This window comes from Lepisma saccharinum, chromosome 24, assembly GCF_977018435.1.
Source record: "Lepisma saccharinum chromosome 24, izLepSacc3.1, whole genome shotgun sequence".
NCBI lineage: Eukaryota > Metazoa > Arthropoda > Insecta > Zygentoma > Lepismatidae > Lepisma > Lepisma saccharinum.
This window is the reverse complement of record NC_139252.1, coordinates 60,404,695-60,540,157: the sequence shown is the minus strand read 5'-3', so window position 1 is coordinate 60,540,157 and position 135,463 is coordinate 60,404,695. Positions and strand designations below refer to the sequence as shown.

The 135,463-nt window shown below is 39.4% G+C and overlaps 1 protein-coding gene across 1 annotated transcript; it reads left to right on the top strand.

Moving 5' to 3' along the window:
- Positions 1-22,811: 22,811 nt before the first annotated feature.
- Positions 22,812-118,118, top strand: LOC145978442 (uncharacterized). Its single transcript, XM_083111088.1, has 2 exons — positions 22,812-23,257; positions 116,193-118,118. Exons 1-2 carry the CDS (start codon positions 23,247-23,249, stop codon positions 116,791-116,793), a joined length of 612 nt encoding a protein of 203 aa, XP_082967214.1. The 5' UTR covers positions 22,812-23,246; the 3' UTR covers positions 116,794-118,118.
- Positions 118,119-135,463: the final 17,345 nt, after the last annotated feature.

The window sequence follows — 135,463 nt, the reverse complement described above, 5'->3', positions numbered from 1 at the left end:
TTCAAAGTGCAACCCACCGATTCAGATTTTCATGAAACTTTGTGTCTTTGTTAATACTAGGGGTGTGCGGGATCCCGAAAGTCAGGACCGGAAGGAAAAAAAAAAATTCCCATCCCGATCCCGACTTCGAGAAATGAGTTCCCAACTTTTCGAGATCCCAACCAATCTGGAAATACTGAATGGACATTTTAAAAAGTCGTTAATTCTCGACCTTTTCTGCATTGTAAATGTCTGGAACTTATCGGAAATTGTTTTTGTACCAGAAATGCAAAAACAATCACTTAAAGTAAAAATGACGTGTAGAATTCGAGATTTCCAGAGCTCCGGGAAATTTTGAACATTTCCCGTTCTGAAAATTTCCCGACTTTTAGAACATACTTGAAGCCTCAATTTGAAAAAAAAAATTGTCATGATAACTGCAGTGCCTTTTAGTGATAATGCAGTATTAGTAACAACAGACGTTTGTGCATAAAGTGGACTTCAAACACCAAATCAATCAATCAATCAACAGACGTTGACACAAAAAAATCAACATTTTTCACAATACAATATTTTTTCTGGCTCTCTGTGCAAAGGAATCTTGGTGACAAATTTTAAATGGAATATACATTTATGTATGTACTATAGAAAAACAATTCAAAGTGATATGTCGATTTAACTCTGAGATATAACTTTTTCTGTCAAGCACTGCAGGCTACCACCATGTCCTCGACAATGAAAGATCCGTGCAAAATTCTTGATATGAGGTGTAGAGAAGAAAAATTTTGAATGTGTTTATGTCTTGTTAAAAAAAAAAAAAAAAAAAAAGGTTAAGTGTTCCCCTGTGCTTAGCACCACACCATGAAGGCGTATAGGGGGTGTGGGGGTAACGCCCCACACTTTCTTGATCCGGTCGTGAGTGGGGGTGATGTGATCAGCATCATGTCCCTGACCGCCTTTACCCCCCAGTGTTTCCCCCAGGTACCCATGTTATTCGACGCTGGGTGGGCACCGGGGCCGCTTCCATCGTTAGAAAAGTTCCCGGATTTGAACCGGCCAGGGATCGAACCCGGGACCTTGTTAGTATTAACAAATACACAAAGTTTCATGAAAATCTGAATCTAGTTTCATGGCCAGGGTGATTTGACGTAGGCAGTTTTTTTAAAAAAAAAATTGATTTTGTAACTTGCAGTCCCAAGATTTTCAAGTTTTCTCAAAGATATAGCAGTAGTATAATGCCTTAAAATTAAGTTCAGTTGCTGAAAATTATTGATGAAGTTTTGGAATGACCACTTTGACATTTCAATACTTTGCTTAGTCACTTCACATTCAATATTTTCAACGTACTTACTTACTTGGATCCTCTTCTATCCAAAGGTGTCTAAGTTTTGCACAGAGCTCTCCATTGGTTACGGTCCTCTGACATCTTCCTTTCTTCATCCCATTTAATGCCTTCTGTTCAGGGTCTGCTCAATGTTCTTGTTTCATGTTTACCGTGGTCTTCCTTGGGGCCTCTTTTTTTCCTATTCCTCTTGATCTTGCCTCCCATATTTCCTTTTGTATTCTTCCATCCTTCATTCTGTTAACATGGCCAAACCATCTCAGTTGTGTCTCGATGACATTTTGTTCCACTGGTTTTGAATTTAGCGTAATCCTGATTGTTTGTTTCCTAATTCTATCTCGTCTTGTTTTTCCAACTACTCTTCTTAAATATTTCATTTCTGCTGTCTGTATCTACTTGTCAATACCCACGATTTGCTCCCATATAGCATAGTTGGTAAATACATTGATTTATATATTGCCATTTTTGGTTTCTGGCTGATTTATTTCTTTCCTAGAAACCCCTGATTGATAGCTTAATATAGTTTGTTTGTGTTTTGTATTCTTGTATTTAATTCTCCATCTATTCTTCCATTGCTGTTGATGTTGATTCCGAGGTATTTAAAACTCTTAACTTGTTCCAGTTCTTCGTTTTCAAACTCTATTATGCATGGTTTCTCTTCTCTGGCTATTCTCACAATTTTTGTCTCATCTTTATTTATTTTCATTGATTTATTTAATAGGCTATTATTTATAATATTCAAGTTTCTTTGTAAGTTTGCTTGTGAGTTAGCAAAGAGAACTATATCATCTGCATACAGCAGCTCTGAAATATTTACTGCTTTCATTCTCCAATATCCTACTTGGAACTTCATTTTAGTTTTTATTTCTTTTAGCACATCATCCATTAAAATTATAAACAAGTAAGGTGATTGTATATCGCCCTGTCTTACTCCGGCTGTAACTTCAAACTCCTCTGATTTATTATTGTTTGTCCTTACATAACTTCTGCATTCCTTGTAAAAACTTTGTATGGCTTTTATTAGTTCTTGGTTTATTCCTTTCTTTCTTAATACTTTCCATAACATCGAGGAAGGCTTTCTCCAAGTCGATGAAACATAAGTATAATTCTCTATCATATTCAATGATCTGTCTTAAAGCACACTTCTTCCTGGCCTATATCCACTTTGCATTTCTTCCAAGTTATCTTCTATTTCTTACCTCAGTCTTGTTTCTAGAATTCTAGAATATATCTTACTGGGAATACTCAATGCCTCTATGGCAGTGGCGTGCAGTGCTAAATCAGGCAGGGGAACAGGTGACCTGCACTTGCCCCCTTCCCTCCCATACTTGTCGTAATATAATACAGTAGACCAAGTAAAATTCAACCATTGTTGAAATGAACCAAATAAACATACGATACATATGTTACAAATTGTCAGAAGTGACATACATGAAGCACGTTCAAATTATGACAATACCAATGTTAAAGCAAATATGATATAATATAAAGAAAACATTAAAAACAAAATTGTTGATGCGCAACTAATAAAAGCAATTTATGAGTGATCAGAGAAAAAATGTTTTGTCGAAACCTGTTTCATCTCTCTATTTGTAGATTAAGTTTACTTTTTTGGTAGTAGAGTTGGCATTCTTGTAATTCAAACATCCTCAATGCAATAATGGCAATCAGATGGCCGAGTTTTTTCATGACGTCTGCTAGATTTCTAGAAATTGTGACAAAACCCGAACTGTTCCAAACTCCATTCTTGGGAACAAACAAGGGCAACAATAATTTGCCACTGGAAGAGTGTCCAGTTAATCATTTTACAGTGTTGTAGTAACTTGTTTGAAAATACCTTGTGTACGATTTCGTTTTTATTTCTGTTAGGATAGGTGTTGGTTTGCTGTCTTTTCTGTAAAGTTCAATTATCTAAAAGCTTTCGTGTTCAGCCGGTCGATCATACAACATTCACAACCCTACGCTCGCAACATTCGCTTTCTTGTCCTGCGCCTGTCACTAGGTGCATCTTGGGGCTGTTGGAACAGGTTGACGTGAGCTGTACCCTCGGAAGCTATTTCTCAGTGTTTAGAAAAGGCATTTAGCAGACGCTTAGACTGCAGAAGATTTTTCCAGTTCGTTATGACTGGCAGATGCAATTTAGAAATGAGATTAGAAAACTATAGACTTACTACACTCAAAACTATCACTACGACGCAATTAAAGTTTAGCACATAGGAAAACGAATTTGCTATGTCTCTCGTAGGGAACAGCTAGAGAGTTCAGCTTCCATGGCACCGTGGGGATAGTTTACCTTTGCACGTGGTCGGAAATACTCGTCGTCAGACCAGAGGGTGGGAGGGACGGCAAGGGTAGGTGAAGTAAACAAATGTCCAGTCACGGTAAAAGTTTTTCTTCGGAAGAAAGAAGTGTTGTTATTATAGATAATTTAATTAGCTAAAAAGGGCGACAAGTAGAAGGGAACAGCCTGTTCCCTCTGTTCCATGGAGGGACCACCACTGCTCTATGGTTTTTACATTCTCTGTTGTCTCCTTTTTTAAAAATAGGGATTATAATTGAGACCTCCCAGTCTTTCACTATTCTTTTCTCCTTCCAGCATATGTTTATTATCTTCAATAATAATTGCTTTCCTCTTTGTCCCATATATTTAATCATTTCAGGTGTTATACCATCGTGTCCTGGTGCTTTTCCTAGTTTCATTTTTCTTATGGCTCTTTGAAGTTCATCTCCAGTGATTTCCTGTTCGTCCCTTCTATTTTCTTCATTTACTATTTGTTCTCTATAATCCTCGCCATCATCTGTATTATTCAGTTCATCAATAGTTTCAAATAATTCTTGGAAATATCTTCAGAATTTGTTAATAGTTTTTTCCTCTCATCATATATACATTTTAATGGGCATTCTTTAGGATTTTATGGCTTTATGGAACAGCTTTTGGTTTTCTGAGTAATTTTCTCCATAGCTCTCCCACATTTGAATTCTGTATTCTTCAAATGTTTCCAATGTTCCTATCATTAAATATTTCTTCCATTTCTTTTTCTTATCTTGCACTTCCTTTTTAATGTCCTCTGTCCACTATCTTGTCATTTTCCTTTTCACATTTATTTTACTTGTTCCACAAACTTGTTGTGCTACTTTAATGAGTATGTGTTTCAGCTGACTCCTAAGTCCTCATGTCTCTACCAGGATTCACACTTTTTGAGTTCTTCTCTATACTTTTCTTGTATATCTGCCTTCTTTAGTTTAAAACCTTTAATTCTTCTTTCTGTGTTTACTCTTTCATTTCTAACACCATTAAGCCTTGTTTCCATGATATGAAAAACTCAATATTTATTTATTTATTTATTTATGCTTTGCACTTCTACAGAGAATTGAACCTCCAATTACAGAAGGTGTACACTGTGTTTGATTAATACAATAGAAATTACATGGAAATATACAAACACATATTCATTCATTAATGTACAGTCACGGACACTGCCGGCTTGTAATGATTCCATTGAAAGTCAATGTATTTATTACAAGCCGGCAGTGTCCGTGACTGTACAATACATATAACATACAACATACATAGCACAACATGATATATATATATATATATATATATATATATATATATATATATATATATATATATATATATATATATATATATATATATATATATATATATACTTATCTACATACATTTAGGCAAGAGGTTTATACGTAATTCACAAGTATTGCATACTGTAAATGTTAACATTTATATTAAACAATCTATATTTTATCAGAGTTTCGTTTTCTATAGCACTGAATCTATTATTCTTTTATATCTTTCAAATGGAAGTGAAAAGTCTACACATTGGTTGTTTGCAACAAGGATATTGTAACTGTGGCACATTCTATTTATTGGTGAGTTTCTATATTTCTGAGTTTTTGAAATTTTAGAAGTTAGAATATTTCTATTACGCAGATTATTTTTTCTTATATTGAATTGTATTTGACCGAGGCAGAAAATTTATTTTGTTTGAAAACATAAACTAAACGTAAAAAAATTTTGTACTTGGTGCAGAGTTTGAAGAAGACCTTGCAAGAAGGTTAAAACGTTACGTTTAGTTTATGTTTTCAAATAAAATAAATTTTCTGCCTTGGTCAGCATATTGAGTTTTTCTTTCATTTCATTTTCTTTTGTACTTTGTTCTGGTGGTTTCTTGTCTATACATTGTAAAAGCCTTCTCTAATATTAAGAACTTGTGGTCACTACTTACTTCTGCTCCTCTTTTAACTCTAGCATCTCTAACAAACTTTTTCCTATCTCTTTCTACCGTTATCTAATCTATAGTAGATTTCTCATTCCTTCGTGGCTCTTGCCTAGTATATCTATGTATATGCATAGTATTTACAATGACTAAGTCATTCATTAAACAAAATTCCAGCAACCTTCGTCCATTTTATTAATTATTTCTTCTCCAAATTTTCCTATTACTCCTTCCCAGTCCTCTGGTTTGTTTTCACCTCTGACATTCGTGTCTCCTAAAAGAATGACTTGTTTCTCAATTCCTTCTATTGTTCTTTGCAATGTTTCATAAAACTGTTCTTTGTTTTGTGTTATTTCATCCTCATTTGGAGCATATATATAGTAACTAATGTTATCTCTTCCTCTTTTTCTATATCTACAGTCATTATTCTTTCGTTGACATATTTCCATCCCTTTATGTTCTCTTTCTTGTCTCTGTGAATCATGCATGCCACCCCTGCTTTTGCTCGTTCTTTTCTATCTACTCCACTATATATCAGAAGGAAATCTTCATCTATTTCTTCTACTCCGTTACCCTTTTTCTTAGTTTGTCAGTGCTAGATATTTTATTTTCGCCTCTTTGATTTCCTTAACTAACTCACATTCTTTACCATTTGTGCCTCTAACATTCCAAAAGTCGTCGTACCATGTCCTCTCCAATTCGTCTTCCTTGTAATCCGTCCGGCTAGCTCTCTGTTTGTTCTTTTAATCATGTAAAATTCGAATGTGCAGGGGCCTACAGCATCCTATCCCAGTGGAGGAGCTGCCTCCTCTTTGCCTCTGGGCCTGCACGGAGCATTCGATGTTGGTGCTCCTGCTCTTCCAGCCTTTCAAACCAAGGCTGGATTTTTCTGTTGGGGTTTTCTCCCTTAGCCTTTGAAGATCCCTCTTCTCCACAAGGCAGTGGTTCCTTCTTCATTACTCCCAAGAGAGTGACTTGCCTAGGGTTACCAGACATCCGGGTTTTCCCGGACATGTCCTACATTTTAGTCTTATGTCTGGTACCGGGAGGAATTTGAAAAATATCATAAATGTCCTACATTTTGAGCATCACATAATATTAATTAGGAACATACGTGTTTCAGTTGAACAAAGAGAAATCCTGCAAGTTGCAAGTCTATGGACTGTGCTCCCAAACTCAATAGTGAAATTTATTTTGATTCAGCTATTGCCCAAAAAGTTAAAAGTTTCTGGTAGAACAAAAACGGAAACAATTAATTTCCAAAGTTTTGGGGCCATATTCTGATGATGGCACTGCTCAGTGTCTAAGTGGAATTTCTTTCCTTGGAGTTTATACTGATGGAACAAGACGTTTCCTATTCTTAAATCATGAGGTATAGAGAACAGAGCTATTGAATTAAAAACTACCCCAGATGAAACTTCTGGAATCATTTCAATTTATGGTAATTGCTGAATATTTGTTTACCATTCCGGGTCATAATGAAAGAGTACTTTTATTACCAGCAGCATAACGAAGTCATGAGAGAAATATTTTTGTTCTAAAAAGTCGTAGAATGTTTGGTACTGGGGTTCAGTATAATTTGACTGTTCAGTGTCCCATATATATATTTTGACTAAACCTGAAACTTTAATGAAAATTGGCTTCTCTGAGAAGTATCAGTTAAAATAAGTACCAAGAAGTGTAGAATTAAATACAATTTTGAAAATTTTACATTTAAGGATTAATTTTTTTTAAATCTGAAAATTGTAATTTTTAAATTACTTTCTAACATGTTCTAGAAATGTGTATTGTTTATTCCGAATGTTTTGTGTCCTGCATTTTGACTTAAAGTCCTACATTTTGGGACATTATGTCCTACATTTCCCTTATAGTGATCTGGTAACCCTAGGGTTGCCTCATCCGCCATCAGCACCGTACCAGAGGACTCCTTCTCCGCCGAATCTGCCGTTGAGGACTTCACCGTAACGCTGGTAAGGGGCCCTTACATGGTACTATCAACCGGAGCCAGCTGAACCACAGTTTATTAAAGAGGTGTTACTCCTCTGGTTCATCCGCCTCCTCTGCCGTTGAGATGACCATCCATCTTCTTCCGCCTTTGGAGCCGTTGACCGTTAGGGTGCTTCTTAGTCTGGCTCTTTACCCGCTATCCTGCCCGACATGGCAAACCCTGCCAGTAGCTATGCTACCACCGGTATAGCCTAGGGGATCATCAGAGCACACAAGCACAACCACTAGGTGTGGATTTTCATGTAGCAGCTACAAAACCACTTGGGCCTAGACCTACAGGGTGGTCACAAAGTGTGTGTACCCCTGGGTTTTCGTCGGAAAGTATGTTTAATTGTTGTGGATTTGCAATCGTTTGACCATGATGAAACACATGAAACTTGATGTTAAAGTGCAAGCCGTACCGTCCGTGTCACGTTAATGAACACACTGATGCTGATAGGACGTGACGTTGGAATATCTCCGCAAAACATCTGCCAGGAAATGGCGCATAATTCAGCTGTGCGACGAACATGATGGTCTCCGTACCGATGGCCTGGACAAGTGAACTATCAGGTACGTGATCACATCGCTATAACAACAAGAACCACTGTAGTATCAGAAAAAAAGGGGGTACGCCCACTTTGTGACCACCCTGTATAGCTGGAAAAAGGAAAATTAACATTAGCTAAGTTAGAAAGACTTATAAAGAAGTGTAATTTATATTCTGGGAGTAAAATATCCTAGCCTAGATAAATAAAATGGAAGTATTCCACTGTCCATGACCTAATTGTACATGAATAACACTTTGACACTTTGGTTTGTTGTGATGTAAGATGATCACTATAATCATATGCACGATTCTTACCCACCATGTTTTCAATGTGGAATCTGATGTTTGCCCAAAATGGCAGTGATTTTTTGTTGGGGGGGGTGTCGCTGAATATCATACACTGCAACAGTTTTCCGTTTGACATTATACACAGGGTGTCTACCTGTCAAGAAAAAGTCAAGAAATTATGCTTATGGTCAAGAATTTTTACAATTTTTTTACAGTACAGTGAATTTACATTGTTATATACCTGTATGGGAATTTGATAAAATTAAATATTTGGAAAGCTAAAATTATATAGAGTTGTGGTTAGGATTTGTTTATTTCGTTTCTTAATAATTACATTCTTGCATGCGTGAAGTTCTGTAAAAATATTACATAAAGCAATGTATCCATTTTCCATCTGGTGTGAAGTCTGAAGCATTAATTTCTACATACATTAATAACTCTAAATCTCTTGTTAAAGTACAGCTTCAATTTTCATTTTAACCAGCCTTGTGGTAGGGTTTTTTCATTGAATAATATTATACCTAAGTAGGGGACGATTAAGTAAATGTTAAGGAAAGTCAAGAATTTTGGATTTGTTATTTCGGTGACACACCCTGATGCAGTATAATAATAATAAAAAATTCTTTATAATAAAAAAAATACCAAGCAGGATAGATTAAAGTGAGAACAACCTTCACTGTATCAAATCTAATCATTTTTTCCCCATCGGCATCAGACCAACACATTGATGATGCAGTACTTGTACCTTACCTTAAAAGTGGAAATTGAAAATTTTGTTGACTTTTACCATAGACATATATTTCAATGTTCACATTACTTCATACTTGTGTATTTTATAGTCCACAACCTTGTGAAAATACATTGCTAACATTCTTCATTCGTTGTGCTAGATAAAATCAAATGACTCAGAATAAAATATTGATTTTGCTTCTGTGATAATAACCAGGATAATTAAGCACTGCTCGAAATGTGAATTTTCACGAAACAGAATGCTTTACTGTTATTAACATGGTGTTGCCTTATTTTGATTCTGATTACTACAGCGACGGGGTTAACGTCTAGTGAAATAATGTGCTGCATTACAATGAATAATAGTTAATATTAAAATATTTACATACATTAAATATGGACATGAGCCTTACGAGTAGATGCAATCATACCTTGCTAATCCCCTACCCCACCCCTCCTTGCAGCAACAACGCATCTTCACGTAGAAGGAAAGCTTTATGAATGCTAGTTTATGCTACAATATGTACTATTAGAGTTTACAATTTAGTTTAGTGTACAAAATAAAGATAGATGTAGTGGTCACGAACCAGAATGCTGCTCCGGTCCATTTCGTGTCCTGATTAAGCATTCTGAGGATATCTCTCGGGATACAGAAACCTCTGGATGAAACCTGAGAAATCATTATACCAAATGATTAGTATTATTGTTATATTCTTGGAAAGACTTCTATTCCATCAGATGAGTAAATAGCCATCTTTTTTCATTATTTTGTTTACATTTTATACAGTTAGTGTGCTGATATCAATAGTTATTATTAATAATTACAATGGAAAAGATTAGTTATCTATTCACTTATCTCATGAAACGAGTAGTAGTCTCTTCATTTATATTATTATAATCATAAGCAACAAAATCTAAAAGTTATAAAATTTGATACGGGAAAATTTACTGATGAAAGAATTAAAAAAGATTACCAAATTAAACTGTCAAATAGATTTGATGTTTTGCAGGATTTAAATGATGATGAAAATATAAATGAAACAGACATAAATAAGAATTGGGAGCACATACGTAATGCAATAGAATCAGCAGCTGAAGAAAGTATAGGATACCATAAACCGAGAAAAAGTAAGCCATGGTTTGATAATGAATGTCATAATCTAATAGAAATAAGAAATCAGGCTAGACTTAGGTGGTTAAATAACTCTGATGATACAAATCTAAACAATTATAATAGAATAAAGCGAGAAGTTAACCACACGTTTAGAAGTAAAAAAGAGATTACTTTGAAAAGCAAAATTAACGAAATTGAAACTAACAGCAAAACCAAAAATGTCAGTGTGTTATATAAAGGTGTAAATGAATTTAGAAGGGTGGCAACCTAAAGTAAACTTGATAGAAGATAAAGATGGTGATTTTCTAGCTGACCCAAGCGATATTCTAAATAGATGGAAGAACTATTTTAATGACCTTTTAAATGTCCATGTAGGAGATAAATCAGAAGTAAATGAAGTACACACAGCAGAACCTTTAGTTCCAGAACCTAACTTGACTGAAGTTAAAGATGCTATTAAAAGGCTAAAGAATAACAAAGCACCTGGCATTGATTTAATACCAGCTGAGTTAATTAAATATGGTGGAAATTCATTAATATGTCAAATTCATAAATTAATTTGTTTAATATGGAATAAAGAAGAAATCCCTCAACAGTGGAAAGAATCCATAATTGTTCCTGTGTTTAAAAAAGGTGATAAAATGAACTGCAATAATTACCGTGGAATTTCTCTACTCTCAACAACATATAAAATATTATCTAACATTCTTTTAACAAGACTAATCCCATATGCTAATGAAATTATAGGTGATTATCAATGTGGATTTAAACGTAACAGATCAAGTACAGATCAAATTTTTCACATCAGACAGACACTTGAAAAAAAGTGGGAATATAATCAAAATGTCCATCAGCTATTTATTGATTTCAAAAAAGCATATGATTCGGTCAAAAGAGATAAATTATATAATATATTAGTAGAGTTTGGAATACCTAAGAAGCTTGTTAGTATGATAAAAGTATGCACCAGTGAAACAGAAAGTAAAATTCGTGTGGGTATTAATATGTCTGACAAATTTACAATTCAATGGGTTAAAACAAGGAGATGCATTGTCTCCATTGCTCTTTAATTTTGCCTTAGAATATGCTGTTAGGAAGGTAAACGAAACAAAAGAAGGACTAAAATTAAATGGTGTGACTCAGTTGTTAGCATATGCAGATGATGTAGACTTACTGGGGGATGATGTGAATACAATTAAGAATAATGCTAAAATATTTTTCAAAACTGCTAAAGAGATAGGTTTGGAAGTTAACAAAGAGAAAACTAAATATATGCTTACAGGCCGAAACCAAGTGTTAGGTAATAATCAAAATCTAATTATTGATAACAACTCGTTTGAACCAGTTTCCAAATTCAAATACTTAGGAGTAATATTAACAAATGAAAATTATATTAAAGAGGAAATAAAAAGTAGGCTTAATTCAGGAAATGCATATTACTTCTCTGTTCATAAACGTTTGTCTTCTCGTTTAATATCTAAGAAACTAACAGTTAAAATATAAAAAACAGTAATTTTGCCTGTAGTATTATATGGATGTGAAACTTGGTCCCTTACATTGAAAGAGGAACACAAATTGAGAGTATTTGAAAATAAGATCCTTCGGAAAATCTTTGGACCTAAAAGGGACGAGGAGACAGGTGAGTGGAGAAGGTTACATAATTTAGAACTACATAATTTGTATTCATGTCCAGATATTATTAGAATAATTAAATCAAGAAGACTTAGGTGGGCACGCCATGTGGCACGAATGGGAGAGGAAAGAGGAGTTTACAGGATTCTTGTTGGGAAACCTGATGGTAAGAGACCTGTAGGAAGGCCAAGACGAAGATGGAGGGACAACGTCGAGATGGACCTAAGGGAAATCGGTAGGGATGGAAAAGAGTATATAGAACTTGCGCAAGATAGGGAAAGATGGAAGGCCTGTGTTGCTGCAGCCATGAACCTTCGGGTTTAAGAAGGCTAGAGAGTTAGTTGGTTAATAGTAGTAAATAATTTGGAATAAAATTTGTTTACAGTAGTTATTATTGTAAGCTAACAATATAATCGTGATAATAATATTATTTCTATTTCTATTAGTCAATTTTTTTATCAGCGGCCTGCCCCCCCCCCCCTACAAAAATTTCTGGCGTTGCCCATTCTCAGGCCGGAAATCAAACCCGGCTATCTTAGGAGGCAGTCAGACGCGGCTCTAATTCACGAGTGTCGACCCTTTAAAAACAATCTCCAGAAGCGGAAAGGGGGGAATTCCCCAGCTCCCCCTCCTTTAATTCGAAGACTGGGCATGTTGGGCACAGGATTAAATTGAACGGAAAACCCAGAAGGGTTCACTGAGCTTGTTTCGATACGGCTAGGAACCGAAGACAATTTTCGAAGAAGCAATTATATGATTATCTGGAGCATAGACGAGAAACTGTGAACATGGGAAAACATGTTCTGCTGTGTGCATTAGCACCATTAACCGTTTTCTTAATGACTGGTTTTTGCTTCATTGTTTTCATCCTGACACCTTGTTCCGTTCATGGCCGTAGCACGGGTAACAATGGGACCATTGTTGCTTTACTTTTTGGAGTTACCACCAATAATACTGTGTATTTTTTTTAAAATCTACCTTTCTTGGCTAATAATTTTAAATTTGTTTTTTTCTTTTATCACAGGTAAGATTTTGCAAATTTAACTATTTGTATATACACGATTGCTCAGACAACCAAGAAGGTCACAATATTTCTAGAAAATAGTCTGTTGGTAATTTTAACGCAACGAGCATATACACGATTTTAAAACTTTCGCGAGGCACCGACTATACTGGTCGCATTTCCTATTGGCGGCTGACCTTTCTGGCTCTTTCTGTCCCCCAATCGTCTTCGGGGGTGCGTGGCTCGAAGGGTGTTAACAATCGCAGTTGCGAAGTAAAAGCTGTAGGGTAACATCGCTCTCCCGAAACAACGTTGCCAAGTGTACTTCTTTTTTTGCCACTTGCATAGCGACCTGTGGGCAGTCACGGATTAAGGTGGGTGCTATTGATGCTGCAGCATTAGGGCCATTCCTGAAATAGGCCCAGATGAAAACTCGAGAATTTTCCGAAAGCTGAACAGTTTTCTTTTGCTACATTAACCTGAAAATAAATCTTAGAATAAAATTTGGTAGCCCCAGTTTCGGACGCGTAGGCACAGCGTTACTTATTATACAGTTACTATTATTCTTTGCGCTGTGACGTAACTATAACGTTGTTGTGTTTGTTCGCCGAAGATTTCAAGTTACTGCTATCAATTTTACGTTAAAATAAACAGTTTATTTAGTAATTTATCTGCGTTTTTTGCAATATCTTGGCGATTGTTGCCACTTTATTATTGTTCGGTAAGTGCGACGTAGTAAATTTTTCACCTTGAAAGTTAGTTGTACAGAAAAAATCTACTGTATTTCATTGTTTCAGCATCAGTCCCAATTTCGTCTTAATCCGACCCTGCCTGTGGATGGTCGTTCCGGAATATTTATTATGCATTGTCGTTTCGCAGCATGTCGTGTATCAGAGACTCATTTGTTTCGTACCTAAGAGCGTTCGGTACCTTGTGACCCGAAAATGCCCGATGTCAGTCGAAGGAAATTACAACCAATCGCTGATTCGCTGTTTCCCAGCCACCAGCTGGAAATGCGACCAGTATAGGAGAAAATAACATTCTAACACTAGGATGGGTCCACGGCTCACACGGCTAAGTACACAATGAACATAGTCGGGCAGCATTTTCCTAATTGCACCATGTTGAAAAATGGCGACGTGAGGTGGCAATCCGCGATCGCCGAAATTAACTTCTTCAGGCTTTTTCCTTGGAGAATATCTGAAGGACAAGGTTTATGTCAGCAACCCACAAACCATTGAGGAACTCAAGGCACGAGATAGCGGCAATAATCGCTGAAACTCTGAGAGAGGTCGTGGATAATACCGTGAGAAGAGCATATGTTTACGGATAAGAAGGGGGAGGTCATTTATTTGGTCGATATTATTTTTCATTCTTAATGTAAAAAATTCCAAGAAGAAAATCTTTCATTTGCCGTTTAAATGGTTCATTTATCTTATTGTTTCAACAATTAGAAATAAAACAAATTCATTAGCTTATTTTGCGACTCTCTGTAGTTATGTTTTTATTGTAATTTTGTGATTGCTGAATTTCCATTTTTAAAGTGAGAGAATAATAGGATACAATGTCACTTCACTTACAAAATTCCAAAACATTAAGAGGAAGATCCCCAATTTTTTTCAATTCCGTCACTATAGTATATGTAGTGCTGCTCACGAGACGAGACTTTCGCCTGTCTCGTCTCGTCTTGTGGAAATGTTGTCTCGTCCCGTGTCTCGTCTCAAACAGCTTTGTCCCGTCTCGTAAAATTAATGTAAGATATCATGCCAACAATAGTTAAGAGTGGGAAAAACATTATTCCCTAAAGTGGCTTAAAATAACATTTTGTTCACTGTACAGTCAGAAAAAATAAGGTTTGTTAAGTTAACTACAAGGACATTAATATTTAGTCTAAAATAAAGTTCGTTGATTATCAATACGTGCAGCTTGTCGTATTGCTTCGGTTCGGAAGGTTACATTTATGGAAGTTTTGTTTCCAAGAGCCTGTTGCTACAGCGCCTTGAATAACGTAGTGTGGAAAACGACCCAAGAAACTGGTTCCCCGAGACGATGACAAGTAGATGGCAGTGCGATCGACCCAGGTGCTAATTTTGTTATGAAAGTAATACGGCTTAGTTAGTTTTTGGAATATATTGTGTAGATTTGTTTCTCTCGAAAGGCGGTAAGTGAATTGATGGAAACAGTTATATTTGTGGAGTGATTTGCAGGCACGAAATGGCATTAATTTGGAAAGAAAAGTAAAATAAAATTAATAAGTAAATAGCATGCGTAACGCAAGAAGAAACATCGCAATGTGATTCCGGACGTCAGGTCTTGGACTGTGTATTAGAGTTTATTTTTCTATGTTATTAGAATATAAATAGTACCCTGAGAGATATTTCATACCGAGGCGACAAACCACAAGTGTCGCTTGAAAGCGAGCAGTCGGAAATCAATGCAGCCTTTCGAACCGTAGGGACAAAAGCTCTGACTGCACTGTTTCCTCAAGGAGATTTTACACCAAAGCGACACGCGACAAACGATACGAGGATTTCACACCAAAGCGACACGGGTCATTCGGTCCAAGGCAACTTTCACACCGAAGTGTGAAGTGAAGTGTGCTTGGAAACGAGCCAATCAAGAGCAACATTTCACATCGTAGCAGCATGACGGGAAGCACAGGCCAGCGTTCGGTTGGTGAAATCCTCAAGCGATAAGTGTCGCGTGCCGCTTGTCGCTTTGTCTCACTAAAGCAAGACACTCATTGCATCGCGTATGCGCGAACAACAAACCACGGCAACATGTTGCAAGCTATTGAGGAAATGGCCCAGTTTGAGCGACGCAGAAGCGACAAAGCGACACGTGTGGCTTATCGTGTCGCCTAGATCTGTTGTTGTAATGTGCGGTTTATAGTGTGGCCTATCTGTTGTTCGCAAGCAACGCTTGCTAATAGACTGAAGGCACCATGTCGCTTGTCACTTAGTTGGGAACTCCCTCTGTAGCGCGTCGCTTCGGTCTCAGCACCCTTCCTTTAAGGAGCTTTCCGACCGAAGTAACAAGTAGCACGCGAATACGCCACATGAACGTGTCGTTTGCTGTTTGGACCATCATGTGCAATGAATGCTATTTAACAGTCTGGAAGTGTGTGTCACAAGTGTGACAGTGTGAACATCCCGTGTCGCTTGTCCCATTGGTTTGAAAGTTGCCTTACACTCATGTCGATGGCACTAAGAAAATTTTGTGGGGTTCCCCTTGTCGTTTCACGAAATCATCATTATCATCATCGCCGCGATTAGTTTAAAGCGGAAGAAAAGAGACAGTAAATATCAAAAATACAAATGCTTCAGTGTGTATATCTTTCAAATAAATGATGATGATGATGATGATAATGGTAATAATAATGAAAATAATTCATACACAAAAATTTAGTTGCCAAGAACATTCCACGCGTATTTTTTCTCCCGTATTATTAACGAAAGTATGACGATAACAGGACGTGGTCGACTGTCTAGAATGTTCGTTAATATCTTCGCGACCACTGTACCAAATATCATAGCAATTATCACATTCATAGAAATGCTTCATGTAAAAGAATCAGACGTTGCAGCGAAAACTCCATTTACTTCCATTATAAGCAGTCGAACACCAAGCACCGGGGTCAACACCAGCGCCTCTAGCGGATCATTTTCGAGTGGAACCAGCGAAAGAGCGCAGAACCATGCCGTTTCCACACTACGTTATTCTAGGCGCTGTACTGTTGCTTTGGTCCGCAAGCTCCCTTAAAGTGAGCGTTCAGAGCGATGTGACAAACGACACGATAGTTTCACACTGAAGCGACAAGCGACACAGGCCTCTTTAGTTTATGAGCAAATTTCACCGCGCATGCACAGACAACAGTCCTAGGAAACACGACACACGGTAGGTAGGTATTCATAAAACGGCCTAATCCGTACAACACGCAAGCGAAAATCGTCAAGAGCAGTTTGTTGAGTCGCTTGGGTTCGAAAGATTTCATGTAAGGGAGATTTGACACGCGACACATGCCGCTTGGGAACGAGCCCATCAACAGCAACATTGCACACCGTAGCGGCACGAGCGGCTGCACAAGCCTGCGTTCGATTGGTGGAATCCCCAAAGCGACACGGGCCTCCCCGATGGCGCAGTGGTAGCGTCGTCGCCTTGTAATCAAGGGGTCCCGGGTTCGATACCCGGTGGAGGCACAAGTGGTTCGGATCCCACTTTAAACTTTAGGTCCAGTCCCAATTAGCCTTACTGTGCATAAAGTGGACTTAAAACAACAAATCAACCAATCAACCAACCCAAAGCGACACGGGACTATCGCACCGAAGCGACAAGCCATACAATCTCATTTAGTCTATAAGACAGAGGGGACACGATACACTATAGCTATTAGAAAACGGCCAAGTCTGAGCGACGCGCATGCGACCAGCGACAAGTGCCGCTCGTCGTGTCGCCTCGTTACGGAAGGTTGCATTTATTACTGAGTGTTCATTTTCAAGCCGCAGATGCCGCTTGTAGCCTGTCTCAGGATTCTTCTTACTCCTTTGACTTCAGGTAAGATATTGATATGTTATTCACGTCAACTCACAGTATCCAAAGCCCGAATCACACGGAACTGGATTATCAGTAGAATGCCCTAGTTGGCGCTGGACTAGGGCATTTGCTTGTTTTCGCCTCACACAATACTTGTTAGGTGTTTTGTTACCTTACTTGTCGATAGACTTTTGTTCCCAGATTCATTGCGCGAAGCAGACAATCTGTAAAGATGGACGAGCAATTTGAAGAATACTGCTTTGTCCTTTTATTAAAAATTAAAAAAGAAAAGTATGGAGAAATTGGTTCGAAAAAAAATATGGTAATAATTGCGTACCGAACAAGCTTTTTGATGAACATGAGATTCGCAGTTCCATTCTGAAGAAAAATGTCACGTACACATCTCATCGCTTTACTTAAACACCTAAATATTAATGAACTGAACAGGAATGCACTGCACATCATCTCTTTACTTTTTTTTTATCGAAATACGGAGAAACTAACAAAAACAGCCAGCACTCAAAAACCACAGACAAAAAACTCCCCTTTTCAAACTCACAGATTATCTTCAGATGGCCAAACTTTGCTCTGAATCCAGTCGAGGAAAGCCAGTGGCAATTATAACATATCCTATTCCTCCAAACCAGCCAGGCAGCCATCACATCCGGGCAGCCAGTTCAGCGCCAACTAACTGGATTTCCAGTTCCGTGTGATTCGGTCTTAACTATTTGTCTATTACTAGGTCCTCCCCGATGTTATGGTGGTAGCGTCGTCGCTTTTTAATCAAGTGGTCACGGGTTCAATACACGGTGGAGGCACCTAGTGGTTCGGATCACACTTTAAACTGTAGGTCCAGTCCCGATTAGTCTTACCGTGCATAAAGTGGACTTAAAACACCAATTCAAACAATCAATCAAAGAGTCAATTTCTAGCTTTTTAGTGGGAAATCTTTGGAGTTTACAATCAGTATACTTGAGGGGGGTGAGGGTTTGTTGATTTTGAGAAGAGGGGTCGCAGTGAAAGAACTGTTTATAGAGTCCAGCGCAGATATTTCTGCCGTGCGATGCGCGAAACAACTAAAGAAGCAGTGTTGCTAATGGAGCAGATAGAAAAATCGCTGCAGTGCGCCGATGCACAGCTGTTACGCACAACAATAAAATTAGAGAATTCAGGTCTATCTAACGTTGAGTTTATATCAGGACTAGGATTAATATGTACTAACAAGTGGCTTTGTATGTAGCTACATACATATGGACTAAAAATTCGCAAAATATGAACTAACACATAAGTAAAATTACCAAAAATGCTGCAAAGAAGACTACTTCATACGATTCCTTATTTGAGTGATTTCAAACAAAATAAAAAATATATATGTATTATTTTTCATTGCATTAATGCATTGGTGGCGTTCTAACTTTTCACTCCCAAAACCCGTATACACTGGTATGGAACTGCAACGGCAGATAATAACATGCCAACGTGTTAAACCGCTACAATTGCACCATAACACTCCTCCTCAAGCAGTATTATTATTTCCTCTCTGAGATCGGCGACAGTCGGTTGCCTTTGTTGTACATTTACAAAGGATGCCGGCTTCCACAACAATAACAAGTACATATACTGCCACTAGACGATAAGCTGCGCGGCTTTTTCTTTTGTTATGAAGCAGGGCCGGCGCTAGTCATTTTGCCTCCCTGGGAGGTGGCGGCAGATGCCGCTCTATTTCGACCCCCCCCCCCCCGGTCATTACGCAGCAACGGAAAATTGAAAATCAATATATTCCTAACTAAAACATCAAAATATAAAATAAATAATGAGACTTCTTATGCTATTTCAATACTATTCAGCGCAAAAGAATATATCGCTCGATCACAGTTTTCAATAGGCTAATTTTTTTCTTCTCTTCAAATTTTGCCGTTCTGGGCGATGGCACGGTTCGCCCTCCCCTTCCGCCGGCCTAAGCTATGAACTTGGTCACCCATCAAAGCATGGCAATTTTAACACAGAAAACAATATGTATCGCATTAAGCAGCAAAAATGACAGCCTCCTCTATGCAATTTCTACAAGAACACGTGCCGGAGCCAGAGTTGAAATGATGTTGGAGCCACATAATTTATTTATTTTGAATAATTCCAAAATTATGAAACATGAACAATTTGTGAATTAAACCTGTTGAAATATGTAAAATTATGTATATTTTCCTTAAATATGTAAAAGTAAGTATTTATTAAAGTTATTGGGATGCTAACACCATGACTGGCTTCCTCCTTCATGAACTCGTGCACGTTGCTTAGAATTTCCCGAGCTTGGCTATGCAAGGTTTTTGATTTCAACTTCGACAGAACTGGAGGCATTATGGAATTTAACGTTCATTAGCAAACACACACTTTTACATACACACACGCAATACACGCACACAACGTCAAACCGGTCAAATACTTAGTATAAAATAAAAATATGGTGTTCCAATCCAACAAAACTCACCGCCACTTTACCTGCCTTTCCCCTTCCGTGACAGAAATAGTGCTTCATTATTACAGTTGGCAACACTAGTTACTAGCTAGCCAATGAACATGCACTGCATAAAAGAAGCAACCACTACGCCCTGCTATATTGTCACATTACCGTCCCTGCCGAACGGTGGGAACCGCGAGCTGGAGTGCTATTCAATTGTTTTCAATGATGTTTGCGCGAGTGTGTCCAGGAATGGAATGACAATATGGCAACAATAGCGAGCAGGGTAGAACACGTGATGCTAAGAGAGAGGGAGACGAAACGAAAATTCGTTTCTACGCAACGGCAAATTTATGTGTGATGCACTCTACGAGCAAGAATTTTATGACGATTGTCCCCAGCATGGCTGGACGAAGACCTACAGTAAACAATGGCAGTGACCACCTCCACATCGTTTTGCGCAAGGATGAATGGAAGGAAGGGCGTGGGGTAGCAGATGGTTGGCAGATTTAAGGTATTCGGAGGAAATTTCAGTAGGAAGATAGTGATCTTTGGACGTAAAGATAGCTGGGACACGAGGTTAAGGTCGGGGCAGATTCGTTACGGACAACGTGTGACGAATTCGGATTTGCGAGGGGGAATCTAGCAGAAATATAACTACCAAGAGCTTGCTAAATAATCGAAGATATGTTGGAACATCGTGAAATATAGAGAAATGATAGAATGCTTAACCTATGAAAGAAATTACATGAAAGTGAGATATTGATATGGACAGTCATAGAAAAGAACTGTTTCCAGCAACACGCAAGCGACACGTGCAGCTTGTGTTTCTTCGGTTCGGAATGTGGCACCGAACGAATGTGTTCCTTTCTAAGAGACATAGGTTGTTACTTTGGTCTGGTAACTTCTTACTTCGGTCTCACCTGTATGCGACAAAGAACAGGCAAAGAGCGAAAAGCGTCGCTTGGAAACGAACCTACAGTAATGAATGCAATCTGTCGAACCAAAGCGGCGTGACAAGCTTGAGAGGATATCGATCACCCAGTGAAGTTATGCCACAAATCAGTCCCTTACTTTTAACTGATTATATCTCTTCACTGGATTCATGCGTTCTTTTGCTCCATCTTTAGTTCCTGACCGCGAGGTATGGGGAGGGATTACAAACAGCAAGGCAGATTACAGACCTTGCTTTTGGTCAATTTCTTAGATGACACGATTTTATGTGATTTTTCTGTAATTCATTATGTGGGAATATATCGTCTTGTAACGATAACAATTATTGTATGCCTGTCTTACTATAGCAGTAGTTTATTTTTACTTTGAAATCGTTAAAAACATTCCAGCTGTTTTAAGGATAAACGAATAATTTAATTAATATAGAAAAACAAACAAAGCCCGCAATTTTCTTCGTAAGGTTTACAATATTTTCATAAATTTCTCACTCAATGAAATTATCGAGAAGTTCTTCTATATTTTTACAAAGAGATATCTGAATCGGTATTTTAGTAATGTATTTGAATCTGGAGTACTATTAAAACAAAATTATTACGCTTGAATACATTGAAAAATGGAAGTATTGCTGGATTTCGAAAGAGTGTTAAAAATAAGTATGATAGCCATTTTTGGATGTAATACACGCTGATTTGGGTTTCAAACAAAAGTACTTTATTCCGAGTAAACAATTATTTGGAACTGATTAATTATTTTGTTTGTATTTTTTCGAGACTTACGAGAAGAGACTTTTCATGAGCCGTCTCGTGTCATGTCTCGTGTCATGTCTTGTCCCGTGTGCAACACTAAGTATATGTGACATTGCCCATATTTTGTACTTAGCATCAAGGCCGCCTGCAGGATTTTTTTCTCTAGAGGCAGCAATGATTGAGGGGGGGGGGAAAGGTGGCGTGATGCTTTTCCCAGTAAAGAGAATTCTAATAAAACAACCCCACCGCTAGGATAATTGGCATCGCAACTTAATCTCCTGTCTTTCACGGGACCCCTCGTCAACGATTTGACGCTACAATTTCAAAATTTGAATTATGTGAAGTCTTTCCAGATATCTCGGAGGGGACAAGCTCCCTCTGCGGGTGCCCTTGCTTAGCATACGCCACTGACATACGTACATACATATGTGCGTACATTTGTGTGTGTTAGGAACTGTCAGTGCTGAAATAATAACAATACAGAAAGTGTTTACACACCAGAAGACTAGACACTATTAACTATATTTCATCACTATAAACCTCACATTACAAGTTTGTATTGATTAAGTGCATATATAAGTTCGGGTGTGTACTTTTCAAATCCAATACTTATTCGACCTACTATTTTGTTTGTAATAAAATGTCCTATATGTTCCCTGTTTTTCACTGTGATAAGTCTAAGTATACAGGGGGGAATGTTCTTCATGAAATATATAAACAGCGGGATCAAGGTGAGCAGCTAGGTAGAATCAAGCAGTGCAATAGCGAAGCATATCTTCGAAGTAAGTCAATACAAGAAGCTGCTCTGGTTCATTTGATTTCGAAGTTAATGATAGTGTATTCTAAATTACTTATGATGAGGTTTCCAATATGCTATCTTTCCTCTGTGTATGAGCGTTCTTACCCCTCGTTTCTTTTTCCTTCACTCTCATAGCCCATTTTTCTCTCCCCTTCTGCCTGACCCTCCTCACCTAATCGAGCGAAGGGAAATTGCTCTGATACTGATCCAATTCATACTCCCCCCCTGTATCTGCAAACATTCCATTCCATCGATTTCTGTTTCGGAAGTTAGATCAAGGTGCAGGGGGGAGACCTCAGATGATGACGTCATTGAGCACGACTTAAGACCGTCGTTCCCAATCCAACCTCACGCGAGACGTGCCTTTTTAGGGGGGGAGCGGGAGGGGGGAGGAGGAGTGTAGTGTTAAAGTACTGATTCGCACCGCCGTTACGTTCGTGAGTATTTACCGTGACAAGGCACGTTGCTCGCTTCCATACGCAAAACAACCTTTGCCGAGGTCCGATGCATTCTCCTTGCAACTCCTCGTAGCAGTTCCGTCCGTGACCGATAGTCGGCGCTCGGGTCGCGGCAGACGAAACGCGGCAATATTCCAGTACGAGATAGCAAGGACTGCCAGTGTAAACAAGACACCTCCGATACTAGCAAAGCTGAGTGGGAATTTTGACGAACTGTCGTGAGTCGTGAAGAAAGTGCTTTTCTGTTCCTTCAGTCTCTATTACGAAAAACTGTACAAGTTCAACTCTTGCAAGTTTACGTGCTGTTCACAAAACCATTGACTTCTATAACGTCCTTGTCCTGTTTTTGCACCTGTTGCACTGAAAAGTACAAGAGAATATTTTCAGGAAGTGCAGAATTGAAGGTTTCAGCACAGTTCCTCGTTCAGTCGTCCAGCATGGAAAACAGGTAAGAACCATGTACTTTTAAATTTTTATGTGCAAGGGCAATATTTAAATCTTTATTTCAATGTGTCGTATTTAAGTTTTAGTGACAATTGCTAGATATATTTCTTAGGAGTTATTCCTAGTGTCAACAGGGAAGGGTCTTTTACTAGTGTTTCGAAGTAATCAAATGATGCCACGAAAAACTTTCAAAAAACGACAGCTTCTGCAGCCACGAAATTTGTAAAAACTATAGCCTAAATAATGCTGTAATTTAGATTGGAAGACGACGAACCTGTGGTTTTAATGTTGAAAACAGGAATAGATTAGTCCTAACGACGTAATGTAGGTTAATTTAACTATCTGGTATATGGGTGGTTTACGAAAGTATAAAAACTTTCATGTGCACATTCTGTGATGAGTTAGAAAATGTTCACGTGCAGGGGCGGCGGGAGGGGGTGCTTGCGCGCCCTTTAATTTTCTTCCGCACCCCCTACGCTCAACTGAAAACTCTAATATGTAATATTATGTCATGTCATATTGAGCGCCGAATGATAGGTACTGAAGTAAGGCCGTTATTGTTGTATGCAACAGGCAAGCACTGAAAGAGGTGCCGATACTTTTCTGTACTGACGGCAGCATCTGTAAAGATCAGCGGCCGTTTTTTTTTCTTTCGTCAGCATTGTTGTTATGCATTTTTTCTTCTATTGTTTCTTCAAGTGGTCTGTTCGTGGTTTTTGATAATTGCCTGTAGCTTAATGTGAGTTATGTTTTATTCTTTGTTTGCATTGTTGATAAACTGTTTGTTTTCCGCCTGCTTGTTCTTCCTTACACTAGTGCAAAAATTTCAGCTGCTTTTAAAGTATCACCAGGTCGTGCTCGGGAAATTTTTTAATGCAAGTTGTAACATGAAGGGTAGTTTTCTTCTTAATACGATCTATGTATTTGTCCCACGTATCATGTCTAGTAAATGTACCATTTCAAGCTTTTTCAAAAAACTGTTAGGAAGAGGCCCAATGTTCACGAAAAAATTTTACAGTTCGTTGTTGAGGATAGAGTGAGGCAGAAAGGATTTTAAAGGTGACAAAGTTGCTGTGCTCTTCGCGTTTCGTCTTGTGGCAGACGGAAGGTATACTATGTATTTTGTACCTCCATTGGTTACATTGAAAAGGTTCAAAAAATTTTTTTTTAAGGGCAGGATGATTTTATTTTGTATTGCACTACATAGTTCAATAAGACTGCAACGTGCATCTGAATGTTTACACTGTATGGGCAATTTCTTGGAGTAAAAGACTTAATACATATCATCATGGACGTCCGGGGGGGGGGGGGAGCAGCATCCCTAGAAAATGAATGTCAATCTAAAGTTATATATTTCACACATATATTTTAATTTCAGTCAGTAATTTATGTTAATCAGAATGCAGTTGCCCCCCTCGTTGTGCTATTTTTGCCCCCCCCCCCTCTGCTACACCTTATCTACGAAGGGAAAATAAACTGTCCTTGTCTTCTCCCCCCCCTGCAGCTTTGGCACCTGGCTCCCCCAGTTTTGAAAGGTTGCATGCGTGTTTCATGTTTTCCTTATTTTCAGAATCGCACCCCCTAAATTTCTTCCCGCACCCCTAGATGAATAATCCTGGCGCCGCCGCTGTTTACGTGGTCTAAGTAGAAACCGTTGATATACGTATAGTCAGTTCATACGAAAGAGATTGAATCGTAGTAAGTTTTTGCTGAGTTTGTTATTACTTTTTGATTTACATTGGTAAGTTCGTTTTGATGTACGTAAAGTATGTGCAGCTTTTTATACGCGTTTTCATGCGAATCTTGCACGATACTTAAGTTGAAAAGATATTAAAGGGCTTGTTAAAATCAATAACATGGTGATTCAGGTTAAGTTGCTTGAATTGTTTTTGTCAGATTAGGTTCATAGCTTTAAATACATTCGAAATGTATCCCTTTCGAGTCCGGTTAAGAAATTTATGGTCTAATAATATTAGCTACCAGTTATCGTTTTATAGTTATTGGTCTTTCTATTTTCAAATCGAGATTAGATTGTTTTTTCGTTTTGTATAATATTTACTCTATACCTTGTTCATACGTAGCGTGAAATTCTCGGAATCTAATAAGGTGGTGTTAGATGGGTGTTGTCTTTCTTCCTTGCACACGTGTAAATAGCGTGCATTCTCAGATCCTATTACAAGATCATTTCCTTAATCTTGCAACGCCACACGCACCTATCAGCCTTCATCCATAACATAACTTCCGCCAAGTCGCTTATGAGTTTATGTAATCCCATATCTTTTTGCACGAATCGAACACTTTACATGAAGTTTACTGAATTGAGTTACTAAGTTTTGTCCGAATATTGTGCGCATACAGTCATGTATATTAGGTGGTGGTATTACATAAACTGATACGTAACCTTATATTTATTTATCTTTACTATCATTATTTTTTCCCCTCTGCTGCAATTGTTCGTCCGTAGTAGAACAAAAGTCGTGAGAGAAACAGATTACAAGGTCTGACTTCCGTATGCTGGACTTTTTCAAGGAAGGGAAGTGTTTGCGAAATGGAAAATGTTAAATCATATTTGAGGCTTTGAGAACGTAATTCAGAGCTTGTCGGGGAAATCGTTAATGTAAGTTCTGAATGTTATCGTGCTGTTAAATTCCGTTCTTGGATACCTTTATTTTGTATTTAAAAAAGAAAATGAAATTCCAAGGAAACCAAATCTTATGAACCCAACCTATTCTAAACTTTAAAATGCTATGACAAACGTAACTGGCCCAACCTTATCAACGAAAGCTGTCAATCCGATGCTGGGTTGACTACGTAAACAATAAATAAAAAAATGTTAACGAGAAATAATGTCAAAGCCAGAAACTAGTAACAATAAGTGTCATAGAAGTAAATACTATGAAATGACAATGGGGTCTCCAATAAAGGATAAAATTTAGTTCGTATGTCGGTGTACATGTGTTATTTCTGATATTCAGTGCTTTTTTCTGAAAAAAAAAAGTTCCGGTATCAAGTTGGTTTGTTCTTGTGTTCATCGTAAGACTACTCAAAATAATGTGTAAATGTGCCGGTGCAGCATATCGCCAGAAAAAAATGCACTGTTGATGGAGTTGATGGATATTTCGACAAGTTCTTATCGCTTTCAACACTAGCCTATTCTTGGCTATTTTAAAACATTATGCGCTCTCAAGTTTGATTCCGGTGGAAAGTCAACTATCCGTTGTTGATTGCGCGTAGGATGACATTGGTCGGGCGCTAGAAAAATGCCCCGAGTCGATGCGCCGGCCACATTGAATTGTTTCAGATTTAGAAGAAAACACGGGGTAGGAAGCCTGCAGGATTCGAGCATAGAACTGCTTAGGAGTGGTACGAGACTTGACGGAGTCTCGGTCTCGTCTCGTGTTGTAAATGCCTGTCTCGTGCCGAGCGTGAGGCTCGGAAGTTGATGACCTAAAAATATTTTAAAAAATGACCTAAAAATTTCAAAAAAATGACTAAAAATAGTTTCCGCCCTTAAAGTGAAAGCTTGATTTTTGTTAATAAGTTACAAGGGACTAGTTGAATAATTTGATAAAATCTGTTGTTTGGTGGTTTAAACTATCTAAGTAAATGGAAACAAAAAATTAATTGCTTATGTAGTTCTCTATACTTTTTATTTCAAGTTTACTTAAAATACTCCGCAAGATTTTTCTGTGCAAGTCATTCACCTCCTATCAGAGTGGCCCTCCCACGATACAGTAAAATAATCGGTCAGCTTCTGAAAATACACTTTTGTTTCGTGTACATAAGATTATATTTTTAAGTTGTGACTAATTTTACTTTAAAATTATAGATTAAAGCGATAATATTGGCCAACAAGGGAAACTCAAGGTAGACTTCACCCAAAGTGTTTTTTTTGTTTGCTGGAAGAAAAGTAAAAATTACCATAATTAATTACATCGCCAAAGATTTCAGTTAAAAATAATATTGTGCTTATAGGCCATATTTACGATTAATGGCGTACTTGCTAAAAAAAAAAGACCACGTTAGGGAATTTAAATATGTAAGATATGCTAGCAAACATAGGCGTAACTTGGCGGGGGCAAGAGGGGACACTTGCTCCCCAAAAAATATTCAGGTTTGTTAAAATTTACAAGTTAAGGATAGTGATTTAGCAAATGTAACAGTTATTTAGCAAATCCTGGACACTATTTTCATGGGATGATAATTTTTTAACTCTGCCCCCCCCCCAAGTTAGCCTCAAGTTCATACCTGCCGCCCCCAAAAGTGAAGTCCCCATGCGGTAGAAAATGCATTTAAAATTCACGAAACAACAGGGAAGGAGAATAAAGAAACTTCGAAAATTATAAAAATGCAATAAAAAACAACAAAAAGTACTGAACAATGACCTAAAAACTTAAAAGGCCGGAAAATGCAAAACAGAAACAATGTTTTTTTGCTTCAAATTACAGTGAAACGAACTACTATCAGGTTTAGCATTGTCTTCAAAGCTCATAAAAAAAGATGATTTGTCGTCAAGTTCCTAGCGCTAGTGATAAGTGGTAGACTTTCGATCTCGGCATGGGCGTTGATTGTGAATGTTCCTTCATCAGTTTCATGTAATCATCACTCATCCTCAACGCCATGATTAGCCAAAATTGTCAGAAGAGCAACGATAAATAACAAAAATACATAACGTAACAAGAAATTTATAGTTTTCGACAGGAAAAATATGTCTGGCAACCCTGAGTCCGTGTCGCATTGTTCCATACGTACAGGATAGACAATACACTTTTTTCTAGGGTTTGTGGCATTGAAAAGAGGCCTTAGCTAGTAAAGTGAGGTTGTTCATCTGCCTAGGTATTGCCCTATATACGCTGAGAACGTTTGTCTGTGTCGTGTGGCAACATAAGTCTATTTTTGTTACATTGATGTATTGGTAGGCCCGGAATATTTTCTACAACTTCCTTTCTTTGATCAGATCCCAAGAGCTTTGCAAATAGTAATATGGCTACCAAAGCCGTCCGTAAGATTTTTCTCGGGGGGGGGGGGGGGGTCAGCAGTGCTAAATATGGGGGTTAAGAAAATTCTCATATAGCATTTCCAGCACTAGGATAATTTTTGCATAGATACTTAATCTGCTGTCATTCACGGCACTACTCGCCCATGTTTTCATGCTACAATTTCAAAATTTGAATTATGTGAGGTCTTTCAAGAAATCTCAGGGGAGGGTGCAAGTGCCCCACCTGGCCCCCTTCTGCGGGTGCCCTTGATGGCTACGTTTAAAATTTACCCCATCTTTTCGCGTATCTGACGTTCTTTTTATAATATATAGAGTAAACGATATATGGGCTCTGTAATTAGGTATGTACCTGTTGAGTTCAGTACATAAATAAATAGGTTCGAATGCACCTTCAATCTCCGTGGATACGACACTATACTCTGACAGTCAAAAGTAAATAAATGAAATATATTCGTATGCTATTTACCAATCCTCTAAGGTTTGCTTCACAAAACGAACTGTTTTTGACATTGTCACAATTTAATAAATAATTTTCTTCTAATTATAGTATTGTGCATATATTCCTCAAACGTACTTACTGTATAGGCTATGAACAGGGAAAGTATAAACTGTTTCAAGATATAAAACTACCAATTTTTCAAGCAACCAACGTTGAAATAAATGGGTACTACTTTCCTACAGAATAACAGTACGGTAGTGACGACAGCGGAAGGATACAGACAATGCTCGTGCAAGAACTCTATGATTAAACGATGATTGTTGCTTTTTGACTGTTCGATTTAATCAAACGGATAATATTTATTGTTTTGAAGAAATCGTTTTAACAGTGAACCAGTTTAAAAACCTGCAGATGCGGAGAAGAGTGTATATTCCTTTACTCAGCAACTTTTAACCGTCTGCTAACTGTCTCTCAACATGGAATAAGCCGGCCAACGGTAACTCTCGGTTATCTCGGAAGTTAGGGATAATCGTGCTATCAACATTAAGCGAATCTGATTCATGCGGTCTGAGTTTGTTAAGCGTAATGAGCTGACTGGGTGTGTCTTTTGTGTCCGTTATTTCTTAATGCGCTCTTTCTTCCCAATAACTGCACTTTCCGCTGAGACGAAGATAAGAGTGCAACTCACCTTTATTACTTTCTCTGCTCTGCGGTAATTAGCCTTGTTGGTTTCAGAGTTGATTTCTTTATTGATATAGACGTGGTCACGTGAGTGGTTGTGATAATAAGCTGACACACGAGATATCAGTATTCACAATCTCGTTGTTCAAATTAGACTGTGTATAAAGTGTACTTTTATTTTGACACTCTAGTTAGGGATGGGCAGTATTGAGGTGAGACTTAACAAAGCCTCGGTCTCGTTTCTAGTCTCGTCACAAGTAGACTATACATAGAGTCGACATATAGACTAGAAAACACATGCGGTATGTTACTTCACAAACTCTTGCTAGTAAGGCAAATAACATTTCTCACTAACGTTTATTTTTTGTTTGTTTGATGCCTAGTTTCGACGCTACGAACTCTCGAAAGAAGATAAAGTTTGCCCTGAATGTATGCAACTACGCAACACACATTCAGCAAGTATCCATCAATGGATTGACATAGTAATTACAATAAAGACAATTTATTTACTTGGCCATAAGCTGGCTCGTGGCCTCTCCGATGGCGTAGTGGTAACGTCGTCGCCTTGTAAAACTGTAGGTCCAGTTCCAATTAACCTTTCTGTGCATTACATGAAGTGGACTAACTCAACTATAAGCTAGCTCGGTGGTCGAGCGCGTTAAGTGATCGACTTTCGATCTCCCCACTTAAGTTCCCGGGTTCAAATCCCGGTGTGAACATGGGTGTTCTTGTGAGTGACTTTTATCTAATCATAACTCATCCTCGTCGCCTCTGCTAGCCAAAGTGAAAGAAAAGCGACGCTAATAACAAGAATAGAAATACAAATTTACCTACCTGTAAATAGATATTTGAAGGACTCTGGTGTAAAACATAGTAAATGACATTTTGGTCATTTTTGAGTTCATTAACAAGAAAAGTTATTAGAAGCTATGCTGTAGATAAATTGTTTTCGTATTGTGTTTACCAAATTCACAAGGCGTCACTGAGTCTAATGCAAATTGTATGACTCGGCAATTTCACTGGAAAACTGAAGGATAGCACATTTTACTTTATAACTCAAAAATGACCAAAATGTCACTGAGCATGTTTTACACTCGAGCCCTTCATTTACGAGTATTATGTACTTGGCATGTCTCAAGAAGTCTCACAGTGACGTAATTTTAGTTTTCAAACGTCATACATTATTATTTATCAAAGTTTACAACGAAACAGTCTCGCTCGTGGGCCTGTCCAGACTTCTTTTCCAGGCAGAAGAGGGCAAACAACGTTACCAAATACATTTTTTCAACAGTTACACATTGTTAATGTCCAGTTGTTATTTGTAGCCAGAAGCACAACAATTTTAATGTTGAAGCGGTGTTAAAACTGTGGGCAACTAAAATTTCTAGGGCGGATTCAAATGCCCCTTTGCTCCTATTCGATACGCTCATGGTCTAGTTCTTGTCTCTGTAATTACATGTTTTGTGAACACACTCAGGAACGAGATATCAATTGCATTTTATGACTTTGGGAGTATTTAGACTGCCACCGCACCCTGCCCAATCGCAGTCTGAAATCTTTCAGGTGTTGGACATTGCCACGCGACATCCACAATGTATTCCTTCCGTCGTTAGCCGTGGTCGGACGAGCACCGCATGCAGATAAACTCGTTTTGCCCAGCAGAAGTCGCCCATTCGGTTCCGTTTCGCTTGGACAGAGCAGCAAAAAAACATGTCTGTTTGTGGAGTCTTCCTTTCAGGGTATTAATCAGCCTGACAGGCTGGAAAGGACAGCCTGTAGATCCACCAAGCTTTCCCAAACCTTGGAAAATATGCGAACTAGATGCTTCGCCATAACTTAGCGTAGCGACACTAGCGCCACTGCTCTCACGCCAGGGTTTCAGATGGGTTGGTACTGCAAGACGCTTCGACTTATTGCCTGGATAGTGTCAGTGTCAGAACGTCCGAATTGGACTTTAGTTTAGGTTAGGTTGAATGATTTTGATATTTGCCTGAATGTTGGTGGCTAACTGGACAATCTTATTTCTGTAAGTGCTCAACCATGTGTCGTTTTCCTCAATTTCCTTTCTTTTCTCCTTCGAAAAATATACTCCCCTTCCATTATTTCCTTCCTCACTTCATATTTTCCTTCGCTTCTACTATTCTTTGATAACCAAGGTCTCGTATGTGCTGGTTTAGGCTACACGTACAGTGGGATCCATGAGTATTACCGTGCAAATTGTCCATCACCATGTTCGTGCACTTTATTTGACACAATAAGAGCTTCAAGAATTAAAAGAAAACTCAAAACAAACTGTTGACAACTTCTGCACAAGCATACATAAAGATCCATCGCTTAAAAACACAGGATGTAAGAGAAAAATTAACGAAACTAATCATGGACAATTTGCACGGTAATACTTATGGATCCCACTGTACAGTAATAGGCACTTCTGGGTTGTAGCGATCGCATTGAAAGTTAATGGGATTGTTACACTCCAGAAGTGTCCGTGACTGTACAATTATGTTCTTACTTTGTTACATATCTTCATTAGTTCCTCCATTTTCTCTTCACGTAGTGCACCATGGATTGCATTTTGTAGACTAGCGAGTCTCTGGCGTCTGGGCCCACGGCCAGTGCTATAATCCTCCGTAGAGCTCGTGTTGTGCGATGTCCTTTTGTGTTTGTGATTGTCCTTTAACCTATTTCATCTTAGCAAAAAAGTGGTAGGAAAGCGAAGTACGAAATCAATCAGTCAGTGAAATCCCTTCTCCTCTTCACTTCTCTGCTGCGTTTGCAATATGCTTCGTGGTCGTCTAGTCGGTAGGGCGTGTGACTTCCACGCGGGAGACCCGAGTTCGATTCCTGGGGTGGGTCGGAATTTTCCGGCCTTGTCCCCGCATAAGTGGCTCTGGGGCTCACCCAGCCTTCCAACCTTAAATCAATGAGTAGCTGGGGAGTAAAGGCGGCCGGAGCGTGGTGGTTTCATCGAGAATATGTGGGGCCCTATCCTCACATCCCCATAATGTGCCTTCACGGTACAGTGCTATACGGTACGTACGGAGAACTTTACCTTACCTTATCGTGATTTGTCTGATGTAATCAACCCTGTATCAGCCGACCTCCGTGTCGTAGTGGTTACCATGGCGCCCTACGACGCCAAGAGTCCCAGGTTCGAATCCCGGCATGGGTGTTCTTTGTGAGTGTCCCTTCACTAATTTCATCACATCATCGCTCGTTCTCATCTTCGCGATTAGCCAAAAGTGGCAAAATAAACAGAAAAGAACCCTGCATCTTCTCTGAATCGTCTATTTCCACATGTAGGGTCTGCAAGAATGAATGGTGGGGTTTTGTGTGTTTATTGTGCAAGATACGTTACACGGCATAACTTGAAAGTTGTTCCATTAGTTTCAACGGTAAGCAAACAGATAATTTAGTGACTAAAGTAAATTTTGCATGAACTTAATCACTTCAGACAGTCGATTGAGGAAGGCCCAATTATTGACTACCGCGTGGGATAAATTATACAGGGTGATCCGTTTGGGTATGGATAAAATAAAATGGATGTTAAATTTTTTTGGTCAAATATAATTACCTGAAATATTGTATACGAAAGACTGAAAGCTGGGAGTTTTTATTTTTATACACTACTAACAGTTTGGTACAGTTTTCTACATGGCCTCCATTGCGAACTAGGCACAACTCATAACGGTGATTGAATTCATTCCACGTCTGGTGTAACATCTCGGGTGATTCTGTCGAAAGCCTGTGTGATTTTGAGTTTCAAATCATCAATGTCTTTGAATAGGCAGTGTCTTTAACGAAACCCCAGACGAAGAAGTCTGGAGGTTCACTCACACTTAGCATACCAAAGTACACATTTAGCCCATTGCTGGTTCGTAAACGCAATTTTAACAATAACGAATCAGTTCAAACTTCATTGTTGCCAACACACTACAGCAAAACTCCCATGTTTCACGCACGAAAACACAAACACGAAAATTTTCCTACTATCACATTTACGTTTCTATTAATGTTTTATTTTATCCATACCCTGTACAATCGAAGTTATTACCGTCGCATAGAGAGTACTTTTTTCAGCCTTTGCTGATTGGTATCCTAAACTTGAGTTTCAACACTGCATGAGCGGTACACCCAGTATTAACTTCTAAAAACCGAACCAGAAGTATCACGAACACACAAATATGTCCCTGACCAACATTATTGGCGATATCGGAACCAGCATCTGAAGCACAAACGCGTTGTTTGATTAATGACCTGTTTGCTTCTGCAAACGAATCCTTCTGGACAGAAGAAAAAAATTGTACTGTGTTTATTTATTGATGACGTCTTCATCGGATAACGGCAAGGAACGGATGTGTTCGGCCTTTAAGAACGTTGCCACCGCACACATTAATACGCTCCATTAATTATAAGGTTAGTGCACGCCATGTTAGCATGAATAATCGTTTATTACCTTTCTGTAATATTATTTTTTTCATAACAGCTATTGAACCGGACGAAATCGTTCATGTATTTATTCCATGCGAAGAACTAGTTGCTCGTATCATACAGGTAATCACTGATATTGGCAGTAATGAGGAATGTGTACCCAATTACAAGCCCGGTACTTTTAAGTTTCTAAGTTCACGGGCAGGCCATTTGTGTCCCTTTCTTTATTTCGAGGAAGGTGCTTAAAGAATTCTACAATATAAAATCTCTAAGTGCCTCAGTAACCTACTTCTTCCTTTGCAACAAAGCCTGTTCTTGTGCGTTGATTGTTATCTTTTTTTGTTGCCACACATTGTTTCCAGCGTTTATGGATGGAAGGAAGATGCGATCATGTACGGGTCTTTTTGTTTTAGGAACATTAACTGGGTTAAACTGCAGTGAACTGATGACCTAGCCAAGCCTTACCTAGTAACTATTCGCGTTCAAGAGGTGAAAATTGGCCAGGGTATCGCGATTTGTCCACCGTCTCGCCCATTGCGGAACCAAGGGCCTAGAGCGCTCACGTGGCAGCCCTGCGTACTAATCAGTAAAGCCGCTTCCTGCTGTCATCTGTTATCTCGAAGTGTCTTTGATAACACTGGCACAATATTCTTTTCGGTTGGAACTTTAGTATTAGAAAAGGATCCTTGTATTGTACTACGAGTAGTGATGATGCATTCTCAGCTCAGAACTTGTAGTGATTAGTGAAACTTTTGAAACACACATACGATTTGAATGTGTTTATTATTTTTAGGCACGTCGGCACGCTGTCATCTTCCAACATGGATGATAAACAATTGGGAACGTTCACACAGATTACTTTCTCTTAGTGTTTAATATAATCACATCACCCAGGTTCGAATCCAGGTCTAGGAATGGGTGATCATTATGAATGTGCCTTCATTTATTTTAACATGTCGTCATTATTCCCATCTTCACGATTAGCCAAAAGTGGCAGGGAAGCGAAGTAAAATAAACCCAATGTATCAATATCGGCGTATTGTACACCATGCCCCCCCCAATAACTCCAGGTAACGATGCAGATTAATTTAAACTTCAACATTTCAATAAGAATTCGTTATGCCCTTTTAAATCTGGTCCGGCGATATGAATTTAGTTTTTAGCGAAGACCACAGAGGAGTTTGCACGCACATCGAGATCGCTGTATCTTGCGCACCATTGTTGTACAGTGGGATCCATGAGTATTACCGTGCAAATTGTCCATCGCCATTTTCGTGCACTTTATTTGACCCAATAAGAGCTTCAAGAATTAAAAGAAAACTCAAAACAAACTGTTGACAACTTCTGCACCAGCATACATAAAAATCCATCGCTTGAAAACACACAGGATGTAAGATAAAAATTAATGAAACTAATCATGTACAATTTGCACGGTAATACTCATGGATCCCACTGTACGTACGAAAGAAGTTGGTGAATTTATATAGACATTTGACATTAATTCCACCTGTATGCAAACACATGTACAACATTACTACAGCATGTGAAATAGTTTACATAAGACACGTTACAAATGGCATCAACAATGCTTCATCTTCTTGCATTACAGCTGCCCCTTCCCATTTGACAAAATTTATCACCAGGTATGCAACAGTTTGTCTTTGCGCTGATTATACGAATTAGCCAAAAAGACAAGGAAAATCATACACTTAAGATGACACCTGAGAAAAAGAAAAAAAAATACAACCAATTCTTATCAGGGTCACGCAAAGGCTTGGGGTTAATCGTGCCGGAAGCAGAAAAATGGGTTTAATGTATGTTCAGGCAGAATCAACAATTAACATGGTGACATAACGGTTCTTTTTCGGATATAATTGTAGTTCTTCAACATGTAGTCTCTCCCTCCCTCTCTTTGTATTATCTAACTCTTCTTTTTCTTCTAATTTGCATCTGTAGAGATTCTGTGGAGGAACAAAACGATGATTACATTCTTAAACACGTGAAATTTTTTTCACCATTTCCTGGACCGGTTTGCATTGTCATCAGTAACACGGTTTCTCTGGTATGTACTTTACAGTTGAGCATTCTTCTTTTACGTCTGTGACAATTATCACAAAACCCATTCGGTCCCATTGTTTTCTTTTGTCTGTTCTTTACAAGTACAAGTGCAAGGCCCAACTGGTCATGGGACATTCACATACCGACGGTTTGTGTGGCGTGAATCTTTTTTTCTTCCTTCTTGCAAGACAGCTTATATCCTTGATCTCGCAGAGTTATCTTGTTCTCTTTGAAACAAGTGAGGGGCTTTTGCCAATTGTACATGCACATAAGTCTTCCTCAGTTAATGTAGAACCCAGTTGCTCGAATTTACCGTTTTGAGATTGCCACAAGATACATCAAGAATACATCGGGGTTTTCCTTAAACCTTGCCCTCCATATCCAGAATCTTCAAGTGAGGTCGTTTCAACTAATGTTTATATGGGTAACTTGCGAAGAGAGACGACCCTACTAACATTTTAGTAGTTTTAAGGGTAATTATGCGATATCGCCCGAACACCTCTCACTCGTTTATTTCGTTCATTTTAGCATTGATACTTACCTATTCTTCATTGCGGAAGATTCTTTAAGGTGAAGTTATGCCTTTTCCCATAAAATAGTGTCAACTTTTCATATTACAAGTCATTATTTGTCTTCCTTGTTTCGCTTGGGTAACATACAATATGGCGTGCACTCGTCATGGATCATCGCGCGTCGTGCTTGTGTTTTGTCGATTTGGAGTGGGTATGCAGTGTTTCAACCTTCTTCACCAAAAAATACCTACTTTCGTGTTCATTATGTCATCACAAACCATTGACGGATAGCCCCAAAAAATCATTCACGATAGTCCCACAAACCATTGACGGATAGCCCAAAAAAAATATTCACGATAGCCCCACGAACCATTGACGATAGCCCCAAAAACCATTCACGATAGCCCCATGGACCATTTCCGGCAAGGTTAGGTTAGGTTAGGTAAGCGTAGTTAAAAAAAAAGAAAAAAATTGTCTTAAAAAAAGTCACGTTTGGATACACTGACGATACCTTGTGACTTTCGACGCTCGCGCCATCTGCAGGTACATAATGGAAACAACGGCATAATGTTGTCGCTTTACAGAAAATGCAAGTTCCTTACATAAAAAGTGATTATTTCTTGTTCTGCAGCATTCTATGGTGAAGTTTTCAGTTTCCGCGAAAGAAAATACCTCGAAGAACTTCGACAATGCTACAGAAACTGATTTCAGTAAGTAGTTTCTCCTGTAAATTTGAAGAAATCCGTTCGGGCGTTATCGCATATTTACCGTTTTAAGTTTGCCAACTTTAGAGAATAAAATTCCTGGATATTTCTTTACAGGCTTCAAACCCTTTAGATTCAAATATTCTGGAAGACCAATGTCCTCAATATACGCTGTTTTCTGTGGTCTTGCTAAGTGGCGTATGCTGAGTGTAAGACCTGGACTTGCTCACTGTGACAACTACTCCTAGGCTATGGAGAAAGGGAGAAGACTAATAGAGGCTCATTCTTGATGTCTTGAAGGAAGCCACGTTGCCATCCCAACGGTAGTCAGGTTGTAAACTTATAAGAATTCACGTTGCCAGCTTATAAGAATTTAGGCTGCCAGCTTATAAGAATTTAGGTTGCCAACTTCTAAGAATTCAGGTTGCCAACTTATAAGAATTCAGGTTGCAAACTTATAAGAATTCAGATTGCCAACTTATAAGAATTCAGATTGCCAACTTATAAGAATTCAGGTTGCCAACTTATAAGAATTCAGGTTGCCAACTTATAAGAATTCAGGTTGCCAACTCCTAAGAATTCAGGTTGCCAACTTATAAGAATTCAGGTTGCCAACTTACAAGAATTCAGGTTGCAAACTTATAAGAATTCAGGTTGCCAACTTATAAGAATTCAGGTTGCCAACTCCTAAGAATTCAGGTTGCCAACTCCTAAGAATTCAGGTTGCCAACTTAAAAAATTCAGGTTGCCATGCCAACTTCAGAATTGACATTATCTTCAGAATTTTACTTTCTAGGCTTCAGGCTTTCCAAATAGCCTAGCTAGCCTTGAATATATGCCCCTGGTGAATACAAAATTGAATCAACTGGATAAAAACAAGCTAGCAACCACAATTTATAGGTAAACAAAACACAGACTGTGCGCTTGGAAAATATGCGAACTGCAATCTTTCCATATCTAATAGCACTGATTGATTGATTTGGTTTATTTTACTTCACTTTTCTGCCACTTTTGGCTATTCGCGAAGATGATTGATGATATGAAATTGGAGAAGGGACACACGCAAGTCCATGCCCAGGCCGGGATTCGAATCTTCTACTCGTCGTAGTGCGCTGTGATAAACACTCCGCCACGAAGGACTGCTCATCTAAGAGCAGAAATAAACATGTGAATAGGTTATTTTTTTTATTTATTTATTCGTTTGCTTCCTACAGAGAGAATCTCCAATTACAGGAAAGCTTACATAAATTCAAATAATAAACATATAAAAGTGTAGGTTACATATAAACACATACACACACAAACGCATTTATACACAGAAGATAATAAGTGAAGTACTACAGGACATATATCCAACCATATACACATATATTCATAGTTCAAAACATAGCCTTTATATAGTATTGAACGAAAAAAAAATGTAGTGGTTAGCGTAGCTTGCTCAGCATACAGTAAATAAGTGACTTTATAACATCAATACTGACAGTATACTGTTACAATCCACTCAAAACATTGGAATTTTCGCACGCAATTAGAAATTAATTCCAATAAACCGTGGATGTTGTACATTTAACACTCAGCGAAGCCTGGCTCCTTGCTTTTATTCGATTTCATGTTTACCTTAGCATCCAGAGTTGGCACACAAGTTAATATTTTACGCGTATGTGTCGTAAAGTGACTGGATAAGTAGCTAATTACAGTTGGAACTATTACTTACTACCAAACACTGGCGAATGCCTCAGTCAAGGAGACAAAGTATTTCACAAGATTTGAGAAGTAGGTTTCCTGAACGTGAAGGAATCGACTCTATATGGAAGCCAGATAAGGTGCTGCATTCAGCAACATTACCTTACGTCCAATATGGCCTCGCCGAAGGGCTAAAACGTAATGATCAAATAGTTCTTCCCAACCACAGCTATGCCCCCTGGGAGGAGAGAGGTGGAAGAATTATCGCGTTTGGGATATGTGGTGAGTCAGTGACCGTCCTTGCAGCGGGAAAAAGGATAACAAAAAAAAGGTATTAAGTTACAATTGAATCTTCTGCGGAATGTCTTCTGTTATCAATTTCCTCCCCTCCATCGGTCGAAATATTTCTGTGGGTCCTTAATAACAGGGCCGCGTGACCGCGAAGATTGAGAAAAACTCGGATGAGAAATGTGAGGATTCTCAGCCGGCGACTTCCCACTCTCTGCATGGCGTTTGCGGTGGGAAAACAGGGATCATATCGTTAGTGTAAGTAGCACTTCTGCAGCTTTGTAATGGTACGGTTGCAGCTGTGAGGACTGTCCGTGGCTGTAGTGCGACATTACGTCTAATAAGTGCTATTGGAATAACTTTCCATCATCATTAGATCGCATTCAGATGTATTGACCAGGGTTGTTGAATGTCCAGGAACCCATACATTCCAATGGGTTCTATTGGGTTCCGCTGCAGGACCGGAACATTTTTTCTCTCGCACAATTCAAATTCGGTCCAAGTTGCGTATTGTTTCATTGAAAAATGTTTCCTGGACAGTATTTACATTGATCCAGAGAAAATTTTCCTGGACCGTATTTAAATTAAGCCGGAAAAAAGGTCCTGGACCGAATTGAAATTCTTTACAGGTGAAAAGATTCTTTACGGTCCAGAACGCATTTACGCTTGCTGATTTTTCTCTCCTGGTCCGGAAATGAATTTATTTAAAACAACCCTGGTATTAAGAACAAGGACCGACCACTGATTCGGTGTAAGGTAAGTTACCGCAATAAGGCCCGGACCACAATAAAGCCCACTGACCGTTTCTCTGAAACTATGAAGAGCGACTGCCAGATGGCAACATTGTATGAGAGCTGAAAGTACTCAAGGAAGAACATCATCCGTAATTCCCGCGTAGTATGAGTCGTCGCGGAACTGGAGCAGTCCGAAGTTTTGTTGCTGTTGCAAAAAGGTTAGATATAACTTTCAAACCACATATTTCGTCTTATATATGTTCATGCATTGTAGACAGTAGGATAATACTTGGTCTGCATGTAACATTAACCGTGTCCATTACAACAACAAAGTGTTTCCCGTTGTACTTTTATTGTACTGAGCTGTAATATTACGAAACTGCATGTCGTGCCATGTTACACAACAAGGCCCAAGAGCTTGTGTGGTATGCGGGACATGGCGTCATGAGGAGTGTGCTGGGATACTACCTCAGGACGAGGACATTTTCACTTGCCCTCGCTGCTAGATGGAATGACGCTGAATTGTAAGCTTAGACTTTTATTTCGTAAGTGGTTTATAATCTGATGAATCTGATCTTATTGCTTTTTTGTGCTTTGAAGCATAGTTTTGTAACAATTTACCATCGAACGTTGAGTGTTGCTACGCGGGCCTTATTGTGAATTAGGGTACAAAATAAGGCCCATTGCAAACATTTTTTCATCACATTTTATTTTGTATTTTGAGGAATTGTACGACTGTTATATATTGACAGTCTGTAACCAACATAATAAAGTTTCACGTCCTGTAACAATAATTGTCGATTCTTCTAAATTGACAGTTTCAATGGCAAAAAAATTAGGTTTGGCAACTTACCTTATTTTACTTCGGATTTCTGCCACTTTTTTGGTAATCTCGAAGGTGAAGATGAAATTGATGAGGGACACTCACAAAGAACACCCATGCACATGCCGTAATTCGAACCCGGGACCATTGGCGTCGTAGCGCTCTGTGAAAACCACTCCTCGGCATTAAGACCGACCAGCAAGCCTGCAGTTAAACATGATATATGTGCAAAAGCAGGCCCGCGGCCAGGATTTTATTTCGGTCAACCCTTATCAGCAGCCGCCATCTAAAGGCGAAAAAGTTGAGAGGGTATAAGCCCTGAAGATGAATTTCTCAGTATATTACAATTTATTATCCAAAATGTTTAATCCTGCAAAGCAAGTAAAATTAATTACCACTGTACACTTTTTAAATTAGATTTTTGTAGGAATTCGGAGGCTTCAGCCCCCTTAGCCCTCCCCCTGGCTACGTGCCTGTCCAAAAGAAATATGTATATAGCAATTAGAATGTAATTTTTTTTGTTAGTGTCTTATTTTAAATGGCGGAGTTAAGGCCGTACAATGCTCTTTCTTCCACTCAACCATGTCAACCCAGCGTATATTTTCTCGAAAGCTTGGAATATGTTCCACAACTCACCTGGTCGATAACCCGAAAGAATCTATTCATCATGTAGGAAGTTATGGTAAACAGACCGAGGAAAGTTTTCGAAAATGCGTTCAATTACACAGTGACATGTATCGCCTGTACCTTGGATTAGCCATTGAATTTGTAATGTTAGCTGCAGGCCCTCCCTGCCTGTCATGTGTGGATTAAGAACAGCTTGCCAATACCAACCTCCTGATAAGAAAAGGTGCTGTTTCAACCCATAAATTACGCTAAATGTGATAAAATTATGCTAGGGTTTATTATTATTATTATTATTATACAATTATTATTAATTTATTATCATTTTCTGATGACTGTAGTGGTATTAAGTTCATTTTTATTTTGATATTTTGAAGTTGTGAACTGCGTTATTGATTATTTATTGTAGTTAAGCAACATTAGGAATTTCGACCATTCAATGAAATGGGTTTAGCATAGTGCTTGAAAAAAAAATGAAGAAAATTCCATGACTGGTAACGGCGTCCGTTTGTTTTATTTGTGACCTCCAACTCTTTCTACCGATTTCCTTTTATGAAATGTTCCTCCGTTTGAAACGAGTCCGCTAGAGAAGTACAAACAACATCTGGAGATTTTCATAAAAATAAATATTTCCTCAAAATATCGTCATTATAATTCAATTTCTCTTTTTCCCAGGAACGCTCGTTTTTGAGATGATGCTGTATTTTCCATTATGCCAAACACAGAGTGCTAGGTGCCAACGAAGTTCAAATTTTTCTAGGTTTAGAACAATTATGCTAGAGTTGGCATCACTGTTGAGGAACCCACGGGACCTTCCTCGCGGACCGTATAACTGGGCAACCCTTCCCTTGCACTGCCCCTCACCCATCTGACTGTAGAATGACGAGAAAGGTTTCCAAGCATCAGGCAAAGACGGTCGTCTTTGGGCAACAGATCTGGAAGGAGCGGGTGATAGCTAGCACATTGACTCGTCACCGTCGAGTAGCGAACCTTGATTGCGCTCAAAATTTTATAACGCTCATTAAACTCTTAAAAAGTAGAAAACTGGAAATAAGTATAAATGAAACTGTAGGAAGTTCCTCACTTTACCTGGAAATTAAAAGAAACAACTTAAAAACACTTAGTTTTAGGCCTTTTAGATTTGAAACTGTTAAATTTTCTCTCTTAAGTAAACAAATATTAATTAGTATATTGGTTGTCAGTTTTAAAAGCAGCAAAACAGTACGATTATTGCATTTTGCATTTCATTAATTTTTTATTGATACAATACTCGTATTATTTAAAAAAATTACGGTACACTTCGCAACTTCTTATTTGACCGCCCTGAAAAATTTCAAAGTCCGGAATTCGTAAATTTGGCAGCATAGCGCTTCAGAGCCAACTAAGAGTAGCCAACTTTGCAACATTTCTTCTTCCTGAATGAAAACGCTCGTGAATTTTTTTTTTCATTCTTTCACATTCCATAAAGTAAAGATACCCTAAAGCACTAATAAAATACATGAGTAGACAAAAAAATGTTAAGTAGAAATACGAATGTTGAAAATATTTCAAGATTCCTCGCTCTGAATTTGAAAAGAGGTAAATTTATGTGCATTTTGAAACACTGAACAAGTTCTCATCCACTTGGAAAGAATTGCCGTCACATTTGAATGCAAGGAGGCAAATTCATGATGATTTTATACGAAATTTTTATGAAAGATACCTTGCACAACACCAAACGATTCTGCAAAGTGTGTCTTTTCCTTGGTTATTGGCGAAAAATGGTTCGAAACTCCGGCACAAGGTATCTTCAACTGAGATCAACGTGCTTTACTGAGGTTTTCGTTAGAAATCTCCTGGAGTAGTTGGTTAGATGACAACACTTTTCATTTTTTACTGTTTTCGTCAAGATCGAAACATCGTAGGTTCAAATCCCACCCCTTCCTGATTATGTTTTCTTTTTTATTTACCGAATACGAAGTGTTGTAATAACGTAATATAAGATTATATGATATTACTGTAAATATTTATGCGATGCATACTCAGTGGCGGCGATTGAGTTCCAAAACTGATGGGGCAAGGTGTCAAAACTGGGGGTTTCCCTTGGGAGATTAGGTTTAGCATAGTGGGAGGGCAACTGTTCCTCTACCCCCCCCCCCCGTCTAATCGTTGCCACTGTGCATGCCTCAAGTAATATTTCTACTAATGTTCTTAAACTTTCAGTGATTGGCAGGATGTAGGAAAAACTTATCCTTTCATTCAGCTGTCATAAGTTATGTTAACACATACGCGTATTTAAGAACTTATATGTCATTAATATCTGTTCTTAAACAGGATGTTGTAATCAAGGGGTCCCGGGCTCAACACCCGGTGGAGGCACGTTGCTTCGGATTCTAGTTTAAAATATAGATCCAGTACCGAATAGTCTGTCTGTGCAGCAAGTAGACTTAAAACAACAATAGAGAAACATATACAAATCAGCGGCGTATACTCTGGGTCATCTAGATAATAGCAGATGACCCGGCTGTATTTCTTTTCTTTTTTTAAAAAAATGTATATATATACACATTTCTTCCCAATTTTCTTCCAAACCAATTTCGATGCATACATTTCCTTGCTTCCAGCGCGCGAATACTTCCAATCGTTTGCCGCCGAATGTCCGGGAACCTTTCTCCAGCCGGTGGAATGTCTACAGGGAATCTCACCCTGACGTCATTCCTCCCGCTTCCCTTGCAACCCTTGGCGAGGAAGGAGGAGAAAGGAAAGAGGGGGAGGAAACATTGCTTTTCAGGCGCGGTGATTCCGTGCCCAGGGTAAGCTCCTTCTTGTGAGAGTCCACCGGTCGCACTCTCAACCTTCAGAGCCTCTCCATTCCCTCCGCTGAATAGGGAAAACATACCCGGTAGAGTGCGAAGAACAGGAAAACTGAATAACATGGGCAAACCAATGCTACGCTAATTTTCACTTTACATTTGCTTCTGTCTTGCTGATTTCTGTTACTTGAACATAAATTTATCAAAAGGGAAAAAACTTAAATATTGAAGATGAAGCAAACTGAATTAAAATTCAAAGCTTAAGAAATTAAAGCACCTATTTGCTGACTCCCCCCAATCCTTGTATTTACAAAAATAGTGATTGTTTCTCCTCTCTAATCTTCAAAAGCAGCGAGAATACTTCTTTCACGGAACTGAATATTTTTTAAAGGGAAAGATATGAAAAATAAATTATATAACATAACCCACAGCTCTACAGCACCATGAAGGGCCTTGGCTTACCTACCGACTGCTGGTCTCCCTCCCACACTGTTCCGCCGTCACCTTGTTGGAGCGTGGAGTTCTTAGACCAGTAAAGGGGGACGGGTGATCAGCCCGACGAACCCCCAGCCGTTTACTGTAGGACTTCTCGACCGGGTTACGCTCACTCACTCGGAGCTTCCCAATTTCCTCACGATGGTGGGTTGCCACCGGCCCTATACGTAGGCCGAATAAATTCCGACCAGAGCCGGATTCGAACCTACGCCGTCCCAAATAAATTATATATATTAGTTAATTTAAGTTGCTATATTCCGCCTGTTTAGATTAATAGTGATGAAGATGAACGAATTAAACATAAACGAAAAAAACACATCAGGCACGTAACCAGGTGGAGGACTCGGGGGGGCTGAAACCCCCCTCCCCGAAATCCTACAAATATCTAATTTAAAAAGTGTATAGTGATAATTAATTTTACTTCATTAGCAGGATTAAACACTTTGCATAATACGTTGTAATAATCTGAGATTCATCTTCAGGACTTCTAACCCCACTGTTTCAACTTTATGTGGCGGCTGCTAATAAGGGATGATCCCCATCCCGAAATAAAATTCTGGCTCTGACCTGCAATGATTCGAACTTTTAAAAACCTGTCATTTCGAGCTCGGAAAGGGATTTTTTTTTATCATTCATAGGGAATTTCTTTCTGAGCCAGGAGCACAACAACAGAAGTTTGGCGCGTGAAACTGAATGCGTGTAGTCGTTGGCTTCGTGTTTATTATTTATTAAGGTGTTAGTGTTTGTCGTGATAGTGCTGTGTTAAAGGGTAATGGATGTGATACAAGATTTGCTGGTGAAACCTTTTGGAACAAGATCTTTTCAGGAGAAGTTGCAAATTGTTAATACAGGTAGGCCAGTGTCATCGCTTGAACTTATTTCTACACACAAAGACAAAAATCGGGAATATGTGAGGCATATTCGCAAGCAAATTATGACAAAACACCATGGTTGACAGGAAGTATAAGTGTTAATAAGCTTTGCATTTTTGTTGGCCGTGCTTACTTTTCGGGGCTGAAAAGAATGTATGGACGCGTGGCTGATACTGTAATCTTTGCAACACTTGTGTCAAACATGAAAAATCCAAAAGTCACATAACTTCCTTTGTTAAGCTGCAATCTTTCGCAAAGACACGTATTGACGTGAACTGGACAAACAGCGTGCTTTGGATGTGGTACGGCACAAGTGATCGGGTCCTGGAGTAAGTTGAATTTTGCACTTAAATTAATATTGCGGGTTTTTATTTCACTAGTGCACGTCTTTCATTTTATATTTCACAGGCTGTTTTTTATAGCTTTATAATACTGTCTTGTTTTATTATTTGAAATTCTACACGTATAGTAAACTGCAATAACGAGAATTAATTGATTGTGATCGTAGCAATAAGACAAATATTCCGACACAATATTCCTAAATCCAATATGGAGCTTGACATAAATTGCACGGGCCCGACCCTGTGGCCGAGTGGTTAGCACATCGCGCTGCGACGCCAAGGGTCCCGGGTTCGAATCCCGGTCGGGCTTGGTTGTTTGTGAATGTCCATTCATCAATTTCATCATTTCATCACTCATCCCCATCTTCGCAAATTAGCCAAGAGGCACAAAACGCGAAGTAAAATAAACTAAATCAATCAATCAATCAATCATAAATTGCACGGAAACTTTTGGAGTTTGAGGATCAAAAGGTCGGAGATTACCCACTCGTTAGAACCAGCATACACCACTGATACAAATAGAATGTTCTTTGCTTGGAAGTTACGAGTGAGTAGCGTAACCCGGTCATAAAAATCTTCTATAACGGCTGAGGGCTCGACGTGCTGACTCCACGTCACCTCATACCAGTTGAAGAACTCACACCTCTAGGTAGAATTGTGGGAAGGAGACTGGCAGTCGGGAGATAGGCCAAGGCCCTATATGCTCGTCAATACTCGTCAGAAATTCAATCAAATTCATTCAGTTGTGCGTCATAAGTTGTGTTAACACACATTATGAGTCAATAATAATAAGTTAAGAAATTGACAAGACGTTTCTGTACTGAAGGTAACTAGAGGTTGTTTTCTTGTAACGTCGTTACTGTGTCCAGCTCGGCATTGTGATTAAAATTACTCTATCTGCATGTTCACTTTCCTCTTACATAAGTTTTCCTTTCGCGAAAACATCGTTCCATAGTTTCCAGTTTCTCAATATATTTTTCTATGAAGTGTTGAATATAATTCTAGCCTGCTTTCCACAAGCTACACAACTTCTTCCTCTCTCTCTCTCTCTCTCTCTCTCTCTCTCACACTCAGAGGTGCAATGTAACATAATTTAAGAAGGCCATTGTTGCACAAACGATAAACGAACATGTGTTAAATTCGGTAAGATCAGCAGGTAAGGGAAGCTCGATTTTAGCTGCAAATCAGTGCCTTCGTTACAGGAAAATCCCCAACAAAGCAAGGAAATAACTAATGAATGGTTATGCTTTACGATCTTTAGGGTTAAAAATAGGTGATCTAAATCTTTAAAAGAAAACCGTTTTCCAGATAGAATAGGTGTATGCATGAATAGAAAACAAAAATTAAGATATTGTATTAGCTGTGGAGTTCATTCTGTTGTAGCTTTGTGGCACATCCGGTAAAGGCACCCATTTCCAGTTCCACTTGTGTCTTTGATTAGGGTTCGAGCCTCACTTCATCTGGATATTTTTATTTATATTGAGGCCTGTAAGACAATAATATATGAAAGGTTCCAAATTATTTCTTACACGAGTGTATTTTTTTTTAATTTGTTAGTCCTGAAAAGGACTGTTTGGGAAAATTGAACATTTATTTAATATCTTGTCCAGTAGCCACCTGCATCTATGACATGTCTCAGGCGTCGAGGAACGGATTGCACAAGATGTCGAATATACCTGTGCGAAGTGCACACTTCATTCCAGGCATTGTTGACGTGGTCAAATAGTTCATCACTTCTGCGAGGTGGTGGATCGGGCCAGCTTTCTTTCAAACATCGAACGACCTCGGCCCACATATTTTCAATTGGGTTGATGTCGCATCCCATGGGTGGCCAGTCAATTAGATGTATGTCGTTTCGTTCAGAAAACCAACGCTGAACGATGGCTGAATCATGGATGGAGGAGTGGTCTTGCTGGAAGTCAATATTTCCCTCGGGATACAAAGCTCGCACGCCAGGAACCATAACATGCTCCAAAATGTGCACATACTGTATCCCGTTGAGACGTCCTTCTATGCGGTGTAGGTCACCTCCGCCACCGAGAGATATCCAACCCCAGACAGGCACGCTCACGCGTCCACGCCGACGTGAGTTAGCAAAAAAATGGGGATCAAATCGTTGTCCTTGACGCCGGTAGACCAGAACCGGACCATCATTTGCAGTAGAAAATACTTTCTCGTCTGAGAAGATTACTCTATCCCAAATCCTATCAATATTTTCTTCAGCAAATGCTAGCCTATCAGTTCTGTGTGCATCCGTCAAGACCTCCTTCTTTGCTGCCCTTCGTGCCCGTAAACCAGAAGCAGCCAGCCTCCGCCGAACTGTCTGTGGGCAACCAGGAAAATCGGCCCTTGCCTTGAGTTGAGTGGCTGACTGGAATGGATTGGCTTCACACTCCGCTATCAGCCGATCGTCTTGCACTGGTGTCGAAACACGGCCCCAGCTCTCGCGTCTTTTCCGTGATGCCTCACCAGTTTCTTCGTATCGAGCCCACCACCTCCTTGCTGTCCGTGCTGGAACGCCATACTGCTCGCCAGCTAAACCAGGTGACAATCCAGCTCCCTCGATCAAACCGATCACTCTTTCTCTTGTGGATTTGTTGTAGTGCTCCATTCTTCGCGAGGTTGAAGAAAGAAATGTTGCATGCCTCTGTTTAGAGCGTAGTTCAAAGCAAATAAGGTCTTCTATTGGTATAGTTAATCACGTGATGCTGCAGTTGGTTCAAAGACGACTTCCAATTACATTCAGCCATGAAAAGTTTCGTACGAATTCATACCAGAAAAGGATGTCAAGAATAATAAAATAAATTTAACCATTATTTACAATTACATTACTTTCATTTAACAAATAAATAAAGAATAATTATGACAAATGTGCTACAACGAGTGCTCTTTACATCCATGTGTAAAAGTATTTGGTATTACTAAACACGCACACACGTTCGGAACATCTGTAGCGTAGTTGTAACGTTTCAGACAAGCATACATCTTCTTACGTTCATCTTTTCTCTTTGAGGTATTGGTTCAAACCCGGCTCAGCTTTCACGTTTTTTTTATGTAATACTTAGTAAAGTTTTTGTCACAATTTTTTCGTCCACAAAAAAAACAATAAAAACAATAATTAAACGATCTTCTCCCCAAAACAATAATTGCAACATCATATTTATTCACATAATAAATCTATTTCACTCATAAAATTGATTCCTTCGGGTCTTAATGCAACATCACCGAAACATTCAAGTTTCAATGTTCATGTTGGAAATTGAACAATAAACAGTTTTGGGGACACATTGCTTTATATAAAACCTCATGTTATTATAGAAATATACACAAGACGTCGAATGAAAGTATGCGTAAGGAATACTCTTGAAACTCTAGAGTTGTAATCATGCGATTTGTTTTTCATAGAGTAATCTGTTATATTCAAGGTTAATTATTTCAAATTTTTTGTATTCAGTAAATATCGTACTTCTGTGTTCACTTCAACAGAAAAGAAATTGAGCGGCTAGGATTTGAACCTGTGATCTTTCATTTTAGATAAAAAAAATACACGTCTTACCAACTGTTCTACAAGGAAATAGACAAAAAGTTTCCTAACATGGTTGCGGCAACAACCACCTGCCAGTGCTCCAAACATTTCTTTGCCACAGATTGTGGATAAGTTCCTCTCTACACAAATGCCCGGTATTTTGCAGTGTATTTTAGCTCAAATTTTGCCTAAACTCATGCGAACTTTGATGAAGAGGATTTACCGGGATATCAACGAGGTTATTTCTGGATAGGCTTCCGAGGTTTCGAGAGCTCTTTTATCTTCAGGGATTGAAGGGATGACGGATAACGTGCTTGTTACTGGCAAGCGTGGTCGTAACTGCGATTCCTCATGCTGCCGAATTTTATTTTCGGAAGGAGTATGGCATCGGACGTAAAATATATATATACTGTTCTTGGATGATCTCTCTGTGTATATCAGGAGGTGGCAGTAATGATGAAGCGTTTAGAATTTTCGGAAACCATTTCAATTATATTACTGAATCACGTGCCACGTGGAATGGCAGAATCAAGTAACGTATAAGCAAGTCTGAGGGTGGCTGTTTTGAATATTGCGAATTTGGTGGAAAGTTCGTTAGATATACTTTCTGTTGAAATAACAGTATTATTTTGTTGAAATTAGACAAGTATTTTGGATATAAAGCAGTGCCGAATTAATGATCATTCTCAAGTTTTGCATTTATTAGATGTCACGTAATATATAAATAGTTATTAGTAGATTTTTATCGCATCGGCCTCGGTCGCAAAAGGTATTTACTTACGTTTATTGGGGATTTATTATTAGATTTAGATGCATTGGAAGATCGAAGTGAGGGGAACAAGAACAGTCATTACTAAATAAACGACATCACATAACCAATCTTAGCGAATTGAATACATTAAACTCTCCCGTTCGTTACAAAAATTCAATACATCAATGTAGTGGATTATTTCCTATTATAATTGTGTGTGTTTGTGTGTTAGTATTTTGAAATAATTAATATTTTAGTTGTGGAGTGAAGAGCGTACACAATACTTATCTTAAATTCCATTACTTGATTGATGATTTGGTTTAATTTACTTCGCCTTTGTGACGTTTTTGGTTCATCGCGAAGATGAGAATGGGTGATGGGATGATGAAATTGATGAAGGAACACTTACAAAGAACACCCATGCCTGACCAGGATTCGAACCCAGGATTAAATACCATTACCTACAGCATCCTGAATGCATATATATTATATGTAAATTAGTCATAATGTGTGTTAACTCAGCTTATGACGAATAGCTAAAATACAAAAAGTTTTAACCTTAAATCCTGGCAAGCAACTGAATAAGCATTAACCTTCTTAGGGAGAAAATGTGCAGAAGAGACATCCCTTGAAGTGTGCATCGGATATTTTACAGTGTTGAAATATCAATTGTCTCTGTTTAGCACACACACACACACACACACACACACAAAAAAAAAAAAAATAGAGGGTGGGATTTGAACCCGCTACCTTTCAAGTATGTTGAAAAATATGGATACCAGCGTCTAACCAACTGCTCTACGTTAACTTAATGACAACATTCCCTTACAAACACGTAGATGTTTATGATAAAATCGATCTTCCTGTGTTCCAGCATGTTTTCTCCACAAGTCGTGAAATAAATGATTTCTTTTAGATCTGTTCGATATTGTGCAGGGCATTGTAAATAAAATGTCGCATAAACTCCTCAGAAATTTGCCTCTTTCTACTCAAACTTGATGGCGATTTACTCCAGGTGGAGAAAACCCCTGTTCAGTGTTTCAAACCTATGTGATATCAAGTCGAGCACGCAGAATTGTTACAATTTCGCACGATTCTCATTCTTATTCTTATTTCAATTTACTATTTCAGTTTCAGTGTGTATTATATTAGCGATTGATAGTTTATAAGTTCATGGAATGTGCGAAATTGGAATCCTTTCACCGCAGCGTTTTTCGTCTAGTTGAATGACGAACTCAAAGTTGGCTACTCTCAGCTGGCGCTGAAGTGCAATGTTGCTAAGTTTACGATTTTCGGACTTAGAATTCTTTCGGGGCGGTCAAATAAGAAGTTGAGAAGTGTACAATAGTAAGCTTCAGAAATTTTAGAAAAATTAAATTGAAAAGTTCTTTTGATGCCTCAGCAGTAACTCAACACAAAGTCATTTTACGTTTTTCTTTCTTCAAACTGTACACATCAATCAAATCATCTAAGACCCGTTATTGCGGCGCAATTGCCGCACATGCCATCATGCGAAACGTCAAGATTTGCGGTATGGCTTCATAACAAAAATGTAGTAACTGAACTTAATCATGTGTTAATTTTGTATTTTTTAAGTTGGGGGCAGTCCCCCCCTGGCCCCTCCAGAACTCCGCCTATGACGGGGATAGAGAGAGATGTGGATCTGCGTGATCTGGTGGGTTATGGTTGTAATGTGTTTTTTTATATTCAAATTAACTATATTTGTTGAAAATATCGTGTATAAGGGGTGACTTTTGTTTAAGCACCCCAATACCAACCTCCCTTCTACGTGGTATATCCTGGACTGTATTTTCCAGGCAAGCGTCTGGACTCTCAAGTATAATCTTCTGTGCGGCCTGTGTTGTGTCATCCATATGTTTGTGATTGCTCCTTCATCCATATCACGTCATCACCATTCATCCATATCTTCGCGTTTAGCCGGAAGTGGCAGACAATCGAAGTAAAATAAGTAAATAAATTGATGAAATACAAGAAGTTTAAATATATTCTACTCGTTTGATAATCCATAAACTCGAGATTTGTGAAAAGCACAGAGTAGTAGTACAAGAAGGAATGTTTGTTCCTCGTTAAATTGTTTTAAAATCGCACGGATTATGGCGTCATTTGATTAGAGCTTCGTTCCGATTATGGTCAACTGCCAATCCGGAAAGGGTGAAGGAGAGGCGCTGATTTTATTTACCAACACAAAAATGATCCAACGCCATAAACCTATCCTTGAACTATGTTTTCCTGTCCGTCTGCTGGAAGACGTCGTGGAGGAACTGTTGATAGTTTCAGATTTATCGAGGCCAAAACTTTGTTCCGTTCCCCGGTTTATTCTCAATGGATTTACTTACTTTTATTCCTCTACGGCGGGCATGAGACTTATCAGCCTACTACGAAGCCCTCAGGTTGTGGGAAAACAGATACGGGTATGTTACGTAAACCTTACTGACCCTCGCACACCAAAAATATATTTAGACGTCAGTTAATGTTAATATATTACACTTGCACTTGCAATTAAACTCCTTATTACAAACAAAATTGTATTAAGATCATAATTGTTCTTGACTACACAAATTAACACCTACACTTATCCAAAATCACTTTCATCATCCAGCAACATTCATAATATCTCTTACTTAAGAACCCACAATCAAATGTTTTAAGGTTAGTCCATAACCGTAACAGACTACCCAATTGAATAAAACAAATTATGTCATCATAGACATTTAACATATTAAACACTTAAAATGATACAATAAATGGGTTAGGTTACAATAAGTGGGTGCGTATCAACTTTCATTTAGTTTTACCAGGACTTGAGCTTATTGTTTCAGTAATTTCTCCCTGTTTCGTGACACACACAAACGAAGAAACGTTTTCCTAAAATGAAGGTTAAAATCATAAGGAAGAGGGGAAATTGTGCTTTCAGACTGGCAACTCTGGGTGGGTCTTGTTGTGTTCAACTTTGGTGTGAACAGACAATCCCGTTCTTATTCAGAACTTGCTGGTAGACTGAGACGAGAGGAATTGTGCTGAGGTCACTCTGCAAAGGGAAGTGCAAATGTCGAGCTGTTTGTCTTTTACACCTCACCATATTGCTAGGTAAACAATGTATGCAAGGGCAGGCGCGTCGCATGATAATGTTCGCATGAGCACGTGAACAGTCATGTATATGTCTTAAATTACGTACATATTAAATGCACACACACATACGTATATTTATTTGAAGAAATGCTATGTTTGTTGCACGAGTATTTACACACAATTTACTCTGACACGTCTGATAACTGTTCTAGATAGTTGGTAACACTGACTTCCATGGTGTTCCGCGGAGGGCGTTGAACACAATTGCTGTACGTGTTGCATAGAGCTGACAGCTAAGAGACTGTTGGCCACTATACCCCGAAGATGTTCACTTCGCTGTGCGAACACTGATGCAAGCGGTAATACTTCTTACGGCACCAGAGTGCAGCATATGCAACGCATGTCTAGGGGGGCTCGAAAAGGTCTGCGCTACATAGTTGCAAACTTTACCGAGAATTCGCTAAACCTGGCGGATTTTAAGGGGGAGAGGGACAATTTCCCCTAAGTCCCTCTTGTATTACTTCAAATATAGCGTGAATTTGGGGGAAAATTGTTGAAAATAAATTGAACCGTTATTCTCACCTTTTCAATTGAATATGAAGTTACAAGGGAGAGGAGTAAATTTGCATTCAGTACAAAAACATTATTGTGAACACTCGTATGTGAACCGCACGAGACGCCACTGTGCAAGGGGAAAAACCAAGTGTTGTGAATCCGTTGCTATGACAAGCGTTACAACTCCTGCAGTAACAGAAAAATTCTAACATTTTTCTTTACCGGTAACCTCGTGAGCGAGGAAGCCTGTCTGTTCTCCATCCACTGTAACATGGGCGTCCCAGAAATTTTTGTAGGGGGGGGGGGCTCAAGCAATGAACTTGAATAGTAGATATAATAATAATAATGCTTACGTCTATTACTACCTAGGTCCATTGCATCACGGCATGAAGGCGTGTAGGGGGTGTGGAGTTAGGGGCCCCACACTTTCTTGATTAGGGCCGAAGTTTGGGGTGATGTGATCAGCACCACGCCCACGGCCACCTTTACCCCGCAGAGTTTCCTCCAGGTACCAACTTTATGCGACTCTGGGTGGGCACCGGAGCAGCTTGAACAGGTGGAAAAAATCCCGGTTCTCCCCCGCCGGGGTTCGAACTCGGGTCTCTCGCATGGTAGTCAGACGAGAATACTTTTCTTTACCGGTAGTCTCGTGGATGAGGAAGCCTGTCTATTCTCCATGGTGTCGCCAAAAAAAATTTGTAGGGTGTTGGGTCAAGCGATGGATGAAACTTGAATAGTAGAAATAATAATAATAATAATATTTGTTACTATACAGTAATAAAATAAATTATTATGATTATTATTAATTATCATTATATCCTTGGGGAGACTTTTCTTCTCGATGCACCAAAATCCAGCACAACTTCTTATTTACTTTTTACTCAGTGTACAGCGTAGTTATTCTATTTCGTTATTACATTTTACACACATTCAAAAAGACCTTTGAAAGTTAGGAGGAAATTTGAGCCACGGTGGTTGTTGTGTGGCACGTCACATTTTTTAATTTTGAAAACTATGAAAAAAATATATAGGCTACTGATTCCTATATTTCACTCTCAATTTTATTCTATTTAACTAGGTTGACCAGACATACTCTTTTTAAGAGTATTATACTCTTTTAGAGGTTCATATACTCTATACTCTTTTCAATTTGCCAAAATTCCCAAATATACTCTTTTCCTGCTATTTAATTTGATTCATTATTTTACGCGTAAAAATGCCTTAAAATCCACAGAACGAAAAACGTCAAGATGTCAACAAACTGAAGTATTTACTCCTTGACTCAAGAATTTCCTACGAACAATTTCAAGAGTCATTTTCATATTCCATCAACAAGCAAAACATATTTCAAATTCATTGGAATTTAATGATAATGATTAGGGCTGAGTCAATACCACTTTGAACCATACCGATAGCTATGCCGATACTTTTACCGATTCCCACCGATACCGATACTTGAAAATTGCAATAATTAAAATTTGTTTAAAATATTGATCGACATTGGTGTGTAAATATTCTCCTCCAATTATATGCATCAACATACCAAGAAATTTGCTTTAGAATATTCAAGATTTGCATCAGAATATTAAAATAGATATTATGTAGCCACAAAATATAGTTTTTTGTGCAAAATTAGTGTAAAATAAATAGGAAGTTTTAATTTTGCATAATTTCCAGGATAATTAGACTGTCAAGAAGTCGCGCGGGATTTTTACCGACTCCGTGAAAGATCAAAATCCATGCGCACCTTCAACCTATCGACTATACTCTTTTTGGTCAACAAATATGTGGTCACCCTAATTTAACGCATTTTTTACTTCGTTACTCTGTTCGAATAAGAACTTAACTTTATTTCTGTCTTATTTGGCGTCTTAACCAAGGTTTCTTTGATAAAGTGTGGAATGAACGGACCTTACTAGAAAAACAAAAAACTCTGACGGTTTGGTTTGTGTGAAGACAATTGGCCAAATCGTAAAAAACGTAAGAAGGAAAAGAAAATCACAAAAAAAAGGGGCGGGGGATAAATTGTTTCGTCCCGATTCAAGCCACCGAAGCCAACACTGCAGGGTCATGACGCAGCAATTACGAATTTCACAGCCTGGGGCCAGAGCTTTCATCCCCAAAGACCTGCCCCATTATACGCTCGGTGGGGGATTCCGTGGCATGAAAGCGAGTCAAAATGGCCCTCTTCGGAGGTAAATATCTTGGAGAATGAAATGCGACCTTGCTGCTCAGCGCTTGGAGATAAACCCTTTCATGTAAGCCTCTGGGAGATGGCTATCAACAATGCACCAATGGGGAACGATTGTCAGTACGTTACAGTTCCCCCCCTTTTTTTTGTAGTGACTATTAAGCATTTCACGCATGAGGAATTCTCTCAAGGTGTGCAACACTGGTCGCTTCCTTCTTGCCCTTCTACTTCTACTTGTCTTCAGTGTTATCTGACGGCTGTAACCCAGTGATTTCTGACTAAGCCCTGCGACAGGTTAACTTTGCAGCAACTTTTCGCATATATAGAACAAAATGTGCTCACAGAATGTAGTTGAGCTGTAATGCTGCCAATTTTCTCACAGTCTGGGATGTGAACAGCTGGTGGTTGGTTGAGGCAAGACTGGTACGGGAGATGGTGAGTGCCCATGGACGTCCGCAGGATTTTTTTCCAGGAAGGGGCAAGGAAGGTATTTTTTCCAGGGGGGGCAAACAAGGCACATTTTCTCCAACAAAAGTATTGTTTCCTAAAAAAAATATTGCTTAAATTTGAATTTATGATGTTCATGCAATAATTAACACGTATTATTGTGGCTAAAATGAAATTATATGTGTGAAATACATAATTTTTGGTTGACTTTCATTTTCCAGAGGTTGGCCCCCCCTTCCGGACGCCCATGTGAGTGCCATTCTAGAGCGGACTAATACATAAAAATCTGCTGCAAATTTAACTTGTCGCGGGGCTTAGATAACTCGCTTGAGTTGGAAATCCGACGTAGGTTTACAATTTACAACGCAACAACTTCAATTTGAAGTTAAGGCTAATCAAATGGAAATTTTCGACTGTTTCCTACTACAAATCAAATCTTCAACGTGTCGTCTTTCCGTTCATGTATTCTTCTACACCATCGGAAGTTTGGTATTCCCAACAGAATAAGTAAAACAATACTCCCATGAGCGTAATGCTGAGTTTTCTCCTCCTACTACGGCCATCCAGCGTACAGACCTCTTTTTCGCCTGCGCGGCGCGGAGAAAGGCCTCTGGAGGAGAGCAGACCCTGCGTCTGGTTGGACACAAACTGTTCCTCCTGTCCCATGAGTTAACCTACACTCCGTCTTGAGAATCTGTTGAGCAAAGTCGCACATAACAGTATTAATAGAGAAGAAAAAGGGTGGCCGGAGCAAAGCAGTGTGCGCTGCTGTAAACGGCTGGTAGCTGCAGCCGCGTCTTCCTCTCTCCCGCGTTCATTGGTGACGTGTTTTCGTTCGCTTACTCCAAAGCTTTCTGGAACAGAGTGTAGCTGTACTTCTAGTAAATGCAATCAACAATTATATTCCTTAAATACCGTGTTTCATGTTTTATAACTAGTATTCAGAGCTGTTGCTTCATAAAGTGGGAGGGGATAGAATCGGCGCCTATACTACAAAGACAAGCAATTACAAGCTACGAACCTCAACCTAAGCTACACAAATCTGCCTACCTTTCGCGCCAGCGTTTCTTTCAGGCACCTTTCCGGGGGTGCTCACCCTCGGAGGAATTCTACTGCCCCCCCGGACAACAAAACCAAAGTTTTAAACTTTTGTGCTGCCGTTGTTTCCCTCGCATCGGACTGCATTTCTTTGTGTGGCGAATATTTTTGCCTCTATACTTCCCTCTGTAAATAACAACGCCCACACTTGCCCAATCTTACAGAAGAAGCAGAATAAAACTGGCAACCTCACTAGCCTCATCTCCTCTCTCCCATCTCGAATGTGCAGTAGTGCTTTCCACACCAAAAGCGCCGACTAGTTGTCATCAAAGCCGACGCGGTATTTCTTTGTAATTTGTGTTTGCAGGATATTGCAAATCAGTGTGAAAACATCAACAGTGATCTGCAAAGAAGTATTCGGACCGAACTGAAGAATATCGGATCTGAAGCGCACCTGGTTGCTGATGAAGATGCTGGGAAAACTTTCTGTAGGATGAAGGAATACGCGGAAAGTGTAATTGAAGAAATGGTAAACAGGTTCAACGATCAATCTATTGATACCGTGAGATTCGCAAGTCAATTTTAAATCTTTCAGTCAGTAGTAGACTTGCAAGACACCGAAGTCGAAAGGTTTTGTGCTAATTTTCCCATGCTTAAGGTGGAAGGCGTACTTGCTGACCTCAAGTCCTACAAATTTCTTGTCAAGTCGATGCTTGATAATGGAATTTTTGTATATACAGAAGCTGACAATCCATTGTTGAAAATCTTAGAAGCTGACGTGGGATATTGCGATTTGAAAAAACTCTGTTAAGTCCTTCTAACCATTCCCGTAACGACAGCCGGCGTAGAAAGGTCTTTCAGTGCTATGAATAGGAAAGTAGAATGCTACCAGGAACTTTAATGCATTGCACGATAATAAGCATTGAGGGACCTAAGATTCCAACTGATGATTTTCTGGAGAAAACAGTACATGTATATCCCACGAAGAAAGCTCGCAGGATAAGATTGCTGTAAATTCTTCATGCCACCTTAAGCTTTGCATGATGTGTTCTATTGAGTTTAATAATTGTAATATTTTTCCTGGTTCACCATTGTGGAATTTGTTCTGGATGATAAAATGTAAAAGTAGGTGATGTTTTGTAATTTACTATTGTAATGCTAATTGCACAAGATAATATTTGTAAATGTTAGACAACAGACTAATATAAAGAAACAGAGACAAATAAAAAGAAAAGTCTATGTCTTTCCACATTGAATTACTAAGTATACTTAGGTCACCGCATCCTACTTATTTTTGTTACTGTACGTCATTTCCCACCTGTAACGCTCAGCGTCAAGTTCATTGACGAACGACGAACGACCACTGGTAATTCTCAATGTTAAACGCACATATGTTGTATTTCGCAGATGAAATTCACAACGGCCTCCCAGTTCTCTGGAATGCCCCCCGGAGCAAATTTTCTGAAAGGAACACTGTTTCGCGGTACGGCACACAACCCCATCTTGTGGGATATTTGCAAATGCCATTTCTCAGACAATGTAAAACGTTGTGTATAAAAGATGGGGGGAGCAGTTGTACAGGCATTTTGCGGTATTGTAATTGTTTGGAAGTCGTTATCGTAACGGTAGTTTTTCCTTTTTTGGCGCGTGGACGTGACGTCCCGTCTGACAGATACAGTCCCTGGCTCCACAGTTCCCCACCTCCTCTCTTCCCCAAGACAGTGTTAATCTGCTGTGGTTGATAAATGACCCACTCTATTGTTTCTGCCACTCGTAACCCTCACCGAGGCACTGGAAGAAACAGGGCGTGCAAAATGTCCCGGGCTGAAGAACGAACGCTACATTTCTTCCCCCTACTTTTCTGACAAGCTGTTCAACATGAAATTTATTGGTGCTTCAGCTGCGAATAAAGGATCCTCTTTGCCCCGGGGACATAACGGGTGGTTAGAGCGAAATTTCTGCTCGAAACATAAACATGTTGTTTGGAGTACGCTTGGGATATTAAGGTGACAAGACAACAATTGAATGGCTCTTCAGTTGTGTATTTCACAGCTATGTACCTTCAAGGTATTCCGCGCCTGTGTGTCCTCGATTTTACTGGCGCCATGGGAATAGGTCCCGAACAGGCACGTATCTAGAAACATAAGCTATGAATTTGGTTCAGTGACTTGAGGACGTAAATTACATAGTTTCTTACATGTTTGCTGTTTTTTGTGTCAGAAAGCAACTTTTACGCTAATTCTAAAAATTAAGGAAAATATTTGACTCTCTCTAATTCAATTAAGATTTATGGTAGCTCTATCAAACAAAAAACATAATTTAGAAAATGTTCTGTTCATTCATTTTGGTTATCTTCACTTTTTATGTACTACGCACCGTTTTCGAGATATTATTTTTTTAAAATTTTTAAGTTGAATTTTTGCCGACATTTTGCAAGATGGCGGATTTTTCCCAATGGATGTCGGATTTTTAATATATTATTTACTATACCATTCCGCACAATCTGGCAGAAAAAAAACATTTGTGTTGCAATTATTTCCAGGTGAAACCGTATATTTCCTCTACTAGTATAAGGCAGTGATATAACAGCTCGTATTCATTATCTAGCTTTCGTATATTTTTAAGGTCTGCAAAGTTTGTAAAAGAAACAACTGCCCTGGCAAGGAAATTAATGTCAAATAGATAAAAAGACATTAATATTTTTAAAAAAGGATGTTAGTCCAGTTGACGAAAAATAAAGTTCCTGTTAATATTTTAGGCATATTATTATAATTAGTAATATATTTTGCATACATTTTCTTTGATACTGTCATTCAAAATCCAATGATCCCAATATAATCCTTGCCTTCCAATAAGTTCAGCGGGAATGAATAAATGAGTAAATTTTCATTATTTAATTTTAGTTATTGTATTATTTCATCATTTTCATTATTTCATTTCAGTATTTAGTAAATTTTTCGGGGGGGTCCGGACCCCCTTGACCCCCTAAATACGTCATTGGTCCCGAAGTCCTAAAATATTTTTTGGGGCTTATAAATGACCAGATTTCCAAAGAAAATTAAGAAACTTTTTTCTTTTTTAAAAGAAAAACTTACAAATATGAGGTACTTAATGAAAAGTAGACTGGTTTAAATTCTCAGATATTTTTTTTTTGAGAAATAATAATTAGAGATGAGACGGTACCGATGTATCGGTTTGAATTTATTTACCGATTCCTTTTCGAAGCTTTGGTCTTTCACAGACTCCGCAAGAATTCAATACGACACTTTCGCAGGTTCATCCTGGAAATTGTTTAAAATTCCAAGTTTCTTCTAATTTTGAACCATATTTGTGTGAAGAAAAAACCTGAATTTTGTGATATATAATTTAATACTCTGATGTATTCCTGAAGTATTTTAAAGGACACTCTTGCTAAATTGATGCATGTAGAGTGGATACATGCTAATATTAATTAATATTATTAAATCATTACAATTTTCAAGCATCTGTATCGGAATGGATACAGGCTCACCTCTAATAACATAATTTTTTTTCGGCTAGTTTCATTATTTACCCTCTTATCTATTTCTCCCTTTCCTTCGCTCTCTGTTTCACTTTTTTCTTCCTCTTTCTTTTCTTCTCTCTTTTTCGTTTTTCCTCTTCTTTTTCTCTTTGTTTAGCTTTTGCACTGTTCTCTATTTCAATTCTCTCTCTCTGTATTTTCTCTATTTCCCTCTTTGCTCCTCATTCTTTCGTTTAACCATCTGTTTTTCTCTTTCCTTCACTTTTCTTTCGTCTGTTTTTCCTTTCGCTCTATATTCTCCTTTCACACACTCTCTTTCCCTCCTCCTATATCTCTTTTTCTCTGTTTCTGTCTTTTGCTCTTATTTTTCCATGTTTCTCTTTCACTCCCTCTTCTCTACTTTTTTATCTTCCTCCTTTGTGTTTCTGGTTTGCTTCTTTCTTTTGGTTTGTTTTTTTCTCAGTTTCTCTTTTCTTCAATTCTTCTCTTCTTCTTTTTGCTGTTGTTCCTCATTATTTCTCTTTCGCTCTTCCCTATTCTTCTCTTTGCTTCTCTTGTCTTTCGCTCTATATTCTCTTTCGAAGTCTCACTTTGTCTTTCTTTCGCTATCTTGTTTCCTTTTTGACTCGCATTTCTTTCTCTCTCTTCTCTTTTCTTCGCTTCGTTTCTCATACTTTCTTTCACTCTATTCTCTGTTCTTCTATGTTTCTTTCTTTCGCTGTCTCTCTCTATTCAGTTTCTTTCTTTCTCTGTTCCATTGTCTTTCAGATTCTCTTCCTTTCGCTCTCTTTGTCTTTTTCTCTGTTTATTTGTCTCTTTCATGCTCCGTCTTAATTTCTCTCTGTTCCATACTATTTGTTTATCTTTCTTCGTCCGTCTCTTTCAGTTTTTCTTCTGCAATTTTTTCTATCTCTCTCCGTCGTGTTCTCTTTATTTCCCTTACCATGTAATTAACTTTTGTGTCATTGATGAGACTTATTGAAGACACCTGGATAATTTTCGTCTTCCGATTGCTTCACACGAAACAACAAGCACCATAGAATCGTTGTTCAACAACCTTCCCTCCCCCCTTCTCTCGCGTTCAATGTTGACTTTTCCTTTCCAACCGGTAGCTACTCGTGATTTCTTTAATTGCACTTCATCGGCCTCAAAGGAATGCGTGTTTACATACCTGAATGGGGGGAAGAAACGGCGCCATTCAATTCCGAGAGGAAGGATTCACGCTGTACAAAAAGGGATGCGTGAATTATCCCTCGCTGAGAGTCCGTTTCCTGGCGGTTTCGCTTTCGGCCATTCCGCGCCCCGCGCACGCTAAGTGACACGTTTCACGGCGGGGGGGGGGGGGGGGAACGAGAGGTTGCACCTTTATTTGAAGATGACCAGGGTTAACGCCCGTCTGGGAGCACGCGGATGTGACGTAACTAGGAGATGGTCGGAGACACGAGTTGCATATGTTTCCCTTGATAATTACTTCCTTGGAATCTGTGGATGCAGGGTTGCCACTGCTGAAATTAATTGGATTTTTACAGGTTTCACTTTGGTTGGTGTCAGAGGGCGTCAGGTGGTCGATTCTGAACCTCGGTACCAGGTTCGAGTCCCGCCCTAGACTGAGTGTTCTTTGTCAGTTTCATTGTCGCGACTAGTCAAAATACGACATATAACAAAAATACATTAGGAATGGACATACAGCTTAAATTATTATATTATACAAATGATATTAATAATTGACAGTAATAAATGTTAATTGTATTTTAATGCCAAGGGAGAGTTTAAATAGAATATTAATTTTGGGATTTAGTGGTGGTATTATTTTCTCCTTTGATGTTTTTAGAATTGATGACTAAAAGTGGTAAACGTTGTAAGTGTCAAAAGCGAAAGTGTTGGAAAATTGCATCGTTCCGCACATTAGTCCGTAAGAACGTGCACACTAGTGACCTCTTTACACGCCCTTTGAACTACTTAGAGGGCTACCAGCCACATTATAAAGCATGGCACATTTCACAGTTTAACGTAGAAAATGGTGTTTGAATTATTGTGGCACTTACAGCGTTTACCAATTTTAGTCTTCAAATCATGATTATAAATCAATAGCTCCTGGCAACAGTGGAAGGTCGTCTTCCGTGGTATCATTTCCCTTGGCGATCCCCGAGGAAGACCAGAAGTTGATTCCTAACTTGTGGGCAGGGGGAATGCCACAGAACTGGATCAGGGAGTGCGTAACACGCGTATCGCAGAACTTCCAGAACATATTTGTCAGGTGTGATGGATCGTTATGGCTATGTGACTGCTCGAATGCAGCGTGTCCACTCCATAACCCCAATCAGTCGGAAAAAGTAACGGTCCCTAGCTCATGAAGGTAATGCTGCATCAGATTACAAAGTGCATCATTTCGTGTAACTGTCCCCATGTAGTTATTGATATCTTACTTCGTGGAAAGCACTATCTACGTCGAAAGCAACGTTTGTTTGCAAGCAGGAGCATTGTATGAAAGTGCAGTGCTCTTGTGATAATGGTAAGAAAGAGCTGATGTATAAGCAGAGAGTATTTACTAGTATTTGTCTGTGGTATAACTTACGGGAAGAAATGAGAAAGACCCGCGTTAGACAAAGTATCTATTTAAGCAACGCCATTGCTTTGTACCTAAAACCTTTTTATAGGAAACGTTGTTCCTCTCGGTTCAATACCTTTAAAAATGTGAAGTGATACGTTGTTTACATCTCGTGACCTAGAGCTCGCTTCTGATTGGCTATGCTACGGAAATAGGACCGAGTCCAGGGGCGCCGACTTGTCAAAATTATTTGGGGGGCTCTGATCACCGAAATAAATTAATGAATGACTCACTCTCTCCCTTTTTTAAGTTTTGGCCTCAGTGTTCGGAATCTCATAAAAGCCCACGAATTCCTCAAAAATATCAAAATTTTTATTCACAGTTCTAATGCAGAATATTAATTGTCCACGGATGGATATGTCACAAGTTTCGTCAACCATAATAGCAAAATATTCCAGACTTGTAATATCTGCTACCACGGAGCGCAAAACAGATCTCCCTAATATATCAATGATCTCGTTCTGAATGTCATGTTAGAGCCATTTGTAGCTCAAACGTCCCATCCACTACCCTAGTTCATGCACATCGTCTTTTGAAACTCTTTTTAGTAAAAATTTTAACAATACTCATAATTACATACTTAGTATATAGTAATAAGTCATGTGTTTTGCTGTCTCTGGTCATAGCCCACCCAAAATTGATGGTTTAGCGGTCTCAGCCCCCCAAATTGATGGTCTAGAACATTTCAAATGTGTATTTAAAGTTAAGTTCATGTGGCACAATTCAGAGTAAACTTTACAAGAGAAGTAAAATAATACATTAGATCCTCTAAAGCAAAATTATTTGGGGCTCTGCCCCCACATCGTTAACATTGGGGAGGCTCGAGCCCCCCCAAGCCCCATGGAGTCGGCGCCTATGACCGAGTCTATCCTTAAAAAATGCCATAAGATTTTTCACTTTACACGGTAACATTTTGGCATAAACGTTAAGAACAATTCTAAGAAAAGTGCTTTCGTGTAAAGGGGGCCTAAGAATTCGGACTTGAAAAAATCCAGTTGAAAGTAGACAAATAAAACAACAAAAGACATCTTTGAATGAGATTCCATCGTACCTCATGCTCCCTCAACGGATCTAATAGACCACCGACCCAGACAGTCACACTTCATTACCCTCGGTCAAGGGTAAAGCCGAAACCTTCTCCCCACTTATTAACTTTCCTGCTTTTTTATACTTGTTCCGGTACGTTCAAGGCAGAAGTCAGAAAAAGAACAGACCCTGAAAATTAGGTTCATTGTTTGGAAACTTTACAAGAAAATAAGATTCTGTGCTTCTTTCTAATTTCACACTTCCTGAGAGCTGTCATTGGATGTCTCGCCAATCGCTTTTGTTTTTATCTGTACCAGTGCTGCACTCTAGCGGCCAAGCCTGAAACAATGCTGAGAAGAATAGAATGTTGAGATTCTGTGTTACTGGAACTAGATCGTTGCTACACTGTGCAGGTGAATGAAGGAACAATACGATTACGAGATTTCCTTTGAATTTTCACACATAAATTTACCATCGTTGACACACGAACGGATAATGATTTTGTCAGTACGTGCTAATTACGCGAGCAATTAAGCACCCTTTGTATTTAAATGCGTGTGGTAAAAATGGATCACTGGATTTTATCTGCAAGAGAAGTCGCAGTGTAGACTTAAGCTATGGTTTAGAACAATAATGCTTTGGGAAATGGTTCGGTTGCATAATGACTACTTCAGTTCGTTTCATTACCCATGATGCACTTCGAGGATAAAACAGTTGGCTTAATCAAGGTGGATGATTATGAAGTGGGGGCCCGTTCAGGATAATCCGTGAACCTGAACACGAGTAAATGACGTCATATGCAGGCGCTTGATTTTGCGAATATTAATATTATTAATATCATTTCCAAAGTTTTTGTACTGTAAATTTCAAACATGTAGGTCATTGGAAAACCTTAACTGGGGAAAGTTACTCAAGTTCAGTCGTTTGCGCAAATTTGTGAGCGCTTTCAATTTGCGTCACACGTAAATCCCAGAATACAAAAGAGTACCTAACTGACCAACCTGCATGTATCCGCCTTGGGTATTAACATGTCTTTCAAATGAACGCAAGTTCATCAGACGACAGTACAGGTGGACTTTAGGTAAATGTGAACCCATCGAAATTTATTAATTGCAAACTTTTACAGAAATCCTACGTTCAATAAGGGGGTGCAGAAGACATTCTCGCTCTCGACCACAGGATTGTTCTAAAGTACAGTGAGAAAATTATCTTCGAACCAGGGTGGAAGTTAGGTGAAACTTTTAGTTAGGATGTTTATGTTGTAATACCTCTCACATAAAACTATTTTTTGGATTTATTCTTTGGTGTAAATGGTAGCACATGAGAACATATACTGTTTTTTTGTATTTTGCACTGAATTTTCAATTAACGCATTTTTTACTTTCTTATTCTGTTTGAATGCTAACTAATTCAACTTTATTAAAGTTATTAGGAATAAAATAACTGTTTCTGTGGGTTAATAATATGATAACTATCAGTGGCGTGCGGTGACATTTAAACTAGGGTACGCAACATGGGCCAACCGAAATGAATTATGGGGGCCAGAATCCCCCCCCCCCTCCCTGGCCATCATGTTATTCAGAAAATAACTTTTTTCTACAACTTTATAATGGGAAATTTCTCATCCTTGTATCAATATCCAAATGTAACGAGGTAAAATGTATGTATGATACTTTATATTCGCAAATATATTCTGATAGTAGCTACGTAGAGTCCAACAATTCAACTTTGATTATTTCCTTCATGCAGTGCGATGAACATTGAACGGGAAGGAAATGGCACAATCATTTTCCGTCCTTTCAAATTTCATGTAATAAGTTTGATAAATCTCAGTATCCTCTACTATTTCACACCTTTCGCAGAGGAAACCAACGAATAAGACCAACAATAAAGTTTCACTGTTTTTCTACTCAGTCAATCACTCTGTAGAGATATTTTTTCTTCTTCTCAAAAATCAAAATGCCTAATATACTGCTTACCATCCTTCACAACTCCTGCCTGAAACAATTTTTCCAAATCAGGAACAAACCTTCCATTTCGGATTGTTTACACTTTTTTCGTAAATTCCGAAAATCCCTTCTCCAGAATGTCATCAATAACTCCCGATCCCCCTATTTTTTCACTTCACAGCACCGACAAACAATAGAGATCCTGTAATGTAAATAATATGAACGAAACACTCGCTGCAAATTTCACACGACAGAAGAAAGCAAAAGTCAACCTCCCACGGTACGTTGTGTCCGGTCCGCTATGCCCGAAAACCACGCGTTCTTGTGGACGAATGAATCGGAGTTGCTAGTCGACAAAGTATTTTGTAGAAGGTAGACAATTAAGGACAAGTATAAAATACGTCAGCATACATCCCAGAACACTTCAAAAGCTAAACTACCGTACATCACTTTGCAATGTCTGGCGGGAGGGAGGGGGCTCATTCGAATCCCATTGTAAGCATTGTGTTTTATTATGTTTTTCTTTTATCATTCATTCATATCGTCGGGTCAACAATCAACACCCATGCTATGGAACTCAAAGGAAATGTTGATCCCGAAAGGAGATAAACAGATACTCTCATACTCTGAGAATTGTGCGAAACTTGCAAATTGTTCACATATTTTCCCCTCGACACAGTGACAGTCCATTCTGGTCCTCACCTCCCTATACGAAAAAAAAACTTGCTAGTGTAACTTTAACCTCACATAAATATTTTATATGTGATAGTTTACGCGTATATTAAATATGATCTTCCACCACTACATATTCTTGCCCTCCTCTCTGATTCCTGTATCACTTTTTATAATGTAATAATGTAATAATGTATGTAAGTGATCTATCTACGCGTGGCTGCTAAATGCTGTAAGCTAAGCATTCCAGAAAAAAAATAAGTTGACTACTGTCAACACTGCATACGCTGTCAAAATCTTGGGTACCCTCGATGCTTAGAACCGGGAAAGAAGTGACAGAGAGGGTAAGCGCGGGCAGACCCAAACACTTGGCCGGGGCTGATATGAGCCAATGGGGTTACCTTCCGAATTTCTAGGGTACCAAGCAGAAGAAACAGCGTCTTTCTGCGGAAACAAGACCATCTTGAGGTTCAGGCCACAGCGCTCAGTCAAGACGTCATCATCTGGAGGCGATCGTCTTAACGCTGTAAACCCCTTGTCGTAATTTTACCGTAGATAATTAAGGTATATTTCTTTCTTTTATGAAGTTAATTTTTGACATTTACCCTCCCGACGAATATGGAAGAAAAATGTATAATATTGAATATTTACACCAAAATTTTCATTCAGGCCACCACAAAAATTCCTACCATAGCACAAAGAAAGAGTTGATAACCGTTAGAAACTTCATGGCGGAAAAATTTAAACATTGTATATCTTTGAAAAATATTATCGGGAATATTTGTCAGCTACAGTAAAACTATTAACCGCTTTTGTATGTAAAATCAATTGATTAAATAAAAGAAAACATGTTAGGTTGACCGTAAAGTTTCCAAGTTACCTAATTAATTAAATTGTCTATAACTTTACCCAAAATTAATCAACCAGATAATGCAGATATTCTGCTTAGCTATACAATCTCAATACAAAAACTTAATTTCTATATCCTTGCAGCAAAAGCGAAACAAATTGGTACAAGGGCAATGTTACATTTCTGTGAATAAAGACTAAACCTAAATCATTTGTCATATTGTAATTTCCATCCTATTGACTTTATTGAACGAAATATAATATACAAATTGAATCTTTTCATTGTCGTTAGTAAGATCTGTGACAATAACTTACGAGTTTCGTTGAAAAAAAAACCAGATTAATATTTTTGATCTTAGCGTTCACTTGGGATATAAACATTTGGAATATTTCCTTACACTGTTTTTACATTGTGTTAATAACATCGTGAAGAATGTTAATAAATTATGAAACAATAAACATTATCACTGATTTAATAATCAAAGTTACGAACATTGAAGCTTCACAAAGGCAAAAAATAAAAAGCAGTTCATATGAAACAGTTTTATAAAATTTAATACATTTGTAGTTCATATTAACAGCTAGGTAACAAAATACTTTCTGTGTGAAAACATTTTTATTTGAAACATAAGTAATATATTCTTGGATAGTTTTTCACAAGAATATTTCATCGAAGTTCTTGTTACACATCACACCCTTGTATTTGAATGTACAACATATTTTCCGATTAGCATAAAGAACCATAAAGCGGGATAAAATAAGAATAAATGACCACATGTATCAACTTTACCCCGTTGTATAGCTTTCTTTCATTAAGCACATTTTGAAACTGAAAATTTGTGTAAATAATATGCTTGCATAAAATTTTCACTAACAAATTGCTTTAGTAGACACGAACGTAATATTTGAAACGTTGGCTAAATCTTGAAACAAATTAATTTGCAATCATAAACAATAATCTTAACGTTAACAAACGTTTGTAATTCAGGGTAAATTATTTGATATTTCTAAAAAAAATGTTGACAAGAGATAAAACATGACCACATTTAAGTAGATGCCTATTCCGGACACATGAAATGTTTACATCATGAACTATTACTCTTATTTATTTATGATTATAAAACCGTTGTTACTTGTATCTTTTCGTAGGGACCGAATCACATGGAATTGTCCTAAACATTTCTAATTTTCAGCAACATCTTGAAGAAATGTGAACGTTACTCTTACCTTTTTCATCATAATTGCCTCTGTAATTGAGCACACAACACTTATACACCATACCTCTTGCACATTTAAGCATATTTACACGTCAAGTAAACTCGATTAAAGTTCCGAAATTTACATTACAATCCCATATTCACTAAAAAGAAAAGGTCCAACATTGATTCCGAAGAAGCAAATCAAACATGGCGGCTATCTCGCCTCCAGTTGATGACGCTTAGTCACGTGACCGGAGCAAGCCATGAGGCTTTCAGATTGAGTAGGTAATGGCGGAAATCGGCAGGAACGCGGATCGGGTGGGTGCCGAAGTCACAATCGGGATCATTCGGGACTGCCTTCAGGAAGGCAGCAGCGTGTTCGTGCGGAAATCGGAATTTCTTGCAGTGGAACTGCTTTCGGAGCGATAATTGTTGAATTTTCATGTTCAGGAAAGACGAAAAATGTTTATTTTTTCTTACTGTGTTGTGGGTACGCAGTGCGTACCTTGCGTATCCTGAATGCACGCCGCTGATAACTATGCATTTCAGTACATTCACTGTGTGAAATGTAGCAAAGAGTTGTTCTGGCTAGTCACTCATCTGATGGATCGAAAAGTTCTTGCATCCAAAGAATACAATAATAGTAATAATGATAATAAATTTGGAATAAAATTGGCCCACTTTTATTAGTTTATAATAGTTGTTTTTTAATAATTTTGTAACCATGATTATAATGATTATTATTATGTCATTGAAGTGTTATCAATGGCCTGATCCCCTCCTCTATAAATAATTCTGGAAACGTCCATCCACCAAGGGGAAAGTGAAACCATTTTGTGCAGTGACGTGCCCAAAGGAGGGGTGGGCCATAAGTCCCCTTTGGCCCAGTAATCATTAAGGCAGGAAAGATGGCAAAATGAGTGCTGACTGACTAGGACTGCCAAAAAGGTATAAGTAACCCTACTCTTTAAAAAATCCTCGGCACGCCACTGTTTGTTCACCCTGTAAACACGATGCCACCATATATATTCCATCCCATAATATATACACGGAACATGTGTGAGCGAACGACATTCAAACAGCCTTGCCTCTGCCCATCAAAGCCTCGCTTCCCTCACAGCGTTCGTCTAGTCCATTGAACCCTGCTTTAAATTTCTAATCGCCTCTGCTGCTTGTAATTTGTCCATCACTCCTTCCTTCCGTGTTTCATGTTTGGTCCCTGTCCTTGCCTTTTTTGCGGCACCACCGGACCAACAGGGGAAGTTCCTCGGGGTATAGCAACCAGTTCCAATGAATTCATTCATTATGGCCAGCCGCCTTTTTTTGCCAGCCATGTTGGCTTTCGATTTAGCATGCGTGCTGTCACACCCTGTGCAATGCCCCACCAGCGCCGTACCAACCTGGTGATTATTTTCGGTGTGGATTTTCTTTATTGAACGGTTCATCATCTGTAGCCATTTTCGTGTCAGATAACGAATGCAGATTGCCAACGGATTATTGGTTTTTAGCGCCGGTAGAGGTCAGCATCAAATGCCGTTCTCTGTTCAACCCCGAAGCCAAATTTCTTTGATTATGTATTCGTTGTTCGTCCTGTTTTTTTTGCGGCGGAAAAGAAACATCCTTTCTTCTGTGCATTTTTATTGGTTTTGCTGAGGTTCTCTGGACAAAAAATGCATTTCTACTCCTGCACACCGTTACTCTTGCTTGACCATCACACTTATCAGTGAGGTTTAAACTTTTCGTTGTGGGGTGTGAGCAGTGACCTTCACTGAAGGCACTCAAGTCAACCTCACATCCTGGTAACTGCAGGCCAACGAGGCACTGGTGCCAGGGCTCTCTGCCAGTGTAGGGCTTGTGTTGTCTCGTTTGTGATTGCCCCTTCATCCCCCTCCCCGCGATTAGCCACAGTGGCAGCAATGCGACGCTAAATAATGGTGGACTTATTTGGTCATTTTACGTCGCTCTTTCTGCCACTTTTGGCTAATCGTGAAAATAAGGATGAGTTATTGTATGATGAAATTGATTAAGGGACTCTCACAAAGAACTGGATTCGGGACCCCTGGCGTCGTAGGACGCTGTGCTAGCCACTATGTCTCGGAGGTCGGCTCGACGCTAAACAAACTAAATCAATTCATCAAATCTTTGTTCCTGTAGCGATGCTACTCATGCCAGCATACCGTGTAAAAGCTTTACCTTGGACAAGTTGCCGTGCTCCAGTCAATACTCGTCTGACTGCTACATGGGAGACCCGGGTTCGATTCCCAGGATGGGTTGATTTCAGGAGAGCAATATTCCCACTGTGGCTCTGCGAAAGAGACCTTTCGGATGGCCAAGACAATTTGATTAATTTGATTTGGTGTTTTAAGTCCACTTTATGCACAGTAAGGCTAATCGGGACTGGACCTACAGTTTAAAGTGGGATCCGAACCACTATGTGCCTCAACCGGGTATCGAACCCGGGACCCCTTGATTACAAGGCGATGACGCTACCACTGCGCCATCGGGGAGGCCCTATGGCCAAGACGAAGATGGAGGGATAACGTTGAGATGGACTTGAAGGAACTCGGTAAGGATGGAAAAGATTGGATTGATTTTGCCCAGGATAGGGAGAGATGTAATGCTTGTGTTGCTGCAGTCATAAACCTTCGGGTTTAAGAAGGTTAGAGAGTTAGTGCTGGCTCTGTATAAGGCAGCCTCTGATGAATGCGAATCTGGGGGAGATCATTGATGGGGGGGGGGTAATGGTGGCCGGAGCGTGGTGCTGGTCGCATCATCCACAGTACGGCCAAGTTTGAGAATTTTTGGAGCCTGCTGCTACATTCCTTTGTCCTTGTATGGCACGGTGCAATGTATATTTACATCTGTAGAAAATTCAGCAAAATTTTGAGAAGGCCGTGGGTGACAGAAAAACGACTTAATTTTTTTTAAAGTCAGATTCAGGTGTTCTGTCAGGCATCTTTACAGTGAGTCTGTTAGATTTCAAGCACTGCAGCACAAGAGGCAGTGAAACAATCACCTGGACAATTCAGTGCAACCATTTTAATGGGACCATGACGGACTTTTTTCTTAAATAACCACAATGTGCATTTAAGGCTTCGGACCTCGGTTATTACATTTTAGTTACTACGGTACATTAATTACCAGAATTCGCGTTGGATGCAGATTGTACCGTAAATTGCGCATGCTTTTGTGCGATGTAGGTAAACGAAGCAACTGGCACCCATTAAACCGACACCTCCATGTAACGAGTGGATTATAATTACACCCAAAACATTGCTTCATTGTCTTCACTACACTGAACTTAGTGCTTTATAATAAGCGGGTATAGTTTGTTAAATATTTTCCCCTGGTGTTATAATTTCATACATTTTCTGTCCTTCCCGTTATAACTGTTGTAAGAACGTGTTGCATTTATTTGGAATCTTTCGAAGCAAGGCACTCTGTGTTTTTTTTTTTGAATATGTAATTTCGATTTTCCACCGCTAGGGTCGCTGCAGTTATGGCTGCTCAAAGTGACACACGGTGTTTGTTTACATTTGGTGCACTGGTCATAGGCGTGCGCACGGGGGAGTGCCAGGGGTGCCTAGCCACCTCCTAATGTGTCCTCGAAGAAAGAAATGTGCAAACCATCATAGGACAATGAAAATAATATCCCCTCCCACAAAACAATGTTTGATTGATTTGGTGTATTTTACGTCGCATTTGTGCCAGTTTTGGCTAATCGTGAAGATAAGGATGAGTGATGATATGATGAAATTGATGAAGGAACTCCCATGCCCAGTCCGGAATTCGCTAGCACCAAAATAATGTGATAATATTTACTATAATATAATCAGTAATCACGTAAGAAAGCAGGCCGTAGCCAGAATTGATCTCCAGTCTGGCTCACGGATTATCAGGGGGGGGGGCTTTGTAAATCAAGTCCATTTTTCAAAAGTTTAGCAGGGTTAAGTGAAGGTAAATTATGTGTGTGGGGGGAGGGGGTCATTAAGTTACATAAAGTTTAGAAATATTCTATGTCATTTAAAATATCACTTGAAGTGTTAACTTCACTTGATCACTTAATCGAACCCATGATCCCTTTATTACAAGGATTTTCGTACATTGGGAATTCAAGGATGTGTAAAGGCTTTGAAAGCACGATTCTACAAAGAGATTTAACTGAGGAACAAAATCGAAAAATGCAGTCAGAATAAATGTGCACAAATTAGCATTGTTCATGGAGGCTTAGGCACGGTACAGTTTTCTTGAATATGGAAAGCTCCACCAGAGGAAATACTGTATAAATCATATCGTCGGCATTATTCTTAATGTAAACAAGTAACGGTTGGCCAGGATTTATATATGCGGAGGCCCTGGGATAACAACATCGTGACCCCACCTCACACCCTCTCTTCCGCTTAACCAAAAAGAGAAAAACTTCTGGCGCTGTAGTCGCATTTTCAATCCTAAGGAAGCAAGTTCAATCCTGAACCAGCCCTGGATTGTATGACTAAACCTTTAGCAGTCAGCTTTTCTGCATGCATTGGTCCCCAAAAGAGCTCCTAAATATAGAAGTTCAGTTCCAATCCTGGATCAGTTAACTGTTTTGGTTCATTGTTTGTTTGAATTGTTGCTTTAAGTCCACTATAGGCACAGATAGCCCAATCGGGACTGGACCTACAGTTCAAAGTTGGATTCTAACCACTTTGTCTCCACCGGATATCGAATCCGGGACCCCTTGTTTACAAGGCGACAGCGTTACCAATACGCCATCGTGGAGGGCGGAACAGTTAACTAAATGTTATAATGATACTCTACTAAGTGCATGTAGTGTGTATGCTACCCTGATAAGCCAAAAAGCCTCTGCTACTTATCATAAAATCTAAACTTTTCTTGGTCTCACAGATGGTGTAGTCGTAACTCTCTCGTCAGAGAGGTTCTGGGTTCGATCCCCGGTGGAGGCACCGGATCCCACTTCAAACTACGGATCCAGTTCCGATCAGCCCATCTGTGCATAAAGTCGACTGAAAAAAAACCCTTTTCTTTGCCCAAATGATTGGAAGTTGCAGCAAAATTGGAACTAATTTTGCCAACTACATTCAAATTTTCTGAAATAGAGTTGACTGTTTTAGTGTGATTGATTTGCCTTATTTTACTTCGCTTTTCTGCCACTTTTGGCTAATCGCGAAGATGAGGATGAGTGAAAATATGATGAAATATTGATACTCACAAATAACATCCATGCCCAGGCAACAATGAAAAATATACGCACGGTAGAGCCTCCATTTTATTTTTATCAGGGTACAAAGATGAAACGTAACGTAATTTTGTAACATATGGCTTTGAATGTAAAATGCTAAAACGTAAAATCTGGGTTCTACTGTATTTTACTATGGCAGTCTGAGATTCTTCTCAACGCACAGTGTATAATACCTGTTTCTCGGCGTGTCGATGACATATCTTTATGCATGCAAAGCCACGATTCCTTGGAGGACCTAATCCTCTTGTACTGGAGCTTTGGGATAAGTAAAAGTTGCTCGGAATTCAAAGACCGAGTGTTGCTTGTGGTCCAGATCAAAAGATACGACTGCATCCATTCTCACAAGAGATGAAAGAGAGATTTACGTCCTTCTTGCCTACGTGTCGACCGCCAGGGACGCTGCAGCCCGATGCAAGGATGGTTGTAGTGTGCTTTGTCTTCAAATCCAGCGTGTCTAATTCGTGGGGAAGCAACCAGGAGAATGACCTGTAGCTTGAATTAATCTTGTGTGTGTGGTACGCAGAGGTGTCTCGTGAACTCATGCGGTGCATGCCACGCATGCGTCAATTGTGGGAAAAAGGACAGCTTGCTCTGCGACGACATTCATAAGCATTTCTACATTCTAATTTCTTCATATAGGAGAAGTATTTTACACGAGAGCGCTGAACTAAGCTTGTATTACATTTCTTGGATCTGAAGTGAATGAAAGTAGTAATTATTTTCCCACAATTGATGCATACGTCACTTCAGACTAGTGTTGCCCACGGGACGAGACGGGACAGGCTTTTAAAAATTCGAGACGAGACGAGATTGACCATGTGTCATAAGACAAACTAATATTTTCGAGACGAGACAGCATTTGCACGAGACGAGACAGGCCAAAGTCTCGTCTCGTGGGCAACACTACTTCAGATCCAAGAAATGTAATATAAGCTTAGTTGAGCGCTCTCGTGTAAAATAAATACTTCTCCTATATGAAGAAATTAGAATGTAGAAACGCTCATGAATGTCGTCGCAGAGCAAGCTGTCCTTTTTCCCACAATTGACGCATGCGCGGCATGCACCAAGGTAGAGATGTGAAAGTTGTGTCAAAATGTTGGAAAACTAAAAAAGTTTTTTTGTTCCAGGTTTCAGTAACGTGGCTGTAGTGTAGCAGTGTCAGTGCCCAGGAAACCGGAAATGTTCACAAATCAGGAAAAAGCTCAATGTGTCCCCCTGGTATCATTAGGCAACAAAGCCTGTACAATTTGCACTTTGTATGCACGAAAAAATAAACGTTTGCGTAAGATATCATAAAGATAACTTTTTGGCTGGTTTTACGTTGTTTGAAATCGCTGAGGTTGATGGTTCGGCTACTTCTCGGTAAGTCAGCAACAGATTCTGTGGTCTTGAACTTGTCATACCACGCTCTCGACATCGGGCGGCATCTTTCCATAAGTTGTTTGAAAGTTCCTCTGCACTGTTATTGGTGACCGGGTCTCGTAACACACTGAGATTTTTCCTGATTTTTGAACATTTCCGGTTTTCTGGGCACTGACACTGCTACACTACAGCCACGTTACTCAAACCTGCAACAAAACTTGGTTAGTTTTCCAACATTTTGGCACCACTTTCACATCTCTACATTGCATATAGCGGATAATGAATAAAGTTTGTAATCAGGGAAAGACTTCTGGGACACCCGGTACGTCAAGTAATTAGAAAGGGTGCACAAACATGTATTCAATATGGGGTTCTGTCAGTTCGCTTCCTGAAATAACGTGATTAAAACTAGTTATAGTTCCTAAATCTCAAGATTATATCAAGTTTGTGTAGAAGTGAGTAAATGCGAACCTTTTTGTTGTAAGCCTTAAGTTTGATGTGTGAAATATTATAACAAAACTCGTAAAAGAAAACTACAGGCACAATTTAAAAACGCAACGATCAAGGTCAGGCATAATGATGCAACTCTTGGACAAACAATCGTGTCAGTTTGCGCACTTGACACTTCGGCGCTGCTGTTCTTTGGCGAAATTAGGCAACTATCCGAAATTCTGACACTTCACCCTAATTAGGATAAATTTTGGAAGCTAATGAAAAGAGTATAAAAGAAATACTAATGACTGAAAATTATCCACATATTGATATGACTAAAACGTGCCCAAAGTAATTCTCACAAGCTGAAATGGATTCACAAGTCTAAATATTTTATAATTATGAAAAATGATTGCATGAATAGTATTACTTGCCAACTTTGAAAATTGTATAACGTGCTTGCAATGTAGGCTACGTAAAGTTAAAATTTGAACCCAGCTGCATTTTGGATGATATATACCTTTTCCGAACGCTTTGTCGTTCAACTTCAACAAAACTAAAATTTTGCTTGTGCGCTGTGCTGAAAGTTGTATCATGGAACCTAAGCATTTCATTATGTTGATAAATCTGTAGAAATAGTTCTAGAACAACATCTTTTTCCATAATACTCTATCATTTTTGTTATTTTTCTGGCAACATTACAGATAAAATTACCGGAAGTAGTTTTAAACTGCAGTGGTGACCTCTGTTGATCTCTATATAAACCACATTCATTCAGTGTTTTACGCTTAGTGAAGGATATTTTCGAATCAATCCCAAGACTTTTCAATTCTGTACACCCAGCAGCAACGAAAATAGTAGTCAACTTGTTCATAGTTTTTTTTTTTTTCATTCTTTTGCTATTCTACGTCCTGTATTGTTTCAAGAGACAAAATTCTGTTAACGCGAAGTAATAAAGCCATCGCCTTGTAATTAAGGCGTCCCAGATTCGATCCTTGATGGAGGCGCATTGCAATGTCAGATACATTTTGCTTTAAACTGTATGTCCGTATATGAGCATATAGTGGGCTTAAGCAAACTTGAAATTTGACAAACAAATTTTGGCTTTTCATTTTGGCATCTCAGTGTTACGAATCCTAGAAAAACAGCATTCAAGGTCATAGGCGTGCGCAGACCCTCTGAATAGAGGGGTGGGGGCAAAAGCCCTGATGAACGTTCAATCAAACCTCATTTCATCTCACTGTTTTATTGTATTGATGGGTATGGAACAAGGACGTATATAGAGTGCGTCCGGACCCGTCGAAAATCACTCTTATTAGAATACAGACTTCCGTGCCCCCCCTATTTCCCCTCTCTGTGGTTCAGAGACTATTTTACACATATGCATGGTTTCGTACAGCTGCACATAATTTATTAATTTTCAACAGTCACTGCGATTAGGGGGGCAATTGCCCCCCCCCCCCACTATTCGTCACTTTTTGCTTCCACACTATGGCCTCTTAATTGTAAGCCTTGTCTAAAAGAAAATGTAAACTGTCCCTGCCCCCTCCCCACTTTTGTCACCCAATTGCAGCTACTCATTTTCAATGTGTGGGCAATTTAGTCTGCAAACACACAAATGTAACACGACTAATGAATAAGGGTGTGGGAGTGTTAATAAGAAGTAATTGGCTAGATTGAATGATTTGGTGTTTTAAGTCCACTTTATACACAGTAAGGCTAATTGGGACTAGACCTACAGTTTAAAGTGGGATCCGAACCACTATGTGCCTCCGCCGGGTATCGAACCCGGTACCCCTTGATTACAAGGCGACGACGTTACCACTGCGCCATCGTAGAGGCCCAAATAGTAATTGGTTGGAGAACGAAGTAATGCACCTCCTTAGAGGCATAACTTTCGTCGGCTTGAAAATACTTAATTGTTTAAAGATCATAATATTGTCTAGTAACGGTAATATAAATTCTAAGCGAGAGTATATTATACGGGCAACTGCCCCCTCTAGCCTCCCCACCCCCGTGCGCAGGTTCACGGTTGCCACTGCCACTGGAAAGTGTCTAAATCTTTATGAACCATACGGATCCTGTGTAGTGTTCTTAATTTTTTTTGCACTATCCTACCTTGAAAAGGGCCTCCCGATGACGCAGTGGAAGCGTCGTAGCCTTGTGATCAAGGGACCCGGGTTCGATACCCGGTGGAGGCACATAGTGGTTCGGATCCCACTTTAAACTGTAGGTTCAGTCCCGATTAGCCTGTGCATGAGGTGGACTTAAAACACTAAATCAATCAATCACTCAATCCAGCGTATTGAAAACTGTAGGAAACGTTCTGAACTTTGAACGACACGGTGCCCTCTTATTCATATCTGGATGGGGGCACAGAACTGGTGTCGGTACCACTGATGTTTTAGCTGATGTGCAGTGGCGGCGATTGGGTTCCAAAACTGAGGGGGATAGAAAACTTTACTTCCCTTTGTAGATAAGGTTTAGCATAGTGGGGGGGGGCAAAAGTGGAGGGGGCAACTGCTTCCCTACGTCCCTCCCAATCGCCGCCACTGTTGGTGTGTATTAACGTTCTTCCTATATTAACACATTCGATTCTCAGTGACGAAGATTTCCAAAGTCAAATATGTCCAATACTCTATTGCTGCTGTTAAAACTATTCTTTGGCAATTTAGAAAGGATATTATTCAAAAATTAGGCCTATATTTTATGTTGCTCGATACAACAATGTTATCCATTTTCATAACACTTAGGTATGGCTTTTGAGGGGGGCACGTGCACCTCACTAAATCCGCCAATAGATGTCCTGTGACGTTTTGATGTCAATTCGTGATCCGTCACATTGTGGAAAACAGCCTGGAAGGAGATAACGTTCCTGGGTGAAGGTGGGGAAAACCATGTCAAGACTTACGAGACTGTATCACCTCAGCATTTGTTGAGAGGGACTGAGGAACGTCAGGTAAAACCACAATTTTCATGCGAAATCAACGTTGTGGTGTGGGAAATCTGTCTCAATCACTTCATTGGCTACAGCAGAACCCCCCAAAATTGCTGCATTTCCTGGAATCGAATGTGCATTTCCCGTGCGGTTGTCATGACGGCCGCAGAGCTATGAAGGCCAATTACGCGAGCTTTCGTTCCCAGGACCCAGAAGGTGGATGTCTTCGCAGCACGTGCTCGTATGTGGCGGGGCGGAACACGGTTCCCGGCGACTGGAAAAATGTCGTTTCCACTTTTCCTCCCACCGCTGCTGTCATTCATATATTTTCCGATGGCAGGTTCCTTCAACCTCTTCCTTTTGGGATTTGCGGCTCCAGCGGCCACGCCGAACATGCAGTGTTGCAACCTTACCGAACATGCAGTGTTGCAACCTTACCGAACATGCAGTGCTGCAACCTTACCGAACATGCAGTGCTGCAACCTTACCGAACATGCAGTGCTGCAACCTTACCGAACATGCAGTGTTGCAACCTTACCGAACATGCAGCGTTGCAACCTTACCGAACATGCAGTGCTGCAAACTTACGAGTGCAAAAAAAAAAAAAGTACTTCACGTGTGGAAAAGGGGTCGGGAAGAGTCACACCAGGGATTTTGAGGGCTATACAGCAGGGATGTTAAAGGCTCAGGAATTTTAAATAAATTCAATTCCGGTCCAGGAGAGAAAATCAGCGATCGTAAATGGGTTCTGGACCGTAATGAACCTTTTTATCTGTAAAGTAATTCAATTCGGTCCAGGAACCTTTTCTTTTCAGGATCAATTTAAATACGGTCCAGGAACCTTTTTTTTCGGGTCAATGAAATGAAACGATACGCAACTTGGACCGAATTTCAATTCTCGTAGTCCCAAAATTTCCACAGAGTATACGCTAAGTTTCGTGAAAGGTTAAATGGAGACCACGTTTCCAGTAACTTTGATTATATTTTCATTAAATATATGGATTCAAGCATTTCATTTCTACAAAAAAAATATGCCATTCACATGGTAAAACTCTCGTGATGATGATGCTATTCTCATAATTGGCATAAAGGAGGTCACATTGCAATAGGGAAGCCACTTTTTTAAAAAAATTAAAAAAATATGTATGAAACCCGTAGCATGCTACTGTATTTTACTTTATTGTTGATATTGCTTTTGTAAATTATCAGTTTATATACTTTTAATAACTTTACTAATACTGATAATTACACTAAAATTTTTTTTTTTGAAAATTGCTTACATAAAAATCCTAAAAACTAACCAAAAAACAAAAATTATATTTTTTTTCTCGTTCTTTCCGTTTTTTAAAACTGACCTCAACTGTTGCGATTATTGTCAGGTACCATATTGTTGTGGAGAAGATAAACAATACCATTGTAGAGACTTTCCGTCCGTTACTTCGAAACTTCAAGCCATGTAAAGTCATGCTTCTACATTGGTTTTCATAACAAAAGGCACCATGGCTCAGGCCGGGATTCGTAACGCACTGTTCTAACCACTCCTCCACCGAGGTCGGCTCATTGTTAATATTAAATGCGAATGCATGTAAGCGCATTCAACTCTTCTTATAGTGGGCCTCTTTAATCCCTTTCTAGAATAGAAATCCTATGTTTAGTGGAAGTTATTGCCACTTAGCAACACTGTTTCCAGGTTATTCCTTTTTTTCACCCTCCCCCCTTTCTAGCTGTTCCGTGCAGAATGCACTCACAAGGACGTTCCTGAGAGGACAAAAACCTGAAAACTCGGTGTGACAGCCCGTAATTTCGCACAGTCAACTTGATTCTTTGCAAATTTTTTGCAATTTGTTATGGTTCTTCGTTCTTAGGGGAGAAAGTACGTTGGCAAAACGCAAAGGCAACGTGGATTTTGGATTAGGGAACACTCAGGAGTTTTCTCAGTTCCCGCCAAAGTAAATGCCGTCGTTTTGTTTCTTTTTTTTTCCATTTCAGGTCTTGTGTAAAAGGTTTTGTAAGCTATTAGCGAGAAAGGAGATTTTAATGAATCTAACGAAAGAGATTTGTAAATCATAATCCCCCACGAAGTTCCTTTTTTTGTATGAAAATGACTGCTTAATTTCTTCTTTTCGCGCCTTCGTGAGCGTGGTGTATTATGGGTATTCCGTCATCGTGCCTTTCTTCAACTGTGCTGTTGTACGGAATGGGTTTTTAGATTTTTACACACCAGGGGGCAGGTCTTACCCTCACGTAGGCAGTGACAGAACGTTGTTTGTAATCGGGGGGAAAAAACGAAGCAACATTGCATTTTATCCCTCTCAGGAGGAGTGTGAGCCCCTCTCGGTACTGTGGTTACGACAGTCGCGATTAAATTGCATTTTTTTCGACGTATTTTCTATTTTGGTATGCTCCCTGTTCAAAACTTACGTGACATCACTGGCAATCTTGAACTTATTTCGTAAGTGAATCCTGGGTAATGCATATTTGATTTATTTTTTGTTATTTAGTGTCGCCTTTCTGCCACTTTGCCTAATCGCGACGACGATGAGGATGATGACATTGATGAAGGGACACCCACAAAGAACACCAATGCTCAGGCTGGTAGGGAAAGCCGTGCATTTGTTTCCTCATCTTTTTTATTAAATCATTAAAGCGACATAAAATAATCACAAAAGTATATACATATATTTTCTTATGCATATATTTGTATTAAGTCTGTTCCTTATTTTCTGTGCCTTTTTAAAAAATGTGTTTCCCAATAGCTGTAATCACATGGTCAATGACGCAATCCTCTATTAGGGGAGATAGCATTGGAGGCGACAGATAAAATTCTAAGCCATAGGTTCAAACAGTTTATGAGATTTTCAATGTGGGGCTGAGAAGAACGTTTTCAAGGTGTGTAAAGTTAAATTAAGCTCAGGAATGGCTTTGTGAATCATTTTAGGAGTAGCCTGTGGAGTAGTCGTCAGTAGTAGATTTTATTTAGGTGCAAATTTCAGCCTTGTAATGATATTTCTTACGTTTGGCATTTCGGGAAGGGCTGAATCCCCCTAGTTCCCCGTTTAAATACGTCAATCGCCAATAGGTTCCGTTTAGTGGACCTAAAATAAACTTTTTAGAGTTCCCCTTTAAAAAATTGTGAAGAAAAACGCTCTTGCTTGCTGAGAAAAGATTTTTAAAACATACCGGGGTATCCCTAAGAAAAATCTCTAGTCGTGGACAAATCACGACATCCTTGTAACACAGAAACCCCATGCGCTTGGCCCACAGGCCTAGCAGGCGCATCGCGGCGGAGATTACATGGCTTGTGCCGCCGGAGAACAGCAAGGCATGCAGGAGGCCAAAGTTCAATTGCAATTTGTCAAGCACCGGAGTCTCCGTTCGAAGGTCCGAGGAACCAGACCAGAAAGAGCGGAGACATGCGCTGAATGCGAAGTAGGGAGGTGCATTCCCCCCTGTCTTTTAACCCGACCCGATAGCTCAAGCTTTTCGGGTGACTGAGTGGGAAGGTTGGCTGGTGTCAGATCGTTTAAGGTCAGTCGTAACCTGTTTCTGTCGTCGACGTTCCCGGACGAACCGGACGTGGAGTGTGTGTGGTTGTCCGCCAACTTTAGAATGAGGAGATGCAGGAATGATCGCGAAAGTGAAATTTTTGTTCTCTAACTTACTTTTCACAAGTAACTGAGTTGCAGTTCGTTCAAAAATTAACTTCAGTTAAGCCACAGTTATTCATCTTAAAAATTAACTCAGTTGCAGTTAACTTCGTTCAAGAAATTACCGAGTGTCGTAAAGAAACTGTTGTCAACGTTGCTTCTGTTTAGAAAAAAGTAATTTTGCTAGTTACAGGTATTTACTTTTAAAATTAGCTACTTACAGTTAGAATTCCACAAAAAGTAAGTGTTACTTGTAACTAGTGACTTCCAAACCCTGGTGGGGGAGAGCAGGCCATGTGCGGATGAAAGTACCTTGGTAAGTTGAACAGGACGAAGGAGCAACGACAATGTTGACATGTGTCTGATGTGGAAGGGGGTTTGGCCTATCCCTTGAAAATGAATGTCAATAAAAAGAAATATTAAAAAAAGTGTCAGAAGCACAATTACCTCATGTAAGCACACAGTACGTAAGAGAACAGTGAGTGAAAAATAGTCATGGACAGTTTGCGTCGACGCTTATCTTTGTTTCTGACTAGTAATAACCCTGTAATGGGAAATGTCATTTGCCTTGAAATTATTTGAAAAAAGAAACATTATAAAGATGCTGACCAAGTCAGTCTTTATTATTTAAGAAAAAAAAAACACTATACACGTAACGTTTCAACCCTATATTAGGGCCTTCTTCAGTGTATAGTTTTCTATATATATAAAAAAGACAGCCATGGGCACAGTCTTTGGTGTTTTTTCTAACGAGGCATAGTTGTTACCTTGAAATGATGTTTACGCCAAAAGCACAATGAATTGGACATCAAGCATGCATGTTCAAAAAGTGCATTTAAAATCCTCTATTTCGTCATAAATTCCAAACGTTTTCGAATCTGGCTTAAATAGTTATTGACCTTTGAACTTGCGAAGCGATACAATGATCCTCGCGCACAGACGCCATTATGAGAACACGTGACGCAGAGCTCGCGTCCGATTGGTTGTGGTACGTGAAATGCTAATTTACCTTTAACTTACCTACGGAAAAATGACAGATTATGCTACAGTTGAATGAACAATGCCACAACAGTTTTATTTTACGGGGCGTGTCGGTTATCGTGCCTGAGACGTCAGCAAAAAAAAAAAAGTATGTTCCTCTTCATTGTACTTTCACTGTTTATAGCGAGCGAAAACAGCCGTCTGGACCAATTATGCAAACAACTCACTGAATGGCTTGAAACACGCTTCCCGAACAGCCTCATAACAACTGAACATTTCCTTCTTCGGCTTTTTTTGCCCGCTTCCCGCCTTCCCCCAGAGTCTGACGAAAGTGTTTATGGCGTGTGATCGTCCGTAATTAGAACTGGTCGCTTGGTGGCGCTGGAAGCAATAGGGGCGTGGCCGTTTCATATCCATCCAGTGGGGTTCATCAACCTTCTATAGATTTCCATCCTCGTTTTTGGACAAGTAACACGAGTAGGGATGTCCAACGAATATGTTCAACAGAAACTAATGGGCCATGCTGCTTCAGAGTTGACGAGTTTTTGTCTCATGCACGGTGTCCTTGCGCAGGCTTTATTTTTTTAGAAACTTATGAATTGTTGTTCTGAACTGTTGTGATCAGACACCAAATGGTTTTCGGTGTGGATTTCGGTTCCGATTCTTTTACGGTAGAGTGGGATGCATAAGCACCCACATGTCAACTTCACTTCCACGTAGTACATTCTGGACAAGACTTTGCAGACCAGCGAGGTTCTGGCGCATGGACTCTCGGCCAGTATAATCCTCTGCAGAACTCGTGTTGTGTCATCCAATATGTTTGTGATTGCCCCTTCATCCATCTCGTCACCATTCATCATCATCTTCGCGATTAGCCAAAAGTGGCAGAAATGCAAAGTAAAATAAACCGTATCAATCGATCAAAACCAATGCCAGGCTGCTTGAAAAGATGTCGACGTTCATGCTGTAGAAAGCCAAATAACAGCGGCGATGAGATTGGATGCGCTTACTTCGCGTTCGCCAAGAGTGGCGTGCACAGGATTTTCAAAAGGGTACATAGTCTTCTTTTTTTTTAGTCAGTAAGTCCTAATTTTGCAGTCTTCTCCTGCTTATTCTTTTTTTAGGACTATTGGGCCACCATATTGACCCCCCCCCTTGGGTACGCCACTGTCCGCCAATGAAAAGCCACTCTGCCTCTGAAAAGACTGTTGGACCAGGGACAGAAAGAAAATATATTTCGAGTTGGAAGAAATAAACAATCACATCTTGGAAGGAGTAATGAATGTATTGGGTCAGTTGTCCTTTTATTGAATTTTTCTTAAGCAATAATATGAATGTTCATAGTTTTTTCTCTAAAATTAAAGTAAGAGGTTACATATCACAGAATTTACTGATAATGCCAAATAAAAGTTCTCGATGTCCATAGAACAATTCAATGACAATCCAATCCACTCTCTCTCGAGCATGTTGCGTTTTTATGTCCAGAAATAAACCTCTTCTCAATTAACCGTTTACGACATTTGAAAATACTGGTGCTCTGGGTGGTGGGTGCATGGTGAACTTGTATCGAAACGATCACTGCATTGCGACACTAGTTTTTGTTTCATGACAAGCCAGTATACCAAAAGATTTCTTACTGGGCACCGCCATATTGGACCAAGTAAGCTACGACATGTCCTGTGGTGCCACCTATCGGAAATTTAACTACATATTTTCTAATCGTGAATAAGTAGCTTTGACTATTCGACTATGTTGTCAATTCTTGCTTGGCGTAAATTAAAAAGAGAACTTCCAGCTTTGTTATCAACTGTAGCATCAAATTGGTTTAATCGACACACCTGAACTCTGTCCTGGGTCCGCCCCTGCCGAGATTTCAACTCTGCGAGTAACAAGCGTAGCAAATGCACCCAAGACCTTTCGCAGGCGATATTGGCAGAAGATTTTTGTAAGCTTTGTGTACCACTCTGGCAGACCCGTTACGGCATGACGTTGCGTTTCTTTGCTGGGTCAACAGCCCTTGGTGCGCTGCGATGTGCGGACGCCCTTGCGTTGTCAAGGACGACTTGTAGCCAGGCTTTGGCGAGGATGAAGTTAAGGCACGGTGGCTGCATGGCTCACTGGAAAAGCTGCAGGTAGGGTTGACGACTGGAAGGGAACGAAGGTCTGGAAATGCAGAATTCAGCGACTGGGTTCCAAGGTGCAAAAAGTGGGGGAGGGTGGGCAAGGACTTTCCCTTGGTGCATAAGGTTTAGCATAGTGCAGGGACAAAATTGGCAAACAGTGTGGGGGCAACCCTCCCATTGACACTTTCTAGAAATATATTTCGGAAGGGGTCCGAACCAATGTCAGAAAAAATAATAATATAAATGTTCAAATTAAAATAATTAAATTATAATTATATTAAATTAATATATTAATAAAATATATAAACTAATTAAAATATTGCATTGTTATTATTGCACCAAAAGACTGTATAAGAATAGAAATATAACTGCACGTATTCATTATCTAGATTGCGTGAATGGAAGATTACAAATATTTGCATAAAAGCAACTGTCCTGTCAAATAAAGAATTGAATATATATTGAATAATAAAAAAAGAATGTTAGACGCAGTGCATTTCACGAAAAGTAAAGTTCGTGGTTAATATTTTGCCTATAAAGTAGTAGTAATAATAAATAGTGTTAATAACTATTAGTATTAATAGTAATTAATAACGCGGTGGCTCAGTCGGTAACGCGTCTGACTACCATGCTAAAGGTCCCGGGTTCGATCCCCGGCCGGTTAAAATCCGGGAACTTTTCTAACGGTGGAAGCGGCCCCGGCGCCCACCCAGCGTCGAATAATATGCGTACCTGGGGGAAACCCTGGGGGGTAAAGGCGGTCAGGGGCGTGATGCTGATCACATCACCCCCACTCACGACCGGTTCAAGAAAGTGTGGGGTGTTACCCCCACACCCCCTATACGCCTTCATGGCATGGTGCTATGCACAGGGGAGCACTTTACCTATTTTATTCATTATCTAGATTGCGTGAATTGAAGATTACAAAAATTTGTATAAAAACAACTGTCCTGTCAAATAAAGAATTGAATATATATTGAATAACAAAAAGAATGTTAGATGCAGTGCATTTCACGAAAAGTAAAGTTCGTGGTTAATATTTTGCCTATAAAGTAGTAGTAATAATAAATAGTGTTAATAACTATTAGTATTAATAGTAATTAATAAGTAGGTTAGTAGTATCCATAAATCTTCCTTGGTATTGTCTTTCAGAGCCGTATGATACCAATCTGATCCTTGCCTTCCTGATGGCGCAATGGTAGCTACGTCACCTTGTAACAAGGGGTCCCGGGTTCAATACCCGGTGGAGGCATATAGTGGTTCGGATCCACTTTAAACTGTAGGTCCAGTCCCGATTTGCATATAATGGACTTAAAACACGAACTCAAAATTAAGTTCAGAGGAAATTAATAACAATCGATTGTACAACAATTGCTAAACAAGTACATTTTCATTATTTATTTGGCAAATTTATCGAAAGGGGGGGGGGTCCGGACCCCCTGGACCCTCCCCCTTAATACGTCCTTGCCGCTGAGGGTGTGCACGCTCAACCTTCCCCGGTAAATTCGTTTTTAAAAAGTCGATGCCCGGATCCCAACAATTGCACTGACAAATGGCCTTCAAATCGTTTAAACTTTATGCGTTAATTGATAAGTACCCTTGAAATTTAATATTAATAAATTAATTATGGAATAATCAAGAGAGTAGCTTATGTCTCGGCTTGTCGCAAATATAAAATTTTGTTCAAAATTTTCCAATCTCGAAACAGGCTAGGAATTACTTTGTTCAACTTAAAATACAAAATGTTCATTCTGTTTGTGCTTACGGCACAAGATGTTCGATGATGTAATATCACGGAGGAACAGGAATACAAGAAGATTTTTACACCATGAGATGCCACGAGCTTGTTTACTTGTCCTGAATTTCCTGCGAGTGTTGTGACGTCATTACGGTCAAGGTATAGGCAGTTGAAAATTTTTTCACGAGTCCCCTTGAAGCTCGGTAAGCTTGTTAGTATTAAAAGTGAGAAAGAGTTGGCTGAAGTTTTCTCAGTCAGTTTTTGTGCGTACTGTGAAAGCAGGGTGTTTTTTTACCTAGACTTGACATAGCCTCCTTATTTACATAAAGTGTGACCTGCGAAATATAATAATCGTGATTGCGGATATCATGTTATTGTGGTTAAATCAAGAGGTTGTGGAAAATATTTTTCTTTCTTTAAGTGTGAATCACCATGTCCTATACCCATGGGTTTTTTCCAGGGAGGGGCAAGGAAGGTATTTTTTTCCAGGGGGGAAAACAAGGCACGTTTTCCCCCAAAATAGTGTTGTTCCCTAAAAAAAACATCGCTTAAATTTTAATTTATGGCGTTCGTGCAAAAATTAACACATATTATTGTGGCTAAAATGAAATTATATGTATGAAATATATAATTTTTGGTTAACTTTCATTTTCCAGGGGGGGCCCAGTCCCCCCTTGCCTCCCTTCCGGACGCTTCATAGAAAATATTGGAACTTTTCGCGGCGCCCCGTGGCGCAGACTTTGGAAATCATTGTCCTACACGGTTAAAAATGACGTAGTCAAAATTTAATAAACTGATATTTTCACATGCATTAGACGGATACGTAGAATTGTTTTCTGGGAGGCGAACAGAATATGATGCAACCATAAAAACAACTTAAATATATATGTATTATACATACACACACATATATCCACATCAGAATAATTAGAGGGTTCGTTCAGGTCGAATTTGTGGTCAGATAAACCTATTGGGACTGCGGATTGGTGTAGGGAATAATATATTAAAAATGTTTGGCGAAAATATTCCTGCTTGGGAAATGGTGGGGAAAAAACTGTTAATTGAGATATGTTTATTTATTTATTTGTATGTGTTTTTGTAAAGCAGATATATCTAATTGTTCAAATTGAAATTTTGAAACAATTCTTCTTCCTTCCAACGCAATGCTGAGCGATCAAACGTTCCAACCGGAGGGTTGGTTCCTTCCTGACCAGAGGTGGTCACCCTCCGGAGGGCGACCCTCATAAGGGCAGACCTCACCCTCATCCTCCGAAGACTTGTGAGGGTGTGTGAGGGTGACGTCGATCCTTGAGGGTGAGGGCGTGTGAGGGTAAGGGCGAGATCGAGTCGTGAGGGTGAGGGAGGTTGAATGAAAATGACCACCTCTTTTCCTGACTCCAAATTTGGGGAGGTCGATGGTGGGGCCTTCTAGAGTTAGGGTCGGAAGAGTCGAACGACGTCCAGCTTAACCTCGCAAGCACGTGGCCGGAACCGGGACCCTTACCGTCGTTTAGCGCTGTGGTAACCATTCCACATTGGAGCCTGTCTGCAAGTAGATTCCGTTCTAATAGAGTTTAGTTTCAACTCTATTTCATGCACAAATAGCCTAATCAGGACTGGACATACGGTTTGAAGTGAGATCGGAACCACTACATAATCTGAAGAATATACTTTTTTTATGTTTAAATTATCTTTGATTGTTTGTGTAATGTCGAATTAATGACTCCTTGTCTGTACTCACCTGATTTATCACCTAATGACTTCTTTTTGTTCCCACACATGAAAACTAAGATGCTTGGTGAGTGATTTGTGTCGCCTGAAGCAGCTGTTGATGCATTCCAAACAGCAGTTTCTGAAGTATAAGCTTCAGAGTGGAAAAAATGCTTTCAAAATTGGTTTGAGCGTATGCAAAAGTGTATCAATCTTAAGGGTGAATACTTTGAAAAACAATAAAGCCATTCCCAGAATTTCGCATGTCTTTTCTCATATCGATTGCAGAAACTTTTCCAGCAGCCCTCGTATTAAGCCTTGTTACCGTGTTTAAAGAAACCAATATGCCGACCAAGGCACAATTTATTGTCATGTAAACACACTATTCAATGTTATAGCAAGATCTTCCTCAGACTCTGAACCAACCTCAAATGAAATAAAACTTCGTTTCACATTTCACGCATTTATTTCATTTGAATTTGGTTCAGAGTCTGAGAAAGACTTAGATTTCGGAAGAAAGTGCTTCCTTCTGCTTGAGCGACCTGAGTGTACCTTCTCTCGTGGCAGGATGGCCACAGAATGAGACTCCGGGTCTCATGAACTGCTATTAAGATAAATTACCTCTCCAAACGAACCACGAGCGTTCAGGGAGGTTGTGCCTCCGCTTAATGGGCAGATCATGCGTGAAGTTGCGTGTGGTGGCGATTTACGGAAGGATATCCATCGCCTGATTGATGGGGACAGCAAATTCGCGGCGGGGAGAAATACTAATAGGAAAACGTGTTCCTGGTTAAGGTTTATATCCCTCCCAATACACGAAATTTCCCTTTTACAGCCTCAAAATTTCCCTCTTTTCTTTATTATGATTGTTTTTGTCCATCCACTGCAAGAACGGAGAGTTGATGTAGGCAAACCCACGTGATTTCTCAGAAAGAGTTCCTTTGCGTTAGTTCTGGAGTCGTTTTACCCATAAATATATTTGTGATAGCTGTACAGCTCACAGTATTAGGTCCCACAACTTCAATATAGCAGCTACGGTTAGGGAGATGCCATGCAACCAAGATGGCCGCCATGTTGAAAGCCGCCATCTTGGAGCCAACCTTGTTTTCTTAAATGGAAAGATATGTGGCATACCAAAATGGGTAAGACTTTGACGAAAAAGTCGATGGCGTGTTAAGTTTCATCGTGACTTTAGTCATTCGAATGTAAATAGTTGCTTGTTGGCAGACATCTCTTTGTTCGCTAACGGCGAATATTCAAATATGTGGATAGAACAGATTTGATGAATGATTTGTAGAAAATCCGTACAGTGAAATACGAAAATGACGAATAGAAGAATATGTGGATACGATAAACATTATCTGGATAATGCACAATGGACATATTCGGATATCCTGACATTTCGGATAACCCGAATATCGGATATCTAGATAGAAAATTATCCGATATCCGGGTAAAATTTTATCAGGATTTGACCATCCCTAGTATGAACATCATATGCAGCGTATTAACCAACAAACTTTGATATCATCGTATAGAGGCCATGGTTACCCCCTTCTCCCCCTTTCGAAGTCTCCACCTTACCATATATACAGGGTGAGTCAAAAGTCCCTGACCACCCTTTATAAAATGAAAGGGAGTGTAGATTTCAGCAATATGTTAGGCCTAGGGTGAAACTTTTTGGTGCATGTCATGACAACGTCCGCCATCTTGGTGACGGCCATCTTGGATCCAACTTCATTTCTTTAAATGGGAAGGGGGTCATGTGGGGTATGGTTTTGGGCTAGAATTTCACCAGGAATTCAGTGGTTAAGTCAGATTTATGAAGAAAACTTTAATGATAAGGTACTTATGGGCATATGAAAGTTACATAATGTGTTCGATATGCTGTCCTTCTTGTGCTATGCACATGTTGAGACGGTTCTCCCATGCTCTGTGGACACGGAGCAATATCACAGGTGTGATTAGTGCACAGGCATCCAGTATCCGTTGCTCCCGCATCCCGAATCTTTTCGGCATACACGATGGACTTCACGTGACCCCACAGGTAAAAATCGAGAGAGAGAAATGAAGAAAGGAGAGAGGGGAAGAGACAGATATATAGAAAGTAAGGTAACACTTTATATATTCGCGTTCTGCACCTAGGGGGGGGGGGGGCTCTGCTCACTGAAATAAATTAATGAATGACTCACTCCCTCCATTTTTTTTAAAAGTTTTGGCCTCAGTGTTCGAAATCTCGTAAAAGCCCATGAATTCCTAAAAATATCAAAATTTTCATTCACACTTCGAATGCAGAATGTCAATTATTCACATTCCCGACTATTAATATATGCTACCACGGAGCGCAAAACAGATCTCCCTAATATATCAACGATCTCGTTCTGAATGTCATGTGAGAGCCATTTGTGGCCCGAACGTCCCATTCACTACCCTAGTTCATGCACATCGTCTTTTGAAAAACTCTTTTTTAGTAAAAATTTGTTAACAAAACTCATAATTATATACTTACAAGGGAGGTTATCTAAGTGTCCCCCTCCGATTTCCATTAAACTTGGCAGGTGTATAGAGGGGCCCAAAGGAAGAAGTACGTGTTTTTTTTTTGTTTCAGCTCAAAAACGGTTTTAGGGGGCAACCCCCCCCCCCTCAAATGTCAAGATGAGGAGAAATTGAAGTGGGGATCTGACCCCGAAACCACGTAAATGTGGCATAGGAAGAACACGCTCATATAATTGGAACACACAGCACAGAACTGTAGGATTGTCGGTACCAAGTGCAGTGCAATTGTAGAGAGATGCTGAATTCATAGACACCATTGTTCCCGGATAGGCATGGGCATAACAATAGACGGACCAGAGCAGGATAACGGAAGGTGGTTAGCCGAAACAAAAAAAAAACACTTATTTCTTCCTTTGGGCCCCTCTATACACCTGCCAAGTTTTTTTGGAAATCGGAGGGGGACACTTAGATAACCTCCCTCATGCGTTTTGCTGTCTCTGGTCATAGCCCCCCCCCAAAGTTGATGGTTTAGCTGTCTCAGCCCCCCAAAGTTGATGGTCTAGAAACTTTGAAATGTGTATTTAAAGTTAAGTTCATGTGGCACAATTCAGAGTAAACTTTACAAGAGAAGCAAAGTAATACATTAGATCCTCTTAAGGCGAGGAAGGACAATTTCCCCTAGGTCTTTCTCGCTGGGGCAACTGCTGATCACTGTTGCCAACTTCCCTCTTTTGGAGCCAGATCTGGCTCTTTCGTGCACTCGTTTGACTGAACTGTGGCACCCGCCCTCTGCCCCACTATGATGCCACCACTGTCTCCGGCCCATAAATACCAACTTTTGCCATGAGTGTACATTTTGCACGTGACGTGATATTCGTATAGCTATAGGCTGCGTCACCCACCTCTTCTTTTCTCCCCATGTATTTTTATATATAGCGCTGTGGCTAAGATGAAGATGACAATTTTGTTATCCAGGAACCCTTTATTTTCGATTTTATATTAACATCATTGGATTATTGAGATGGGTGATGCCGCCAAATCTAGGCGGTGAAAACTAAGAATAAATTGCCATCACTTTAAAGCTAACGGTAATAGCAGCGCCCCCACCCCTCTGACACATAAAATTACCCTAGTAGGCACTTTATGCAGCTTTCGTTAATCTAGCTCCTTGAAAGTCATCTTTAGCTATATTAATGGTGAAATTTAGCTCTATTATGCACATCAGGTTTGGCAACACTGCCAGGATGGCCGTAGGAGGCAAGGAGAAATGCACTAGGCTTATGGGACCATTATTTTATTCGTTCTCTCGGGAATATCAAACATCCGATGACGTAGAAAAGTACATGGACGGAAAAAGGACACGTTGAACTATTTCATAGTAGTAGGAAAAGTCGAAACTCCCATTTGATTAGCCGTGATTTCAAGTTGAAGTTGATGTCCCATAAGGAATACATGGGATTAGTTAAATACGAATTCATCATATTTTTCAAAAATCGTATAAGGCTTAATAATCAACTTAGGAAACCGCTTCCACTTGCCACATGGGGAGAAATTCATACTCTTCATTTCTGGCGGAGATCTTTTTAGTGGCATTGCTCATTCCGACGATATTGGAATAAATGCATGCCTGGTGCGTAATTGTCCCTCTTCGCCTTAAGCAAATTATTTGAGGGCTCTGCCCCCACATCGTTAAAATTGGGTGGGCTCGAGCCCCCCTCCCCCCCAAGCCCCATGGAGTCGGCGCCTATGTCCGAGAGACATCTCTGTACGTTTCCTCTCCGAAAATCCCTGCCAAGGATCAGCAAGCGAAAGATGAAACACTGTCCATCACGTGGAGCCAAATTTGAATACCCCCTTCGTACATTTCGTGCCTAGCATCGTCGTCAAGACAAGATTAAAGCAATTTGTTTCCTGCACCCTTTCATTTTTCCTCAACTCACATTAACAGAGAATAAAAAATGAGCATCGCTTCGAAAGCGAAGTTCTTAATTAATTTAGCGATAAACACCAACCGCCTTCGAGTAAAGTACATGGCAGCCCCAACGGACGCTCGGAGGTCGCGACCCTTTGTGTTGATGGCCCTATCTCGGAGGCACGTTGCCCTAATGGAATTAGAGAGCGGGCTAAGGCATGGGTTGTTTCTTCTAAGGGACCGTTAAGCGCTGGTCGTAGGTGTAAAGTGCTTCTTGGGACGCCCACTCGCGCATTCCGCCATCTTTATCCTCGGCGCCTTCCGAGCCGAAAGTTCCTTTTCTTCAGTCGCTGCTGTAATGTTTCGGTCGCGACTTTATGTGCTGCAAGAGAAGTTATTTTCTTTACGAGTTAATAGCGTGTGAGCCGAGGTCCCGGGATCGAATCGTGGCCTGAACATCATACTGGGGTCCTCCCCGATGGCCGTGTAATCAAGGGATCCCGGTTTCGTTACTCGGTGGAGGCACATAGTGGTGTGGAACACACTTTAAACTGTAGGTCCGGTGCTGAAGCGGTCCGAGTAGTGCAGTGGGTACCTTTTGTATTGTTTACTGATTCTTAGGGAGACAAATTTATGGTAAATAAAAACTGAGGAGAGCGGTAAATAAAATGTTAGATCAGCGGTATATACCAGCGGTGGAAGAAAAATGGCACACACTTTTTCATCATGAGAGGAAACAACATACAAAAGAGCTATAAATTGATAAACTACTTCATTTTTATATACTGTACACATACACAAGTACTTAGCTGTCCAACCGAAAAGAAAACATCAACACAAAATCACTTCATTTCTAATTTGCATATCACAAGTGTTTTATTCATTGTATGGATTTAAAGGATACCCTTGCTGTCCAACAAATAAAATAATCACTACTGCACATACACAAACACATGTTGAAAATCACATGATGATAAACAAAATTCATTCATGACTGAACACAAATGACACCATTGTTTCCCTTGATGTGCGGGAACAGACTAATCTTATCGCTGCTACAGCTAGCAAGTTCGATGAAACTGGAAGTTGAGTAGACATTCGGGGGAAGAAAGGAATGCAGCTTGACAGGGAGCGAAGTTTTCGAACTGAGATTATGTGCATGGGAAATCCCAATTTGCAGCGTATTCCTGATGTGATCGAAGATAAAACGCTCTTCAGCTGCAAGTGGTAGGAAACTTTAGGCAAACGTTTCGTTACAAATCGACAGTTCGCGCGCACAACCTCGACTGCCTGTTTTTGCGTGTTTTCTACTTAATTTGATGATATTTCACGGTTATTTCGCGAGAAAGCGTTCATTTCGTGGAAAAGCACACATTTCGCATTACTTCGCGAATGAAACGCATGCATATTTCATCATTGGGGGTGTAGTTACGTGCAGAATGTTAAAAATTGCATATTTTTTTTCACATTTCGCGATTTTGCGCATAGCAAAAATTCAATGTTCCTACTGATACTATACACACTATACAAATGTTGCTTGAAATGGATTTCCTGTTAAAAATCAGCCCCCCCCCCATGTCACTCCTATATTCCGCACTAGTAGAAGCGGCTCTGGGGCTCACCCAGCCTCAAATCAACGGGTACCTGGGTTCAACCCTTGGAGGATAAAGGCGGCCGGAGCGTGATCACATCACCTAAGAAATGGCAGAGATCGAGAATGTGTGGAGCCCTACCCCCATATCCCATAAATGGCACGGTGCTATATATGCACGGGGAACTTTACCTTTTTTTTTATTGCGTTCGAATAGAACTAACTTCACTTCATTTCGGTTAATAACAATAATAGTAACAACATTTCTGTAACTTGAAATGTCAATTTCCGGGGGGGGGGGAGGGGTCGATCGGCCCGTTCGTCCCCGCCCCAGACGCCTATCCTTGAATCCGGTGCATTTAAGCGTCCACATGGACCCTTAGCAACGTCAACAAGGGGTGTCTTGAGAAGAATTTCGCGAATTCTGTTCACTTAGCGTCGACTCCCGATGCGGAGGTCATCCAACTGTCTGTCCGACGTCCGCACCCATCGATCCGCAGACAAAAAAGTCTCACATCTCCACACGTCACGCCCAAGCGGTATAATACGTAGCAGATGCATCGGGCCCACCCCGTTGTGTTCACCGAATAATGTTCTCCTTGTGTTGTCCTGCGGTCGGACTTCCGCTTCGGCGAAAGACGATCCTCGGGGGCCTCCTCCTAACAGGAAAGATCAACAGGCGCTAACTGCAATCATCACTAGTTAGCTTCCCGCCTCTTGTTTCCACTCTCTTTCTCTCTCTCTCTCTCTCTCTCTCTCTTTCTTGCTCTTTCTTTTTCTCTCTTTCTTTTTCTCTCTTTCTCTCTTACTTTCTCTCTCTTACTTTCTCTCTCTTTATCTCTCTCTTTCTCTCTCTCTTTCTTTATCTCTCTCTCTCTTTATCTCTCCCTCTTTCTCTCTCTCTCTCCCTCCCTTTCTTTCTCTCACCCTCTCTTTCTTCCTCTCTCTCTCTCTCTTTTCTTTGTCTTTCTTTTTCTCTCTCTTTCTCTTACTTTCTCTCTCTCTCTTTCTTTCTCTTTCTTTTTCTCTCTCTTTCTTTCTCTCTCTTTCTTTCTCTTTCTTTTTCTTTCTCTCTCTCTCTCTCGTTCTTTCTTTCTCTCTCGTTCTTTCTTTCTCTCTCGTTCTTTCTTTCTCTCTCGTTCTTTCTCTCTCTTTCTTTCTCTTTCTTTTTCTCTCTCTTACTTTCTCTCTCTTTCTTTCTCTCTCTCTCTCTCTGTCTAATTCTCTCTTACTTTCTGTATGTCTCCTTCTCTATCCCCCTCTCTCTGCCACTCCTCTCTCTTTGTGTCTCTTTCTCTCTCTCTCTCTCTTTCTTTCTGTTTCTCTGTTTTTCTTTTTCTCTCTTTCTCTCTCTTACTTTCTCTCTTACTTTCTCTCTCTTTCTCTTTCTTTCTCTCTCTTACTTTCTCTCTTACTTTCTCGCTCTTTCTCTCTCTTTCATTCTCTCTCTCTTTCTTTTTCTCTTTCTTTTTTTCTCTTTCTTTTTCTCTCTCTTTCTCTCTCTTACTTTCTCTCTCTCTCTCTCTTTCTCTTTCTTTTTCTCTCTTTTTTTCTCTCTTTCTTTATTTTTCTCTCTTTCTTTCTCTCTCTTTCTTTCTTTCTTTCTCTCTCTCTTTCTTTCTCTCTCTTTTTCTTTCTTTCTCTCTTTCTTTCTCTCTCTCTTTCTTTCTTTCTTTCTCACCCTCTCTCCACACTAGCTGTACTTAGAAAGATACTAAAAATAACTCTCCGGCATTATTAAACCCGAAGATTTATGGCTGCAGCAACACAGGCCTTCCATCCGTCCCTATCCTGTGCAGGGCCTCCCCCATGGCGCAGTGGTAGCGTCATTGCCTTGTAATCAAGGGATCCCGGGTTCGATACCCGGTGGAGGCACATGTGATTCGGATCCCACTTTAAACTGTAGGTCCAGTCCCGATTAGCCTTACTGTGCATAAAGTGGACTTAAAACAGCAACTCAAACCAAACCAAACCCAATCCTGTGCAAGATCAACCCAATCATTTCCATCCTTACCGAGTTCCTTTAGGTCCATCTCAACGTTATCCCTCCATCTTCGGTCCTTCCTGCTGCTGACGATTTAAAATTCTATAGGAGCATTCACATTGAAGAGGATTCCATTAAATTACAAGAGGATAGCGAAAATCTCAGCGCATGGTGTAAAGCAAATAAAGTTAATCTAAACCATGAGAAATGCAGGGCCGTAACATTTACCCGATTGAAATCCCCAATACACTATAACTACGAAATAGCACACACACAAATAGACAGGGCAAACTCAATAACAGATCTTGGTGTAGTGTTCGACGATAAATTATCGTTTCAGTTACATATCACAAAGACTGTTAATGACGCGCATAGAACACTGGGGTTCATTATGAGAACTGCAAAAGAATTCAATGAAAATAAAGCGCTGTTATCATTATTTAACCTATACGTTAGGCCCAAATTAGAATACGCATCTATAGTGTGAAGTCCACAAACCAGTAAACAAATAGATCTTATTGAAAAGGTTCAAAATAAATTTACTCGTTATATAGTTTTTCGGATAGATGGTGCATATCCAAAGATGACACCTTATAACGAATTACTAATTAAATTACACATTACCTCCCTTGAAAACAGAAGAACCATACATCCCGCACCCGTACAAAATCCGCAGAAATGGCCCCCCTGCGAAGAATGGGTAGCTTGCATAATGAATGGTTAGAGAGGGGCGTACACTTGGACATATTTGCTAAATTTGAGTATAAACGCTATTTAATGGACAACATTCTTACTTAATTTTATTTTTCCTTTACTTTATATATGTTTATATTAACACATACATATATGAAAGTAATTGTGTAAGATTTGATTCATTTTTTATCGACGGAAATGTATAAGGACGATATATATAACCTCTGTATGTAATTTTTTATATCTGAAAATGTATATAAATATTATTTTTATGTGTATAAATCCCCCATTTACTGTGCACTGTAAAAGGGCATATGCCTGTTGTGCGCAAGATAATAATAATAAATAAATAATAATAAATAGTCTCGTACCATCAGGTTTCCCAACAAGAATCCTGTAAACTATTCTTTCCTCTCCCATTCGTACCACATGGCCTGCCCACCTAAGTCTTCCATGATTTAATCATTCTAATAATATCTGGACATGAATACAAATTGTGCACTTCTAATTTCTGTAACCTTCTCTACTCACCTGTCTCCTCATCCCATATATAATAAACGAGATATATTTTACTTAGAAATATATTTTCAATAAATTTTCCAAGTTCAAAAATTGTATGTTACTTTTGAAGCATACTATAGTTTGCGCCTATTCTCCTCTAATGGTGTGATGAACTTAAGTTGTCCTCGGCGCAAAGATAAAACAAAGGGTACGCGGAGACAACGGACATGGGTGAAGTTGGCACCTGACAAGCGGTCCACCATAATTGCAATCGTGTGCAAATACGCCGCCACTGATTGGCAATCCCGCACTCATTTCGAAAGCACGGGCAATCTAAGCGAGAAGGCGATCATGGCGTTTGGCAGGCGCAAGAAAAATTAATTACTCTTTTATTAAAGAGGGGACGACGAACTTCCAAGGGCGATTTGATCTCTACCGATAAAGGATGCGACGTCTTTAATATTGATGGATAATTACGGATTCTCTGGGCTAAGTGCTCCTTTTAAGATGGGCCGCCCTTGTTTTTTGTTCCTTGGAAGAAGAGCGTTTGTGTGTGCAAGGTGTGAAAATAACGGACGGTTTTGAGTACAGTGAGAAATGTTTTTCCGAGTACCAATTCCTATTAGTTTAGAAATGATTGATTTGATTTTCTTTTAATTGTTGCTTTGTCTACTTTAGATAGGCTAATCGGGACTGGACCTACTGTTTAAAGTGGGGTCCGAACCACCACGTGCCTTCACCGGGTATCTATCCCGGGACTCCTTGATTACAAGGCGACGACTTTACCACTCCACCCTTGGGGAGAGCTTCAATTGATTTGACTAATTGTTATGGTTTATTTTACTTCGCTTTTCTGCCACTTTTGGCTAATCGCGAATATGAGGGTGAGTGATGATATGATGAAATTGATGAAGGGGCATTTACGAAGAATACATACCCAGGCCGGGATTCCAACCCGGGACTCCTGGCGTCGTAGAGGGCTGTGCTTACAACTCCACCAAGGAGGTCGGCTCTGGAAGAATTGTTTTGAGCAATTTTACATGTATTTGGAGAGAGAGAGAGAGAAAGGTCAAGCTATTTCCTTGTATTCAACCGTGCAACGAAGACACATAGGAGATTGGAGATAGGATCAACACATTCTTGATTTCGGCCACAAAGAAGATGATGTGATTCGCATCAAACTCCGGCCATTTTACCTCCAAGCTGGATAGCTCATAGCTACCCAATGATTTGAAGCTGGGTGCGCACCGGAGCTACTTACACCCCTCTGCATACATAATATATGTTCATAAATGATCGTACACCCATGCAGTTATAAACACTCACGCACTTGTTTCGTTAAAATTGGTTTTATTCTCGCATATAAAAAAAACTTGCCAGTACACTGTACCGTTTCATTCCGCCAGAGAAAAAGCACATGTGTGCCCAGTGACTTCGTTTGGTTATTGTGCCGCTTCAACACTGCCCGCTTAGCGGCTGGAATCGTTCTAGTTGCCGGCGAAATCCGATTTAGCTACATATCCCGGAATCGAGTCCAGGTTCCCTAAGTGTCAGTTAGACTGACTATACTTGCTTGTTTGTCTGAATTGTTTCTTGATGTCCACTTTATGCACAGTAAGGGTAATCGGGACTGGACCGAACCGGGTCCTCCACCGGGTATCGAACCCGAAACCCCTTGATTACAAGACGACGACACTACCACTACGCCATCGGGAAGGCTATACTTACCGACTATACTTCCGCGGTCCTGAGTACGAAGGAACTTAACTTTCTTTCAGTTTGGAATGAACTCTGCCAATTTCTTGTGGAGGGTGCTCGATGGACAGGTTCGACACCTCTCCCGGCGCCCATAGGTGGACGAAACTTCTACCAACCGGACTGCTGCACGCCACTGTACCTGCTCACCTAGCACCGCCAACCCTCCAAAGGTAATTTAACCGTATATATCATATTACAAGTGGAAGCGCCTTATTCTTCATGGTTCGTCGGCAGAATCCGTTTGATAAAGCTTGGCTGGTCCATTTAGGATCCCGGCAGCAGAGGAGGTCCCCTCGAACTCTCCAAATCACAGGGGGCCTCTGTCCCCTTGGCGAAGGGTTGGGGGGACAGGAGGAGGGAGGGACGAACGAAGTTAATACGAAGCCACTTAGGCAGTCGCCGCAGGATGGCTCTTAATATGGACAAGGAATTTCCAGGTCCCAACCCAATCACTGGCCAGAGATTGCAGGCTAACGTGGTCGGGAAATCGGATTTTTCTCGCATCCGCAAGGGATGGCAGTGTTGCCAAGGATTACACTAAAAAAATCAGTACATCTATCCCTAACCGAGAAATGCATTTTGCAGTAATCTGATTCTTGCTGCTCTGAAGACAGGAGCAACCTACTACTCTGCCTACCAAAATAGCCTAAGAAATTTCAGAATAAGTTATGGAATAGGAAGGGTAACATGGAGAAAGGACTAAAATGAGACAGGAAGATTGAGATAGAAATTGATAGAACGATGTAGAGAAGAAGAAAAGGAAACAAGTAAAAGAGAAAGGAAAGAAGATAGAATGGAAATATAGAAATAGCCGAAGAAATAAGTAGAGAAACAGAAGAGAGAAAGAAAAAGTATAAACAGAAGGAAAATTAAGATATAGAATAAGAAAAGGAAATGGGAGAGATAGTGAGAGATTGAGAAAGAAAAGAGATGGTAAGAAAGGGATTGAGAAAGAAGAGAGGTAAAAAAAGGATTGAGAAAGAAGAGAGGGTAAGAAAGGGATTGAGAAAGAAGAGAGGGTAAGAAAGTGATTGAGAAAGAAGAGGGTAAGAATAGGATTGAGAAAGAAGAGAGGGAAAGAATGGGATTGAGAAAGAAGAGAGGGTAAGAAAGGGATTGAGAAAGAATGGGATTGAGAAAGAAGAGAGGGAAAGAAACGGATTGAGAAAGAAAAGACGGAAAGAAACGGATTGAGAAAGAAAAGAGGGAAAGAAAGGCATTGAGAAAGAGAGAAGGAGATTAAGAAAGAAAGAAAGAGACTGAGATAGAGAAGAGATGGTTTAGAAAGAGGGGGAGAGAGAGAGAGAGAATGAGATAGGAGATAGAGTGAAATAGAAAGGTAGAAGATTGAGAAAGAGATTTAGAAACAAGAGAGAGGGAAAGCAATGGATTGAAATGTGATAGAAAGCTGCCCTGAAAAATATTCATGTGAGTTTCCTATGTTCTGTTACGTATAAGTCGAAGAAGGTAAATATGAAAAGTGGGTAGCACGACAATACTGTACTTTTGGAACTCTGTGTATAAAGGAAACTAAAACAGAATATTTGACATAAGTCGACGAAACTAAGACAACGCTTGACTTTCTGAAGATTGTGCTGTGAAATGAACCAAACACTTTTCAATAAATTCACCTTATCCTCCTTTGTTATTGTAAGTCTTAAAAAAATTTGTTACGAGACACTTCTGCTGAAATAATTTTTGGATATATTTTCTCTTCCTCTTTTATGATCATATATGTACCATTTTTTGAATGTAAAAATATAATATTGAAGATTGTAATCGTAGCTAAATGGCGGAAAAGCTTGTATGCTCTTAACTGCGCCATCTGTTTTTAATAAAAGAAACACGATTACAAGAGATGAGACGGGTTTGTAAATATGCTAAAGAAGACAACAGCAGAAGAATGAGGACTGGTAAGAGTAAAAATGAAGACGGGATTTTGAGTCGAAACTTGAAGAGCATGAAATGAGTACGATTTGGCAGAAATCTACCCAAACTCGTTCCTAATAAGATATTTTCCTTGCGAACCCAAAATGCTCAACCAAGCGAACTAGTAAACAACGGAGGCATGTCTTTTCAGATCACGTCAATGCGAGGTACTTGGATGAATGGCTTGTCGCCAATCATTAGTGTAACAAGGTGCCTTAGAACATTCCTTACCTTCTTAAGTATCTGGAGATTGGTATCTATGGCAACCTTTTGAAGCAAAATAGTAAGATTATTTACGAGAGATTTGTCGCTAGGTTATAGCATAAGAGCCACAGGTCCAGAGGGGTACAAAAATGAAACGCTGAAGGGGCAGAAGGGATAATGACCATTCACTATTAAAATTCCATTAATATGGTGATAATGGCAAAATAAAACTACATGTCAAGTCTTTTTACTTGTTTACCCACGAGCCCGTCCTATTTCCATAGCATAACCAATCAGAAGCGACCTGCAGGTCACGAGTGCAGTTGTAATGGCGGCCGAGTCAGATGTAAACAACGTACCACTTCACATGTTTAAAAGCCGATAACTATCCAACCGAGAGGAATAACGTTTCATGTAAAAAGTTTTTATGTACAAAGGAATGGCACTGCTTAAATACATACTTTATAACGTGTATAGTACACGTGTGGAAGAATAATTTAGTTGTTTCAATTGTAAACACCGTGCATTCACCATAGATGGCGTAACTGGACGTGCCTTTCGTGCTGTACATATTGCACATTGTAATCGCAAAAGATAACCAAAAAGTTACAGGAAATGCATCCTTGTAAAGGGCTATCTGCTACGAGGTTTGCTGGAAACGTTTCTGCAAACTACCACCTACAGTGGCGCTAGTGTTCCGCTATTATAAAAATCGGAAGAATGTTCAAATTATCTTTGATTGTTTGTTTAAGCCTATTCCTTTATTTTTCACAGCAGTGTGAAGAAGTAGTTTCGTGTGAGAAATGGAAATTTCTCGTGAACACTTTCGGGCAATGATTTTTTTATGATTTCAAATGTAGTTTAACACCGAAACAATGCATCGAGCGACTTCATTTGGCTTTTGGAGATGAGGCACCTTCCAATAGGACTGTGTACAATTGGTTTTCCGAATTCCAGCGTGGTCGCACATTTCTCAATGATGAATTTCGTGAAGGTCGTCCATCCACGAACTCGAAACTAAACAGCAATCCACTGTTTGGGTGTTTCAAAGTGAGCCGAAACCAACAAAAGTTGTTTGTTCGAGGAGTGCTGCTAAGCAAATGATTGCTTGTTTCTTCGGTTATACCGGACATGTGGCAACAATAGCTTTAGAAGATCGAAGGACTGTAAATGCTGAGTGGTATACAACAATTTGTTTGCCAGAGGTCATCAATGAATTGCGTAAAACAAACCCAAATCGTCGCAGTATTCTTCAACACGACAACGCCAGTTCCCACTCAGCACACCAAACTGTTGAATGTTTGTCCAGTAAAAATGTCGAATTAATAACTCATTGTCCGTACTCACCTGATTTATCACCTAATGACTTCTTTTTGTTCCCACACATGAAAAATAAGATGCGTGGTGAGCAATTTGTGTCGCCTGAAGCAGCTGTTGACGCATTCCGAACAGCGGTTTCTGAGGTATCAGCTTCAGAGTGGAAAAAATGCTTTCAAAATTGGTTTGAGCGTATGTAAAAGTGTATCGATCTTAAGGGTGAATACTTTGATAAACAATAAAGCCATTCCCAGAATTTCGCATGTCTTTTTCCATATTGATTGCAGAAACTTTTCCAGCAGCCCTCGTATAAGATTTTTGGAAGTGTTTATGGTATGAAAAATGTTAAAGGAAATGTCTCAGTCTAGAGCGAGCCTTATTCTGTTCACAGACTCGTAGGGTATTTGCGTCCACCCAGTGCTCTTCCCTTTACATACAGACCTAGCCTCTTCAAATTGTTTATACCAATGGTAGATGTGCTTCCGAGATGGTGCTTAGTATAACAATGGGCGCAGAGATGTCTTTCCACCATTGTGATTGCTAGCTCGAACCCACAATACGCCTTCAGTTAAACACGCACCAGTTTGCTACACTAGCGATCCTGGCGGAGCAATGTCAAAGCTGCATAAGAGCGCCGAGTGGAAGAAAGTAACTTCCAGGGTTTCTCTTTATATCGATTCCTTGTTTGATATTCTATCGTAAACATTTACGTCATAATTACTTCGTAAAGCTGTTTCATTCTCTTTGACTTATACCTGTAGCTGTAGTTAGCACCACTGTCTTCTGGTTGATACATGGAAACAATGTTTATTAAAAACAAAAACTTGAAAAGAACTGGGTTTCACGCGTGCCTCTCGCTCGCAATAAATTGTAATCCCTTGAGCTGCAGAAGCAGGATAGTCGTTAACCGGAAAAATAAAAATATCCGCTCAGGCCATTAGGAGGCAATGACACGCCAGCGGCTTACAAGTCTGTCGTGTTTTCCGACTTCACGTATCAGCTACGCTTGTTTGCACACTGTATAGAAACGTAACTGCTACCAACGAATTTGGAGTCCATACAGTGGCGCGGCAGAAGGGGGTAGAGGGCAATTTTTCTACTCCTGCATAATACCGTATATCCCATGGATATTCAGCACTTGAGAACCTCTGGGTATCCATAATATCCATCGATATGATATGGATAGTGTAGTTGACTGACTGACTCTCTATGGCTGTAGCAATACAAGCCTTCCATCTGTCCCTCTCCTGGACAAGATCAAACCAATCTCTATTTCCTTTAGGTCCATCTCAACGTTATCCCTCAATCTTCGTCTTGGCCTTCCTACAGGTCTCTTACAATGTAAACTCTTCTTTCCTCTCCCATTCGTGCCACATGGCTTGTCCACCTAAGTCTTCTTGATTTAATTATTCTAATAATATCTGAACATGAATACGAATTTTGCAGTTCTAAAATATGTAACATCATATTTATGATACTGTGGATATCCTATAGATATCCTTTGGAGATTTGTGCCGCGTGGGCAGTTACACTACTGAGTCACTTGTTCCTTAAGTGTTTCCATAAGAGGCTATGAGCCATTCCATGTGAAAATGAAATATTTTTATTGAAAATATCACTTACTATATATGAAATTAAAGGGAAAAACTATGAAGAATTTGGAATTATTAATACAAACATTAGTTTCATGCTTTTAGAATAACATATTGTTTCAAACCTATTATTTCTTATAGTAGAAATTGAATTTTATGTGTGGTTTCTACTTAATTTAATTTAATTATGATACAGTATTATACCATAAGAAAACTAAAATAATTCAAATTTCGTTCAAATTTCGTTCAAATTGTCACATTTATTTGTTTCTATATCTTAAGCTCTGAAGAATCCTACTTCATTTCTGATACAAACCTTAGTTTGAAGAATCTATTTATGATAATGTTCATAGCCTTTACATTGATCCATAATCCTACATGTGCATGACGTCACATCCGTCACAGGCAAAAAATGGTTATGCAGAAAGTATGTAGTAATATTTTCAGAAACTATAAGCATCTAAATGTCGAGTAAAGTTTGCTTTGTGAAAATGTAATGAAATTGTTTCAGTAAACCCATATATTTAACAGAGTTTTCTGAAAGACTGAATAAGGTCATAAAGTCATGTCTCAGAAGTGTCACACCCGTCACAAGTTCAAAGAATGTATTTTCTGTAGCTGAGAATTGAGATGGGGGAGAAATATTTTGCATGACCTTCCATCAAGGACAATGAAATTGCATGAATTGATAGAGTTACATATTTGAAGGTGCTGAGAAAATAATTTAAAAACGAATGTAAATTTGTCTGATTGTCACATCCGCCACAATAGAATTGCCCCTATATAAAACCGTATCTTCCATCTGACACCGTGCAAAGTATTACATTTCACTCTTTGACTCGTGCCTCGTGAAGGAACCAGTCCCCCTGTCCTTAAAAGGAAGACGATAAAACCGAAGACTTCCGTATTGCGAATGGCAGCAAAGAACGAGAGAAGAGTGCAACGAGGAAACGAAAAAAAAAACAGACTCCCATAAATCCACGAACATCGACAGGCACCGAAAAACGACCTCACAGTCTAGTGGTCCATTCGCCAGAGCCTGCAGCCGCCCTTCAATTACCATCGGCACGAGGAAACTGGCGGCGGAATGCCAATGAGGATGATGGCACCAAATGCACACTCGGCTAATTACCACATGCGCCGACGTGTGTACATCACCGTCCCCGTAAACCCTTCTTATTGAAGGCTTCCGAAGGTCTGAAGATTACCAGCACGGGGCAACCTCAGTCATTCACCTCGCGTGGGAGTGGTGCTGACACACTCGTCTCCGATCGCATATGGGATCGGGCAATTTGAGTGCACCTTGCAGGTGTTCCCACTATGATTGGTGCGGGGCACATCCAGCAGCTAACACTTGGCGAAAATCGGTTCCTAAGGCGCAACCCATTTTCGCAACGTCTTAGCAGCTGGGTGTGCCTCTCGCCCTCCGCTATGGGTGAAATGAACCATTTCAAGATCTTCTCCTGCAAGAGTGGTGTTTGCAGCCTGCTTGTCTTCTCATCTTCAGCGCTCTTGGCTATTTCTATTGATCTTACATTATACTTACACATGTTCCCCCCTTTGCCGAATGGTTAGGTCTTTTTTTCCATGGCTGAGGGCCGTTCCTGGCGTGATCGCAGCTACCTCGAATCACGGAGACACCTGGTGAGCAAATTTTAGTTCGAGTATTTAGACCGTTGATATAAAAACGAACATCACACGGAACTCTTAAGTGCATCAACTGACAGTCAAGGGTGCCCGCAGGATTTTTCTCGGGGGGGGGGGGGGTGAAGGCAGGGTATGATATCCTTCTTCCCCTTCAATCATAGATACTAATTTACTTTCATTCTATTATTATTTTATAAATGATTAAATTCAAATTGATTTGAATTGAAAATACTTTGGCTTTGTAGACAAGTTCAGACTTGACTAACTAACTAACTAACTCACTCTCTAGCCTTCTTAAACCCGAAGGTTTATGGCTGCAGCAGCACAAGCCTTCCATCTGTCTCTATCCTGGGCAAGATCAATCCAATCTTTTCCATCCTTCCATTAGGTCCATCTGAATGTTATCCTCTTGGGCTTCCTACTGGCCTCTTTCCATAAGGTTTTCCAACAAAAATCTTGTGGACTCTTCTTTCCTCTCCCATTCATGCCTATCTAAGTCGTCTTGATTTAATTATTCAAATAATATCTGGACATAAAGTTCAGACTTGACTCCATTATACCTAGGTATAAATAGAAACTGGATTCACCTTGCTTTCTTTCCACAAATATCTATCTCTTCGTTGATAAACACTTCTCCGTCTTTTTGTGCTTATTTAGGGTGGACAGATATCAAAGAGAGAACACTTAATCTGTTCTCCTTAATGGTACATCTGACCAGAATTTATACGTGTCGAAGGCTTACAAAAGTAACTCAAAATTACGGCACGTGAATTCTCAAAATCAGATCCCGACTTTTCGGGATCCAGAACAGTCGAGAAATTACAAAAAATCGTATTCAAAAACTGATAGTTCTTGGTAGTTTCTTCACTTTAATAGTCGGAAATTTCTTGAAATTAACGATTATTATTCCAGAAGTACAAAAGCAATTACTTGAGTGAGGGGGAAATAATGTGTAGGATTCGTGCTTAACACCGCATCGGGAAAATTCTCAGTTCCTTCTGAAGCAAGAGATGGCGCCACGCTTCCCCCTTGGCTGCGACACGATATGGGCGCTGCATTTCAAAGCGAATGATCTTGGCCTCGCTCACCTTTGCCTCTCTCCGAGGTCAACACCGATTCTGGTCCAGGATTCATCTCCAAGGCAGATGAGGCCAAACCTATGGAGAATCCGGTGATGCTGATGGCACTGTCCCTGCGAACCGGTAGGCCTTGGTTGAAAGTCCTTCGCAAGCAACGTTCTCGGTGTGATTGATGACAGGATGTATTAAGCTACTAAGCTGCCGTTGCCAGAATCAAGAAAAATCATTCCCGCGCATCGATCACACAAAGAAATTTTGTTGCGGTAGGTTTAAAGTCCGAGATTTTGAAACACGATGACTGATTTCGTCCAGGCCAATGCTTCTGTTGTGACAACTTGTGGTGAAAAATTTTAATTTATCAAAATCATTGTGGTACAAAGTTCTCCCTCTTTCCATGTATACAATATGCTGTATTAACTTCCGTGCAGTGGCGGCGCAAGGGTTCCAAAACTGGGGGAGGCAAGGACACATTTCTTTCTCTTGGTAGATAAGGTTTAGCATAGTGCGGGAGTAAAAGTGGCAAAAAGTGGGTGGCAACTGCCCCCCTCGCCTCTTTATCGCCGCCACTGCTTCCGTGTATCGTATTTAATTTATTTTCCGGATTTTTCTGGCTTGTTTATCCCATATCGTCACTCTACTTCCTCAACTTAATATCTAAAGGAATTTGCCCTACGCCACTGACTCGAAGCACAGTCCAAACTCCTGGGCCCAGAAACCTGAAAGTTTAGAAGTGGTGTCTCCTTCTTATGACGTAAGTCTGCACTAAGAAAATGCTTTCCGAATATTTTTTTTCACTCGCCTCACTTAGTATTCCGGCAGTTTGTTTCTTTATACAGATATTTGCAGAAGATAAATTCCAGTATGTGATTTGATTGCGATAAAGCCTTCCTGTAATATAGTTTTAATATTTATTAATGGAAGATAAAAATGCTTCTAACCGTGTGTACAGTGGGATCCATGAGTATTACCGTGCAAATTGTCCATCACCATGTTCGTGAACTTTATTTGACCCAATAAGAGCTTCAAGAATTAAAAGAAAACTCAAAACTAGCTGTTGACAACTTCTGCACGAGCATACAGAAAAATACATCGCTTAAAAAACACACAGGATTTAAGAGAAATATTAATGAAAATAGTCAAGGACAACTTGCATGGTAATACTCATGGATCTCACTGTACAATGGGATCTACTAGTATTACTCGGCAAATTGACCATGACTATTTTCACTAATTCTTCTCTTACATCCTATGAGTTTTTAAGCGATGGATTTCTATGTTTGCTGGTGCAAAAGTTGTCAGTAGCTTGCTTGGAATTTCATTTCAATTCTTGAAGCTTTCATTTCTGTAAAACAAATAGAATAAACGTGGTAATGGACAAATTGTTTGATAATATTTGTGCATCACACCTTGCATATTGTGTGTGCGAACATTTAGAATTATCGATGGGTTTGCAATATATATTGTCGCATTGCCATCTATTGAGGAAATCCTTCTTAACACAAGATTTGTCACTGAACTATGAGACAAAAGTTGTACGGTTTTATCCGAAGGAAGTACAAGGTATTTCCTTCCAAATCTTCCACTTCCTCTCGAACGGATAAAAAAAAGGCAAGGAAGATGTTTGTTAACATTCCAAGCAACAGCGTTCATTAACATTCTTACAAGTTAAGGAATTGCACTGTGGCATTGTGCGAGTCGAAGCAAGAAATATGTTCGGTAAGAATGGAAACAGAAGGAACTAGATCGCAATTCTTCTTCTGGTGGACAATTCGTTATCTCGGCACTGATTCACGTCACGCGTCTGGCAGATTGTGCCCAGCAACTTCACTTTCTTCAGTGTCGTTTTTGCTTCGTGTGCTAAAAGATAGATGGCAGGAGAGTCGCTGTAACGTGCATTTGATACGAAGAGTACACAGAATGCTAACATTTGCATGAAAATGGCACCTGTGTGCTTCCCTTTATTTCTTTTTTTGTAGAAATGCAAGGAGAAGAAGCGATTTGCATGGAAAAGTGCCGCGACTGGTTTCTGGCGTTTGCTCCCGAGGTTGTTAAAGTAGAGTCGTGTGTTGAGGATCACGCTGGCCACGAGATGCAGTGTTACCAGGTCTTTGATCTATTCTTACGTCACAGATGTCGTAAATATTAATCGACTGAATTCTGGAAGAAACATATTAAGTGGGAAGGAAGGGTGGACAATTTGAACCATACTTTATTTATTCGTATTTGGAAAATAGTATGCAGGAAGTTCATACACAAAAGGATACCGAACAATGCTCTATGCAATTTATGCGTTTAGGATATAAGATAATGCAAATTATCAAGAATAATACGGTACAGTGGGATACACAAGTATCAAATTGTCCATGACTGTATTCATAACTTTTTCTCTTTCACTCTACGTGTTTTTAAGGACTGAGTTTTTACGTATACTGATGGATGTTTTGTCTGATATTTTGTCTCAATCCTTGAAGCTCTCATTGGGTATAAACAGAGAATAAACATGATGCTGGACAATTTGCTTCGTAATACTTATGCATCCCACTGTACCACAGAATATTCTATCATACTTTTCCCATAACTCTTTTTCACCACGTACGTTAAAATTATTCTATTACTACTTACATTCAGGGGTGCCAGTCCCCCCAAGGCCAGTGCCCCCCAGATCGTCATAATTCTCCATGAAGTATGTAATTACGACAGCGTGTCAACTACTAACATTTTACTGAAAGTCACTTTTTTAAACCTTGAATAAGACTTTACTTGATCTGCCCACCACCTAAATTCTTCCTTTTCTTCAGCATTTGACTGAATAATTAATTACTAAGGAAATGTATTTTGGTTGCTCCCGCCTCATCGCACAGATTGCAGCATGGTAGTAGCAAGGTGTAACATTTTTTTCTGCAAAAATACACATATTGAATTTTATATTATTTGAAGGAAAAATCTCCCCCAAAATTTTGACCTCAACCCTGTGGTCACCCCCTGACTATAATTACCCTGCTGTGGTTAATTTGCATTGTGTTATGTTCTAAACGCATTGTAACGTATACAATGGCGTCGCGACGTTTAGTTACCTCAGCGGCGTGATCCATAATTTTTGAAAACTGTGTGTGTGTGTGTGTGGGGGGGGGGGGGGGTTACGTATATTTCCCACGTCCTGGCAACCGTGCTGCCTCACTCCGAAACTGAACAGGCAGTCGATCCTTTTAGCAAGACAAGTGACAATGCGCACCCGTTGTATGCACAAAAGTGGATTGGAAAAAGCTTGCTCCCATTAGAAGTGTTTCAGTGGAAACGTGCGAGGAATTCAATTAGAGAGGGGAGGTATGTGCGGGTAATATTCGTTAAAGCAGATGAAGATTCGATCAAGTTATTGGATTTATAGCTGTGTCCGTATAGGAACAATGAGGCTTGAGTATTCGTTCGGCTCTTGCAACCGAAAGTATGAAAGCATGCATGATGAAAGCATGCATGGAAGCGGAGGCTTTTTCGAGAGCTATGTACAGTCAACGGCAAATATAATGGTAGGCAAATTATCCACCGCTATTTTCATTACTTTTTTATTCTACATCCTGTTACGTACCCCATGCGTCTGATGCGCGTGAGTGATTACAAATGTTAAACAGAGATGGCAGTACAAAACGTGCAAGACAAGTTTGCTGTAATATACATGAAAAACAGTGTAAATTAGCGCCAAAGTAAATTAGGATGATGAACAATAATAGAGTACGGTATAAGATAATAAAGAATATATATAAAGATGATAAATTATTATAATCACATTGTGTAATATACAACCGAATGAAAATAATTATGGACAATTCGCCTACTTTTTCTTTAGCCGTTGGGTGCACAATCGCTGGCTCATTTATTGTTGCGGTTCTTTTCACAGTATGTATAATTTATGTCGTTTCTCATTTGTTTTAAACTTAATGGACCTGTTAAACTATCAATTATGATGTATTTGAAGTATCTATACAAAAAAAAATCCATAACTTTACAGTGATGACACCCTAACAGTATTTTCACTGTGAATAAAAGCAACTTAGAATCCCTGAATCCAACTGTAGTAACAAGGGAGGTTATCTAAGTGTCCCCCTCCGATTTCCATGAAACTTGGCAGGTGTATAGAGGGCCCCAAAGGAAGAAATACGTGTTCTTGTGTTTCAGCCAAAAACCCTTTTTAGGGGCAACTCCCCCCCCCCCTCAATTGTCAAGATGAGGAGAAATTGAAGTGGGGATCTGACCCCGAAACCACGTAAATATGGCATAGGAAGAAACAGGGGGCATAGGGCCCCTCTATACACTTGCCAAGTTTCATGGAAATCGGAGGGGGACACTTAGATAACCTCCCGTGTAAGACACAAATGCCGTACATGATTGATGTGGTATAGCTTACTATGTATTTCTGCCAATTTTGGCTGATCGCTAAGATGAGGATGAGCAATGATATGATGAAATCGATGAAGGGACACTCACAAGGAACACGAATGCCCAGTGTAGCGACACCTGACGTCGAAGCGCAATGTGATAACCACTCCGCCACTAAAAATAGTTTGAAGCACTAACGTACGCAGATTCTTTTCCGGAGGATGCTGAAATTGTAAAGGTGGATGTTGCACAGCTGCATTCCAGAGGGCAGCAGGATACGCTATAAAATATTTCGTTATTTCCATCTTTTTACAAGTTGATGAAAGGCAAAAATGATAATATTTAATGGGAGTTTATAATTACCGATTTGATATTTACTGATTTAATTTGAATTTTTTTCTCAAAATTGCTGGACGGGCTGTAGCCACATCAGCTCCCCCTGCATACGTCTACAGTGCAGTGTAGAACCGTAGAACGGTTGTAAAACTTATATTGTTGTCGTGACGGGTTACTTAACATAAAAGTACTTAAAAGTTTATATTCAAGTACCAACGTGTTTACTGCAAACCAATGAAAGGCGAAGAAAGCAGTGGCATTGTTTTTCCCTGTGCTTCTGTGCTTTCTGCAGTTAGTTTTTTTTTTACGGTGGAGCAGCTGTAATTTTACAGTGACATTACTGGCGTCCTAATTGCCTGTAATTTCACAGTAAAATTACGGTTAAATTTTACATTGTTGTATGAATCTTTGACATTATTCCAGATCATCATCGTTATTATCATAAAGGTAAAATGTTCAGAATAAAATAAGTTTTAAATGTTTTAAAACAGGGAGCAATGCTGTTATTTTGTGATAGTGCATTAGGTTTAAGTCCCAGACAGTCATGATTAACCTAAAAAGGAAGAGAAGTAACGTAAAAATAGCTTAACATACAGAGAGCTTGTTGAGTTTGCTACACTGTCGAACGTAGTCAGTGTTGCCAGTTTTGCCCGGGGCTGCACAGGGGCGGTGTCCCCGTCGGAACTCGCTCTCGCTGATGTTGTCATTATCATCATGAAGGGGCTCGGCCGTCCTAACATGAAATCTTAATTGTTATGTGCCTTGATTAGAATTTATGTGTCCTTTGCTTCAAAAGGACACTCTTTTTCCTCTGGCTCAGGATAATTATCCTTACGCTCCTGAAGAAACAACTTCAGACATTCCGCTGATGTTGGCTTATGACAGTCTGAAGTTATGGCGGTGCCGCTTGATTGTAATATCTGAGCATACTTCACTGACAGGTGTATGCAAGCATGTACGCTCGCAACAAAGGGACCGAAAATATAACAATGAGCATTTCCTCTATAATTTCATGTGGATTACAGCTGTAGCACTTGCATTTCTCTCGTTAACTCTTCGCTTGTCTTAATATTGACTAGAGTGGTGCTATATTAGCATGCAAACATAGTTACGTCTGTCCTCTGTAAGTGCAAAGTCAAAACAAATAACTACGGTTACCTATGGCAGGTGTGCACGAATATTGCGCGTATGCATCTCATAAAGCCATAACACTGAAAGTAGCTGATAAGAAGTTGTGGGAACTTATACCGGGTGTTTCATAAGTAATTGACGGATTACAAAAAATACTGCAAGTAAAATATTGAACTTACGTTAAGGAAACCAGTAGGTGCATAAAGCCGATTCAACGCCCGAAAATGGGGCTCAGTCGGGCTCGCAGTGTTCCTAACTTGTAGCCTTTTACTATATATATTTTACAGTATTGCCAACTCATAGTCTTTTACGATGTAATTATATTTAACAGTATTGCTAGCTTATTGCAGCCTTTTACGCGGTATCGAAAATGGGGCTCAGTGGTGCTCGCAATATTTCCAACTCGTAGCTTCTTATAATGTATATTTTATATTGTTGCCAACTCGTAGCCTTTTACGCTGTATATTTTAAGGGCCTACTGAGTCCCATGAGTCGGTAACACTGCCGGTTGCTATGTAAAACACTGTTGGTAAGGTTAACATACATCGTAAAAAGCTATGGCCTTTTAAAATATACATCGTAAAAAGCTGTGGGCCTTCAAAATATACATCGTGAAAGGCAAACATGAGTTGGCAACACTGCCAATGAGGTTAACATACATCATAAAAAGCTGTGAGCCCTCAAATGGGGCTCAGTAGGCCCTTAAAATATACAGCGTAAAAGGCTACGAGTTGGCAACAATATAAAATATACATTTTAAAAAGCTACGAGTTGGAAATATTGCGAGCACCACTGAGCCCCATTTTCGATACCGCGTAAAAGGCTACAATAAGCTAGCAATACTGTTAAATATACATCGTAAAAGACTATGAGTTGGCAATACTCTAAAATATATATCGTAAAAGGCTACAAGTTAGCAACACTGCGAGCCCCATTTTCGGGCGTTGAATCGGCTTTATGCCCCTACTGAAACCAGTCAAGAACGAACAAGGAACTGTTTTTTTTTTCACCAACAAATGTTCAATGTGTGCACCATGGGTGACACGGCACACATCGACACGATGCCACACTCGCATCAACATGTGCCTGTCGACAGTGTCTATCGCTGCGATGATACGCTCCCTTAGGGCTGCGATATAACGCGGCATCGGTGAGACGAACACGCTAACCCTGTCTTTGATGAAACTCCACAAAAAGAAAGAAGTCACTCGGTGTAACACTGTGAGTCGTGTGGGTGATTTGAGTGTCGCCTAGCGGCAGGTATGTGAACCAGTGTTGCCACATGAAGGGAAATTTCCCTTTTGCAGGGGATTGCGGACCGAAATTTTAGCCAAAAGGGAAAAAAGGGAATTGCAGGGAAATTTTAAGGTCATCTGACTACATTATTCCAGTTATGTTAATTTCGAATTTCATATCCACATATTTGCTATTTATTTATTTTGCTATTCCTACTTGTTTCTGCTCCTATAAGGTTATTGTACGTTGCTTTTATGTATCTTTGGATAAATAGTAACTATGATGATTAACGATTAAATGGATTCCTGACCAGGATTCAAACCAGGGACATCTGGTCAGGAAGTGACGAAACTGAAATGTGAAAATTTTTTAAAATATTTTTTTATTCAAACGAATAACTAATTCAACGGAATACTTAATTACGTACTACTACTGCTTCCACCACCACCATTAATAATGCTGCTGCTACTACTACTACTACTAATTATTATTATTATTATTATTGATATATAGTTTGCTTAGGAGAAGGGAAAAAATGGTCCAAAGAGGGAAATTTTTGCCCCTTGGAAAGCGAAATTGTGCCTCCATATTGTGGCAACACTGATGTGAACTCTCAGCTTAACAAAACACACACGCACAAACTGTTTGCGTACCCCGACCGTTCTGGACTGGTTTTATTAACGTAAGTTTATTGGTTTACTTGCAATACATTTTTGTAACCCTTCAATTAATATTTATGAAACACCCGGTATTATGGCTACCAAGAATACAGGGTGGCCATAAAGTATTTCCAACATTACAAAGGTTTATTATAAAGAAACTATTAGTTACACCTGCATGGGTTGTGGCGACAGAAAGAGGAACTCATAGTATTCCCCCTTTGCTGTTGAACCGATCCCAAGTGCATCATTCGATGAATTTCGAATTTTGTGTATGGGTCGAAGATGTCGCATAGTTGTCTCTTTCCTGATCTTGAGAAGGATTGTTGACATAGACCAGAATTTAAGAGTATATTTGTACACTTGATTAGAAAATTTCACAGTGTGATTGTAATTGAAGATATTGTTCTGCAGCATTGACTAAGATTATTTGTCTCTCTCGTTTCAGCTTGGTAGCTGCAATCCTCTTCCTGGCGTCGGTTTGCTGCACTGGCGCCGCCTCGTCCAACCACGCTCTGTTCTCCAGGTTCGGACTCGCCCGCTGGGAAGGTCCGGACAAGCCCCAACTCTTCACCAGCAGAAGAATCGGAGAATCGTCCGTGTACTACATCAAGCTACCACCCAGTCAGTACTACTACACTCCTTTCCAGCAGGATCCGACGGTCCCTACGCCCTACCTCCCTGCCTTACCCGTCAACTTCATGTCCAACGGCAAACCTAACCAGATATACCACTGGAACATACCGTTCTTGACCAAGATGGCCGCTCGTGCACAAGCGAGGAAGAAGCTGGTGGATTCGCAGCCACCAAAGGCGAAAATCCCTCAAACCCAGTATAGCAACAGCAGAATCTACACGATTTCCAAGCAGAAACCTTTGAAAACCTTACCTAGGAAGCATGTCGACACTGAACCTAACCAGCTCTTCAAGACCTACAAGACGCCACTATATCCTTTCAGTAGAGTTTTCTCAGGTAATGGAAAGCCTCAGTCATTCTACGTCATCGATAACTCTGAAAAACCCATCTACTACCAAAGACTACTGCCTTGAGAATCAAAACATCTGAAGAACTAACTCGCTTGTAAAGACATTGATTCTGTTTCGTGTTTTTTTGATCAGTGATGTGGGCATTAAAAGGTTAAGAAGAAGGACTTGTACTGTCACAAGTGTGTAGTGTACTTATGCCCAGTGCTGTACATGAAGTATTTTGTACGAATACTGACTATCATCTTGTATAGGACAACAAGACGCATGTACTCAACCGATTTAATATAAGTTAACCATGACTAATATACACACTCAAGTGGTGTGATAACACGTTCTTAACGACATAATCATCCATATACATCAAGGAAATGACGTAACGTACTTTTGTAAAACGCTTTGAAAGTGTGTAAGTTCATATTTTCACTATGTACTCGTATACGTTATGAACTTGCTGTCTTGGGACAAAAGAGATTGAAGCTTATTTTCCATATTAATACAACAACAGTTGATTGCCTTGTTCCGGATCTCATTTCGCCTATGTTTTGTTAAGAAAGCATTTCATTGTTTAGAATGCATAATGTACCATATAGTTTACTTTTACCACATACATATATATTAAGTGTATCGTCTCAGCAATCAGTAATTAATAGTTATTCCATAGAACATAAAATATGTTTACAATATACATTATTGTATTTATATATTCATATGTTTTCAAATTTTCGTGCAGTTTAGAGTAATGGATGATTTTAAAGAAATGTCTAGAATTTATGTAAATATTTATTTGTTTATTTAGAAGTTATCCTTTGCATAAAGTAACTTGTATTACTAATCTGTCGTTATTTATCGAAAACATCAAGGAAATATTATTATCAAGTATAAACAACTAGATAATAATGAAATCTCAAGTTTACTGATAGAATCATGTGCCTCAAAATTAAATAAATGTAATATTGTCCTTGATATATTTTTATCCAGTAAATATATTAGTGTTGTATAAGACATACAATTATATGATTCATGAATAGCAAGTATATTATTTTAAGTATTGCATACGAACAATAATTATCAACCATTAATTTTGTAATCGCATGACTCACTTATATAGTTCTGGACTTACATAAAATAAATTATATGTATTTATATTCAGTATATAGTTTTACAAATTTTTGAATCATGTTATACAAAGAATCGTACGTGACAGATGAGAGTTACTAATAATATGCATTTAATAATTTGAATATTCTGACAAAATATTGATATATTATGATAATGAATGTACATATTTTTGATTCCATGTTCTTAACGAAGGCAAGTATATCTAATATGCATAGCACATGTACTTTTTACCAGCGTGTGTGATTTCCGTGTAAGATATTAATTTAATAAAATAAGTTTATATAAATTAGTTTCTTAATGTCGTTTCATTCTTAATATTGACTGTTTTGTGTTAAGTAGATCAAATGAAGATCATTATGATAGTTCTCATTAAAAATATGTATTATTGAATTTATTTCTTTTAAATTCAAACCAATCGAATGAGCTATTACTCGACCAGTTTACCATTTACAATTTTCAGGTTACCACATGTGCATCTAGCGAAGGGGATGCCAGGAAAATAGGAAAACATCAGCTCTCATCCAGCAACTTATTCTGGTTCATTTAATATGATTTTTATTCGATTTTTTAATTTATCGTCGATTTTCTGCAAGTATTAGCTAATCGCGACGATGAGGGATGATATGAAATTAATGAGGGGACGTTCACAAGTTCTTTCACCCATGTTCAAGCCTGGATTCGAACCCGGTAAACCTGGCGTCGCAGAGCGCTGTCTAATATTAGTCTGCTACGATTTTACGGGCTCACTCTGCAGAGTGGGATGCATAAGTATTATCAAATTGTCCATCACTCTCTCTGTTTTTCGTAAGAATTTAAACAAGACACAAAACAAGCTGCTCACAACCTCTGCACCAGTATACATACATAAAAACCATGGACAATTTGCCGAACAATACTTGTGGATCCCACTGTAGAAGCATTATTATCTACAGGCGTGTTTTCTTAATGAACAAGAACTCCTCCATCTTCGACGATATCTACTTACGAAAAAAATTCAAGTAGATGATTGCCTCACTGGGCACGAACATCTGTCAAGTAAGTATTATTTACATTTATCCTTTCCTGATAAATAACTCGGATGGGTTTAAAAATTTGGAAATATAAAATGTACATGTGTGGACAATAGTCCTTGAGCCCCCTCCCTGCGTACGCCAGTGCCTGTTACTGTGATTCACAACTACTACAAGTTCGTGGAGAGAGCTGAAAGTCACCTGCAACCGCCAAAAAAGTGGTCAATCTGACCATGGGTTTAAAAAATGCTTTTTGATTTTTAAGCTGGCCATTATAAATTGATTTTATTAGGGGAGACAGCTCTCTAAGTATTCTTGTGGTACTACACTGCCCAGCTTCTGGATTATTTATTTCGGTGTTGCCAAAATATGCGCGAGTATGGAAATAAGTCACCTTCATGTTCCAAAATTATGTATTCACACTGACTTCGTAAATTTAATCAATTAAATATTTTCAAAATGGCATGAAAAACTTGCGAAGAAAGAAAACACTTCTCCTTCAAACTTACATTTGGATGATATAACAAAGAATTTAAATTCTTTGATGAACGAGGGAGGTGGGGCAGACATGTTTATTTTGATTATTATCATGAAAAAAGCACGTGAAAAATGTGTATTTGTGAAAATACTTGGTTCGTCTGTTGAGAGGGGCTACTGCCGTACCCTCCTCCTCTCTACCGTCGCAGCTTTTCTAGCGTACTGAATATACAAACAGTTACCCAGATATCCATTTTTAAAAAAGGAAATCGAAGTGATTATAGAAGCAAAACACTTCGGAAATCTGAGGAATTTCGAGCAACTGGTAGTTATATTTTAGCGTTTGTGTCTGGCAACATTGGTGAAATAGCCGTACAATACAATTCGCGATTAAAATTACCACCTGAGCGCTAGTGTCGCTTCCAATATGGCCGCTCTAAGTAGGATAAATCTTTGTTTACATTCAGCAGTAGTACAAAATAGCAGCGTGTTGTCATGACTGGCGTGGTAGAAAACGTTTAAATTACGCATTGTTTTTAAATATTGCGAATGCGATGTGAATTCCAGGTACTCTAACAAACGTGAAGCTGTACTGAGAACGAAGCATTTAATTATGATAGGCAAAAATAACACGGAAAATGCAGACGAAACTATGTATACGTACTGGTTGTCCAAAGCAGTGCTGTATCATCTGCACGTCATGTACCTAACTGGGGTTCTCGGAAATTATTTGAAAATAAAGGAATTGAAATTGACCTGGACTTGAAAAGCTGGGACAGGAGAAAATTGCGAACATATCGTTGCAGTTCTTTCTCGAAAGAGAAAGGCTGGTTTAATAATAATATTCACGATTTCATGACCAGGCTATACTCACTGAAAAAAGGACATCGTACTGAATGAAACAGTAACATTAGCATATCCACTTTTTTTCTGGTTACATTTGACATTAATTCATCCTCAAACTATTTTCATCTTCCCTCTTAATCGACTTGCACCTGTTCCAAATTTCACACATACGTAACACCGGTAATACATGGACGCATTGGTAACACCGGTAATACATGGACGCATTGGTTAAGACGCTTCATGATTTTTCGAAAAAAAAGCTTTATTTATAAAGTACAATTTAAAACTTTACTTTCATGGAAATATATATTTATCTCTCGATAAATAAAGTAAGCAGACTCGTGCATTCTTCGTAATTTCCTTGCCGAATTACCAGGGACGTAGCTAGGTTGATCAGTTCGGGGGGGCCCAAAACTTAAGATTTTTTTTCTATCAAACCATTAAAAACTAACAAACTATTAATATACCATATAGGCCTACATAAGTATATGTACCGTATGTGTGGATATAAATATATATAAAATCTTGTTGGAAGAGAACATTCTTTTCTCCTGTAGCCCCCAAAAATTTACGGATATAGACTCGCGAAATTCACGGCCATTATTCGGGAATCTAAATGCAGAATGAACTTATTAACTTAATGGCATCTAGACAGTCTTTAAAAATCCATGTATTTTCTCTTATGTCAGATTTTTGAGACACCAAGAACAATGTCATTAGTCCTTACTCCTTAGATTTGAAAATTTGCTCGAAGAAAATTGAGAAGTAGAGAAAACCCTCTTCCGTGGGTTTAGATATAAAAGGATGCTGGTATCAGGTGTACGTACAAGTATGACAACGGTGCGAAAATGAAATGTTTGTGTAATGAGTTCAAGATCGGCATCCCATGTATATTGTTTATACCAGAATCGAATGCGGCGGCCTTTAGTGCAAGGCGACACCCTTAACCACTATTCTATGGGACATACACGAGTCTTTTGTGGCATCGTACTGTACACTTTGGAGAATGATGACGATATATATATGAAATTTTATGCACACATCTAGTTTCTTAAAAGTAATCTTCTTTGCGTGTGCAAAACTGAATATACGATGGCAATAGAAACAACAAAATTCCCGCGCGCTCAAATTATTGCGCTCTAGTCTTTCAAGGTTCGATCCCTGGTAGAAACTCCAAAATTTCTGTGATTGCATAACATCGTGAGGGCAATTAGGAAGCTATTTCAAATCAATATGTAAGCGAATTCCACTCTCGAAACTAGATGAAACTCGATGTGATGATGATGACCACGCGTCACCGAATGGAAAAACACTTCGGAGACTTTGTCCTTCAAAATTAATTTTACTGAATAACTGTAGTTTTCTTTAGAGGACCTAAACATGTCTTTTTTGCACAGTACAATGTTGTTTTCTTTCACCCTACTTTTGTAGCTTTTCATTTAAAATGATTCCACTCCCGAAGCATGGGCATGACGCACTACGAAACCAGAGGTCCAAGGTTCGGACCTTGGACAGGTGTGGTTGCATCAGGTCTCGCATCGCCATTCCTTCGGATCATCATTCAATCTCATCGACGCATTTAACCCAAGAGGTAGAAAAGCGGCGTAAAATAACGAAATAGAAATTATTGATTGACTTGGTTCATTTTACTGCACTTTTCTGACACTTTTTTGACTAATCGTGAAGATGAGAATGAGTTAAGATTAAATTGAAGAAAGGACCATCACGAAGAAGACACATTCTCAGGCCGGGATTCGAACACGGGACATTCTGCTTCGTAGCGTAACCTGCTAACCACTCCACCACGGAGTTGTCGGCCCAAATAGAAATGAAAATTAGAAAATGCCGTCTTGAATTTGCAGGAACCGAGTTCACCAGCAAGGGCAAAAGATTTTCGCTCCCACTAGGATAGACAAATAACAGAAAATGCTTGATAAGTAATTTGGCTCTCCATATTTCATGATATTATTGTGAAAGTAACTATTATTCGCTATATAACTTCGGATTAATTTTATTTGTATGTGTAGTCAACTTTCCCGCCTAAGCACTAAGCAGCAGCCACAGCGTCTGTATTTGCGGGTGGAGGCCAGAGTTGTTAAAGGTCCAGGAATTTTAAATAAATTCAATTCCCATCCAGGAGAGAAAATTAGCAAGCGTAAATGGGTTCTGGGCCATAAGGAACCTCTTCATCTGTAACGTTTTCAATTCGGTCCATGAATTGATGAATTTAATTTCGGTCCAGGAACCTTATTTCCTGAAGAATTTAAATACGGTCAAAGAACATTTTTTTCTGGATCAGTTTAAATAGGGTCAAAGTTCCGTGTTGAAATGAAATAATTCGCAACTTGATACGAATTTAGATTGTGCGAGAGAAAAGGTTCCGGTCCTATAACGGAATCCTATAGAACAAATTAGAATGTATGCGTTCCCTAATCTTTAACAATCACAGGGTTGTTAATGGTTTAGGTATTGTAAATAAATTCATTTCACATCCGGGAGAGAAAATCAGCAAGTGTAAATGGGTTCTAGGCCTCGATTCGGTCCAGGAACCTTTTTTCCGTATGAATTTAAATACGGTGCAGGAACTCTTTTTTCGAATTTAAATACGGTCCAGGAACCTTGTTTTGCGGCTGAATTTAAACATTGTCCAAGAACCTTTTTTCCAGGATCAATTAAAATTCGGCGCAGGAATATTTTCCGGATCAATTTAAATACGATCCAGTAACCTTTTTTTCTAATGGAACAATACAGTACTAGGACCGAATTTAAATTGTGCGAGAAGAAAGGTTCCGGTACTGCAACGGAACCCAATAAAACCCATAGAAGTTATGGGTAGATGGACCTTTGACAACCCTGGTGGAGGCTAAATGAAGAAAAATCACAAAATATGCAGAATTTTGAAACGTATTATTTCTAGAGCATGCACACTACTAAATAAAGTTGACTACATACCTCGTTTCCTTCCTTAATTGAAATGTGACTTATTCTTCATCACATGTGAGATCAACCGCCCTGGGAGTCAAATCCGGTCTCCTGTGTGGTAGTCGGACACCACTTTAGAAAGTCAATGTGTTGGACATTTGGTCGATCGGTCGATCCTACTTCAATTTTTCGAGAGGAAAATGAGCTGGCAGCTTCACACTCGAAATTTCACTTCGCCTACTCCCGTGACGGAGTGGTTAGCACATCGTGCTACGATGCCAGGTGTGCCGGGTTCGAATTCCGGACTGAGCATGGGTGTTTGTTGTGTACATTGATCAATTTAATCATATCATCACGCATCCCCATCTTCGCAATTACCCAAATGTGGCAGAAGAGCAAAGCAAAATGAACCAAATCAATCCAAATTTCACTCGCAATGCATGAAAATGAGATCTCAAGCACTCCGTGATCCTACCGGAATCTCACGTTTACAGAAGCTAACTATGAAACCACTTCTTGGATCAAACTGTTCTTCGAACTAGCTGACAGTCATCAATTGTCGACCAATCAACACAATAGGGCAAAAAGAAGCAGATGTATTTTGAAAATGAGTGGTACATTACAAAAGCCTATTATGGCATTTCCCTTCATTGTAGGTTATGAGCACAAGGGTTGAGTGTGGGAACCTGAAGGAACCGCGACATCTTTGTCATTCATCTCCCGCCAGAAAAGGGACAAACAGTAGAATTTTGTCTCTTGCAATTTGAAAAGCCTATGTCCATGCTGAACCATAAAGTAATTAACCCAGAAAGTCCTAGGTACCGGCAGTGCGTTTCGGCGCGGCCCATAACCAGAGCCAGATGAAGAGAAGATTTTGTGGGAAGGGGTGGCCCGGCTTAGGCCCCCTGGTGTGCATGAAGGGAAAGTGTGTTTTCAAAAGGTCCCCGACTTCCCAGAAAGGGACGGCCCATAAAATCACTGCATTTCGTACCAACGCATCCGTTTGTGTTCAACCAAAGTGTATGTCACCGTAGGATCCGATTCGAGTTCTGTGGGTTGCGGGACTTCTTGAGTCTTTTGTGAACATGGTGCCAATCAGAGTTTCTTTCTGCCAAGGTCGTTGCACCTATAAATCGGCTCTTCAGCTTGAGTGGCAAAAGACATGTTGTACGGAGGAAAGTTGCACCGGAAAAATTACCTTCTTAAATACAATGAAACTTGTAAAACATCCACAGATATTTATTTGGGGGTGGTTCCTCTGACAAAACATCAATATTCTCAAAATTCTTCGAACGGACTGTGTAAAACATTGCAATACTCCAAAAACTGAACCTGCTCTGCAACACAAGGAAAATGCCTCATTAAGCAATCAATGTGCCTTTGTTAAGTTGGTAAGTTCAGTATGGCACTACATTTTAAATAATGCTGATGGAATAAATCAATAAAGTTTGTTAAATGACAACGACTCCTTACCACAAGAATATAATTATTCTTTACGGATATCCCCTATAACGGTTGGGGGTTCGACGTGCTGACCCCACGTCACCCCATTACTGGTTAAAGATCTCCACACCTCTAGGTAGGATTGTGGGAGAGAGAGACTGGCAGTCGGGAGATCAGGCTAGGCCCTTCCAGGGCTGTCGAACCACGGCTTATTATTTATTTATGGTGCTTAAATATATGTGCACCTCACATGTGTTTCCAGTGACTTAGTGCAAGGGTTGGGTATTGCACTTGACTCAACAAAATAAGCTTACTGTGTGAGGCAGATTCATACGAACCAAAAATACCCAAAATAATAACAATAATAATAATAATTTACTTCAAAATTACAAAAATGTATTTACTTGTTCTTCTTTAATTTTTCGATTCTTCGAAAAGTTTGTTAAGGAGTTGGGTTGGTGTTTTTAAGTCCACTTTATGCACAGTAAGACTAATCGGGACTGGAACTACAGTTTAAAGTAAGATCCGGACCACTGTGTACCTCCACCCATGTATCGAACCCGGGACCCCTCGATTACAAGGCAACAATGCTATCACTGCGCAATCGGGGAGTCATCGTTTGTTAAGGAGGATTCTCTAAATCTGTCTTCACGATATCGAGAAAAATATGCGACTCGAGAAATTGTGCAGTTTGTGAAGATAATTACTTTTAACACGTTGCGTGTTTTAGACTGTTTCAATAGTAGAATAGATATTTGGTGCGAATAATACTACTTACCCGGAGATATGAGGCATCCTGCCACCATTATACTTATTTAGCGTGTATTGCGCTCTGATTCGGGACCAGTTGTAACTGTTTGCATATATGTGGTTTACCGCTGCACAAGCGGTCGTTCTTCAATCTACTGAAGCTCAAAACATTGTTTGTACGCAACGGCAACACTCAACGCCCAACCCTGCCTGTTGTTGACCTGCGACTGCTAGGGGTGGAAAGACCGCTCCCTCAAAATTCTGAGAAACAACGAAGTTCTAGGTTCCTACACTGACATCCACTATAGCTAGAACCAGGAAAACGAGAAAGAAATGTGGTTTTGGGTTCGTGCCACTCAAATTAAGAACAGTGTTTCGAACTGAAAGAAAGAATTACTGAAAAACTATTTTGCAATATTTGCCATGAAAGTAAAATTTTCAGCAAATGTAGAACAGTTTGCAGGGGCCACGTGAACGTTTCGGGGGGCCAGTGCCCCCCTGGCCCCCCCTAACGACGTCCCTCCGAATTACAGTGTTATATCCCCCATACCAATCTTCTGTCAATTACGTTTTCTCTGATTTATTAACAAACTTCATTTTGTTGATTCCACGGGGTGGAAACACATGAAAACTTTTAATTTGTTCTGACCCATAAAACTATTTAGAGCAAAAAACAAAAAAAAACTGAACAGTAGACCTTACTTTCTCGCATATTCACCATGCTTTAAACGACTTCAACGCAACGTATCCTACTTAGAGTACTTCCTGAAAATCCCGGCAGATGGCATATCGGTTAATTTTAATCGCGAATAGTAGTTCTCCTGACAATTTTACGCTGTTACTTGGACATTCTACTTCTTAATTATTGCTTCACGAAATCACAGTGTCAAGGTTAATATTTTCCACTTTTTTTATTGAAAGTGTTACGTCCAACATCTGTCCTGTCTTTGCTATTCGAAGTTTTGTTCGTAACCGATTCGGGTGGTAGGTTTTGCATAGTCGTGGGACGTACTGTTGAAATAATATCGTCAAAATTTCCGTTGTGGACCACTTCTACGCTTTTACTGGTTACGCCAGAAGCTATCCCATTGTATTTTCAAGATATGGTTTACGTTATTTGTTTGAAACATTAGAAGAAAGATTAATTAGACTTCGCGATTTGAAATGTCGTAACTCTAACGACATGCATAAAAGCTTTGCAAGTTTTGTGCTGAAGATGATATTCTGGGTTCTTCTTCGTACACCCGTGAGAAAGTGGACAATTTTGAATGGTTTATAAACACCGTTGTTTGTAGTTTTATAACCGAGTAATCAGTGATTTTATGTGGTAAATTTCTGACGTCATGACGTCGTTGCCAACTCCGCGTGATATGAACTGTGTTTTTTTTCTTGTTAGTGTTGTGTATAAAATGTAACTACCTTTAATGTTTATGACGTAGTAAAGAATAGGAAATGTATTGGAAAACAAATTGAACGTGATTATGTTGTTGCAGTCTATATAATAAATGATTATCTTGTTACTCCTGTAGGATTATGATGAGCGTGTTATGATGAGCGTCATACTGATATGATGTTAGTGACGCAGCTGTGTCGTCTTGTATTACGCTTGTATTGAAAGAGTGGTTGCTATACCACCATTTTTCAACGCTGCGAATTGGAGAGTTATACGTTCGGTAACAGTTTCATACATCGGAGACACATTTCTTCATTTTTATTTTTACACAATATATTACTTACGGAAATTAGTTTCCCCAAGGTTTACAACGTTCGTCGAGGTATTTTCTTTCATCGTGGAATATATTTGACCGGGAAATCATGTATTTTTCAAGAGAAATATCTCACCGACGCACAATTGCCATTGCTTTCATTTGCTTGCCCTACGAAAACTAGATGCTGCGTACGTTTGATGACGTAAGCCCCTGTCAGTGTTTCAACCCCCCCTTTTTTTACTATGCTTGCTCAACGTAACCAAACCTAACCTAACCTTATCGGAAACAGTTCGTGGGGTTATCCGTGAATGGTTCGGGGGGCTATCGGTCAGCTACTGTGCATAATGGTTCGTGGGGCTATCCGTGAATGGTTTGTGGGGCTATCCGTCAGCTGTTCGGGCTATACGTCAGCTACCCGTGCATAATGTATAATTTCCACCGGTGATGAACACGATAGCAGGTGTTTTTCGGTGAAGAAAGTTGAAACACTGCGTACCCACAACATGAGTCAAGATTTGCCCGCCATATTGTGTGTTCCCGAAGCGAAGAAAAGAATAAAAGAAGCACTCGGAATGTTAAAAATTGCGTTTGTTTTCGTGTAAAAAGCATAATGGCACCTTGAACTATGTTCCGCAATACACAGTTAGTATGTACGAACCATGCGAAACACAAAATATGCGATTTTAATGTGTCTCTGATCTATGAAACTGGTACCATACGTACGTTCTTCTTCGATGCTTCGTAAAACTTGTACTACTCGACATATTTACCTCCTTCTGCTATTTAGCGGAAGTTTATATTTTCGAGGTAGACCTACGAATGTGTGTAATTTCGTTACAATCATTATCTTGCATATGTTATTGATTTATTTGGCTAGAAACGCGATAATTTGACGTTATTAGTTTTGACGTTGATAGTAATCTGGCGTTTTCATTGGGTTAGGAATGTAAGGTTTGATATCGAGAATAATTTTACGTTAGGTTTGACACTCATTTACATTCTTCGAATTTGCATGTGTTTTGTCCGGGATACGAGGATTGGACGCACTTTGACCACACTGCAGGGTGAAATATCTCGCTCATTTATGGTTTCCGCACCTTGAAATAAATTTCAGGCTTTGAAAACATTAATATCTGTAGATTAAATTTTTAAAAGTCGAAAGGGTGTACAGTGGGTAACACTGATTGTTTAGCATGGACAGTCACGGACACTTCCGAGTTGTAAAAACTCAATTGGCTTTCAATAGGATCATTACAACCCAGAATTGTCCATGACGGTACCACGCAGAGGTGCTCACCCCCCCCAGGACAAATGGCGCCCCCATCCCCATAAAGTATGCAATTACCACAGCGTGTCTACCATCATCCTTTTACTGATAGTAAGTTTGGTTCTGTTGACCAGTGATGTGCATCCACGCGTAAACAACGATAGTCTACATTCTACACGTAGACTATTTTGTACACGTAGATTACGTAATCTATGTAAACAACATGGCGGAAGGTGATAACTTAGCAAAGGGCGCCGTGGAATTAAAACAAAATTATACTCCGTAAGAGTTGCTGATGTGTGAGAAGAAATTTTCATACTCTTTCTTCCAAATTCGAACGATTTCTCACCTAGGAAGAAACCTAATATAGGAAATATTCTAGTGTTTTATGGAAAAGAGACCACTCTTGGCTCACGACTGGCATCTGTTGTTGTTTTTGCATACTATTTATCTTCTTCCATAGTTGATAATAGAAGAGACGAGAAATTTTATTGTAAATAGGGTTCTTTTGATTTCGTTAGGAACCAATATAGTTTAAAATGTCACTTTCCTTTCATGAAACCTTTGAAAATTAATTCTAATATGCACTTTAGATTGGCTACGCAGTCTATGTAATCTACAAACCAATCTAATCTACGCGTAGATTACGTGTAGACAATGCAAGTAGACGTAAACTTATAGTCTACGGCACATCACTGCTGTTGACCCTCTGTAACCCCTAGAGAAAGTGAAATATTTGCATGGTATATGAAGATTTTTTTGCTTATGAACGTTTTCAGATGATTTTTAGCTCGCGGAAATGTGTTATTGTGAAGTAAAGTACGTCTGTTCCCTCAGCCTGAAGGCTTCGCGCAAGTGAATCTAGCACCCGAAACGACATTCCACAACATCAACTATAATTTTACGTAGTTAGGTTAGGATTGCTATAGGTCTGGTACCAATAGTTTTATCGACATGTTCGTTCGCTATTTGAGTGTGCATACAAAGGGTTTTAATAATAAAAAAGACACCGAAAGCATTTCGAAATGGCAGGTTTTTGCTTACGCGGGTCATACTTTGTGATCGCATATCTCAGTTATGTTATTTTCCGCGCGCTGGAACTAATTTTATATTACGTAAAACATCAAAATCTATCTATTAATATAAATTTCAACGTAATTCCCGAGGGGGTACGGTGGGTAAACGACCCCGTACGGTTCTTTTTAGTTATTCGATGTGCCCTGCCCATAAATTCTTCCTTTTCTTCATCTAACGGATTAAATATGGTGCAGCTAGTAGCAAATCTGACTTGGAATCAGCCAAAGTAAATGAGTTACTACGGAAATATTGTGACACTCCCTCCCCCCGCCTCATCGCACATACTGCAGCACGACACCAAGGTGTGAACCTTTTTACATATATGTTTGAAAAACATATACATGTTTAATTATATATTATTCTAAGGGGGGGAAGTTCAGCGAGCTAGACGGCGCTAGTAAGTCTAAAGATGTTTAGGGGCGGATACCTTCTACGTCAATGATCGTGATATCCCCCTCCACCTCCAATTTCCTGATTTTCCTCTAATTGGCTAACGATCAGAGGTTTCCAATACATACCTTCACACACCAGCTGGTTTCTTTTGATTTAGAACTGGTTGCCAGAATTCTTGGAAGGAAGCCGCAGTTTCTTAAATCACTGTAATGATGCGTGGGCAATGAGAATTCACCACCCAAGATGATACACGTACGCTGCGAGGGAGGGGGGTTATGCCTCCCGTCCCTCTTGAATTGTAATGCCGGTGAAGAAGGGGATGGATGTTGATTGGGCACAAAACTGGAAATCCATCGAAGGGTGTGACCTTCGTAGAAGGCACTCAATTGTCAATCGTCGTGGCGGAGTGGTTAGTACAGCGCGCTATGACCGCAGGAGTCCCCGGTTTCGATTGCAGGCCTGCGTGTTCTTTGTTAGTAAAAAAGTAAAGTGCTCCCCTGTGCTTTGCACCACACCATTAAGGCGTATAGGGGGTGTGGAGTTAGGGCCCCACATTTTCTTGAAGGTGGGAGTGATGGGATCAGCATCACGCCCCAGGCCGCCTTTGCCCCTCGGAGTTTCCTCCAGGTACCGACTTTGCTAAGTGGGCGCCTAAGCCGCGTGAATAGGTGGAAAAACCCCCGAGGATCGAACCCGGGTTTCTCGCATGGTAGCCAGACGCCCTACCGACTGAGCTACCGCGGCTATCTTTGTGAGTGTCCATCGATTTCATTTATCTCCGCGATTAGCCGAAGTGACAGAAATGCGATGTAAAACAAACCCAATCAATCGTCAACCTGTCTTCCACTACATACTGGACTGCATTTTTGCAGACTAGCGATGCTCTGACGTCCGGACTAACACCCAGTATAATCCATAGGGGGATTCGTGTTTTATCCTGTCCACGCGTGTTTTTTATGGTCCTTTCATTCACTTCATCTTTACACCATTCATCCCCATCGTCGCGATTACCCAAAAGTGGCAGAAATACGACTGAAAATAAACTAAATTAAAATCATTTACATCAAAGTTCGCACACTCTTCATGCATCAATTAACACAGAAAAACGTTTCTTTTTTGTTTCTTTGAAACGATCATGTGTGACCTTACTTGAATCTTTTTCGGTGAAAACGTAGAGGCACATGTAGTTTCAGATAGGAAGATAGGTGCAAAGAACTCCTTTATTGAATAAGAGCAGTAATTTAGTGTAAATACTGTGGAGGAACGTACAAGGAGTTCAGCCAAAATTCAGGTTTCTCCATAATTACTTGCGAGTCATTGGCTATTGTTTTTAGTATTATTATTTCACGATGCTCCTCCCCTTATCTGGAGCTTGTTTCAACAACTTGAAGCCGGGGAAGGCCCACTACGATGGTGGCTCCATCTGATAAGCGGAAGATCTTGATTAATTGAGATGCCACGTCACGAGGAGGATTGAATATTATCTCCCGGGCGTGGTCCAGTAGGGATGATGCTGAGAAACTCTCGTCAAACCGGATCTCAAAGCACGAGACACCTGTCGCATCTGCTGGACCCAGGACAAGCTCTTACATACACAAGGGCATATAAATAAGCTGTTGTCTTGCGCAAGCCGTGTCAATGGAAAGTCTTGGATAGTCTTGTAGATCTGTGCTTTGAGAGCATAAAAACTTGCACGTAACTAACTAACTCTCTAGCGTTCTTAAACCCGAAGGTTTAATAGCTGTAGCAACACAAGCCTTCCATTTGTCCTATCCTGGGCAAGATCAATCCAATCTTCTCCATCCTTACTAATTCCATTTAGGTCCATCTCAACGTTATCCCTCCCATCTTCGTCTTGGCCTTCCTACTGGTCTCTTACCATCAGGTTCGCCAACAGGAATCCTGTAAACTCTTCTTTCCTCTCCCATCTGTGCCACATGAACTGCCCACCCAAGTCTCCTTATTCTAATAATACCAGGACATGACTACAAATTATGCAGGTCTAAATGATGCAACCTTCTCCACTCATCTTTCTCCTCATCCCTTTTAGGTCCAAATGTTTTCTTAAGGATTTTATTTTCAAGTACTTATAATTTATGTTCCTCTTTTAATATAATGGACCCAGTGGCGGCGATTGGGTTCCAAAACTGGGGTGCAAAGACAGTATATTTCCCTTTATAGATTTACAGATTCACCGAAATCAATAACCCGAAAGCACTTTCCATTTACTTCAAGATATTTGTGTCCCCCATTCTAGAATATTGTTCACCCATCTGGAACATGGCTGCCCCTTCTCATACCTCCGAGATCGAGCGTGTTCTCAGTTTTTTCCTCTGAGACACCTACCTAAGAGAAATCTGCTTGTAAACTTAAACATAAATACTCCAGAATCACGTAGATACGTTGCAGATATGAAATTACTACATAAGATAATTAATGGAAACCTAAGATGCAGCATCCCACTCCACGAACTCTCCCTCAGAGTGCCCAAACATAAAACACGGAGCAAGGAAACTTTCCACACTGCAACTCCAAGACTCTCACTCATTCAACGTTCACTATTTCATAGGCTACCAAATCAGTTCAATGTCATCTCAAACCAAACCGATATATTCAGTTCATATCCATCTTTCATCACCAACATAGAAAAAATTGTGTATAAGTAATGCTTTTGTAAAACACATCTGTTTACCTTGGAACTGTCTTGACTTGTTTATGTTTATTTTTATATTTTGTTTATTTTATTTTATTTTATCTTGTTTCGTGTGTTCATTTTAACACTAGTGTACTGTTTTACTGTTGTTTCTTTCCGGTTTAAAATGGCTTCTGCTGTACTGGAAATTTCAATAAATAAAATGAAATAAAATAAAATAAAGTTTACCATAGTGTGGTTGCAAAAGTAACGAAAAGTGGAGGGAACTGCCCCCCTCGCCCCCCCTAATCGCTGCCACTGAATGGACCATGTTTCACATCCATATATACCACAGACATCATGTCAATTTAATTTTGAATATGAACATTGCTTTTGCCTTAATACATAAAAAACATTCCATTGATGAAAAATTATAATTGTAGTTACGTTTAATATTAATGACATAGAACAGCGGTTCTTGTATTTGTAACTCTTGTTATTTACACTAATTTTTCTGCCACTTTTTGGCTAATGACGCCATGAATGAGCGGTAATTAGATTGGAATTTATGAAATAACCGTCATAAAAGTATAGAATGTACAGGCCAGGACTCCAAGGAACTTCAGTGAAATTCAAAATATATTTTGTTGTGGAACCCCTCAACTGAATATTTGAAGTTCCAAGATGCCTCAAGTATTTATTTGGAATTCCTCGTCAGGGATATTATATTACAATTATAAAATGCAATTTATTACAAAATTATTTTTTTATTGTAACCATGGGCGCCTCCTGAGATTTTTGGAAAGAGTTAATGTAATTGGAATGGTAAAATTGTAGAGTTCCTATATTTTATATCAACTAGTATTGTTTTTGTGACTTACAGGCCGTAAGTTACAGCAGCAATTATTATTATTGTTATTATTTGAAGTAGGGTTACATTTAAGCTTACAGTCTATTTAACACTTATTATCTAACTATAAAAAGCAGCTCTATGTCCTACATGAATTCATATGTTAAATATGCAAATTGCATATAGATATACAGAATATGGAAATTACAAATATATACAATTGAAAAAAACATAAGTAGTAGTAATGTAATAATAATAATAATAACAAAAATAAAAACAATAATAGCAGTAATAAGAGCAATATTAATAATAATAATAATAATAATAATAATAATAATAAAAGTTTCTGTGACTGCCTCCCTGATAAAAAATTCTTCGGGCACCCTTGATTGTAATAGTAATAATATTGAACAGTGGCCCAATAGTACATTAACAATAACGGAGGTGTAACCTTTTATATACTAAGCTTGTTATGAGTCGACGTTGTATTATGAGTCGACGTTTACCAAACTCTTTCTGTGCTTGTTTTTAAGGCAAAGGAGAACAGGAAACAAAATTCACACAAGTATGTCCTTGTTAAGGGCATAAATACTTTCAGAGTCCTCTCCGATATACTTCTAAAAGTATTCGTGTAAACAAGCCCTCAAATCTGAAGGGACATTTCTTGCACCACAAGCAAGAACTACAGATACTTGGCTTACTAAAACGATCAAGAAGTGTAGATTTTGTAATTATGGATATTATATTATGAAGTTTTAAATATAAATAAGCTATAATGTTAATTATAGCTTATAAAAATATGATCAAATTTTCAAAGCAAATCGTGGAGCATATTTGATACTTAAGTCGGTTTATTTCATAACAGACAGTCAAGGACGTATTTGGGGGGTTCGGACCCCCCGAAAGATTTACCAAGTAGGCTACAAAACTAAAAAATGAAATAATATAATAACAAAAATTAAATAATGAAAATATAGTTGTTGCTTAATCGAGGGTTATTTATTTCTGCCAAATTTATTGGAAGGCAAGGGTTATATTGGAATCATACGACTATGCCTGACAGTACCATAAAGATTTATGCAAAATGTATTACTACTTATAATGATATGCATAAAATATTACCAGGAACTTCTTTCGTCAACAGGATTCTTTTCTGATATTCAATAAAAATTCAATTTTTTATCTATTTGGCACTAAATTACTTGCCACGGTAATTTTTTTTTTTTACAAATTTTGCCAACCTTAAATATACGTAAGCTAAATAATGAATATTTTATATTAAACATTATTATTATTAGACACTTGCTTCGGATCGGACCCCCCCCCCCCATGAAATATATATCTAGATACATGCCTGCGGGCAGTTTATTTTAAAACATCCTTAGCAACCCCCTGGGATTTTATGGTGGCGCCTCGGTGGTTTTGGATCACAGATTAACAGCTCATCCAGATGTAAAGCGTTCCAATTCCCGGTCCCCGGAATGACATATCTTTCATACCCCGGAACGGGGCCAGACGTCACCATAGGTACGGGAAACCGGTCGTGTGATTTACTTACGGTCCAGGTTTTTTTAGTTCGGTACAAAGACGGTCGTTTATTGTCGTACTAATGCGAGGCGGAGATAAATACCTTGAAATGTTACACTGTTTTGTTTACCTTAGATATGTAGACTCGCGAACAATAATAATACACTAATAGCATTATACCAGATACCTGAAAAACGTCAAATGATAACACGGACGAACGGAATTAACAAACGTTTTTCATCTCCCCCTGACTCATTCTCTCATTCTTACTTCTTGTGACGTTTTTCCTACGCTTTGCGTAAAAAAAAAAAAGTACTACGTAATAATTCCGCGTGGAATAACGTCACAGTTCCTCATTCTTCGTACGCCTTGCGTCTCGCTGTTCTTTCTTGATTATATTAGCCCCCGCTAGAGGTCTCCATTGACCTCTCCCTCCGCGCTCGCTTCTCGAGCTGACTCAAAAAACGGCAGTACTCAGTTCCGACTTGGGAGACCCACGCGAAAGTTGTCAGCGTGACTTGGCTGACGAGGGGAAAAGGGGCAGAGAGCATGTTGCTGGTTTAAGTGTGCAAGTCGTCTCGCGGGCGAGACTTTAACTTTATTCTGATAGCGTTTGCACATTTCGTTATTGCTGCTCTCTGTGAAGTTCCGCACGTCGACGCGAGATAGAAGTACCTTTTGGGACGGATCTCATACGTTTGCAAGGAAGTT